The sequence below is a fragment of the Microtus pennsylvanicus genome, chromosome 15, assembly GCF_037038515.1.
Source record: "Microtus pennsylvanicus isolate mMicPen1 chromosome 15, mMicPen1.hap1, whole genome shotgun sequence".
Lineage (NCBI taxonomy): Eukaryota > Metazoa > Chordata > Mammalia > Rodentia > Cricetidae > Microtus > Microtus pennsylvanicus.
The window spans coordinates 33,462,388-33,593,662 of NC_134593.1; the positions used below are offsets into that span (position 1 = coordinate 33,462,388).

The 131,275-nt window shown below is 42.8% G+C and overlaps 1 protein-coding gene across 1 annotated transcript; it reads left to right on the forward strand.

The window, feature by feature from the left end:
- The first annotated feature begins 55,003 nt into the window (after nt 1–55,003).
- Htr2a (5-hydroxytryptamine receptor 2A) lies at nt 55,004–117,132 on the forward strand. The gene is made up of 3 exons (XM_075949584.1): nt 55,004–56,544; nt 59,856–60,056; nt 114,479–117,132. Exons 1-3 carry the CDS (start codon nt 56,139–56,141, stop codon nt 115,279–115,281), a joined length of 1,410 nt encoding a protein of 469 aa, XP_075805699.1. The 5' UTR covers nt 55,004–56,138; the 3' UTR covers nt 115,282–117,132.
- Nucleotides 117,133–131,275: the final 14,143 nt, after the last annotated feature.

The following is a 131,275-nucleotide window of genomic DNA, read 5'->3' on the forward strand; positions in this document are numbered from 1 at the left end:
TGAATGTTATTGATGAATCAAATAACAAACCATAATAAATACAGCAAATAGAGACCATCACAAAAAGCCCAAACTGAATGCAATACAGAAGTTGATGGATTGAGAGGATCCCAGCCACAATGGATACATCTACCTCACAACTCTTGCATCTGTGTCTCAAAGAGCATCAGGAAGGAGCCAGGAAACCTGCTGTGAGACAGTCCCTCTTAGAAGTGGCTATATAAACAAAGGCAGAACAATGGCAATTTCAGCAAATGTCCATAGGATCTCACCACTAGACAAAGAACTTAGGCACCTCTCAGACCTTGAGACTTATCATGAAGGCATCAGCACCTGCATACACAGAAACAAAGGCCTACCTAGTCTACCTGCCACAGTGGGAACAGCAGCTAAGTCAATGGTTACAGAATGTGTCTGGGAAAGTGTCTGAGTAAAAACTCACTAAGTATACCAACCTTGATATTTTCACTTCTGGAGTTCTAGTTTTATTCCCTTAAATTTGCCAACCAGGATATGGCTTTTGTGCATAAAAGGCAAGGAACTGCAAGGTTCACGGCTGCATGATTTGGGAATGTTCCTCACGTAGCCTCTGGCCAGCAATAAAGACTGTTACTTCAAATTTGAGTCAAAAGATATGTTACTTTAAAGAAGAGGTTTTCCTCTTGTTTACACAGGAATTAAGAGGCTGTGGATTCATTCTGGGTTAAGGAAAATCAGGTTTGATCAAGGAAGACCCCTGAGAAATCTCAGATAGGAACAGATGGCCCAGATGATTCAATATTTCAGAGGACTTCTGTTGGAGTTTCCTCTGTGTTCTATATCCAAAACGGCCTCAAGACTGCTGGTTGAGATTATCAAGCCTCACAGAATATTCCAGTCAGGACTTAACCATAATTCTAAATTTTCTTTAGGTCTCCATAAGATTATCAGCACCCCAATCAGCAGGAAGTAACCTAGAAAACTATGCCCACATTCCCAGAAAATGGATTATGGATGTTTGTCTTTGTTTAGAGTGTTGGTTACAAGTTATTATAGATAATGGTCAGGAAAAAAAGCTAAATAAAGGAGATTCGATTCAGGTTCTTATTTTGAAAAATAGAGGGGGAGAAGTGCTGTGAGACAATGGTCTTGTACTCTGAAAAGAACTGCCACTTATACTGTTTTAATAAAATGCTGATTGGCCAGGCAGGAAGTATAGGTGGGTCAACCAGAACAGGAGAATTCTGGGACTTTTATTCAGTTTTGAAATTTGAATAATTTAGACCATTGCTGTTCTGTAAATGACATATCATCAGTCAGTCAAAGCAGCAGCCTACATAATCAGAAAGGATTTTTACCAACTATATAGTGGATGAAGGCTAATATCCAAAATATATAAAGAACTCAAAAAACTGGATATCAAGAAAACAAACAACCCAATTTTAAAATGGGATACCCATCTAAACAGAATTCTCAATTGAGGAAACACAAATGGCTAAGAAGCATTTAAAGATTGCTCTTTGGGCTGACGAGGGAGGGGGACTTGATTGGGGGAGGGGGAAATGGGAGGCGGTGGCAGGGAAGAGACAGAAATCTTTAATAAATAAATAAATAAAATAAATTTAAAAAAATTGAAAAAAGAAATGTTCAACATCCTTATGTAGTAGCATTTCAAATGTTTTTAATAAATAAAGACTGCCTGAAGATCTGAGAGCAAATCAGTCCTACTAGTAAGCCTTATAGACCAGATTATGGTAACACACACCTTTAATCCCAGTAGCCACAGCTTTAATCTCAGCCCTAGAGAGGAATATGAGATGGGGGTGGAGGAGTAGATAGCTCTCAGAAACACAGTTTCATTCTGAGATTCCTGGAGGAAGAATCACCATTTCAGACTGAGGTTGAGGTAAAGAGCCAGTGGCGGTCTGTTTCGCTTTTCAGATCTTCAGGTTGGATCCCAATTTCTGACCCTGAGCTTTTATTAATCTTGCCTCATCCTTAGTCATCAGGGAAATGCAAATCAAAAAAATAACTTTGAGGTTTCATCTTACACCAGTCAGAATAGCCAAGATCAATAAAACAAAATGATAGCTCGTGCTGCTGAGGAGGTGGAATAAGGGGAACATTCATTCTTTACTAGTGGGACTACAAACTTTTACAGCCACTATGGAAATCAGTATGGCAGTACCTAAGGAAGATGGAAACAGATCTACTTCAAGATTCAACTATACCATTCCTAGGCATATATCCAAAGGACTTTTCATCCTACCACAGAGACAGAAACTGGAAATAAGCTGGATGCCCCTGAACAGATGAATGGATAAAGAAACTGTGATACGTTTACATCGTAGAATATTATTTAGTTGCTTTTTTAAAAAAAAATGAAATTGTGAACTTTGCAGGTAAATGATTGGAACTAGAAAATAATCATCCCGAGTGAAGTAACCCAAACCCAGAATGACGAATATGGGGGGAGGGGTGTTTGCTTATATGTGAATATTAGCTGTTAAGCCAATGATAAACAAGTTACAGTCCATAGAACCACAGATGTTAGACACAGAGTAAGGGACTGGGGGGCAGATATCTCCCTAGGAAGGGGAAATACATTAGGTAGTTATGAATCAATGGGGGTGGGGTAGAACAGGAGAATCAAATCATAAGAAGGGAAGAGGAGGATAAGGAAAAAAACACAGGGAGAGACAGCTAAACCTAAGCCATTTGTGGGGTAGTATGGAAACTTAACACACTAGAAGCTTCATAAAATATGTGCGTATATGAAAGCAATGTGGAAAAGTTGATCTGGTACCAATCTAGGACTATTAGCCCTACTGGTTACTGTTCTGGGTACTGGAAGGTACTCTGCATGCTACCAAAAGAGAAACATAAACACCAACCCAGCTATCAATCCTTCCATCTACAATGGTGTCCTGCCTGCAAGATATGCTAAATGCAATAGTGGCAGAAAGCTTCTAAAAGTAACCAAGCAATATCTGATTTCACTTAAGGTCTCTTCCACAAGATGGAACACATATCTAATGCTGCTTGGGTGACCAAGAACCTAAGACTAGATAGCACAGGGATCTAGGGTAAAATGAAATGCTACTGTTTTACTAGAGGATTATATCAAAAAAATGACAACTAATGATATTTCCCTACACTCATAGATGGATGCATTGTTCTTTGAAGCTTTTTGAAGCTCTTTCAACAATAAGTAAGTTTGAATTAAATACAAGATATCTAAAACTTTCTGACTTATAGGTATCTGCCTTCCCACTGCATCCTCACAAGGGGGAAAGTAAGAACCACTTCCCTCTTTTTATCCTCTTACACTTAAGGACTCAGGACCTAATGGTCCTGCCTCCATATGTCACCACACTGGGGCTCTCCCTTCAGTACATGAACTCTTGTGTGACACAAACATTCAGTCCAAAGCAAGGGTATGAAAATGAAAAGAAATTAAAGACAAAGTCCTCATGGTTGGAAATGCTTCAAGAGACACCAAGATAGAATTTTTACATACTGTTACCAAATAGCATAATTTATAATTTCTGAGTCTCAGATTAAACAAACACTTTCCAGGACTCTAGAAATTGTCCTATCCAATTACCTCAAAGACCAACTTATTTTCCACAAAAATCTTCCTTCTTTGCCCAGCATGGTTATGTTTTGGGCTTGTGCATTTCCTTTCTTTAAACAAAGTGAGGATCACCAAACTCAACCCACCATCTCATACAAACAAGAGTTTCTGAAACATGGCTCACAAGTGTTTTCCACATGCACTGGGGCAGCATGCCCCAGTCGGAAGAAGTTAGTCCAAGACAATGGGCTGTGCTAAGAAGTTATAAGAGTTCATCAGAAGAGTTAGTGTGACTGACTAAAGCAATAGCTTAACATCCACGAATATTGTCAACTGTAAAAAAGAAAACGTATCCTTGGAGAGCCTTGGAACGTAGGCAGGAAACAAATGTCTCACTCTGGAGTTGCTGAATAGAAACTAAAAATACAAACTTAAATGCTCACCCTGCCTCCTTTCCATGTAGTTTAAGGCCCAGTTAGTGACAGAAATCTTTAAAATCAAAAGTATAGCCACTCACCCATGTAGAAATTTTAGATTTAAAAATGGATGACTAGAAAACCCCTAATTGAAATAATTGATTCAGTCACCAAATATCAACAGCACATTTGATGAAACATTGATGGGGAGGTTTAGAGAGGAAAGAATGAATTTTCAATATCCCAAGGACTAAACCAACAGCACCAGAATAAAATCAATTAATTCACATTAATATTCATTTCTTAGGCACACAGAACACACACCTTACATGGTGTCACAAAAACATAAGGAAACCCTGTTAAAATGAGTTCCTTCTACATGTTTCCATACAAATGCTTCAATATGCTAAAATGTCATTTAAAATAGGGATGGAACCAGTAAAGATGAAAAGAACCTTAGGAAACACAATCACATAACAAAGGGGAAGGCATCACATGGTTCCTGACTTGAAAAGTAAAGAAATAAAATGCATCTTTGAGATGATGGTATTAGGTGCTACTGAATAATTATCTCTCATTTTATTGAGAATCATGATGTCCTTATAGTTACAGAAAAAGCAACTTCACTCTTAGAGATCCATAATAAACTATGAAAGCATAAAGTGACAAGATGTTTCAGATTTTCTTTTTAACACCTCCATGCTTATAAATATGGGAAAATCCTGGTAACACATAGATTCCAATGTTGAATACATAAAACTGGTTTTAGATTCTCTCTACTCTTGTGTTACTCATAATATAGGCTAACAAGTAGTCTAGCCTAAAATTTTAGTCCATATATTTAAATTTTATACATGATATTACTGTGTCACAAATACACTATGTTAGTAAGTATTGCACTATAAATGTCAAGAAAATATTGCATAATCTGTCAATTAAATTTCAAAGGCAATTATGTAAAAGAAATTAGAAAACAAGATTTAAGATTATTTATAATTTCTCTCAAACATGTAATTGTCTGTTTTTGTTGTTGTTTTGTTTGTTTGTTTGTTTTTGAGACAAGGTTTCTCTGTGTAGCAGCCCTAGCTGTTCCGAAACTAGCTCTTAAAGACCAGGCTGGCCTTGAATTTACAGAAATCCTCCTACCTTTGTCTTCCAAGTGCTGGGATTAAAGTCATGCACTACTACTGCCTGGCATTGTTGTCTTTCTAATACAAATGTTTTGAGAAGGATCATTATTAGGTATAAGCTCTAAATTGTTTAAATTTAAATCTAAAGATTGAAATTCTTTAAAATGTGTCCATTTGCGGGCTGGAAAGATAGCTCAGCAGTGAAGAGCCAAGGATGCTCTCGTAAATGGTCCAGGTTCTCTTCACCCACATGGTGTTCCACAACCATCACTAACTCCAGTTCTAAGGATTTAAAGCCCTCCACCAGGCATACATGCGGTACACAAGCATATAGCAGGCAGAACACCCATACACATGATTCTCCATTAAAGTCACTTTTATTTATAGTCTTAAATGTCAGTGTTTATTATAAGGGACAGTCATCACATATTAAATCAAACCTCAGCCTCTCACTACGAACACAGAAGAGCAAGCAGGAAGGTTGTCAATTTCATAACCACCTTATCCAGAAATTGGCCTTTCTATTGTTTACAACTGTTTCCCGTCACACTCTATTTCTCTAAGTCTAGACTTGGTCAGAGCAAAGGATCCTCCCCCTACATCCCCAAGCAAAACTGAGGCCAGGCTAAAAGGTTTGCCCAAGAGTTCCCTTTAAAGCTTTGAGAACAAGAGGAATCCACCACGACACAGGTACTTTGGTATATGAACATAATTCACCAACTAGGAAACTGACAAAAAAAATTATTTTCTCTATAGACAACAAAATAATGCAAATAACTGTGCATCTCTGTGCAGCAGAGAACTAGTTAGTGGTGTGCATGCTCCACACACATTTGTGAACTGTGCAGTAGCTTATGGTTAAGAATATATAGCTACGAAAGACTTTAGATACTATGTTCTGAGCTTTCTGAGGATTTGGGCTTCTGAAGAAGAAATCGGTTGCTAACTGATATCATCATCCTCAACTCCTAACAGAGAAAGAACAACTGTGGTGGTACCCAGTGGGTAAAGCTCTTTGGGAAGGATGAGATGCCTTTAGGATGTGACATCTCACTGGGCAACATGGGTCACTGGATGTAGACCTTAAGGCTGTATAGCCCAATTCCACTTCCAATTCATTTTCTGACATGGATCTCATATGACCAGTTGGCTTCCCATTCCTTCTGCCAGGCCTTCCCCCATCATACCATACTCTATGTTAGGGTTAGGTTGCTGTGGTGAAACACCAAGATCGAAGCAACTTTCAGATGAAAGAGTTTATTCAGCTTATATCTCTGTATAACAGTTCATTGTCCAAGGAAGTTAGGACAGAAGCATAAGCTGGGCAGGAACCTGGATATAAGAGCTGAGGCAAAGGCCTTGGAGGGGTGCTGCTTACTGGCTTGCTCCTCATGGCTTGCTCAGACTGCTTTCTTTTAAAACCCAGGACCATTAGCATAGGGATGGCACCACCCACCATGGGCTGGGCCTTTCCCCATCAACCACTAACTAAGAAAGTGCCCTATAGCCAGGTCTTATGGAGGTATTTTCTCAATTGAGGTTCACACCTTTCAAAAAACTCTAGCTTCTATCAAGTGGACATAAAACTATCCAACACACCTCTCCCGGTGTAAGACAAAATAAATCCTTCATTTAAAAAAAGGAGAGTTATGATCATGATTTTATACCTGCACCCAGATCCACCACTTACTAACTACATTAATTTTAACAAGTATTTAGTTTATTTGAGCTTTTACAATCTTATGTATAAAGTATTCATGGCAATAGCACCTGCCCTAAGGATTTTGGAAAGATGTATGTATGTAGTACATTGACAAACTAGTTGCTTATAGTAAGATGTATGGGTAGTATTATTATCATTTCTTCAAGAATACTATACACCATCATCCATGCTTCTAAGAGTTTGGTCTTACCGTCATTCCTCTTCCTGAAATGCCTTACATTGCCCTGTTTTGTTCTTTCATCTAGCATGTATTGAATACATTCTTGGTGTGGAAAGTCCTTCTGTATATGTGTTGTTTTTATTGGTTAATGAATAAAGAAGCAGGCTTGACCTGTGATATGTCAGAGTAGAGGTAGGCAGGGAAAACTAAACTGAATGCTGGGAGAAAGAAGGCAGGGTCAAGAGACGCTACGTAGCTGCCAGAAGGGAAAGACGCAAGCTGCCAACTGGAACCTTGTGGGTAGGCCACAAGCCTTGTGGTAAAATATAAACTAATGCCGGGCAGTGGTGGCGCCCACCTTTAATCCCAGCACAGGCAGAGGCAGGTGGATCTCTGGGAGTTCGAGGCCAGCCTGATCTACAAGAGCTAGTTCCAAGACAGGAATCAAAAGCTACGGAGAAACCCTGTCTCGAAAAATCCAAATAAATAAATAAATAAAAAATATAAACTAATACAATGGGTTAATTTAAGATATAAGAGTAATCCAGAAATACGCTTAAGTGATTGGCCAAGCAGGGATTTACATAATATAATTTCTGTGTGATTATTTGGGGTCTGAGCTGCTGGGAATTAATAAGCGGCCTCACATTGGTCCATTCTTAGGCACAGGATAGAATAATAAACAAAACAGATAGTTTCCTCAAATAAATATAACTCACTGATAAATGCTTTAAGGGACAGGTATAGAATGAAATTGAAGTGTGTAAGGAGAGATTTCTAATTTTGGAGAGGTAATATCAAACAAAAGGAAATGCAAATTCACTAGTAAGGTGACTTTAGACAGGTTAATTCAGCATCTGAGCCTAAGTACCGTGTACATAATGTTGGCAAGAAAATTAAATGCTGTGAAGTCAACATGGCATATGGGTCCTAGAAAGGACATAAGCGATATCTAACCTAGGGAAAATCCCCTTTAGTGTTACTGACTGCAAAGCTTCTCCTACAACCATTGTGAAGCAATATGAGACAGTCAAGCTTAGGGAACAGCTTAGCAAGCTGGGAGTCCTCTTGCTTAGGTCAGACACATATCCCTTTTCTAACAATGTACTTGGAAGCTTACAGCACTTGCCTTTATGCATCGCATCACACACACACACACACACACACACACACACACACACCACTACAATAATAGGGTAAACATCATCAGGAACCTTCATTTCATAGATAATATCTATTCAAAAATATTTCTGGATATACCTGGATACTAAAGTAGGGGGCCAACCTGACCTGAACTAGTGGAGATATATGCATAATAAGTCTAACTATATTTATTCTCCAAGTGAACTTGTAGGGGGAACGTGATTAATAGGAAACTATATGATTAAAATCAAATGCATCATGGGAATAAGCGCACACAGAAGAAAAAAATTATACTATTTAAATCTGTCCATCAAAATAAATGCCCAAATTATCCCTCTCAGTTACCAATCCCTCTTTCTTCTAGACTCAACACAAGAAAGCCCCAAATAATAGCCAGGACCCCCAAGTACTCTCAGGTGCCCCTTGCAGACTTGCAGCGAGTCTGACCTGCAGTGTCCTTTTTTTCTAATAAAGCTTCCTTGCCCCTTTGCAATCTGTGTGGTCTTCTTTTTCAGTTCTTTGAATAAGATGTCAGAAACATAGACATACCCCATATAGACAGTGACCATGAGTCATGCTAGTATATTACATTTTGGTTGAATGAACAAAATGTACATGTGCTTGCTGGGGAACCTCCTTCAATCAATGGCCTTTGAGAGGACCTGATTGGGTACAGCCTTGGGTACCAAAAATTTTGTACTCACATGTCCTCTCTCTCTTCCTCCTCTCTCACCTGGATGCTGGATTCAGTTCTAGTCCCTGTTTGTGCAGAGGACTGTGATCTGTGAGTCACCCCTAAATAAAAAAAAAAACTTATTATACTCAATTCTGAGTTAATGTGGGATTACTTTGTTCATGTTCTCCTACATCTGGCACCCAACATGGATATGAGCCTGCACCTACCAGATTGGGTATTGGGTTTAAAACTCTTTTATTTAGACAAAATAAATAAAAGAGGGAGGTGATGGGGAATCTCCTTCAGCCAATGGCCTTTGAGAAGCTGGACCAGGTTAGGCATGGCCTTGGGTATCAAAAAGGTACACGCTCACACACCCTCTCTCTCCTCTCTCTCCTGGATGCTGGATTTGGTTCCTGTTCTCCATTTGTGCAGAGACTGTGATCTGTGAGTCCCCCCCTAAATAAGAAACCCCTTATTATACTCAATTTTGAATCAATGTGTGATTACTTTACTCGTGTTCTCCTACACGAGCTACAAGTAAGCTATCAGATTTGCCCCTGTTGAGCTTAGCATGGCAGCATTTGCTTTTCCATGGAGCTTAAGGTCTTCATTTGACCTCCACACAGTAGCTGATGATATACTCTCTCATCACTCTCTCTAAGAACTTTAAAAGGAAACCATTTTAGCCGAGAATATAAACTTTGTTCTTTAATAGCCTTTCCCAGGAAGGTTTGCTTGCTCATTCATTTTGTCTCTTTCCATGATAAATCATATTATCTTTTGATGTATGAAATCTAATCAATGCTTATTTATTTTTATGTCTGGATATTATTATAATATTCATTTTATAGAAGAAAAAGTTCTTCATGGGCTACTGTGTCTACATCCATGGCTAGCAAATGGCACGAGTTAGAATTCCCTCAGATACTGGCTCCAAAGACAATCACCTTTTCACTTTCTTTCACTGAGAAAAATAGCTTACCGGGTCTTACTTCTCAACTGAGATCTCCTCCTTCCAGAAAACTCTAGTTTGTGTCCAGCTGACACAAAGCTACCTAGCCTAGTTGATCCCTTGCCAACGTGACACACAAACACATCACTGCCAAAACACAACCTTTTCTTTCTTGTTCACCCCCCAAGATCACACATTAATAACACCCCAATATAAAAATATTTTACAAACTTAAAAATTCCCACTCTTTACAAATTTAAACACTTTAAAATTCAATCACTTTAATGATCCAAAGTTTATTTCTAATGCTAAAATCCCCTTTAAAATTAAATCTCCCAATTGTGGGCGCCTATAAAAAAGTTAAATCCTTCCTTATTTCAAGATGAACATACCAGGGAATAGTTATAATCAGATCAAAGAAATGTCCAGTATCTGAGATTTACTCATAATCTTCTGGGCTCCTCCTAAGGGCTTGGGTCCCTTATCGAGCTCTGCCTCTGCAGCACACATAAATTGTCTTCTAGTCTCAGGCTGGCTTGACTTCCACTACTGCTGTTCTTGGTAATTATCCCATTAAACTGGCATTTCCAAAACTTCTGGGGTCTTACCCTGCAAATGGGCTGCACTTTCACCAATATCCTTCCCTGGGCTCTCCTCATCGTGCCAAACATCAACTTCTCTCAATGACTTATTTATTAATGTCTTCAAAACCAGTACCGCCTACATGAATCTTACATAACCAAGTTCAGCTATCATCAGCACAAGGTACAACCTTGGCCACCTCTGGAACACAAATTCTTCCCAGAAGCTTTCACCTCAACAATGATGAACTCTTCTTAATCACAGTGGATTCTTCTACGCCAGTGGACCAGCACCAATGGTCCTAGTAAGACAAAGGTTTTACTTTAATGGTTCTGGTCTCGTAATAATGACAGCTGATTCTTCAGGTCCAGCTCACCAGACACCACAGATTCTTTACAAAAATGGCATGATCTTTGTTTTCCCTCTGCAACTCCACAAGCCAGGCTTCCACATCTTCTGCACTGTTCTCAACATTCTCGCCTTCCAATTTTCTACTGAACACCCCACCAAGCTCTCAACACTCAATGGCTTTTCTGGTACAAAGTTCCAAAGTCCTTCCACAATCCTCCCAAAACCAATATGGTCAGGTCTGCACACAATACCCCACTCCTGGTACCAATTTGTCTCAGTTAGGGTTACTATTGCTGCGAGGAAACCCCAGGAACAAAAAGCAACCCGGGGAGGAAAGGGTTCATTCAGCCTACACTTCCATGTCACAGTTCATCAGGACAGGAACTCAAGCTGGGCGGGAACCATATGCCAGGCACAGACAATGTCCTCAACAATCCTCATCTTACTTAATTCCCTCAACATTAAGCCTAAAAAGACTCAGTAATAGAGCTCAATTTCCACTGCATAGCCATATAACTCAAAAGTTTGGGGTTCTAGCCTTTTTGCCTATCAACTTCCTGTTACTGTAGCGGAACTCTTGAAATAGTCACCTTACAAAGAAGAAAGGTTTGCTGTGACTCACTATTTTGGAGGTTTCAAATGTTAACTGATTTGTTTTATTGCTGTGGGATTTGGAGAAACTCATAAACTGGTGGTAGGTGGGGGAGGATGTTTTATGAAGGAAGGCCTTTTCATTCACAATCATTGCAGAAGAGGCCAGAGGCCCATCTCAAGGGTACACCCTCAGCGACCAAAAGACATCACAGAAGGTTCCAGCTCTTAAATATCCCACCACCTCCCAGAAGCATCACAGAGAGATGAAGGTTTTTCCTTTAGCCTTTGGCAGTGCTTTTCCAAACTGCAGTCAGCCCTCCTGTGCTTCTGGTTATGGATGGAGCAACATCTGGGAATTCCCTATTCTGCTTTCTCATTTCCCAGAACTATATTCATGCATATTTTATGCTTCTTTATCCATACATTTCTTGTCTCTCCTCTTAGAGAATTTTCTATTCTGAACGGGTCCCAGACTGTCTCTAAGTTTCTTTGTGTTGGGTCTCTCAGTTCTTATTTATAAGAATATTATTTTTGCTTCTTCTTCTTCTGGAAAACGCCAAATGGCAGATGACGCTGGTGCAGCCGGAGGGCCCGGAGGACCCAGGGCCCAGGATTAGGAGGCCGTGGCGGCTTCCACGGAGGATTCGGCAGCGGTCTGAGGGACCGTGGTCGTGGTCAAGGCCATGGCGGAGGCTGAGGCCGCAGGGCTCTAAAGCTGAAGATAAGGAGAGACAGAGACCCACATTGGAGCACCGGACTGAAATCTCAAGGTCCAAATCAGGAGCAGATGGAGAGAGAGCATGAGCATGGAACTCAAGACCATGAGCGGTGCACCCACACACTGAGACAATGGGGATGTTCTGTCAGGAACTCACCAAGGCCAGCTGGCCTGGGTCTGAAAAAGCCTGCGATAAAACCGGACTCGCTGAACATAGCGGACAATGAGGACTACTGAGAACTCAAGAACAATGGCAATGGGTTTTTGATCCTACTGCACGTACTGGCTTTGTGGGAGCCTAGGCAGTTTGGATACTCACCTAACTAGACCTGGATGGAGGTGGGTGGTCCTTGGACTTCCCACAGGGCAGGGAACCCTGATTGCTCTTTGGACTGAGAGGGAGGGGGACTTGATAGGGGGAGGGGGAGGAAACTGGGAGGCGGTGGTGGGGAGGAGGCAGAAATCTTAAATAAATAAATAAATAAATAAATAAATAAATAAATAAATAAATAAATAAATAAATAAATAATAGAGTAGATTCCCGTCACCAAGCTGGGCCACCTGGTTAAGGACTTGAAAATCAAGTCCCTACAGGAGATCTACCTGTTCTCCCTGCCCATTAAGGAGTCTGAAATCATTGACTTTTTCCTGGGAGCATCCCTAAAGGATGAGGTTCTGAAGATCATGCCCGTGCAGAAGCAGACTAGGGCAGGCCAGCGGACCAGGTCCAAGGCTTTCGCCACTAATGGGGACTACAATGGTCACGTAGGTCTCGGTGTTAAGTGCTCCAAGGAGGTAGCCACTGCCATTTAAGGGGCCATCATCTCGGCCAAGCTTTCCATTGTCCCTGTGTGGAGAGGCTACAGGGGGAACAAGACTGGAAAGCCCCACACTGTTCCGTACAAAGTGACAGGCCGCTGTGGCTCTGTGTTGGTGCATCTCATCCCTGCCCCCAAAGGCACTGGCATAGTCTCTGCTCCTGTGCCCAAGAAGCTACTGATGATGGCTGGCATTGATGACTGCTACACATCAGCCAGGGGCTGCACTGCCACCCTGGGCAACTTTGCCAAGGCTACCTTTGATGTCATCTCTAAGACCCCGACCTCTGGAAAGAGACTGTGTTCACCAAGTCTCATCAGGAATTCACTGACCATCTTGTGAAAACCCACATCAGAGTCTCTGTTCAGAGGACCCAGGCTCCAGCTGTGGCTACCACATAAGGGTTTTTATACAAGAAAAATAAAAGTGAATTAAGTTTGTTTAAAAAAAGAATATTATTTTCAACCATGGATATGGCCATGGGTCCGTACGATATGATCTAGGCAGATCTCACTAAGCCAAAAACAAATCTCCACTTTTACTGCCAAGCAGACAAGTCTAAAATAACCAGAAATCCATGTGACCTCCAAGTCATGATGACTCCTGGAATGTCGCTTCCAAGTCAGATGGAACTGATGAAACTAATTAACCATCAACATTAAAGTTGTGAGCAATATGCTGCAAATATGAAGTATCCCAGATACAGAAAGTCAGATACACGTGCAAGCTGCCATATTGGCAACACCTTAGAGACTCCTTATACATCTCTATGCAACCCACTTCAACAAGCACAGGAAATGGACTGTTTCTTTAAGAACTGAAGAAATATCTGACAAGCCTCTTGGTTAAATCATGGTCCCCATCACTTTAGCACAAGCAAGATGGAATTTCTCAAAGAAAAACCGTTGTAGAATGTGATAGTCTGAGGCATGTCCCCACAGGCTTGGGAGGGGAGCTACAACTGGTCTCCAGTGGGTGGCACTGTTTGAGGAGGTTCTAGAACCTTTGACAAGGGAAACCTTGCTGGAGGAAGTATATCACAGGGGGCAGGCTTCAAGTGTGATAGTCTTGTCCTCATTCCCACTTGTTCTCTCAGCATCCTGTCCTATTGCACACCTTTCTGCCAGGATGGACTCTTATCCCTCTGGAACCACAAGCAAAACCAGCTCCTTCTGTATAAGTTGCCTTATTCATGGTGTTTTATCACAGCAACAGTAACTAATGTATGGGGTTTGTAGCAAACGACCATAGGGACCATTGGCAAGAACGTGAGAATTCAGAAGCCACATCGAAGCTGCTCGTGGTCCTATCCACCTGTAACTCAAGCATGAGGGTGGCGGAGGTAGAAGGACTGAAAGGCTAAGCTACTGAGAAAGACACAGCACCTCTGAAAAAAAAACTAATAATTAAATTATCTCAGTATAACCATGACCAGACATAAGAAAGGAAGCTGAGCTTCGTAAGTGCCTTTGCCTCATTATTAAGAGCATTACAATTTAGACATTAAAAATTAAAAGTTGTCTCAGGTCCACCAAACATCCATGTCCCTGGCAAGAAGACAAACAGTGCATACATGAAATAGTTCTTTTACAATGCCGGGAGTTCCCTTTAGGCTTTGTGAAAGAGAAAGTACCGACAAGATCAGAGTCTGCAGACTACGGAAGGACACAGGAGTGCACTTGCAAAGGCAAGACCTTTCTGCAAAGGGAAGACCTGTCCGTCTCTGGAAACCAGACAAGACAAATGAGGCCTTAGAGGAGCAGAGATGCAGCAGAAATGACTCCACCCTTTACTGCCAACTCTCTAGCAACAAAAGTCCCCAAGACCTACTTAGAGTCAGAGAGGGTGTGAGAGGCTACAATATACAATATTCTTCATTGTGACATGGCTGATGACAAACAGAAAAAAAAAAAGGCCAACTTGGTGCCAATCAATTATGTGGGACCAGCCAACTCTGGATCAGTGCTAGAATGCAGAGATGTCTGTCTTCACTGTAACAAGGACTATAATAGGACGGTCACCATGTAGACTCTAGTCAGTGAACTGATGGGTTGTTTTTCCTGGCAGAATGTTCTGGGTGGCGCACTGAGGATGTTCAACGCGGACTGTCATAATTCACCATGATTGTCAACTTGGTGAAATCTACAATCAAATAATAGATATGCCTCTAAGCAGGTCTGTGAGGCATATCCAGGAAGTAATAAGAAAGGGGAGAAGGCACACTCTCGGTAGATGGCACCATCCACTGAGTTACCCCAGTATAGAGAGGTCCAGAGAAGCAGCATTTCACCTTGTTTGCCTGTCTTCCTTTACTGTGGTTTGTCAGTGTGTCTATCCCAGCTGCTACAGCCATCCTTTGTTGACAGTGCCGCAGTCCACCATACGGACTGGGAACCAGTGACTCTCCTAGAATCAGAGATGCTTTTAGCACCAGCCCGCTACTGGTTGGGTATCCAGCTTTGCGGAGTGAGTTGCTCCTGGGTTCTCAGCCTCTCTATGGTGCAGATAGTCACTCTTGGGCTATCCGGTTCCTATCGTGTAAGCCAGTCTAGGGGGTCTGTCTTTATTTTATACATATACACATTCTATTGGTTCTATTCCTCTACAGAACACTAGCACAGGGCCGACCTAGCCAACATGCCCTTTGCTTGTCAGAGTAATCGGGTATGAGTGTTTGACCTGCATGGATGCATATGTACCATGTGCTTTCCTGATGACTACGGAGGCCAGAAGAAGGAGTTAGATCTCCTAGAACCAGTGTTACAGATGGCTTTGAACTGCCATGTGGGAACTGGGAATCAACCCTGGTCTGCAAGACCAATGGGTGCTCTTAACCATTGATCCAAATCTCCACACAACAAACTCCATCTCTCAATATCACCTGCGGGGAGAAGGGCATAAAATATCATCTTATGAACTTCAGGGATAAGCAGATCTATTCAGACCATAACAGAGAAGTCAGATACATTAAGCTGGACTGAACCCTGATAAAGATACAAAAGGCAGCCCAGACAGGGTACTGTTCACTTGCTGGTTCAAATGAATCTGGCCTTATAACCCTTATTTACAAACCCCTCGTCTCGCAAGTATCCCAGTGTGTTGGCTTACCCAAGGACACTGGTCTGCCTACACTGTTCCAGGAGGTCTCATTGTCAAGGGCACGTGAACATCACCTGAGAGATTGCCTTAGCTAAGCCATGGTGGCCCTGAAGGAACCAGGGACATGGATGGAAGGGAGTAAGGGAAGCTGAACTATGAATCTAAGTCAAGAGAGAAGTCCTGGAAAAAAAACACAGTAGATGCAGCAGTCCTTAAGCAATCCCTTTTCGCCTATTTCAATGCATGGTCCGTGTTAAGACTGAGTTATTTGTCTGGGAGCCCAGTGGTTCCGTGCTCAGGGAAATAGCTGAACTCCATGTAAAGCAATAATTGTAGAAAAATGTTGGGGTTAGGGTGGGTAAGAGGACAGAAATGCTGGATAGTCTGGGCCATGCTGGAGATGCTGGAGATGCTGTGATCCTCTCGTTCAGTTCTACCTCCCTCAAGGACATTTGCTCAACTATGTTCATAGCAGCATTATTCGTAATAGCCAGAACCTGGACACAACCTAGATGTCCCTCAGCCGAAAAACGGATTTTAAAAAAATGTAGTACATTTACACAACGGAGCACAACTCAGTGGTAAAAAAAAAAAAAAATGACATCTTGAAATTTGTATGCAAATGGTTGGAACTAGAAAGAAACATCCTGAGTGAGGTAACCCAAACCCAGAAAGATAAAAATTGTATATACTCACTTATATTATCTGTAAAGCAAAGGATAAGGAGCCTATAGTCCACAACCCCAGAGAAGCTAAGTAGCAAGGAGAACCATGATGGGGATACCCACTGAAACAGCTTACCTGAGCTAATAGGAGCTTACCAACTCTGGCCTGACAGCAAGGGGACCAGCATAGGACCAGACTAGGCCCTCCGAATGTGGGTGAATGGCTAGGGCAAACTGTAGGGCCACTGGCAGTGAGACAGAATTTATCCCTACCACTTTTACTGGCTTTTTAGAACCTTTGGAGGGATACCTTGCTTATCCTAGATATAGTAGGGAGGGCCCTGGTCCTGCCTCAAAGCAATGTGCTAGACTTTGTTGACTCCCCATGGAAAACCTTACCCTCTCTGAGCAATGAGTGTGGGGAAAGGGGGCAGGAGCAGGAGGAGGGAAGGAAGGGGGAACTGGGATTGGTATATAAAATGAGAAAAGATAGTTTTTTAAAGAAATGATAAAATATATCCACACCAAAAAAAAAATGGGACAAAGGATTATTCTGGGACTGTGGAGTGTTGGTATGAGGTAGTGCCAAGTCTTTCCAAAAGAGCAACAGGAAGCAGAGTATGCAGGGGGAATGGAAGGAGGGGACAGGACAGGACAGGACAGACCATCACATCAGATTTCAGGAAGCCAGTTTACAGCAAAAGTGGGGGTCATATATCTTCATTCCCACCCTCTTCTCTGCCTCTTAATGCCGGCTTGGGCTGCAAAACTCAGCTCCCCATCCCCTACCGCCCTACCCCCACTTTCTTCAGCCAGCCTAAAGAAAAGATCCTGTCTCTGCCCTGTGAGCCCTGATGATTCCTCTCTTCAGAGAATCTGTCTGCCTGTCTCTGCCCTGTGAGCCCTGATGATTCCTCTCTTCAGAGAATCTGTCTGCCCATCAGCGGCTTTAACCCTTCAAACTCCTTACCGCCAGCAAGCCATCTCTGTCCTTTTGAACCCTTCTGAAGACCTTTCAGCATGTCAGTTTGATACTAGATCTCACTGTATAACCCTTGTCCTGGCTCGACTTCATGCTAATTCCGTGCCCACCCCCTGCATGCTATGATTACGGATGCATATGGCCACACTCAGCTTCATGGGGATCTCTTGTACATCTCATGCTCTGTTGCCTTGATCCCTCGGTCTCCATTAGCTGAGGGTCTGCTTCAGTATGAGAGTTCCTGAATGTCTACACTCAACTCCCTGTGGCTTTGGTAAGTGTGGTTGAACAGCTGGATGCAGCTTGGTTTCTCCACATAGTCTCAGAGCCCCCCCTCTCTCCAGGGTCCTCTCAGTAGGGTGGTTAGGCTCTACATGGTGGCCCCAGGCTCTAAGATAATGTAAGACTATCAGCTGTTCTCAACCTGTGGATGGCAACCTTCAAAAGACTATAGGAAAAACATACATATTTACATTATGATTTATAACAGTAGTAAAATTGCAGTTATGAAGTGGTAATGAAAATAATTTTATGGTTGGGAGTCACAGCCATGAGGAATCTTACTAAAGGGTCCCAGCCTAGGAAGGTTGTGAACCACCGGTTCAGGGAGACAATAAGCAGGAGTTGCAGCCCCCTAGTGGCCAGACCCAGAACTGACATAGCATCATTTCACAGACTACATCTGATCAGTCCAGACTCAATGAGGCCCTTTTAACCAGCCATGGAAACAAATTTAATCCCAAAGACAATTATTTGTATCTTGAAAAGAAAAATAAATAGGTAAGTGCTATTTAAATTGCCCCAGATCCTGGCCACAAGGACTGGTTTTCAAGAAGAGGGGGCACTGCTGTGGCAAATGGACCTAGAAAGTCTGTCAGTGTCTGGAGGAAAAGCCAGATAGATTTAAGACACCAATTAACAAGCTGGAGTAGATTGTCTCATCGAGGCTTCATGTAGAACTTTGGAGCAATTGGGGATCTGAGCTTCAGTTCTGCATTGCAGCGGCAAAGAGAAGCTGGGAATGGTCACCTTGCATGGCCACCACAGCCCCTGACATATATAAGCTCTTCCCAACCCCAAGGCCTCCCAAAAAAAATTCCAGGGCCTTCATGATTCCTTATGTTAAAAATAAAATCTCCACTCCTGGTCTGTGGCTTCCCTCTTCCTCCAGGGAAAAGGTCCCAGGACTTAGAGCCACGTCATCATGGAGTTCTTCCGTGGACAAGGCAGAGGGAAGTCTGTCCTTAGATGCACATTTGTACATTCATGTTGCTGCTGGTGTGTGCGCATTCCAACACTACTGGCTAATGCTGGGAATAGAGAATGTCTTGTTCTCATGACAGATTTCCCTTTAGTTTCATGAGAAAATAGCAGGGTGGGCTGCTAAGGTGAATGCCAGCACACTCGGCAAGCCAACACAACCTGAACGTAGAGTCCCACAGACCCAATTATTTTATATACATTCAAGCCATAAGGCCAAAATACGGGCACCAGCAGACAGCCAGTATGACTGTAGAGTCCTTTATTAGATGTGAGTATATACCACAATCTGGGGGAAGGAAAGCCAAGAGGGGAAATGCAGCCAACGTGTTCCATGTTCCCTCACTAATTGTCTATTGTAGGGTGTCTGCCCCCACTCCACACAGAAATGAGAACCCATCAGAAATGTTGGGGACTGCGACCCTCACACCCTGAACTTTCTATGACCCCTTGCCTGCCAGAGTAAACAACTTGTTTTTCTATGCTTGCAGCTGCTCTGAGCATGAGACCCTCATGAGTTCCTGATAACAAGGAAGTGGTTTCTGGTGGGCTTGCAGCTGAAAAATCCTGAGAGCTAGGGCATGGCCATTAGTTAAGGAGAGTTCTGTATAAGCTGCCCTGGAACACAATAAAATTGGCATTCTTGTTTCAAGAGTGACCTATGTCTCTGTGTGTTTTTTAATCCCCAGACCCTTGCCCGATCGTGGTTCCAGGTGGTGCAGGCGTCACACAGAAAGCCCAACTTTTTTGTTGAGCATCGTGTTATGCAGTAACTCCTTTAACGCTTGTCATTTTGCTAACTGTGTGATATAAAATCACGTGAGGACCCTTGCAGGCACCATTAACAGAGGCTCAGAAAAGAGCAAGAGGGAGTGATCTGCTCAGACTGTTAGCACGTTTATAGAGAGATGCATGGGGAGAATAAACAGAATTTGAATGTTGCTCTCTGTCTCCGCACTGCAATCTTGCCCTGTCTTTGCTTCTCTTCATGTATTCACCCCATCCTTTCCTTGATGCTTCTAGGTTACCTTCCTAAGAAAAGAGTTCTTCTACCATTTAGCATCTACATTTAAAATTTCACAGGATATCTAAGTCTTCTTATAGTCTGTGTGCACAGCTGAACCAGACACAGGAGTGAAAAAGATGGGGGCTCCCCCTGCCTTGGCATGAATGGGTTCCTTGCTCACCTTATGGGCATTCAATAAAAACAGGTCCATTAGAATCCCTAGGCTCTCCAGAGAACAGATCCTTCACTGACAGGGTTTGAGCTGGGAGGGTGGGACAATGCACGCACCCCTCACACAGCACATCCTATGTTGGAATAAGCTGGGAACTATGCATTCAAAGAGATGTTAGTAAAGATACTTTAGAAAATTCTGACAGTTAAAATGGAATTTTTTTGTGTCATATTAATCCTTTATCTGTCTCGTTTTGTTTTCTTCTATTCTCACTGGTAAATTACTCCATGGCATGTCAGTGTAGCTAGTTATGCCCCAGAATGTCCATGCCTCTCTCACTGACACCTAACAGACAGCAGCAACATTGTCCCCCAAATCGGTCCCCCTCCAGCCAGTCACTGTTTGGCTTCTGCATTGTTCTTCACAGTAGAATCCTGTTTACTTGCTGACTCTTCGATTCTTCTCTGCTCTAAACCCATCCCACTGAGAATTTCAACCCAGCTTTTCCCCAAACTTGCCATCAACAAGGTCATCGAATAAGCTCTATTTTACACATTTTTGTGACCAGTTCGCTCTTTTTTCTTTGTTTTTGCTAAGCAGCATTTGGCGCATTCCGGCCCTCTTGGAGGATTCTGGCCCCTTGGATTTCTCAATGCGTCTTTCCCTGGGTTTCTTCCCACTTCACTGTCTGCATCGCCTGCTGCCTTCATCTGAACCACTTTGCACATCAGAGCATCCCAGGGCTCTGTCATCTTCCCTTCACCCCTTCTTCCTACTTGGACCACTTCTAACCCCTCTGCTTTGAAAGCCATCGGATGCTGAGGACCTCAATAAATACCAATTCTAATTGTTCCAATAAAAATCTCACTGGGAGTTTGACCATGCTCCAATGAGTATGGGCAACACGAGTTGGAGGTGCTGGGTTTTTAATTTCCCATGGGGGGGGGGGCGGGGAGAGAGGTCACAGGGTGAGAGAATAGACATTGGAGGAATGGGAAGTGAGTGCTGTAGGAAGTCTTATGGCTTGTGGTGACCCACCTACTGGGGTGTAGTCTCTTAAACTATATATGTTCATGCAAAGCTTGCATCTGCCCCTTCTTCCCCGGCCGCTCTTTCAGGTTGCTGGACTCGGTCTCTGTTCTCTATTCAAGCAGAGAATTCTGATTTATGAGTTTCCCCCTAAATAAATAACCATCTATTTCTCAATTCTGAGCTAGTGTGGATTTCTTTTAAGCATCCATTCCACAAGGTGAGATTCTCAAATAATTAATAAAACTATTGTGTTGGGGGGAAACCCCTCCAGATGTGGCATCAACTCCTGTTTTTCCTCACTGCTGTAGGTGGAATATGGAATGTCCCCCACAGCTGTTAAGAGTCACCCTGGGACACTACTGAGAGGTGACAGCACCTTTCAAAGGTGGCCTAGTGGAATTGAAGGGCATATTGAGACGCTGCCTCTTCCTCTTGTCTTCCTGGTCACCCTTGGAGAACACTCTTCTAAGTCCATTACTCCTGCTGTGGCACTCTGAACTGTCACAAGCACAAGTCACCACAGACTGGAATGACAGAAACCAAGCCAAAATAAACACGTTTTCTCAATTAGCTGTTTGCCTCCGGTACTGTGTGAGAGTGACCAGAAGCCGAACTCAGGTATTCCCACTCCACACCTGAGCCCCACTGGGCTCTCTGTGCAGAATATGCCTCCACAGTCAGTGGGCTAGGCCTCGTCTCTAAGGCACTGTCTTATGCTAGTGCCAAACAAAACAAAACTAAGACATACAGGAAGTGGTATCTCACTTTTTTCCATTTTAAGCAATGCATCTTAAAGATGTTCCCAAAGTACATAATGTCCTTCGCCACAATTTTGGAACTGTGAAGAACGTCTTTATGTGACTTTGACTCTCATAATAACTGTATAAGGAAAGCAATCTTAATTACTTAATTATCCCTAGACGAACGCTGAATGACTCCCAAGGGCAAGTGATTTTTTTCCCCTATCTGGTAAGCAAGAAGAAATAGGAATTGAATGGCCCAGGTCTGTTTGACTCTGAATTGGTCACTGGTCTTGCTGCTGTGGCAAAATCAACTTCAGAAAAGAGTTTATTTCTGTCCACAGTTTGAAGGTGTGCCCATCACGGCAGCGAAGGCACGGTAGCGGACGAGTGAGGCAGCTGGCCACATTGCGCCTGCGCCCAATATGAAGCCCAAGATGAAGGCTGGGACTCTGTTCACTTTGTCCTTTTAATTCACTCCGGGACCTCAGCTTAGGGGATGACAGTGCTGGTATTTGGAGTGTGTCTTTCTTCCTTAGCTAATCCCAGTTCACTGGAATTCTTCCTAGTACTTCTGCTTCCCTGCTCAGTTTTCCAGACAGGGGCCAAAACGCTCTGCTGAATCCCCATGCTACGTAGCAAAGCTCGCTGCCCAGCATAACCTGTGGGCTACTGGAGCCTCCAACCTCATCCACCTTTGCCTACTCTAGTCTAGCTACCTAGGTAGGCTGTCTGTTTTTCCTCAAATTTCCCAAGCTTACCATAAACACCTTTGCGTTTCATTTTGTCTCTGCCTGGCAAAGCCTTACTCTGGTTCCCAGGGGCTCCTGGCCATCAGAAAGAGTTGCAATATTAACTGCTCAGAAAGACCTTTCTCAACTGTCCTCGATTCTGCCTCAGCACCCGTCGCTCCTTAACCTCTTTCCCTCTGACGTTTCCTCGCTAAGAAGGCGGCGGCATCATTTGGTCATTTGGCCAAATCTTGGATATTTCTTCATACGTTTGTTTATGATCTACGCAAATAGGTTGGAACTGCAAAGAGAATACTTAACTCCACACTGCTCATATCTGTCTACTTAGTCCCTAGCCTGGATAATGGGAGGCCCTAAATGAATTGTTAATGGATGAAGAAATGCCAGAGGCAGTTTAAGAGAAACTAGTGAGGTACGGGTGCCGCTATAAAAAAAAAAAAAAAAAAGCAAACTGTCAGGGTAACTAGAAATGCCATACAGAAAATAGCCCTCTGCTCAATTTGAGAAATTTTAATCAGAGGCAGAACATTTCTAACCCAATTACGTTCACAGGAACCTGATTTTTTTTTTTAAACTACTGTTAAAAGGTACAGCCAACACTGTAGGGGATGTCAGGATTTTTGACAAGAAAACGACAGTTGAAAATTCGTCAGGAATATGTAATGAACATCTTACGACTAAGTTGACTGCAATTAATAAATTGTACTTCAAATTACCATGTAAGCAATGCGTATGGAATTTAAATGTTTTTGGTTATCTCCTTTATAAATTCAAGTTAAATGATATTTCTCCTCTCTGCACTTGTTATGAAAGATTTATTAATTATTTATAATTCCAATTTTTATCATAAACTTATGAGAAGCATTCATTCTATTTTTCTATCTCTGCTGATATATAATTTGTTCATTCATATGATGTTCAAACTACCTAAATATTATAGAAATAAATCCTTAGCATTTTTGTTTCACAGATGAATCAGAACTAGGAAACAGTTCTTTAAAAACTGTGAGTCTACATACTAAACCATCACCTGGAAGCCGTGCCTGACAAACTCCCGCTTAAAGGCCCTGCTTCTACCATCCCAGCTGACTTGACGAACAGCCACAGCCCTGACGCCCTTCCTGTAGACAAGGGGTGGGCCAGTCACCCTAAATGGATTCCTCAGGCCCTGTCCTTGATTCCCAAATGGGTCTTCACAAACCTCCAGCATAATAACTTATACTTTCAGAAACACAGAGTAAAGATGTACTTTATCCTATCCCCCTTCTCTCTCTCTCTCTCTCTCTCTCTCTCTCTCTCTCTCTCTCTCTCTCTCTCTCTCTGTGTGTGTGTGTGTGTGTGTGTGTGTGTGTGTGTGTGTGTGTGTGTGTGTACATAGAATGAAATAACTCGGGAAGGTGATGAGAAACCCAAAACCAGGCTGAGTTGTCTTCTCTCAATGAACAGCATAATGGTGATTTCTCTAGGGTTTATTCTGGCATCATATATCTCTGAATGGATACTTCAAAAGACAACTGAGAAACCCCAAGAAGAGCAAACAAACAAACAACCCCCTTAAAAGCTCCCTAGCCAAAGGGCCAGCAAAAGTAAAGTCTGGGTGTAATCGTGTTTTCTGTTAACCTGCATCTGTCTGAAATTGCCAAGAAGGTGAGCTTCCGAGAGCACCTGTGGAGATTGTATTGGGCAGGTTTGCTCAGGTGGGGAGACTCACACTAAGAGGTGACACAATTCCCTGGGCTTGAGTCCCAGTCTGTATAAAAAGGAGAAAGCTAGCCTTTCCTGCTCTTCTGAATGGACTTGTGATATGACCAGCTGCTTCAAGCCCCTCTGCCAGGATAAACCACACCCTTGAACTGTGTCCAATACCTTTTCCCTTATGTGGCCTTTGTCGGGTATGTTAGCATAGCAATGGGAAAAGTAACAAAGATGCTAGGAAAGCAAAAATCTTAATAACAACTCTTTTCCAGTTAAATACCAATGAATCAACCGTGGTTCCCCACCACCACCAGGAAAACACTGAATGGGGAGCCTATACTACTACCCTTGGGAAAACTGAGACACCGAAAGCCCTATCTGGGTAGGCCCCAAGAAGGTCTGAAAAGTTTCCAGGATAATAAGGGACCTGCCTCAATTTCAGTGAAAATGCAAGGGGAGCTTCTACCCAGCACTCTCCAATGCATGATGTCAGAGGGGGTCCAGGGGATAGTCAACTTCACTGCTGCCTGCAGGGAGGCTATCTTCCCATGGCCCAGTACAGGTCAGTAAGGACAGCATGGATGGATGGATGGATGGATGGATGGATGGATGGATGGATGGACGGACGGACGGACGGACAGACAGGTGGGTGGATGGGCAGATGGGCGAATGGATGGGCTGCAACACAGGAGAAGCCAATAAAAGTTGACAGGGCAGTCAGAAATCTCATCCCATCATCTCTAGTAGGAGCCTTGGCCCTAACGATCAGTGGTGCTTCATTGGAGAGCCTCGTCATTTCCTTCCCACATGACAATAAGAAAGTAGCACATAAATACCTTCCACTATAGGAAAACTGCATAGAAGCCAACAATAGGATATGTGAATAAGACAGAGAATCTCATAATCAAATATAGAAACAACAGTTTCCAATTTGTAAAGAAAACTCATCTTCCTACTGGAAGAGCTCAGAGTGATTATATAGCAGGCCCCCAGACCTTGGCACAACTCACCGTATAATGGAAGTGTCATTCTGGCTGTAAAACTCAGCACATAGACAGCACCACCTGCCAAAACTGAAAACAACGACCTAATCTATCAAAGGTCATAGTTCTGGGAAAGTCTTTAAATGTACTAGCCTTGCTTTTTGGCTTCTATAGTTCTGTTTATAACTAACTATTCTTATTAACTGAAGTATGTCAACCCAGGACATGGTCTTTATGGTTAAAAACTCACCCTAAGAAAAGTTCTAGACTATGCTGGGATATGAAATACCTATTGCTGACTAATACAGACTTTCTCTAGGCTTAAACAGTCTTCTCTGGTGGATACCCCACAACTATTGAAAAGGCACCCAAAACAGGAACCAACATCAGATCAGACACTTAGAATTATGAGCAGTACTTTTAAAGACTATGGATACTCTAGGGAGAAAATATACGCACACAAATTAAAACAAAAAAAGAAATAGAAAGTCAAGACAAAGGAGTAGAAGACTTAAAGAATAGGATGGGTGTATTGGAACTGAAAATTAACCATAGCCAGACTTGTAAATATAATGAATGATCTCAGCAGCAGGTAGGAGAGGATGGAGAAAGAATTGTTGATCAAGCAGACCGAACAGTAAACAGTCAGCCTGGAAAGAGACCATATACTAATGAAACACGCACAGAGATTCTGGGACCAGTGAAGCTGTAAATAACAAAATATCCAATGTTCCTGACATTTGGAGTCTCAGAAAGACTGGAAAAAGTAAATCTGAAAGAAAAAAAAGTCTAAGAAACGATGGCTTTTTTTCCCCACATAATGAGAAAAGAGTTTCACCAATTCCACATCTGACAAGGGCTAATCTCCAAAATATATAAAGAACTCAAAAAACTAGTCATCAAAATACCAAATAATCAATTAAAAATGGGGTATAGATCTAAACAGAAAATTCTCAACAAAAGAGTCTCAAATGGCTGAAAGATACTTAAGGAACTGCTAATATCCTTAACCATCAGGGAAATGCAAATCAAACAACTTTGAGATACCATCTTACACCTGTCAGAATGGCTGGATCAAAAACACTGATGACAGCTTATGCTGGAGAGAACATGGAGTAAGGGGAACACTCCTGCCTTACTGGTGGGAATGCAAACTTATACAACTGCTTTGGAAATCACTATGGCAGTTTCTCATATGGTAGATCTTATTGGGAATCAGATCTCAAGATCCAGCAATACCAATCTCAGGCATATAACCAAAGGATGCATACTCACACTACAAAGTCATTTGCTCAACTGTGTTCATAGCAGCATTATTTGTAATAGCCAGAACCTGGAAACAACCTAGATGCCTTTCAAATGAAGAATGGATAAAAGAAATGTGGTACATTCACACAATGGAGTGCTACTCTGTGATTTAAAAAAAAAATTAAGACAACTTGAAATTTTGGGCAAATGGATGGAACTAAAAAAAAAATCCTGAGTGAGGTAACCAGACTGAGAAAGACATATATGGCTTGTATGCACTCATAAGTGAATATTAGACATAAAGCAAAGGATAACCAATCTACAGTCCACAACCCCAGAGAGCTTGTAAGAAGGAGGAACCTAAGAGAGACATACATGGATCCCCCTGGTAAGGGGAAATAGACAAGACCTCCTGAGTAAATTTGGAGCGTGGGGAGAGGGTGGAAGGAGAAGAGGGAAAGAACAATGGGAGAAGAGAGGAGAGGGGAGGGGAGGGGAGGGGAGGCGAGGGGAGGGGAGGCGAAGTGAGGCAAGGAGAGGAGAGGAGAGGAGAGGTAGTTGTGTTGGGGAAAATACAGAGAGAGAGATCAAGGAAAGAGCTATCTTGAAAAAGGGAGTCATTATGGGGTTAGCGAGAAACCTGGCACTAGGGAAATTCCCAGGAATCCACAAGGATGACCCCAGCTAAGACTCTAAGCAATAGTGGAGAGGGTGCCTGAACTGACCTTCCCTTTTAATCAGATTGGTGACTAACTCAATTGTCTTCATAGAACCTCTATCTAGTAACTGATGGAAACAGATGAAGAGATCCACAGCCATGCACTAGGCTGAGCTTCCAGAGTCCAGTCCAAAAGAGGAAGGAGTGAGAATATGAGCAAAGAGTCATGACTATGATGGGGATACCCACAGAAACAGCTGACCTGAGCTAGTGAGAGCTCACTGACTCCAGATTGACAGCTGGGGAACCCGATTAGGATAGAACCCTCTGAATGTGGGGCCACTGGCAGTGGGACCATGATTTATCCCTAATGTATGAACTGGCTTTTTGGAGCCCATTTCATATGAAGGAATACCTTGCTCAGCCTAGATACAAGGGAAGGGCCTTGGTCCTGCCTCAGTGTGATATAACAGACTTAGTTGATTCCCCATGGGAGGCCTTACCCTCTCTGAGAAGTGGATGTGGGGGTGAGAAGAAGGTGGTGGGAGTCGGAGGAAAAGAGGGAAGGGGGAATAAAAAAAAGATTGTATCACCCAATAGGAAAACATTACAATGAAATGTCCCTAATATTTCAGAGTTAGGAAAGTTCAGAGAGCCTTTCAGACATTTCCAATTTTGCATGCTTTTCTGGGGCAGACAAGCAATGGCGGGTGGTAAATGAGCTACCAGACAGGCAAGCATCTCCAGACACCATAACAATAATGCAGGATGTGACATCTCAAAGAAGCCTGGCTGTGCTGCAGCGGCTGACAATCTAGAGCTGTGCTCTCGCCTCGGTGGGGTTGTCACTAACATATGTGTCACTGGGGTAGATGATGATCAGACTCCGGTCGCCAGAGTCAACTGTGACAGGAGAAAAGAACTCCTGCCAAGGTATTGAAGGGTTTCATGCTGACCGGGGACCAGAAGGGCGTGTTTCCGTTTACAAGTCTCTCATTACCGGATGCTGCCAGAGGAACTGGTGCATTAGTGCCCATAACACTGCGGTGAAGAATTTACTGAGTTGAAGCTTCTGCCATGACTCCTCATTCTCCTCTAAACTCCAGAAGAGATTCAGCTACGATTTCCAAGAAACAGAGGTTGTAATCGGAGACACATAAGCAAAACTTAAAACAGGGGACATTCAGCAACAGTCTTTGTGTTTGAGTCAAAAGATCAAGGACTGAAAGGTAAAATATCACAAGTCCATAGTTGAAAAAAATGAAGCATAGCAATCCTTGAACATTTCACCCACAGTCTATTGGCTGTATTACTGCTTCTCTGGGCAAAAATTATGCCTTCTTCACCGGCTTTTTTTTTCAATTTTGAGAATAGTACATACAGTTGGTATACAATGGCTATAACTTATTATTATAGAGGAAAACACATCTGGTAATAAAAGCAATGAGCAGAATGGAAGAGAGAAGAGAGTGCAGATAAATAAAATTGGTTTATACGCTACGATCTTCCTTTACGGTCTTTGGCGGCTAGGGTCAATAGAAAATGATTCTAGAAGCCATGGACTGTGTTATCACCCTCTAAATAGGTGATAACAAAATTTGCAGACAGCCATACAACCATGAAAGATGACTATATTACAGGAGAGTCTTCTAAACAGCCAAAAAAGAGAGGGCACAGAAAAGTATCTTACAGATTTCTACTAAGTCTCTAAAAATTCAAATTTCTTGGTGTTCTCCAAAAGGCAACAATTTACCAAAAGGGGTGTCTGGTCTATATCTAAGAAATAGCAAAGGAGATTTGTTTATATGTTAACATGCTACTCCCTGGGAAGAAAGACCAGACTTAGAGGGTTTACTCCAGAGTGATCTTGATAGAAAGAAATACAAAGAATTACAAGGTGCCAGGGAATTATTCTCAATCAGAGTTCAGTAACTATTTTTTCTGTAAAAAGCTTAATGCCACATGATTGCTGTCACAACACAGTGTGACCCTTTTCCTGTGGAGACATGGCAAACAGATGCCCCTACCCCACATAAGAAGCAAACAATATATCAAAGGAGAATGCCATCAAAGTCCAGCTTGATGTCAGCGAGTCTACTGTGGCTACTTGCAGGAATATGGGTGAGGGCTTACCTACTTTGAGCAGGAATAACTTAGAGTTTTATCACCAAAGCCCACCCCTGCCAAGCCAGAGACCTGGAGCACTCACAGAGTCTGCAGGCAACTCAGCAGTTTGGGAAGTTCCTTTCCAGGCTGTTCAGATGATCTGTTTTCTCCAGAGAGTTGCGCTGGTCTGACAGGGTCCTCCAGAAGTCCTTCTTGCTTATATATGCTTGGGGGGGGAGACACTTAGCATATCTGGTCGGTTGCAGGGATTTCCTGAAGTTTAACAACTTTCCCTGTGGGCTGGGATGTTTCACCTCCTCTGTCTTAATGAACCTCCCCGCAAGCTGGAAGGTTTTATATTGAAGGAAATTGCCACTTACCACACAATGACTCAGCTATGCCATTGTGGCATAAAAAAAAAATAGAAGGTAATGTGTACGTGAGCACATGTGGCTGGGTTCTAACAAAAACATCACAGAAAGAGACAGCAAGTGTAGTATGTGGGCCATTGTGTTCTGACCCCTGCGGTAGAGAATACACATTGACCCTGGTCTCAGGCAGGTATGTGCCCTCAAGACAATATTGAAATTTATTATTTGTCCCCTTTAAATTTTTAAAGACCCTGCTTCTTGACGTTTGAACACGGGTCTCCCTTATTTTCATAGGCTTTAAAACTATAATGGTCAAAATCTTAAAATAATGAAAGGGAGCCTTGATACAAAGTCTAACTCTTAGGGGAAGAATGACTGGTCTGTGCGACTAATTCAAGCATGATTCATTCCAACGCAATAACACTTCCGATATAAAACATGTAAACAAGAACATTGTGCTTCTTCCTTCCTTCAGCGGTAGCGTTTTTAAAAAGCTATGAATTAGAAAGAAATTCCATCTTTATTTCCAACGCTGCTATTCAGGACCTGCCACGCACAATAAAGAGCTCCAAAATTCGGAGGAGGTCAGAGAGCGGTGAGGGATGAGACAGAACACGCTTATCATTGCAGATCTCACATGCAACTGCCAGCATCCATCTCTCTCCCAAGGCTGAAAATGGAAGAAAGGAAGGCATGAGCTTTCTCATCCCATTTGAGGCAGAAACGGCTCTGAAAGGCATTATCAGTAAGTGGTGCTGAGTGGTTACAGGACAGCGTGTGCCTTTTCACTGTCTTCCGGTGTCAGTGGCTGCTGGCTAGGAAGACTGAAGCCAGGGACACAGGTAAGAGCCAGAGTAAGAGTGAGTAGAGAGAAAGAGGAGAAGGAAGGGGGAAGAAGAAACTGAAGAGGAGGGAGAGAGGAGAAGAAAGAAGGAGGGAGGTATAAGGAATTGGTCAAAACCAGATTTACATCCACTGGATAGAACCATGCTCTCTGGTCCTGTGGAGCGCTTCTGTAAGTAATAGAAAGAAAACACGATAAAAATAAAAACATGATTATTAAAAAAGAAAGAAAAGTTGAATACCAAGAATATTTCATCCTCCCAAAAACAATTCCATGGAGATTAGAATTTTGATCAAACACTATGCAACCACCAAGGTCTTTACTCTCCCATGTAAACGAGAGCTGCAAGCTTGGGTCTACATCTCAATCAGGATTAAAGAGACCCCAGGAGACTTAAGATGATCCAACTCTGGAAGAGAGGAGTCACAGAAATGCACATCATACTGAAGCTGTGAGAGCAGATACCCCCCCCCAGACACAAAGAGAGACAGGCTGAGAAAACTGAAGGAAGGAGAAGAGAGGAACTACTCATAGCTGAGGTCTCAAAGAAAGACAATCAAAATCATGTTTGAAGAGTAAGAATCTGAGAACAGGGCCATCCCCATGTACAATGTAAAAGGCTCAATTCCAGAGAGAGCTAGAATGCCACAAGATCCCAAATCACAAAGGATGGAAGGTGGTGGGGGAAACGACACGCTTATACAGCAGAGAGGAGAAAGCATCATATGGCCCCCAACACACTGTGCACTGGTAGGAGAAAGGAGACAGAAGTCTCATCCAAAACACCATCCAGGCGACCCTGGTGAAAGGAGATGGGTAGCCCTAACAACAGGCCAGTTGCCCTGAGCTTTGGTACGACTGGGTCTCCTTTAGCATCATGGGACAGTAATGAAGACTGGACCACTTGGTCATCCATCATGTCTAAGAAGCCAGGTTCTATTTTCTGGTTATTATTAATAGTCGCAGGGAAGCTGTTGTTTGGGGCTGCGTTACCCTAAGGACTTGACAATAAGAAAAAGAAAATAACACTTACATTAGTGAACTTAAGAGTCAACCATAATCTTCCTGAGATAAGAGACAGCCCTGGAGGCAGACAAGAAGAGAGACAGGATCCTTGGCATCATCCATGTGTCAAAAAGCTGAGGAAACAGAAGGCTTTTCTCTGGTGGTGAAGGGTAACATGAATGAGTTGACTCAACCCATCACAAGATAATAACTGTGGAGTCAGGTACCCCCGACCGTGAAGTCAGTGGCAAGAACATCCTCAGGAGCTACCTTTCTAAGGTTCACTGCCAGAAGACCTGAGAATGCTGGGTTCCAACAGACATTCATTCAATAATGACTGGGCTTTAAAGAACTGAAATCAGCTCACCCTTTTAGATCCCAGTGCTGTGTTTACTTCTTCCCCATCCGTGTGCCTTCTGGGACACCCCTTAATAGAACATGAGCCTCATTAGTGTGTGCACAAACTGATAAGTCCCCAGGGTGCGGATAACCTGACAAGCCTACAGAGTACAAAGCTAAGTGTGGCCGGCACGGACCCCTGGGGTGCAAAGGGAAGCCACTAAAGTGAAAACAATTGTGACAGAGGGTACTAGGCCATAGGAGACAAGTCTCCAGGTTGACCTGAGTGTTCTGACCAACCACACAGCCACTTCAAAGACTCCAGTTTTGGAGGATACTGAGAGAAGGTGACCCAGCACCTCCTTTCTTCTATCCCTGTCCTTACCTTTCAGTTGGCACATTTTTATAGGACAATCACATTTAATCTCTTGTTCAGCTCCCTCTTTTTATCATTCTCCAGTCTCATTTTCCCTCTCCTTATTTACCCTTACTGATTCTTGCTTCCTCCACTTCACCTGCCACCTTTCTCTGTCTTTTTAAAGGAATTTATCACCACCACTCTCTAACCAGCTGAGCTGACTGGCTAGCTATTTATTTGTCTTTATTTTATGTGCACTATTTCCCTGCTTGTATATCTGTGTGATGGGTTGAATCCCCTGGAACTGGAGTTGCAAACAGTTTTGAGCTTCTATGTGGGTCGTGGGAATTGAACCTGAGTCCTCGGGAGGAACAGACAGTACTCCTAACCACTGAGCCATCTCTTCAGCTCCAACACCCTCTGTCTAGTCACATCTAGTTCTCCACAGACTAAATACTTTTTAGCTTCCTAGCACTCAACATCTCTTTTTTCACTTGCTGTTGTTCTGTAGTCATTGGTAGGGTGTTACTTGGATTCAAACAATCATAAATGTATTTCTGTATCTTTCTGTTTGAGTTGTGGCATTGTTACAGCATTTTCTTTCTCCTCTCTGAGGAGACTGGGAATTGAGACCTTTCAAACAGACTGCTCACTAAACTATTCCTGGGTACTTAGGTGAAGGACTGAGTCTGCTCACATCCCCCAAAGATACTTGCACATCTGTGTTTACCACCCCACTATTCCTAAATAGCCAGGAAATGGAACCGGCCTAGAAGACTATCAACAAATGAACGCCTGAAGAAGACAGAAAGCATGTGTGCACCCGCAATGAAATTTTGTGCTGCCACAAAGAAAACTGAGATAATAATATCCACAAGAAAATAGATAAAATTGAAAATCAATATGGTAAATGAAATGATCCGGATTCAAAGATTCATCTTTATGTTTCCTCTTACCTAGATACAAAATGATGCATGTGCGTATATGTGTTTCTGTATGTATGGGATCATGAGAACATAAAGGGAATTGTGAGAATGGAGGAAGTGGTAAGTAGAAAGGGCAGCGGGACATGTCTGCTAAGAAAGCAGAAGGCCAGAGGATCAAGGGGTAGGGAGTCAGTAGAGAGAGGGAAGGAGGTATGGGGGAAGGGCGCAAATGAGCACACAGCATGACACATATGAATAAAGCCTTTTATGAAACATATTACCTTGTATGCTAACCTTATAATTTAATAAGAAAAAGGAAAAAAAGGGTTTACTAAGATGATTCCCCAATAAAAGCAAATATATAATACCCAAACTAAGAGAGGCATCAATCACCACAAAAAAAAACTGCAAAAAAGAAAGAAATTAAAAACAGAAAAGTAACACGATGGTTTCAAGATACCAGAACTCCTAGCACTTGAGAGGCCAGTCTCTACTTTGAGGTCAGTCTGGTCTACAGAGAAAGTTCTGGGACAGCCAGGACAGCCAGGGATATATATAGAAACAATATCTCAAAAGACAAAAAAGAAGAAGAAAAGATGGAGAAGGACAAGGAAAAAAAGAGAGGGAGAGGGAGAAAAGAAGGTAGAGGAGAAAGAGAAGAAAAAGAAATCAGAATCAATTACCCAAACTAAAGATCTAAAGATTCTGGTTGAAATAAGAATTCCAAGTGTACCGCTGAAAGTCATCAATTCAAAGAGGAATAAGCAAAAGAATCAAGTAAGGCGCTCGGTGCAGTTTGCAAATACGAAAGTCAGAAACAAAGGGGAAAAGCAGCAACACTGATGGGGAATTTAGCTAAAAAAAAAAAAAAGAGAGTGAGAGAGAGATCCTGAGAAAGCAAATGTTAAAAATAAAAAACTAATAAAAGTGTAAAGCCAGAGTAAAAGGTATCCCTAGCAGACTAGAGCGAGCAGCACAGGAGAAAAAGCTGGTGACCTGCTACGTTTATATATTAATAAGAAAAAATAGACCACCTAAGAGTCCAAGGGACAGAAGGAGTTATGAATGACAGGGAAACAAATTCAGGGAAAGTATAACAAAACTTCCCCAAATAACAAAACTTCCCCCAAATTTATGGAAAGAAAGGATTATCAAGCACAAGAGGCATTTAGAACCTCAAGTAGACAAGGCTAGAGAAGAATCTCTTCGTGGCGTTTTATAGTCAACAAATCAAAATAAAAACAGAACAAAAATAGTAAAAGCTATAATATTAAAACCCTAACACCCAACGACAGTGCTGCACACTCCTGTAATCCCAGCACGTGGTGGGTGGAGGTAGAGGGCTCAGGTGTTCAAGGTCATTGTTAGCTATATAATGAGTTCAGGGCCAATCTGAGCTACATGAAATTTTATCTCAAATACATATAAATCAACTTACTGAAGTAAACATACAAAAATAATATAAGACATCCCAAAAGATACCCTAACATCCAGAAAAGCATTAAATAATATATTTTAAGCTTTGAAACAAAACAATTGCCAGCCAAGATTCCTATATACAATGATATTGGTTGCTTGGTGTTGGTTGGTTTTTTTAATTGTCAGAGACATTTCAAGACAGGCACAAATGAAATCAACTCATCCCAAACAAACCAGGACTGCAGAAGACTCCTAAAGTCAATCTACACACACTGAAGGAAGAGTCTTAATCACAGTAATGAGTAAGAGGAACAGAGGGATAAAGGAGGACTGGGAATCGATCAGGCCCAGATCAGTAAACTAGCAAGCTAAAAATCTAAGTGGAGAAGAAAAGGAAAGTAATTTAACTAAACAGGGAAACGATCAACAAAATTACAGGAATTAACAAATTTCTGTCGATAATGCTAAAGGTAAGCATCTTCATTTTCCAAATAGAAGCTGCAGACCAAGTATCTCTCTCTCTCGAAATTCAGTGAATAAATTGTCTACAGGAACACATCTCCTGTGCACACAAAACAAGATTACCAAACAATGACCAGGGAAATGGAAGCTTAAACACAAACCAACATGGCTCTACTCGTCTGTTCTGTTGTGTACTTGTATGTGCTTGTGTATGTGCATATGCCATGCTTGTGTGTTCGTGTGTGTCTAGAGGCCAGAGTTTAAGATCAGGTGTCTTCCTCAGTTGCTCTCCACACTATTGTTTCGATAGGGTCTCTTGTTGAACATGGAACGTACCAAGTCAGCTAGAATCATTGGCCTGAGAGCCCAGGAACCCTCTGTCTCTACCTCCCTAGTGCTGAGATAACAGGATGGACCATGCCCACATTTTACATGGGGTGCTGAAATTGAATTTGAATTCTCATGCTTGGATGACAAGCACTTTGTCAGTTGAGCCATCTCTCTGGCCCTACCAATATGCATATCTGACAAAATAAGCCTGAAGCAGAGCTCAGTAACAGCTAACATCACTATGTACTACTAAAAAAATGAATCAATCATGAAAATCTATCAATTGTGAATGTGTATGTGTGTGTAACTTTAATTTTATAATTAAACTGCACCATGGATCAAATAAATGGACTTGATCGATAACTACATGGCATTCCTCCAATACATCCTTCCTAGAAGTCCATGGAATATTTCTCTAAAGCAGATTAACTTATAGCCATAAATGAAGCCTTAACAAATACAAAATAATTACACTAATTTCTTCTTCCATGTCAAGTCAGACTGGAATAAAACTATACGAATATGTGAAGTTTGAACAATATGCTTTAGAGTGACCCGTGTGTCAAAGACATTTGGCAGGAAAATCAAACAGTTATAAGCTGATGAAAACGAAAGCATAATTAATCGGAATACTTCAATACAGCAAAGGCAGTCCAAGGTGGGAATTTTAGAGCTAAGCGTCCCTACCGTAAACAGTAAGGTGGGCCTAGAGAGATGAGTCAGTGACTAGGAGCACATGTTCCTCCTGCACAGTTCCATCCCCAGCACCCACGGGGTGACTCTCAGCTATGTGCAACTCCAGTCCAGGTGATCTGATGCCCTTTTGCTGACCTCTAAGAGTGACAAGCATGCATATAGTGCACACACATCCGTGTAAGCAAAACACTCATGCATAAAACAAAAATAAATCTATAAATATTAAAAATAAGAGAAAAATTAAACCATATGAAAATCTGCTACTATAGCAGCTCTCTAAAACATATACCTAGACTTCCATAAAATGTTTAAAGGGAGTTTCCATACAATGACCCTCCTAGACACCACAGGCTAACAACTAAAAATGCCAGTGACAGGAATGGAGTCGTTGGCCTGTCAAGTCCCATAGAAGGCCCTCAACAATAGAGTCGATTGCCACTGCTCTTAGTTACCTTCTAGAACATTACAGTAAGACCCCAATGCTAAAGACGTCACATACTTGAATCATATAATATGAAGAAAATCAAGCTGGTATTGCCTTACAAGCTTCATCCTCCCTGGTTGTCTTTCACTGTGCTATAAGGTGCTATGCACCCTACCAGAAGAGAAAAATAATCACCAATCTTATCCAGCTATGAACCCTAAGAGCTGCCATAACAACTGGCCAGATAAGGTATGTTCATTGGTGTAATAGTGGCACAAATAGCATAGGAGTAACAACTTTCTGATTGGATTTAAGTACTGCTCCACAAGTCGAAACTCATACCTGCCTGGTATATGTATTAGAACCAAGAATCTGTAGCTAGATAGGTAATAGGCCCTAGGGAAACCTACTACTAATACTCTGCTAAGTGTATTAAACCAAGTACTAATGGATTGTTATTGTACCTACAGACCCGCCACCCTCATCAGAAGTTTCTTTTTGCAGTAGATTAGAATTAGCACAGAGACCCACAGCTTACTGGTCAAATTGTAGATGATAAGAAACTGTGGATTATTCAGCCCTAAATGGGACATCTATATCACACCTACCTCCTAAGGCTCAGGAATCATTGTGTAAGAGAGGGGTCAAAAGAGTTTAGAAGCCAGAGGTGGTAGGTGAATATAAGGAAATAGTTTTACGGACACAGTTGGGGCAGTTGCTTATGTAAATTCACAGCTATTGAGACAGCATGCACAAGACTCATACAAACCCAAGTCAGTAAAAGATTCCAGCATAAAAAGGGAAGGTCGACATAGAAAAATTCGTCAATGTAATCCACCATATAAATAAACTGAAAGAAAAAAATCACATGACCATTTCCTTAAATGATGAAAAAGTCTTTTTTATCCTGGATAAAGAAAATGAGGTACATTTATACTATGGAGTACTATTTAGCTATTATGACACCAGGAAATTTGAAGGCAAATGAACAAAATTATTAAAAAAATCATCCTGAGTGAAGTAACCCAGACCAAGAAAGACAAACATGGCATGTACTTACTCATGAGTAGATATTAGCTATAAAATAAAGGATAACTATGCTACAATCCACAGATCCAGAGAGACTAGGTTCATGGCAGGGAGGGGACACACAGAATCTCCCTGGGAAGGTGAAATTGAAGAGATTTTGTGAGTGGACCGAGGATGGGTGGGGATGTGAACATGAGTGATCAGGTTGGGGAAGTGGAGTGGGAGAGTATTGAAAGAGACTGCTACAAAGAAGAGACATTTGGGGGTCAGGTAAAAGGGAATCTCCCAGGAATCTACAAGGATGACTCCAGCTAAGCCTTCTAGCAATAGTGGATATGTAGCCTGAACTGGCCATCTCCTATGACCAGGCAAGACTTCAAGTAGAGGGAGTGGAAAACCAACCCAGCCACATAACCTTTGACCTACAGTGTGTCCTGCCTATGGGATGTGCAGGGACTGACAATGTGCTTGCCCAGTTGTCATCAGAGAGCTTTCACCCAGCAACTGATGGAAACAGATGCAGACCCATAGCCAAACATTAGGCAGAGGTCAGGGAATCCTACAGAAGATGGGAAGAAAGGGCTGTGGGAGCCAGAGGAGTCAAGGAAATCAAAGAAAACTTACAGAATCGACTAACCTGGGCTCACAGGGATTTACAGAGACTTACCCGACAACCAGGGAGCCTGAATTGGACTGACCTAGGCACTCTGCATATATGTTACAGTTGTACAGGTTGGTCCTCTTGTGGAACTCCTAAGAGTGGGAACAAGGGCTATCTCTGCCTCTTTTACTGACTTTTGGGAAGCTACTCCCCATACTGGGTCATCTTGTCCAGCCTTAATACATAGGAAAGCACTTAGTTATACTACAACTCGATGAGCCATGTTTTGTTTATACTCATGGGAGATCTGCCCTTTCCTAAAAAGAAATGGAGGAGGAGTGGATTGGGAGTTGGGAATAGAAAAAAGTAGGGGGAGGGACTAAGAGAAGAGGAGGGAGGGGAAACTATGACCACAATGTAGAATAAATAAAAATAATAGATTAGATAGATAGATAGATAGATAGATAGATAGATAGATAGATAGATAGATGATAGATAGATAGATAGATAGATAGGCAAGGTCATGAGTCTCACCTATAGATAAGAAGCTATTGGAAACAAATTGCTACTAGAAGAGGGAAAAGTCCATTTTCTTTAAGTGTGTGGTCACTAGTAGCTGGCCACACTCCAGTGAATGGCCACACATCTGAGTATATATAGGCAAGACCAACCTTAATTAATGAGGTTTGGTTGGTGTGTGTGTGTGTGTGTGTGTGTGTGTGTGTGTGTGTGTGTGTGTTAAGGAGAAAAAAAGAGGACACAAAGTTGTCTGGGTAGGGAAGGGGACATCAATATGGGAGGGGATGGGTGAAGGGTAAATATAATCAAAATACATTGTATGAAATTCTCCAAGAATAAAAAAAATGATTAAAAAAATTGAAAAGACTTTTGGGTTAAATGACTTAGCCATTATAAAATGTATGCATTTACCAAAACATTATGTATCAGTCATTAATATGCATAATTTCTGCTCATCAGTTCAAAGCAGGTGATTAATTAGAAGCCAGGGAAGACAACTCTTGGCGGAGTTAGAGCCCTTGTTCTTTCTGAGATCCAGTTACAGCTCTGCCCACGTCACAATTTGGCTATTCATCATACTCACACTGGTGCAGAAAGATAATGACCACAAGAAGGCACAACTCCAGGGAGAAAGGGAACTGAACTGAACTGACCACTGGAAGGTTTATGACTCTGAAAAGTGTTTGGAGATGGACTCCAGATTACTACAGAAAGTATATGGAAAAAATAATCCACTATATACTGATAGGAAATATATATATATATATGCAACAAAATAATAACTTGAATGACTCAACAGGGAAATACAATTTTAATGTGATAAACACATCATTGATTTTAATTTCAAAATATACTGAGAGAATTCTAAGAAGCCATGATGCAACTCAAGTTCTTGGGAAAAGAAGGAAAAGAAGAGTAGCCAAACCCAAAATGAGTAGATGGAAATAAATAATAAAAATCACAATAAAAGTTAATGAAACAATCACTAAAAGAACAAAGAATCAACAAAAATTGGTACTTTGAAAGGATAAAAATATCAACAAACCCAGGGATAGGGGAAAAAGGAAATGAAAAGGAAGAGAAATAAATAACACTAAGGATACTTGAAAATATCAGAGGGAACATTTTATGTTAACTGAAAATTCATACAATAAGGAAATGTATACACATACATCAAGTTTCATTGAAGTTACACCACTTGTGGGTAATAAGGCTCCCCCTAAACACCATATACTATTTAACAAAACCCATCTATATCAAGCATAGGAAATCTTCTTTCAAACTGTTGGTCAGCAGAGTACAGAGGACCCAAATACAGGCAAGTATTTGCTGTTGCAGGTAAGACCATTGTGCTGACATATCACTTCAGACATAGGACTTGGAGGAGTCAGTCCAGATGTGATCTGACTTGGAAACTTCCTCCCTAAAGACTAGCTCTCACAGTATCAGAAGGAGTTGAGCACATTCCGTCAGTCGATAGTCCTATCCAGTTGTAAAGCCTATGACCCCCAATGACCAGAGCAGTGAGATATTCTGAAAGATGAAATAGTGGTGTTTGTATCCTGGGGGTAAGCAATAAACACTTAATAGGACTTAAGGTCTGCTCACTAGGAAAGAAATTCATATCCAGCACTTTGGCTTAACCAACTATTCATGACTGGTGATGCCAGGGAGCCCAGAGGTAAACCCACTACTGCCAATTTCCTTGATCAGTAGTAATTGCTAATTCCACTCTACTTTTCTTTATATCCACAGATAAGCATAGCTCTTGCCTCTCAAGGAAGCATCTTTATGAAGTAGGAAAAAAAACCATTAAAAAAGTCACAAGTGGCCAAAATGCAGAGAACTGACCACAGGGTGTCCATCCTATATCGACATACATTTACAACACAGCATCTACACCAACTGCTGGCCGCGGGATGGTGCCCTCTAACAACAGATGATGAGAAGTGGAGGATGCTGAGGAGGAAGGGTTGAAGGATGAAGATGTGAAGATGGAGTGTATATGATATATAAAATGTGATGTGAATTAATAAAAAATATTAATTTTTTATACAAAACACTGGCCAACCTAACCAAAAGACAGAGAGAAAACTCAAAATAACAAAACTAAATATGAAGAGACTTTTTTTAACGGTGTCAATGAAATCTAGGGGGTCATTAAAAAATACTCTGAAAAAAATGTATGTCCTAAAAAGATGGAAAACCTAGCAGAAATAATAAATTCTAAGGTACATATGACAGACAAAAATTAAAACAAGAGATTAGGAACAACTTAAATAGATATATAAATTTTAAAAAATATGACACTGGGACAATAACAGGTGCCTCCCAGTGAAGAGAATCCTGGGGCTGGATGGATTCACTGTTAAATTCCCTCAGACCTTGAAATAAGAAATGGGACCATGGCTCCTCAGTGACCCCATGAAATTGAAAATAGAGAGGAACATTATCAAAGTCACTCCGTGGTACCAAGTTTACCTTATCATCAAAACCAAATAAGGACAACACACACCACACACACACTCTGGGGGAGAGAGGGGCGGAGGGAGAGAAGAAATAAGAGAGGGAGGAAGAGAGCAAGTAACCTATATACCAATGAGCCCAATGAGCAAAGATATAAAAATCCTCAGTAAAATCCTTACAAACCTAATTCAACAGCATCCTTTAAAGGGACGATATACATGGTCGCCTTGGTTTCATTGACTTCATTACAGGCATGTGAAGACATGTCAGCACAAATGAATGAATCAGTAAATGTAATGCAGACATACAGACACAATAGACTCAGAAACAAATCGCATGCAGAAAGGGTCCCTTTACGATAAATGAATCAAAGGAATGTATAATGGAGTTTAATATGAGTATAACAGAGTGCATATGAAAAACCTAGAGCTTTCTTTATGCTAACTGGGGAAAACCGAAAGCATTTCCTCTAAAATCAGAAATGAAGAAAGAGCATCAACTCTCGCCAGTCTCACTCAAAATGGTGTTGGTTGGATTGTAAACTAGCCTTGCCACTATGGAAGTCAGTATGGTGGCTTCCAAAAGAGTAAAACTAGATCTTTCCTGTGCCAGCTACACCTCCCCCCAGGTAGTTCCCTGAAGGATGCCAAGAAGGATGCCAAGCCAATACATCACAAGACACCTGCACGTTAGTTCCTGAGCAGCACAATTCACAGTGGCCCAGTTGTGGGGCCAACCTATGTTGAGCTATAAATAGAAGGAAAATGTGTCATTTACAAGAAAACTAGAAGTCACATTATGTAAAATAAGCCAGATTAAAATAAAACTATGTTTTCTCTCATATTTAGAACCTTGATTTAATTATACATATACAGGCATGTATATGTGACATTAAAATCTAAGGGGGATCATATGAGGACAAATGGTTCTAAGAGGAGGGAGCACAACATAGGATATGGAGAGGGACAAAATATATATAGTCTATATTTTTACATAGACAGAATAAATTTTCTGACATTCACGATAGATAGATGATGATAGATAGATAGATAATAATAATAATGATGATAATGATGATGATGATGATTATTATAGATATAGATAGATAGATAGATAGATAGATGATAGATAGATAGATAGATAGATAGATAGATAGATAGATAGATAGATAGACAGATGATAGATAGATAGATAGATAGATAGATAGATAGATAGATAGATAGACATAGATGATGCACACACACAAGACCATGTGGGCAATGGGGACATCAGAGGGAGAATGATCATCAAATGTAATAATGGGAGAATAGAAGCACAGCACAATGACATACATATGATATGTCACAATGAAACTCGTTATTTTTATTCTAATCCAAGTATTAGTAAATTTCCTTAATAAAATACAACTCAAGAAAACGTTAGAAACCCTCGGGAATAAATTAACATATTACTATAAAGGTCTTACAGTGTTTTAGGAAAGCCTGACAGACAGTGAAGGGGTGTGTGTGTGTATGTGTGTGTGTATTACATTTGCATTTTTACTCTGGTAATCTAAATATACAAAGCCAAAAATGAAAACAAATCCTTCAAGAATCTAGATCAATGATTCTTCATCCTCTTAATGCTGCAACCCTTTAATACAATTTCTCATGCCTTGGTGACCCTCAACCATAAAATTATTTTCATTGCTACTTCATAACTGTAATTGTGCTACTGTTATAAATTGTAATGTAAATATCTGATATGCAGGATATCTGGCATGTGACCCCTGTGAAAGGATCACTCAACTCCCAAAGGGTTGCAACCCAGTTTGAGAACCACTGATGTAGACGAAAGTTTTCAATACATGAACTTAAGTCATGAACCTCGTCAGACTCGGAGTTCTCCACAGCAATACGCAAGCCCAGTGGATGGTTAACTCAACAGCTCCAGCATCCTTACAGAAAGGAAATGTGACACAAGTGTCTTAACCTGATCCAAGTTTTCCTGTGCATATGGGCAACAGAATTTCTATTAGCTTTTGAGCACTCAAGGAGTATGGTTACATGATTGTTTTTGAAGAGACCACTGAAGACCATTCTTTGACCAGTCATAGGCCACCTATAGCAAAATGGACAGTAAGCGTCAAAACGCAGGACAAAGATTAGAGGCAACAGAGCAGAAATTAGACATGGTACCTTACAGATCTGCAAAGACTAATAATGAGTCTCCTTCTCTTTATAGATATCATTAAAGCTGGCAAAGCAAGCGCTAAACATATGCACACAACTAAGGCTACAAAGACCTTGCAGACAGCCCCAGCTCTGGACAGTCCTAACTGTTAGAGTTCAGAATGATTCGCAGTCTAGGCTGTGGGTAGGACCATACATTAGCATACCAGTTTTGAGAGCTATTTGGTGATTTTTTTTTTAAATTTAGCACTTTATACTATTACAATTTATTTAACTGTATTTAACTAACTGCTGATTTAATTAACTTAAATGTTGAAAGGAAACTGATTAAGTAAATTATGTGAATAAGTGAATTGTGGCATATCCATCAGAAGAATTCTATTGACAATTTGTATTTTCTCCCAACATTAAGACTGAGTGTTCTTATAGCAAGCGGTATGGGAAGAAGCTCTCGATCTCTGTCAAGAAAGTGTCTGGAAACAGGCTGTATGTAGTCAAAATGAGCATGGATGAAGAGAACGGAAGAGGAGAGCTTGAACAGGGAATGGTGACGTCCCTTGTGAAAAGGAGGGATTTGTTAGTCACAAACACTGTAACTTCCAAAATGCTGTTACATTGTATGCCTTGAAAGTTCAAACCTAAGTATGATTTCATGAGTGTCTCAATTGAAAAGGAATGGAATTTTAATTTACAGAGAAACAAATTTTAGTAGCCACTTAGTTGTTAAGCAAATCTAAGGTTGGCAGAGTTACCCTGCAAAGAAACCTTTCTTGGGTACAAGCAGAACAATAATGAGCCGCTGGTGGGAATGTAAATTACCCTTAGGGGGCTACTTTTGGTACCCACAAGGCTAACAGTTTGCCTAGTTGTCAAAATGAGATGAAGTAAATGAATGATGGAGTGTCTTGCAGTAAAATTCCATTGCCAATCTGTATTTCTGATTTTATGTACAATGTACATATCACATGCCAATCATATATATGTACTATTGCACACATGCAAACACATGTCCAAAGAAAATATCTAGTGGTATATAAAATATGGGGTTATGTTCAGAAAAGAGATCCTTCTAAATAGCATGGCTTTTTATGTGCATTTTATTTTTTTGTAGTTAAGAAATTACAAAAACAGTCCACAAAATTAATATACATTATAAAAAATTAATATATATTATCAACAACCATTTTTGCATTTGATTTAGACTCACATAATTAAACAATATGAGAGTGGGTAGGGACCTATATGAGCAAAGGCCACTGGTGTTCTATGGATGTATCTCCCTGAAAACATCTTAAAGGCACAAGTCCATCTTCTTCAACCCCTCTATCCTAACAATTTACAACCACTTGGGGACAAAGTGAATGCATGTGGTTCTGCAAAGAAAAGCCCGAAAATAAATCACCAAATCGAAATCTTGATTCCAGAGACAATGGTCATCTCATGGAAACAAACTAAAAATGGTTCTGGCCACCACACAATTGCAGACCATCACAGAGCAAGGTCACTTCCATAACTGAAGTTTCGCTTTTCTCAAGGGGTAGAAAAGGCTTCCACAGACACACCGTGTGGCATCAAGCAGTAGACTGATCAGTTGTAAGTCTACCCCCAACCTCCCCGTGATGTCTGAAGTGGGATGGACCTCTTTGGTCTAGTGCTCTAGAGTCCTTCATAGACATCAGGAGATGTAGAGACAGTGATGGACTTCAAAGTTCTTAAGAACATTAATCAAATAATTCATTTTTACAAATAAGTGTGTGACTCTTCTTTTCTTACTCCAAAAGCTGCTGTCATTTGGGTCTGTGTTCCTCAGAGGACAATGTGTTAAAGGCTTGGTCCCTAGACATTGTATTATTGGGAAGTAGGGGAACCTTTAAGAAGGACTCTGAATGCTAATTCAAGGAAGTGAGGTCACTGGTGACATGTTCTTGCAGCTAACTTGTTTTAAGTTCCCTCCACCACACACCCTTCCCAGGATGCTCTGTGCCACCACATGCCCAAAGCAGCAGAACAAGTGACTCCCCAATAAATCATCTAAAACCCTGAGCCAACATAAACGTCCCCTGCTTCTAAGTCACGTGTCTCTGGTATTTTTGTCACAGCAGATTGACCCCAGGACCTAGAAGGCAGCTGAAACACTGAAATAAAACCTACCACCTTGTCCTGGAGAGCGGAACTGAGCTAATTTGAGACGAACAACTGAACAAGGAGAGTAATTTTCTGTGGCCTTGGGAGCAACTAAATTGAGGTAATGTTCTGATCCATCTCAGTGGTTTCCAGTACCCCATCTGAGATATTTATAAAACGCCCAGAGGGCTTAGCTGCATGAATCATCAGTATTAGGTAGACAGAAAGAACAGTCATTTGGATTTGAAAAGCAGCTTCATGAGGTGCAGATTTGACCTTTTTGGTATCCTGGTATCTCCCATATTCATAGTAACTCATGTTAGCAAACCCATTGGAAAACATGGAAACTGAGGTGTGCTCTACCCATTTAATCCTATCAAAGTTTGAGACTTCCTTTAAACCACAGTGCCACCTACTACACAAAGGAAGGAAAATTAAATTAAGACAAGGTCAAGGTCATAATTCTGAAAGAAACAACCTTCTAAGGAAGAAGCAAACACACAACCCATCTCTCCTCTGAACACTGAGATGTTTCTCTTTGCGTGTATTTCTCTCTACCCTTAGCCTGCTTTTCTCAGGAGGCTGGTTTGATAAGGCTGGTCCAGAGTGCTCTTATCACTTGGTGAGGACTTCAGCCTTTAGTCTTCACAGCCCCTTAAGCAGTAAGTGAGAACCAGAGGGGCTCAGAGGTCAAGTTCAACAAGGGTTATATTGAGACTGGACAGAAAACGGAAGACAACTCTCACTCCAGACCCTGGCTAGCAGTGAGAAGCAAATCTCCTCAAATACCCCTCTGTCGTGCATGAGGAGTGTGCAACAGTCCGTACTAAAACAAAATTTGCCATCCTGGCCAAATATCTTTCTGCAAGAAAGTCTCAAGTTTTGAAGAGACAATTGACATCTTCAAAGAGTCTAGACTAGAACACATCTTTTCCTCAAACGGTTCTGGCTTTCATGTCAGAAAATAATGAGAGGCTAAGTGATCATATATTTAATTTTTCCCAAGTCAAGGTCATGGCTGATAATAAGCTAGATATTTGGGGGAAAATACTTACACTACTTTTAGGTCAAGCCTGATTGGAGGGGCTGTTTACTTCCAACAGAAGAACGTGGCAAATGCTCTTACTGTGACCGGAAGTAAAGGTGATGCTTCTCCTAAGATCTAAGGATGAATCAGATCCCAGAGACAGTGTGGCTGAAGAAAAACACTTTTCCACCAACAGAGTGATGAGTCTTCATCTCAGCATGGGCAGGCATCTTTATGTGGGAGAGAGGCCTGTTTCACAATCTTACAATGGAGCTGGTGGATCACATTTCCCAGGCTCTTCCCCACAGGTGTTGGCAAGTGACTCACACAGTTTGAGTAACCTATTCTCCTGGAGGCCAGAGATGGGCATGTGCCCCTCAGAGGTCCAGCCAGGCCTTGCTAGTAAAGGGTAAGTCATCAATGAGCTGAGTCCCCTTTCACGAGCTGTGATGTTTGACAAATCCCCTTCCTCTACCATATCTTTAGAACACAATCCATACGCTGTGATGCTCCAAGTCCTTCCTTTGTCATAATGACATAATTTGCTTTTCTATCTAAATTTGCATGCACTTTATGTGCATGCATGTGTGCTTACATGAGTTTATGGGCACCAAGTGAGTGCAGCTACCCCTGAAGGCCAGAGGGCATCAGGTCCCCTGGAACTGGAGTTACAGGCTATTGTGAGCCATGTAAGTGCTAGAAACCAAATCCAGGTCCTCTGCAAGAGCAGCAGGTGCTCTTAACTACTAAGCCATCTCTCCCACTTTGCTTTTTAAACTACTATGCCTATGCCTTAATCCTTCAAACCTGCTACTGTGTTACTATCCAAAGCAAGTACCACTTTGCCTATCTGATTAGAATTAAGGCTCTTGAAATGGGAAGATCCTGGGTTTTCCAAAGCAGCTCGATAAAATTGTGCACATCTTTAAAACAGAGAACTCTTCCCTGGGAGGACAACAGGCAGGTGGACACCTGGGGACTCCTTTGTAGTGGGTGGCCTTAGAGATGAAGGAAGGGACAGCCTTCCATGCACTATGGATGATCATAGAAACTGAAAGGGGGATTGGATTGAAGGCCCTGGGATTGTGTGGAGAAGAATGCCACCTTGAAGACAGTTTGATCTATGCCAGGGAGATCCTTGGGGAATTCCAAACCACAGAATTACACTAAACTTGGTTATAAGCAATCAAGTTTGTGGTGACTTGACAGAGGACTAAACCATGAATGCATATGATGTATGTTGATGTCTGCAATGTGTTATACCCCCGCCCTGACTGCTGCTGTGTCTGTTGATTCAACTGCCTTGGGGCGACTGTGCCTTGGGGACCTAACCTGCTGACTTTCTTCCAACACCCTTCCCCCTTTTCCTATCATCATGAAATTCCTGATCAATGCTAATCTAGGCCATGCATCCTACAGTAACCATGTACCCAGCCTGGCACTGGAGGAGGAGGAGGGAAACTTTGTTATTTTTCTCCCTCCGGCTACCTGGAATATAGACAAGATGCTGGAGCTCAAGCATCCCTACTACCTCCCAAAGCATCATGGGTTAGTAGAACAGGGAGAAGAAAGAGCCTCAGTTCTGTAGGTGATTGACAATCCTGGAGACTGCCTGAAGATTGAACACCTCCCTGTTTATGATGCTATTATCTTGAGACTTGTACTACCTGCAGCTAAATTTCAACCTAATCAGGATGAAAAACTAAAATTAGAATGCCCATAACAGAATTGTGATCTTCCCCTAAAACTCAACTCTTTAGACTTCCTCCTTCCAAAAATGATAGTACTATTGACCTAGTTAATTAATCCAAATACTAGAAAATGGTTCTTCATCCCTGCCCTTACTATCTCACCAACCAACCTCCCTGTTCTTACCCACCCTACCTCCTACCACAGGTAGTCAGGATTGTGGCGATTCCTGTTCCAAATATTTCTGTCCCAGCCATCCCCAGCATCAGAGGCAAACCCATAACATCTCTTCTGTGAACATGTGGTATCTTTTAGCATTTTCTCTGCTTTTATTCTTCCTACCCTTACCTTCTCTCCATAGGAAAGACACAATAACCTTGTGGGTTTTAGAGATGATAGTAGACAATAAGAATTGCTATTATCGTCCCTAAAACCCTGAGTGGCTTCCCATTGCACTTCAAGTAGAATCCAGCCATTTATCGTGGCTTAGCAAGGCTGACATGATTGATGATCAACAACCTTGCAAGCCTCATACCCTCTCCAGTTTCCCTATTTCTATTCCTACCCAGCTCTCAGAATCAATCTCTCCTTTCCTCCAGACCAGCCTAGCCTTAGGGAAGCCCTCATCTGACTCCTTTTGCATGGAGAACTCTACATCCAGTGTCTTCCTTCTTCTGACTTCAACTCAAATGCTGCCTTCATGGAAGATGATCCCAGACCATCCTACCAAAAGCTGTTCCTCACTCTTAACGCTTGATTACATCACCCTGCTAACTACCTTCACAGAATGCTTGCAGTATGTAAAAACAGTCATTTGTTTTTTTTTTTTTTTCCCAAACTAGATCACCAAGCTCATGAAGAACTGGGAGTGTCTTTTACCATCTTTATCAACAACCCCACATGTCCTACCTCTCTTGCTCTATATTTTTGTATGTGGTCAATCTCTTCACCTCCCAAGAACTTTGTCATAATAAGAATCTCCTGCCACCGTTTTAGTATCAATTCCCCATCTCCTTATATATTCTAGGCTTCCCTTAAATACCTGATGCTCTTGCCTGCATCTCTGGGATGTCAGGATAACGGGTATGCTCTACCACACCAAGTTTTCTGGCTTCCAACATCCCTCTGCCTACCTCTGTATTCCCTGCTGTGCTCTACAGGTATCTTCCATCAGGCTGTAGACATTCATTGCCAATCTTTCCATCTCTTCCCACTTGTTCCCATTCAGATGAATTTCTACTCTTCGCGCTCCTCTAGAGCAAGGTCACTGAACGCTGTCATTCTCACAATTTTTTTTTTGTATTTCATCTTCATTATATTGAACTCATTAGAAACATGTTACCTCATTGTGCACTTCCCTTGACTTTAGGTGAATGCAAAGACTTAGTGATATTCAATGTCAATCTACTTAACTACCCTTTTCCCCCTCCCTGACTCAAAATACTGGAAAAATCCAGAGCTCAATCCTCAGCCCTTTTTCCTTCCCTGCCTCTAGCTTCTGCTATGATCTCACCCAGTGTCATATTTAAAATGTCATCAATATGCCACAGATTGCCAAATTTATTTCTTTTCCCCAAACCCAATACTCGCCCATGCTGCAATCGAGTATTTGAGCAAGAAGATGTTTCTCTTCAAGTGTGTACTTCATATCAATAACAGCTCAACACAGTACTCAACAATTATCTAGTTGATAAACATTGCAAACTGAACATTCACTAAAAAAAATCAAAATCTGACAGTCATTCACTAATTTCAAACACTTGTTTCTTTTGATAAAGGCAGTGGCAGTTGTATGGTCTGGATACACAGCGGTCAAGTACACTAGCTTTTACATAGGAACTCACTGAGAGTGTGGCCGCATGCACAGGACCTGCACAGGTCTGGACCAGATGGGGTCATGGAGCTGAAAGGAGAAGTGGAGACACGCCTCATCCCTAACACAGAAGCTAGCTCCAACAGATAACTACTTGCAAATGAAAAATTAATTTTCTCCAAAGGAGTCTCACTGGGGGAACAAAATACTCTTAAGGGTAGGCCCAGGACTAGTGGTAAATGGCCAACATGAAACAAACTCAAAGGTACCTTTGGAGGTTCTTTGTCTCGTGTTATGTCAGGACATTATTTTTAACCTTACAGGTCCTTTGCATGTATGTTATGGGTTCCATTGGGTTTTTTTTATGGGATCCTCTATGTGCAAACACACATGTCTCTGTTCATTTCTTGTGTTTTTTCTTTGATCTATTATCTTATTTTGTTGCTTTGTCATATTCTACCTTGTTTATTTTTTATTTTATTATTCCTTATATACCTGATTGTTTTATAGCAAGATACAGAAAGCTTATATTCAGATAAGAGGGCAAGCAGGAAGGAACTGGGAGGAATATGGGGAGGAGAAACTATAATCAAAACATACTATATTAAAAAAATTTAAATAAATATTAAAAAAAAAACGTTCCAAGAAGGCTAGCTCATTTCCAACTTGAGAATTGCAGCATCCAAGGGACATGACGGATTAAATGCCCTAAGAAATGGCCTGTGGATAGTGCTCTTTCATCCCCAGACCATTGGTAAAATCTGTGTCACAGAAAATTCAGGACACGTTCTTAAAGGAGGACATGGAGTAAAAGAATTCCATGCTGCCAATTCAGGACAAGATTAAATTCGGTTGATTGCATAGAGGTTGGCGTTGGCAGTATCTGGAAAAGGTAAAATTTTTATTTTATTTTTTTTAATATTTATTTATTTATTATGTATACAATATTCTTTCTGCGTGTATGCCTAAAGGTCAGAAGAGGGCACCAGACCTCATTACAGATGGTTGTGAGCCACCATGTGGTTGCTGGGAATTGAACTCAGGACCTTTGGAAGAGCAGGCAATGCTCTTAACCACTGAGCTCACAGACCACAGATCCAGTCTACATTCAAGCCTAGATTCTTGAAGATTTTGCTGGATTACTGTCTATTTTTAAACAAAGATCATAGGGGGATGTTCTGGAGAGATGGCTCAGTGGTTAAGATTACTTGCTGAGAAGATATGAGCGCCTCAGTTTAGATTCACAACACATACATAAAAGCTAGGCATAGCCTCACTGACCTTTAACACTGTGGATAGTATGACATGGCTCAGGGGTACCATTAGAGCCTTCTGGTCAACCAGCCCAGGTCAATAAACAAAGAGCTCTAGGCGTAGTATTAGACCCTATCTAAAGAGAATAGGGAAAAGAACGACAGAGCAGGACCACAGCTGTCCTCCTTTGGCCTTGTCAGCACACACACACACGCACACACACATTCACACATGCACACACAAGCACACACGTACCAGTTTTACGGTAGCAAACTGGATAGAACTCACAAACTACAGAATAAAAAGAAATCAAATGTTTCCGGCTTAAGCAGAGGTCAAAATGGGTATGAAGGAGCTTTCAAAAATAGTGGAGTCATAGAAATAGTATGTTTGTTGATTTGGGTGATGGTTGTGTGGGTGTATAAATTTCTTCAAAATTCATGAATTACATATTTAAGGTGTTTACATTCTGATGAATCCAAAATATAACTCAGTTCTTTGAAAGAAAATAAAACTGACCTACAGTGAATGTTTTGGAAGCGGGGAGAAAAGAGATAAGCAGAAGCAAATTCCGCTATTACGGGATCTCCTACAGCATTTAAAATGCTAAAGAGGAGGCTATAAAGATGCAATGTGTGCCCGATTTATTTACTCACGGGACTTTTTCTTCACATATTGTAACATCTATAAAGAATTAATATTTCAGGAGCCAAGGCCTTTAGCATGGGGAAAGACAAAGTCCAGCAACGGCTTCCAATACTACTCCAGCAACGTTGTAAAGTAATTGTAAGCAATCATTTCTGTTGGGCTGATCAAAACTAGATATAAAAGCCACCCCATATGCAAAGCCCAATCATTTTAGAATTCAACCTCGAATAATAAATTGATTTGAGTTGTTGGCCTCACGCTCCTCTGTCAATAACAAGGCAGCCGCTGTCCATGCGTAACCGGAAGTTTATGCCAAAGAGGCATTCACTATCTTAAGCAACAATTCTCTTCCTGCTCTCTGTAGGACAGCCTTATCCACGGGGGGGATTAAACATTAAAACACAGCTGGGAAAGTTAAGTCTTAGGCTGAGTTCCCAGGAAGCCAAATCAGGCAGACTTGTGTAGGAGGGTTTACTAAAGAGGACTCCCAGATCAGTGCCTATAGGGGAGCAGTGCAGGTGCAGGGGGGGGGGATGGTTCCATACAATAAAGGTTTTGAGGGGGAAGGTGTTTACGACTCATGCAATAAAGGCCTCAGTACAAGTGAGAAGCTCCTCTAAGGAGACCACTGAGAGCCAGGTACGGATCCTGCTCTCAGTAACAAAGCTGAGCACTACAGTCCTGCAGGGGGCGCTGGACTGCACATTCTAGTATCTGCCACAGCTGCCCACACACTACAAACTCAAAAGACTGTCGGACTTAGAATTACTAGGGTTGAATATAATCAAAACACTCCGTATTTGTACATATGCTTAAATGTTGCAAAAAAAGTCCATTGCTATGTCCAATATATAGAGATATAAACATCTTCCTCCGCCATCTGACTCACTTTCTATTATCAGGGGTCAACAACCTAGATAGAGCCTGTCTATGTTGCTTTGTCCATAAAACTGTGCGAAAACTGCAATTAATCCTTTTTAATATCTTTTCCCAGGCTGGTCTTGAACCTGCCACCCTACTCCCCAAACGCCCTAAATAGCTGAGATTACAGGCCTGTGCCACCAAGTCTTCGAAGAACATTAGACATTGGCTAACACTTTCTTTCATGGGTATTTAAAGGACAATTCATGCCCCCAACCACGAAGGAGATGTACACACCTCTTGCCTTTATGTGGCCTTGAACTCCATGTGTTAGTGTTCAAATGAAAGACTGCAAAGGATATGCAAGCCATTGCCTCTAGTGGGGAAGGGCAGTTGACAGCAAACTCCCTAAACAGAAATTCAATAACAGCAATAAGATTAAAAACAAGTGGGCCTATAATATTCCAGGCAAATCTATAAACTTACTTAGCTCTCAAATTAACCCTCTGAAACCGATGGAGGGCTAATCCTACTCCTTTTCATGGGGTGAGGAAAGCCAATGTGAAAATCAAAGGGCTTACTCGCGGTCTCAGAAGTAACAAGCGACAAACCTGGGGGTCTCTGATTGCGAGTTGCACCTTGGACAGTCACAAGGTGGATACAAAAAGAGAAGCAGTGAGAGAATCCAGCCTCAAGGAACTGCAAACACAAAGATGAACTTGTCATGAACTGCAGCATGAAAGTTCAGGCTGCAGCCAGGCTGGCCATGGAAAAGCAGTGAGAATCTGGGCCTAAAAGTAGGGGGCCCCAGGGAATGAGCAAGCTAAGAAAGGAGTTGTGTACCCCTCAAAGAAGTGGTAAGGAATGTAGGCAGGAGGGGGATAATGATTTTTCCTGCAATCAATCATAATTTTAGCTGGGCGGTGGTAGCACACACCTTTAATCCCAGCACTCGGGAGGCAGAAGCAGGCGGATCTTCATGAGTTTGAGGCCAGCCTGGTCTACAGAGTGAGTTCCAGGACAGCCAGGGCTGTTACACAGAGAAACCCTGTCTCAAAAAAACCAAAATAATAATAACAATAGTAATAATAATAATAATAGCAATAGAAATTAAATGGCTAGTGTGCATTGTAGAGTATCCTATTAGCTATGCATGCATGGCATCTGATGCCTCTCTGCAACCCAGTGATAAAGCTAATATCATCCTGGTTGACCAGGAGAATACTGGGCTCTCAAGACAGCTGAGTTAGTTAGGCTGTGTGAGTTGCAAAGCTGGGATTCTGAACCAAGGGACTCTGACTCCCATGCCTTCTCCCTCCAGTCCTGCCCCCACAGACCATGCCTTGGATGCAGAAGACCAGCAGCCTACTGACAGGTAGGCCACCTGGGGAGTAACGTGCCTGGCCAGGAAGAACAGAAGGCCTCCTCACTGTGGGCTGAACAGAGAAGAGTTGAGCAAGTTCCTTAGATGGGAGGGGATGCTGGGGGTCTAGAGGGACAGGCAGGGAGATGGAAGGACGGGGGGGGGGGGAGTCATAATTATGAAGATTCCATGAACCAAAAGGATGTGTAGCAAGGAGCCCTAAGAAAGAGGCTTGGAATGGACCATGACAAGGTGACCTGGGTCACAGATGAAAGGCTCCAGAAGGAGCTGGACATTTAGCTGAGGTCCTGCCCTGAGGACTGGGTGATTAGCAACACATCGAAGGCCCGGGAGTGGTTGAGTAGAGAATATAAAGGACAAGGGAAGACTGTGGTGGCCAGGACCCCCAGAAAGGCCCTCATGTTGGGGAAATAAGTCACTGTCTTATCTGTAGACTTAATGATCTACATCTGCCTTCCCTTACAACCACTTGAGAGAGTCTTCTTTGCAGATGAGGCACCTTGCCATTACTGTCACTTCTGGAAAAAAAATTAAAATAAAATAAAACCTTTCATTTTCTAACGAAGTTTTCATTACCTCCTAGTGACATTTGTCAGATGAAGAAAAATGAGCTAGGTAGAAGGTGCACACACATAACAAGAAATAATGTGTACTTAAATACATTTGACTGACTAACCATTGTACTAATAGTTTATCACTTATCGTCACAGACTTCCGGGCTCCTGGGAACTTATGTTGCCAATGTCAGCCATCCCGCCTGGACGCAGCACCACTGGCTTGGATAGAAGTGCTGGGTGCTCCCAGATTCCAGGACACGCCGTTTTCTAACCATATTTATCGTCTCTCCTCACTCTCCACCCCTCAGTTCTAAAATATTAGTGCCACGTAGCCCGCCTTATTCAGAACGTATCCACTAGCCCGTGTCTCCATTCTCTCTTTAAAGCAAAAGTTCTCAACGTTAACCTGTAGCAGAAAGACAAGGGGGAGGGGGCTTATTTGGTCCGCCCTTCCTAGCTGTCGCCACCTTCCAGGTTCTGACAGCGACAGAAGGAGGTCTGAGGAAGGAGATAGGCGGGGGCTGCTTATTCTTCTGGAAACCCGGGAGCCACTTGGTGCAGACAGCCCTTCCCACTTTCCCTGCGGCTCTTTTGTGTGACTTTGAGAGGGGCTCCCCGGTGACTGATTCCTCACTGGGCGCCTGCTGAGCCGAGCAGCCAGCTCTGGGAGGGAGGGACCCTAGCGGAGTGGAGCGGTAGCCAGAGGCAGCCAGCGCAGACCTCAACTGCTGGATCTGGCTTGCAGTTTTTGAAGTCAGCAGAATCAGAAATTAAATTACTATCATTTTATGCTACTGGAAGCTCAAGAAGAGGGGATTCCGCACCAGCTCAGTCACCACCATGCGACAGGCGAGTCACAGGACGGTGGACCCTGGCGACAACGAATGTAAGTTCTCTGGCTGCTGTCTTTTATTGCTGTGGGGTTTGCTTTCTGGTTGAAGTCACACTTGGCCACGATGCCGTCATTGCCATGAGAATTTCTGAAGTGGAAAGTTCTCTGCCGCTCTACGAGACGCGTTTTCCTTTCATTAACCAAGCCACAGACACGAGCTGAAATTCCTGATGCAGCTGCGGCAATTCTGCCTGAGCCAGAGAAGGGTAACCCAAGTATTTCCAGTTACTATGGGATTAACACGGCATGGGTTTTTAACGGACTTCCTTAATACAGAGGGCACACAGCCCTCCCTACCGATTTCGGATTGCATGCTGTTTTAACTTTGTGATGGCTGAACTCGTGAAATCGGCACATTTAACCCAAGAATCAGCTGAAGCGGATTCCCACCGGTTAGAAAACTTTTCTTCCTTAACCAGGAACACGTTTGTGTCCCCAGATGTTCAAAACTGCTTTTTTGCCTTTGCTTCATTGATAACTTACGGCTCTCCCGTGGACTCCTCCTAGCGCTGTGAAGGGAGGAGGCACTATCAAGAGCCGTCACACTTAACTCTTACGATGGGAGAGGAAAAGGCAGCCGGAGGAGCCACACATGGGCTCCATCCACTTCAACGCGTCCTAGAGCCAGGACACGAAGATGAATGGTGAGCCAAGCCTGTGACTTGCGAGTCTCTCCATACTTCATCTGCTACAACTTCCGGCTCAGACATGGAAATTCTCTGTGAAGACAATACTTCCCTGAGCTCGATTCCAAACTCCTTAATGCAATTAGACGGTGACTCCAGGCTCTACCATAACGACTTCAGAGACGCTAACGGTTCTGATGCATTGAACTGGACAATTGATGCTGAAAACCGAACCAACCTGTCCTGCGAAGGGTACCTCCCACCGACATGCCTCTCCATCCTTCATCTCCAGGGGAAAAACTGGTCTGCTCTATTGACAACTGTAGTGATTATTCTGACCATTGCTGGAAACATACTGGTCATCATGGCAGTGTCCCTAGAGAAAAAGCTACAGAATGCCACCAACTATTTCCTGATGTCACTTGCCATAGCTGATATGCTGCTGGGCTTCCTTGTCATGCCTGTGTCCATGTTAACCATCTTGTATGGTGAGTGGTGTTAGCATGCCAGCGGCCCCCAGAGTAGTCCCAGGGAGCATGTGCATGCTGTCTGCAGAGAGATGGGGGCTCAGGAGAGAATAGAGGAGAAGCTTTGCTTTAGCCTTAAAATTCTGTTTTGCTTGAGAGAGAGAGAGAGAAAAAAAAAAATTGGACAACCTAATCCCTGATCCTTGGTGAGTTTTAAGCTTTAAAATAAATTTTGTAGATAAATTATCATCTGTATTCCAAAACCCCATGAACGTAATTTCACTGGCATTCTGTGTCCATGTGATTTTTGCTTTCTTTGCCAGCCGCAGGACAGAATGGTTTTAGCTTCATCACAGAGTTCTCAGCATTTCTAATGCAATGGGAAAACCTTCCCAAGTACCTTGGAACATTTGCAGAGAGAGCATTAGCGCTGGAGTGGGGTTAATGTTAAAAATATTCAGAATCTCCATTAGAATAAATAAATGACTCTGGTTTTAATTGTCCCCTTTGCCCAGAGAAGCCACTAAGGAAGAAAGCCTTTGAGTTATACCCTCAACTCTTTAAAAATGTATACGCATAAACTCCTCCTGTCTGGTTGTGGTGGAGGATGGAAAACAAGCGGAGAGCTATTAATCCTGCTTTCTTCTCAAGCCGGTTTGACAGTGTCAAACTTCTCTGGAAGTCGGCAAACACTAGGAAGGCTTCCATGGGGGAGCAGAACGTGATAGTCTTTCAAATTAGTAGTTAATACAGCCAGAGTCGTCCTAACAGAGAGGAAAGGAAATAATATTCAGACTGTTGGCACATTTGCTCAAGAGTCACAGATATACAGGCAGTTTTAGAGGTCCCTTTACAGGGTTTTCTGGCGAAGTCCTAGAGGCTACAATGTGAACATGTCCACCTAGTCCTGAAAAGCTTCAAAAAGGAAGGAGACAAGCCAGGAATAGGCAGCATCCCTTTGTAAAAGCCAGTCCTGGCTTGACTGTTCAAATGACACATCCGAATAATTCCCTTACTTTTTTTTGCTTATCATTTCTCAGCCACTGGGGAGGGGCGCTCACTTCCTAAAACTGCCCAGCCCTCGGGGGCAAACTCTACTGCGGGTAGGAGGGGTGACTGTGCAAGAACCCAAACCACAGCATGGGGGGGGGGGGGAGCTGCTGGGCAGCAGGGGCAGCCCTGACCACGTAAGAAGTGCGGCAGGTCCTTTGGTCTCGGCTCAAAGCTGCCCCCTAGTGACAGCTTCTGGGTGTACAGCCTGCACCCACGCAGAGTCTACTAGACACTACTGGGTTAGTCCTGCGTCTTCCCCAGTAGGCAAGTCACAAATCTGTCTTGCACAAGTATTCTCTTCTTACACCTTGGAGGAGACCTTGAGGGAAAAAGGGCCTGCTCTCTTTCAGGGAAGGTCCCTCCCCCACCAAGCAAAAGCCAACATCAGTTCCCAACAGCAGAGCTGGTTTCCGAGTTCAGGGCTACCAAGAGTGTAAGATCCTATTTGCTGAGACTGAACTAGAAGAAGGCTTGGGATTAGGTTTAGGTCCCGCATCCTTTCCTTTTGTGAATACCCCTGGGGGTAGCATGATAGGGATAAGACGTGTGCATAAACGAGGGCTTGTTCCCTTGGAGCTCTACTGGTCCAAAGAGAGTACTGATCTCCCTAATTTTGCTTCCCATTCACAGGCAGACGCATCATTGCTCATTCAGTTAGCAAAACTAAATAACGCTTTACTCAAGTGCTTGATGCTCTCCAAAACACGCCAGAGGAACAGGATGAACTTCCTTTATGGCATCTGTTGTCTTTCTCAGACGGCAGAGAATCTGCAGGGGTTCCTGCACTGGACTCTGGGAAGTTTTAAAAACCCTTGGATATTGAGGGCCCACCTCTAACCACTCTCTAGAGAGAATGATTAACTGGACCCAAAGTTCCACTGGCTGATGGTGATGCTGAGGGGAGGAAGGCGGGGGTAACCTGCTGGGCTCCCAAGCAGCTGCTGCCAGGAGAGGCTCCCATGTCAGCATCAGCAGTGTGAGTTCTGAGGGTTTTTTTTAATTCACATTTTCCAGTTTTACTGGATCAGAATGGCCAGGGGTGGGTGCCCATTGTAAGGAGCTAACTGAGAACGCCAGCTGTCACCTACAGCGTGAGCACAGCCCTGGGACAACACTCCAAGGCTAGGCACTCTTGATTGTCTTCGCCATCCTCATTGGTTCTCACGTGCCCCAAATGTGAGTTTAATGAAACATTAGGGGACCATGTATCATAAGTAAAGATGTTCAAGGGGTGTATTTGAAACATTAGGGGACCATGTATCATAAGACATTCAAGGGGTGTATTTGAAACATTAGGGGACCATGTATCATAAGTAAAGACATTCAAGGGGTGTATCTGAAACATTAAGGGACCGTGTATCATAAGTAAAGACATTCAAGGGGTGTATTTGAAACATTAGGGGACTGTGTATCATAAGTAAAGACATTCAAGGGGTGTATTTGAAACATTAGGGGACTGTGTATCATAAGTAAAGACCTTCAAGGGGTGTATTTGAAACATTAAGGGACCATGTATCATAAGTAAAGACATTCAAGGGGTGTATTTGAAACATCAGGGGACTGTGTATCATAAGTAAAGACATTCAAGGGGTGTATTTGAAACATCAGGGGACTGTGTATCATAACTAAAGACATTCGAGGGATGCATTTGAAGTCATTTCTTCACACCGTCTCTAACTACCTGCCTGTGTGAGGCTGGACTCATCGAATAGTGACTAAGATTAGATTAATCACAAAGACCTTGACGCTAGAGAAAACCGTGTGGATAAATGATGGATGGATGTGAGTGGTTCTTCAAGTAAGGGGCTCAGAACATAACTTCGGGGAAGTGGCTAAATAAGAACAGCTTTGCCAGTGTAAGTCCCCTGAGCCACAGGTGGCCAGCCCCCCCCCAAGGACCTCTAACTTTCCCTTCCCAGCTGTAGGTATAGCCTGGCGGTTAAAGGTCCTCAGGGGAGGGGTCTGGCCACTGTATGGCTCAAGGGGCTTACAGCTGGGTGGAGAGGGGAAAGGGATTGGTTCAAGAGGAGCAAGCAGGTTCTTTGTTATGCTAGCACAATTCCATAAGCCAGAACCATTCACACCCACTCTATTAGTGCCTTAATAGTGTAATAAAACACACCTACTGCTTATTCAGATGTTGAAAGTCCTGTAATCCCCCCCTTGCTGTCACCAATGCCTGTCCCCAAGTTGTGAACCATTGTCCCAGGGTATAGATCACATGCCCATGCCGAAGGAAGCATGAAGCTCCTTGCTGATGCTAAACTTGTGTGCCACAGGGTACCGGTGGCCTCTGCCTAGCAAGCTCTGTGCAGTCTGGATCTACCTGGACGTTCTCTTCTCTACGGCCTCCATTATGCACCTCTGCGCCATCTCACTGGACCGCTACGTCGCCATCCAGAACCCCATCCACCACAGCCGCTTCAACTCCAGAACCAAGGCCTTCCTGAAGATCATTGCTGTGTGGACCATATCCGTAGGTAAGCCAGGACATTTATCGGGGTCACATTTGAAATTGGAGTTCATCCTCTTCCCTGGAGATATGTTCTGTTGTGTTGCACCGAGACGTGGCACACTGGGTCTGTCGTTTTGTGTTGTTGCAAGGGATGTCCCAAACCTCATGATTATTGGAGTCATTTTAGCAAAGGGAAATCTGTGGAAGTCAGGGGCTGACGGCAACTGTGTGTATTGCTTCACGCGCATAAGAATAGGCACGCTAGCTGAGCGCAAGTCAGGAACCACTGTGTTCTTTCTCCCATCAAAGCTCAGTACTCCAAGTCTTGGGTCTCCCAGAAATCTGAGTTTTGTCGTGACTGGACTTGCAGTTGCTGAAGGATACAGACATTTGTCGTAGATAATGCAGGCCGCGAATGGGGGGATCTAGAAAGTGGCAGAAGCGAGGACAGAGGGAAGTGGCAACAATTGCTTAAGGGCTGGGCATTTCAGATGCCTGGTGCCGCTGTGGCCTTTCTTTGTTTTTTCTCTTTTCTTCTTCCTCCTGTGACATCTATACCAAAGGATTCCAACCGACTCCAGTTAGGCCGACTATGCACACTCACCTCTTGCTGGTATTGATCTTCTGCCACCATAATAGGATCTGAAGTGGCAGCTCTCGGGCGGCAAAGTCAATTGTTCCTGCCACCTCAGGAGACGTGGTTTGTAATCAAAGACTCCCTGAGACCTGTCTAAAGTCTCAAAGCTTTAGGCGGAACTACTGTATGTGTTAAGACCCGTGAGTGTGGTAGCTGCTTCTAGGAGAGACTGTGGAGTTTGATGGTAGGTTAAAGTTCCAGAACTCCTTTGATACTACTGACAACTCTGTAATAACAATAAGCCTATCAATTGGGCCGTAGAGATAGCTTAGCATTAAGAGCATCTGCTACTCTTGGGGAGGACCCACTTGGCTTTCCAGCACCTACATGGTGGCACACAACCCAGTTCCGAGAGATCTAACACCCTCTTCCGGCCTCTAAGGGCAGCGGGAACACGCCTGTGTTGCAGACACACAGGCGGACAAAACACCCATACATATAAAAGGAATTTTTAAAGGAGCTATCAGAAATAGCAAGCACAGTTTGTGTTCATTGCTTCCTTTCTGCTGATAACAGGAATGAATGTGATGCCGTCTCCATTTTGTAGATGAGAAAACTAGTATTCAAGTTGGAAAACAAGGCGTACACATGCAGCGGGCATGGGCATGCAGCGGGCATGCAGCGGGCATGGGCATGCAGCGGGCATGGGTACACTGAGCATCCTCTTCTTCTGAGGTTAGCAATGAGGAGTTACACGTTAGACAGCACCTTCATGCTTTTCGGAGAAAAACCTGTTTTCCATTTGAATCTTCCATTATCACTTGAGGTCAGCAGCCCGGACAATCGCATTGTGTTTGTTTGATAAGGTGGGGAACCTTGGGACACAGGTCTGACTCACTAGCACTCTAGGCTTCTGGCAGCAAGCCCTTTCTCTTTCTGCTGAGTGTGTACCCCACCTTCCGTAGCCAGCAGCTTCTGCTCCAAGAAAATGTTCATGGGATTAAGCTGTGCCACCTAGGACTTGTTCCACCTAGGAGGGTGAAGGAGCCTGCAGGTAACCATCCAAGCTGCTCATAACCACTCTAGAGAGCCCTTAGCTTCAGCTGGCTGAGAGTGACCCATGACTGAGAACCAGGAGCCAGGCTATCAGAGAAGGCAGCCTGACGAATAAAGGGTCATGTGTAAAAATAATTCATGGAGCCAAGTCCTCTGCCTTCACCTTCGCAGACTGTCCCAGTGGCTAAGCAGAAACTGGAATGACTCAGCACCTTTTTCTTTGCATGTATCTGGTATGTCTGTGTGTTTGCATGCGTGGGTGTTTGCATGTATGCACATTCAATGTAGTGGTCAAAGGTTGAGATGTCGAGTATCTGTCTCGGTTTATTTCTACTTTATGATACAGGGACTCCTGCTGGAGTCCAGAGCTTGCCAATTTGACTGGTCACGCCAGCTAGTTTGTTCCAGGGATTCTTCCTCTGCCTCCTGAGGGCGAGGGTTGCAGGTCGCCCACCGGCCATTTACATGAGTTCCAAGAATCTAGCTCTGGTCCTCGCATGACAGAAAGGACTTGTACCCACTGAGCCATCCCTCCAGTCCCAGAGTCCATTCTCTTTTGCCCTTAGCCAAAACAATGTCCTGTCTCTGACAAGCTTCATGATGACACCATTAGCAAAAGCTAAGAGATTCTGAGCATTGCCACAGACCGAGTCATATCCATGTCACCTTGTAGATCAGTCCGTCACACCAGGTGGCAGCACTTAGGCGCAAGAGTCAACCCAGGGCAACCCAGTCCCCGTCTGTACTTCACCTACCACCTATTAAGGCTGTCTTTCCTAGCTCTTTCTGGCGGTCATCCCAAGATGAAGGCAGGTGAGATGGGTTGTGGGGATGCTGACAGTCATCCAGAAGTTATCGTCTATCTGTCCTGCAGATTTTCTAAAGTAAACCAGAAGAATAGTGTGTGTTCGAATGGCTCTCCCAGTGTGGTAGAAGACAGGTCAATATAGAGAAATCAAGGTTACACACCTTGTAACCACCTGTGAGGTGGAGTTCTGAGGAGCAGTCAGGTAAGAAATACTAAAATGAAGAAGTCGGTTCTACCCGGGGTCCTGAAAAGACCCAGCGCCAGCTTCTTCCTGACTTGTCTCCTCGTGTTTCTGTTTCTGTTGTTTGGTTTGGACTTGAGGTTTTAGTTTGCTCTGTGTGTGACTACATGCTTGGATCCTTATTCTAGCTGGAATTTTTTTCTTCTTGTTTTTTTTAATCATGTCTAAACCAATGAAACTGATTTTAAGATGCACACTGTGGTGATTGAATGTACAAATATTTTGTAAAAGAAACACCATAAATTACTTAATTCCTGCTTCCTTTTACCAAAATGCCTTTTACTGTTGCAGTCAGAATATGGAGAAAACGACAGGAATAAAACTCGGAGTTAGTAAATGCAGACACCGTGCCATACACTAGATCCCCTGAACTAACCCGTCTCCCCCTCTCTCATCTGTCTGTCAATAGAACCACTCTCGTCAGAGAGAAATTGTCTAAAACAAACGGTTGTGCCATCACTTCCAGTTAACAGATTATCCAAACAATGAACCCCAACTAATAAAAATTTCCCAAAGTCCCATGCTGAGGGAAAGAAAAGACCAAAGTCTTGGTGCCAGGCAGAGAAAGAACTTGCCTGTCGGGAAGAGAGCTCACACGAATCTGGTATCTTATCGGACAATCTCTCGGGACAGACCACAGCTAGACACTGATGCTCGGTGCTGAGCACCCCATGTCTTGCCTGGAACTGTTTATACAGTTCACCTTCTATTGAAACATAAACCTCATGTCAGGACCCAAAGATGGGCTTGCGGGTCACTGGACGACTTTGTCCCTCACGAAGCATCTAGACTGATTAAATTCCCTTCCTCTACATCTCGGAGTCGTTCCCTTTAACTGTCGTATCTCTTGTCGGGAGCTGCTGAGGCACAGATTGTACCCTAAAATCCCCATTGCAGTAACTGTCATTCTATTGTTTCTCTACATTAACCTTCCTTAGACTCCATACAGGAGTGAGATCATATATCCTCACTATTCCTTCAAGACTAATTCACACTGTTGGAAACGGGCAGGTTGCTTTCCTGTGACTGCATAATATGGAATTCTATTTGTGAATGGCCTACTTTGATTTAACAGTTGAAGCTTTTACAGCAAGTATCGTAGAATTTTTCGTTAGTTTACTGATATATTCAGCTTTCTTGGTAGGCTGAAGAGCACAGAACCAAACTTGGATGCCTGCAGTTTCTTTTCCGAGCGTCCTTAAATGAAGTTCAGAGATTGCTATTTTATTCCTGACATCTTTACATAAGGAAGAAGTATGTATTTTTGAAGAGTTATAGAGATCTTATTACTAACTCTCTGGTCCCATTAAAAAAATTTAAAAATCTATCTTTAACCTCCATTTATACTTTCTGCCCCTTCATGGGTCATTAGCTACATATAGATGTTATCTTTCATGCTGGTTTGTAATCATTTATCAAATGCTCTCTTCATTTTTGTGAGGCTTCTTTCCTCAAAACCCAACTCCATAGACACTGTATTTATGCCAGACTTTTTGGTTATCATTCTTCGGGCTATATTTTACTCTCACTATAACCATTGTGCTGTGACTTTGTATTTTAAATGTGCCCCCTGAATGGAAGCATACCTGGGTTTTTTTTTTAATCCAATTTATCTTTGTAATTTTTTTTAAAAAAATGTTTTTATTTATGTGCCATGTACACTCGTCCAGGTGCCTGTGGAGGCCAGAGGTGTGGACTCCTCTGGAGCTGGAATGGCAGAGACTGTTAGAGACCTGATGTTGAAGCTGGGGCACGGGTCCTCTGGAAGAGCAGCAAATGCTCTTACCAGCTGAGCCATCACGCCAGCCCCCATTTTTGTCTTTTAATTGAATTATTTATCTCTTTTACAGTTGGTATTAGTCCATTTCTTTCTGTCTTACTTATAGACTGATCTGATAACTGTAATTTAGATAAATTGTAATTTATCTTTCTCTTTATGCTTATTAATTATCTATTCTTGTAGCACTATCTACGTGCCTTATATATTTTTTTTAATCATAAAGAACCTAAAACAAATTCCTTCACACCTCTTGGAAATGCAGCAATTTGAGAACATTTTAACCCCATTTGTCCTGCGGTCCTTTGTGTTTCCTTTCCTGTTTTGTACACATAGGTTAGCAAAATCCAAGGCATCCTGCCAGGTGCCCTATGAACTTGGCATGTTTCCTACATATGAGGTCTCGGTTGCTGTGCTCTGCTTTCTTCACTTCTACAGTTCTGCCTGGGTGTGCAGTCCCCACTCCTGAACAACCTCCTTGCAAAGCCATGTTTGCTGTTTCCTCTCCATGTTCATGACTCCGGACCACTCGAGTTTACCTTCTTTTAAAGCACGCTTTTGCATAGCATAGAACCCAAACAGACCTGGTGATGCAGACTCGTGATGCCAGCTGCATGAGACTCTGTTCCCAGAAAACCCCAAATTCAGGGGTAACGTGAGCAACTTAGTGAGACCTTGTCATGAAATAAAAGTAAAGAGAGGCTTGGTGGGTAGCCCGATGAACGAGCATTTTCTCAGCATGTGTGAGGCTCTCAGATCAATCCCTATTACAAAAATAAAATTGAGCAGTCTCTTTTCCAGAACTTTCTCCGTGGCCTTTTGAGTCTCTAGATTAGTTTGTTGTTTGTAAGAGCTCAGCTGTCAGTGTCCACAGAAGCCATCATGTCACCTGACTTCAGATAGTATCCTGTTCTATGACGAATTTTCTTAGGTGCTACCTAGCTATGGGTCAGCGTTGTCTTCATCCTAAACTTGATTGGTACGGGTTCTTCAATTTGATGGTCAATGTCACCTTGTTGTCACTGTGGAAAATTCCTTAGCCAACATCCTTTCAATTATGGCACCTGCATCATTCCCCCTCGCCCTCACTCTGGGGCTCCAACTCATGCATAATAGACCTTTGATCTGCAAGTCTTAGGGCTCAGTTTCTATACTCCCTTCCTCCTGCTTTCTTCTCCCTCCAACCATGTCGCCAATTCTTCTGCCATCAGCCACTTCTAATCGACTGCCAAACCCATCTAGGATATTCTCACAGATTGTATTTCAGCTCCTAGGTTCTTAGGTTTTCCCAGTTGAGTATTTAACAGATTTCGGTTGTCTGGACTAGTTCTCTGTTATTCATCTCTCAAAGGTCAATCACTGTTTTCTGGGTATCTCAGTGATCTGTCCTGATTTTCTCCCTGAAAATCTAGTAGGCAGTCTGCTGATAATAGCTTTCACCAGAAGGGAATCCATGAGCTTTAATGTATCTTGCATGTGTGTTCACATGTGCATGTGCACTCAGGGGCAGGCACCCCTTAGCCCCGTCACACTGTTTCTTTTAAGCAGTGACCTCATAAGAACCGATTTCTAGTTGTGGCTTTCTATCCCTGCTGTATTCCTCTATGGCTGCAGGCAAAAGCTTGGTGCATTCTTGACTACAGGAGCTCTGACCTCAGCTCTTTTTTTTTTTCAGCCCACAATATGGCTGCAAGCTCATTTGCCCTCAGACAAATCGGTGGGTGCTTGAGAAATGAGGTTGCCCCCATCACCTGATGATCCTGCCCTCTCCTTCTGCCTCGGCAGTACCCACAGACACATGAATTCTACTTTACTCTATATTGCTCCCACCATGCCTCATCCAGTTTGACCCTCTCCAGTGTATCTTTCTCCTCTTCACTTGAACGCAATTTCTTTCTTCGCCTTCTGTGCATTTTGCCATGTATAGGTGCATTTTATTTTTCCTCAGGACCAATCCTGAACTGCATCCCCTCTCCATCCACTGTGACAGCTGGTACAATTAGTGTCCTGTTACCTGTCTAATTTCATCGCTGCCATTTGTTTTTCCCATACTTCTCTCCTAAGCTGTCCCCATTTTCATTGAACTGCAATTTCTTTCTTCATTTCCTCTACCTTTTCCCACTTACTTAAATTTCAACAGGATTTTTTTTCTTTTCATTTCTCTCCTAATTAAAATTTCATCCCTCGTAATTATTGCTCCAATCTTTCCACTGGTGAACATAAAGTCACTAAGAGCCTTAATTTCTCTCAGCCACCTGGTATCTCCAGGTCATAGCTTGTTATTTCTCTAGTATTTTTAGCTCACCTGGTGGTGTGCCAGGTCTTTTAACACAGGCCACCGAGTATAGGAACTGTAAAGATAAATACAGACTTAGCAAATTCCGTGGAAAATGTTTGGTATGGCTAAAATAGTCACGAGTGAACTCAAAAATACTTATGCGGATAACAGGCCAAGAAATAGGCTTTTTAAGAGGCCAGATGCACCTGCCTCTTAAATTTTAAGGACAAATAACCCAGCAAGGAAAGATATAAACCAAATCAATAGGCAATTTTCAGAAACATAACTTAAAACGGACACTAAGGCACATGAAATCTTTGCTTTGGGGGGGGGTGGTCATAGAGCCATGATTTAAAGCAACAGTGTAGCATGGCTTTTCACTTGCTGGTCAGCCAGATTCAGTGGCTAAAGATGCCCCCACCAACCCCCACCCTCACACGTGCTATGGTGACCATGGTCACCTATTCCATGTGACAGTGTGAGGTGTTAGTTCTCTGACGGCTAACACAGCTATTAAAGGTGGACATCCATCCTATTTGACATTTTTTTCCTATAGAAAAATAAAAGTACATGTAGGAGTATTCAGCACCTCAGTTTTTAAACTAGCATCAAGATAGAAAGTCGGCTAAGACTGGGCCGATTGATTTTCTGTTTCACAACAATTTGAAGCTCTAAAAAGCAGTGAGTTAGGACACGGGACATTCAAGCAGAGGAAATGTATCTATGGGGCTAAGTGCAGAGTCAAGTTGTGGGGGTGGCAGGTATGGTATGAGCCACTTCTGGTTTTAGAAAGGCTCGGGGTGTTCATCATGATCGTAGGGAGACCGAGGTGGCAAAACTGGGGGGCTGTGGCTCACATTTCCAAAGACTGACATCCCAAAGGACGGGACGGTCATCTCACACTTCTATACAGTTGTAATCACCACAAACATCACTTCCAATGTGTCTAGATGGAAGATCACAATTCCATGATGAGTCAAAAAGACTTCCTGGAGGCAGGGGTCAACCTTGAGGGCTTATATCACCAATGGCAGCCTCAACTCTCTGCTTGCAGAGGATTTGGGTTTCTTTGCTCTCGGTGAATTCTAACGCCTCCTGTTTTCTTCCATTTATCGCTACCAGCATGGCCATGTTCTTGCTTGCCTAGGCTTCCATCGACTTCTAAGGAAACAGAGCATAATTACAAATCAATCCTGTGTCCCATTTGTGAGCTTCTCGAGGCACAGAAGCGACAATCAGTGAATGAGGCATTCGATTAAGAATGATCCTGAGATTGTCTGTCGATTATTGTTTCCTTCTCAGATTTAATTTCCATTACCAGAGCTAACTGTGACTTCGCCCTAATGCTTAAAATGAGCAAACTCTATCCTTGATTGCCTTGCTGATGCCGTGGGAAAAGAAATACACGTTCCTTCATTTCCTGACTGTCATGAGCCAGACAAGCAAGGGATAAGAAGGTTAAAATGGTGTTTGCACATTGTCATATGATGGCAAGCCAGTACACCCCTTCAAATCCCTTTTCCATAAATAGTATCCCATTCCAGAAATGCATCTGCAACATATAGGGTAATTCTGACATGCATCGAAATAGAAAGATTTGCCCCCTCAAGGCTAAGCACCCATTCATTCTCTGTGTTATTACTTCTGCAATAGATGAAGAGGTAGGCTGGGTCGCATCTATTCAAGCTCTTTATCCTCAGAAGCTGTGACTCGTGCATGGAATCCTAAACCAAAACCTTCAGTCCCTGGATCAAACCTCTTCCTTTATGCAGGTGGAGAACCTTTTTCTCAGGATGCACACACAGGGATGAGGAGAATAATACAGCTAACTAGTTTTAATTTATAACAACTATTTTCATGCCAGACTTTCATTATATTTTCATACTTAACCATAAAATGTATACATGCATTCCGATTTCATGGCACCTCATAAATATGGACTTCCGTACATCTTTACATATGCGCTAATAATTTCAATTTAAAAAGAAAACCAGCCAAGTATTTCCCTTTGTGTTCATGGAACTCTCATAGGGAAGTTGAATCTGAAAATACCTCCAAAGTGCTCTGATAACTGAACATCACTGACAATTCCTAAGGCAACAACCAAAAGCAATTTAAGGAACAAAGTATTCATTTGGGCTTACCAACTGGGGACCAAGTGTTCACATTTTCAAGAAAATTTCCATAAACTCTGGCCAGGGGTGTTTCTCCTAGGGCACCCCAGCTCGCTCGTCTCTCCCCAGCCACAATGAGTCACCTTTATTCTCACAGTATCTAGCAAAAGACTGTCTGCCAAGCCCTCCCTTACCCTTGCTTAGATAATTTTTAATCCACCACATCTAAGAACACTTCTTCAAATTTCTCTTCTCTCCATAAATTAAGTATTGCCCTGCTTTTGACAATCTATCTCCTCGCCTATTCCATTTATGTGATAATAATCTATTTCCCTGCTAGGTCACAAGTTTCTAGAGAACAAGAAAGAGAAAGCAAAACAAACAGAAATAAAATGTACTCCCTTTTGCTCCCAATCCACATGATAATAGAAAATGCCTAACCAAGCACCCATCCAAAAACTAATTTCTTCAATCTGACACTGAGACACCTTTAAAAGAAATTGTATTTTTGTGCCCCATTTCAAAGCTATTTTTAGACTGTCTCCCTATACTTCAAGTAATAAAGACTAATAGTTATGCAAGAAAGAGCTTGTTTTATTGTTCTGCTTAGCATCAGCCTGGTAGAGTTATTAACAGTGCTAATCAGTGGAGGCTGTAAGAAAGGACTCTGCGTGAGCTTTGCCAGGTTAGGCTCCCGACTCGTTGCTAAGCTTTCGTTTGAGATCTTGAAATTTCTTCAGCCAGCATTTGGGAATCATTCCTTTTGAAAGTGGGACTTCCCACTTCGGAATCAAAGTACCCTCTAAGGGCTGTTGATTTTTCAGGTGGGCAAAGAGGTAAGGGGAGAAGCAGAAAAGAGAAAAAAAAAAAAGCAAGCAGGCAGACCTCTATATTTGCCTAGGCAGGATCTCAACAACTGGCTACTGCTTAGGGCACGGTCCACAGCCCACAGCCCTGGCATCAACGGGCCAAGTCTAGTTCACTCCCTGGATGCTTCTTTCCTTTATTCAGGGATTGTCTCCTCCTGAGGAAAGTCACGTATCAAATTGCAATTAAATTTCTTTAGTTGGAATGTGGATTCCCAGAGACACATTTTCCTGGTTCCTTTCAGCTCCGCGAGACCCTCCCGTTTAGAGGGGAAACCTCTCACAGGCCATATTAAAGAGCATTTCAAGAGAAGTGAGAGGCCACAGTGGGCCAGGGACTGCACAGCATGAGAGAATGTGTATTGTATAAAAAAAAAATCAAACTTTCTCCAAGTTTTTTATAACCCCAACATTCTATAGGCCGCTGCCACGAGATATCAGTGGTTGGTGATGTGAACCCAGTTGTCTCTAACCAGAACATTGTTCCCCTGGCAGCACAGGGGTGGTGCCCAACTTTCCAGACTTATCCTGCTCAGGCATCAACCCTCTGCTATTTTTATATCAAAGTTCCAGGATTAACCCCGGCTCATACCAGTCACGTTGTAAATTCCTGTTTGGTGACATCTAGAAAGGGAAATATTTTTATGAGAAAACTTGCAAAATTCTTCTGGACAGGCCATTCTAGAAAAACGTCAGCCCATGAACATTTTCACTGGATTATGACGAAACCTATGTTTCTTCTCATAATGAAGCAATTTTCTGGAGCATTCTAGGTCCCCAGTTTGGGACCTCTGTCTTTTGTGTTATTATAAGAAGTGTGAATTACCATGGCATATTTAAAAAGTGGTATCTAGGAAGTGAATTATCAAATTACCTTTCTCGTTTATTATTAACATCTGATGCCCAGAGTTAGGGCGTTTGGCTGTGGTGAGGTAGAGAGACAAGGAGAACCTTGGTGCCTAACATATTAAACATGTCGTTAAGAACCTTTAGGGTCCACCCACTCATGCTTGCCACTCTCGAGATTATCAGTTTGTGTCATTATGGGGAGGGAGTATATGATGTAGAAATGTGTGTGAATGATTTCATATATATGAGGACCTCCCACCTTGTTTGAGACAGGGTCTCTTGGTGGACACTACTATGTATTCCAGGCCAGCCGGCCAGTGAGCATCCAAGGGGACCTTCTCTCTCCACCTCCCCTTCTCAATTTAAGAATGCTGGGATTAGGGATGCGATTGCAATGTCCAGCTGTGTCTGCATCCTGGGATCCAAATTCAGGTCATGTTTGTGTGTGATGAGTGTTTTACCTCTGAGCCATCTCCCATGCCTCATGTTTAGCTTACTAAAGTCTCTTTAAAATGTGAATTGATTGTCTTCTGTCATTCAGCAGATCCATTAGGACGCCGTTCCAGATCCCTGCCCTTTTTAAAGTCCCAACTCAACCTCTCTAAAAATTCGCATAGGTGATCATGTTTAACAGAGTACATTCCCAGGCTAAATACATCACTCGGTTGATCATATACAGCTTGTTACAGGAACCAAGGACAGCCTCCTGTCTACTTACTAATAGATCGATTCATCCATCTGTTATTGGAAGCGGCCCTTACTAAAATTTGTTTCATCTGAAGAGAGATATTCAAGCTTGTCTTAAATAGAGAGAGATAGTCACCAGTTACCAGGAGTGCTGGGAGCACAGTGACTTTGAGTCTCCCGCTTTTACCTTAGGCATGGAATTTTGAAATATCTGGCCACATCCCCATCCCTACCGTGATGCATTAGACGCTGGAGGCGTCTTCAGTTAATCAAAAATCCTTTGTTTTTATTTTTTAATAGTTTATTGAGTCCACCTGAAGAGGGCAGAGAGCTAGACCACTGTCAAGCTCTACCAAGAAGCCTTTGTGTTCTCCACTGCTCCTCACCCCTAAGGCAGCTCTACCCCACTCTCCCTGCCATCCCATTCAACCGTCACACTAAAAATAGATACACAGCATGATTCGGTGTTAGACGTTAGTGACGTTGACAGCAAGCTTTCCTTCGCATTCTTATCGGTTTAATAAACAGCTTCCCTAGAAACACTCAAACATGCTAGCTTTGTGATTGGCTTCCCTTAAATCTATGTATCACAGGCCAGAGCTAGACAGGAAGAAATAGAAGTATATGCACGTTACATATTTAGCCACAAATGGGAGCACATCTATGTCGTTGAATGAATGACAAATGAGAAAAGAAGGGAGAGAAAATAAGGAGGGCCAACCAAGAGCTGACAGAAGAGAATGTTTCCCCAGAGGCCCTTGTGCCTTTGCCTGATAAGGAAGTGGTTTCTACAGTCGAATGTCTGCCTGTGCCTGCCTGGGTGCATAGGGGCCCATACTTGGAAAAGTACAACAAATGAGTTTGGATGAACATCTCCATGGTGGCTTTTCCAGTATTTTCCCAGATTTGATGTTGGTTTCCTTGGAGATGGTTTTGGCAATGCTGGCTGCGGGCAGAAGCCAAGAATGAAAATCATATAGCACCAGGAGTTTGCACGGAGCCTGGGAAGTGCGTACATACTGCTGCTTCTCTTGCACAGATTGTTCAGTAACCCAGAACTTTACACTCGGGAGAGTGGCACGTTAATTCTACCAAGGAATGTTTTCCCTGTGTTCATGAGGTGATATTTCGGACCGTTTCAGCTTCTCCTCTGAGTGAAAGAAATTGAAGGACCTATGTTCGTGGGGAACGTTCCTGGGGGGTGGGGCGATAGAGAACTTAGACTCCTGCCTCAGCCTTCACAGTTCCTTGCCTCAAGCCCTTTCCACAGTGAATCTGTGGCCAGACCCACACCTGCCTGCTTCAAAGCATTTTTGTATTAAGTTTGGATAAACTGTTCAAGTGCTTGCTCAAGATCCAGATAAATCTGAATGGGACATAGAAGCAAAAATGACAGCCTCTGAGGACCTCTGGACCTTTGGTGAAAACCTTTATCTCCGAGAAGCATGACTTTTCCGCAAAGCACATAGCAGTTTCTGGAAAATGCATTTCCTTAAAGGCCATTCCCGGAGAATCTGATTCAATAGGATCTGAGGAGCAAACGGATTGAGAAGACTCAGATGCACTCCTTAAATGTTTGCTTAGAGATTTAGGCCGACCGCATGAGCCACACTGGATATACACTTCTTTCTAAACTCACAGGGTTTCTGCCCTATCCATGTGTTTCTTATGCAAGCACCTCCAGCAGCAATATGCAGAGTGGCCGAGTTAACCACGACGTAGAGCCTAAGAGAGTTTTAGGCTCTCGGGGGCAAGAGATGTTATTGAAAATTGTTGGCAGGGGGGAGTACTCTGGCCAGAATTGCCACTAATTACGAGAAACCAGGGTACAGTGTTGGGGATTTGAGTCTAGTTAATAAAATAATTTAAGAACAGGCTCAGAAGAAAGCTTTAAAACAGTTCTCTCACAGTTTAAGAGGGAAACTCAAAGCAGGCCAGCTGTCAATCTCAGCAGGCCAGCTGTCAATCTCAGCAGGTGTCCCGTGCACAGAGATGGGTAAGAGAAAGAAAGAAAGCCCTGCACTTTGAACCAGGCATGGAGGTCAGAGAAAGAGAAGGAAACCAAGGTACCCGAAAGACAAGACATACTTAGGCTCTGAGGAGCATCAGGGAGAGAGGGAGGGAGGGTGGGAGAGAGGGAGGACAAGGAAAGGGAGGTTACTCTAGGGCCCAAAGGATGTGGCAGACCCAAAAGAGCCTCCCAGCAGCCCCATAGCAACTGCAATGGGAGTGGGAATTCTGGAAAGGAAAAGGACATTGCTTCATCAATGAGATAATTGCACCTCCTTCCTGCTTAGCATGCTCTGAAGGTGGATCCACCTTCCTTGGGGGTGCCTTTAGCCAGGTGACTGGCCTCTGGAATATTAGGTCTCCACCCAGGCCAGAGATTTCCATTCTCTTGACCAGAAGGAAATCATTTCTCCTTTCACGTGTCTTTACCACTACGGTGACGAGGATATGTCTGGCTGGGCTTCTCTCAGTCACCCAGAGATGCGTAGTCAATACTTAGTCAATACTACCAATGTCTTTTGAGACGCCCAGCATGATTTCCTCAAGCCTATGTGCTGGCCTTGATTTTTTTAGAATCTCCTCTCCTGTTATCTTGGATCTGAAGTCTGTACGCAGAGGCAGTTTTCGTGGCAAGCTGGGGAGAAGGTGGTAAGGTGTCTCCTCCCATCTTAATGGTACCACAATGTTTGAAAGACAACACCGTTCATTAGTGACTACTTCCAGGCAGAAACAGAGAAACAGAAGGAAAACTAGAATCAGCTCAGGAAACCACAAGGTTGTCTTACAGGGAATTCGTCTCAACTCGAGCTCCATTTTGGTAATCCTTCTCAGTATTCTAGTTCCAGCGTGGCACTCGGGTGCCAACACCTCAGGCTGTCAGCAAGCTTCATGAGGGATGTTTGGTGTCAACAGCATAGGATCTCAAGTCTCCATGCAATTTTCAGAGACATGCTCAAAGGCGACCCAATACATGGGAGGAGCTAAAACCTCTCAGAGGTCTGACTAACTACAGCTTCACCTTTGGCTGTAGAGGTTATGAACACGGGGTTATCCTTATGTGGGGTTAGTTCTTGGTGGAACACACTATGTTGTTGGTAGACCCTGCTGAATGAGTGATGTTAAGAGTCCATTTTCAAGACAATTTTCCTTTCTTTTCCAAGAGTTGAGTGCAGAGCAGAAAATGGACTCTTTGACAGCCTCACCAGGCTCATAAAACTGAATTAGCAGGACAGCAATGGCATTAGACTAGGGAAAGGCTGAAGGGCCAGAGAGGTTCTACTCTGCCCCAACCACCTGCTCCAGGTGAACCTAGAGAGCGCCCTGGAGGTGGCGGGTCTCCACACTGATTTCCTTCTGCTTTGTCTGGTGTGTTTGGAGTTAGAATTGACGCAAATAATTATGGGCTAGGAACATATATTTCTGGGATGCAAGATACAAGGAAACTGAATCAGACTGTATTTGTAGGACTGACTGCATTCGGCTTCACTCTCTTGTCAGAGTCGAAGAATAGCTAAGTTGATATCATTCTTAGGACATGAGAAGGCAAAATGGGTTAATATAATAATAATAATAAATAATAGTTGTTTAGATTAATATACAACATTAATAATATAATATATAATATTGATATATATAGTCTATCTCATGTATGTGTGTGCATGTGTACATGCCATTTGTGGGGAATGCACGGATGTGCACAGGTCCACGTGGTGGCAGGAAGACAACTGTGATTCTTATTCTTCAGAAACTGGCCACCTTACCTCTTGTCCAGAGATGTTCCCTGACCTGGGTCTCCCTGATTTGGCTAAGCTGGCTGGCCAAAAGGATCCACCTGTCTCTGCCTCCCCAACACTGGCATTATAAGCATGTGCCACCATGCCTGGCATTTACATGAGGATCAAACACACATCCTCACATGCATACAGTTTTTCTGGCTGAGAAAGAAAAACTCCCCAACTCAATTTTGTTAGTTTAGCGCAGGTTTATAGCCACATGCTGACGTCATTCAATATTGTCTTCAAGTGCCAAGTTCACTGTCATGCATCTGCACCATGGGTGCAGAATTTGAGAACAGATCAGCAGTCACACGGCCATGATGAGATTAATACCCAGGTGACCTGGACTTCTGCAGGCTACCGAAGCCCGAAGCTCATCTCTAACCCCATAATCTTAGCTGCAGAAACCGAACCAGTTAGAATATTTAGGGCACTCTCAAGTAGCACACAATGTAGAATTTCCAAAATCTGTAACTAAACCGTTGGCTTCACTCCAACATTGCCACCTCAATTAGACCTGATCTGCGGACTAAGATTTTGTATTATCCATACAACTACAGGACAGAGGAAATCTATCCCAAAGCCTATCCCAGGCTATCTAATTGGGCACCGAGTCATCATTGAGCTGCAATGTATGAAGTCAACCTTTCTCTTTTTATCTTCTCTCTTTTAAAAAACTGACCAATACAACAGCATTCGAAATATTTTAACTCTAGCACAGTGATTTCCATTTCATGTTCTGTCTGCCGCATGCGGTGTAGCTTACAGCCACAAGAACATCACCTGCCCGTCTATGCTCTGCTCCTTCTATGTAACCTGGCATCGCTAATGCCTTTGTTTCTCCACCTTGGGGTCATAATGACTCCAGTACTGCGGGTATTTCCCTCGTGTTGGTCTAGCACAGTCTATTAACTGTCCTTCCCCCAATCCACTTCTTACCACCTGGCAAAAGGGAAATAAAGTAGTGTGTTCAGGTAGCATCTTTGGTCTGGTTTCAACCACCCCAGAGAAGTCTACACTGGCCTTTCAGTTTTAGCTCTTTATCATTAGCTCAGGTATATGTGTTTGGGTGGCAGTAATTTTATTACCTGTATTTGATGAATTTAGAATTCACATCCTTCAAAAATCACAAAGATAGATGTATGATTTAAAAACATATTGCATGCTGAAATATATAACACTGAATTTGCTATTTTAACCACTCTTACGCATATCGTCAAGTGGCATTAAAGGCACCTAGAGACCATCTATCGTCCACACTGTTTCCAAGCCCTCAGCACCTGAACACAAACTGTCTCCATTAATCAGTAACCTTTTCCTCTCTCCAGCTGTGCTCTTGGGTTATCCTTAACCGACTTTCTAATGATCTGTGTATCCTAGGCATTTTATGTAAGTGGTATTACACAATGTTTTCCCTTTCAGTGATTTCCCTTAGATTACTCTTTACTGCTGAGTAATATTCTGTGGAGGTACAGCTTGCTTAGTGGTGAATGGATGGTTAAGCTGCTGTTTCTCTCCTTTGTCTGTTGTGAGTGACATCACAGTGAAGATGGGCGCACAAATAACTATCTAGATTTTATCTTTAAATATTTCAGGTTTGTACCCATGAATGGAATTACTGGGTCCTTTAGTAGATTTAGGTTTTAGGTTTTGTTTTTGTTTTATTTTTTTAAAGAATTACCGAAGTCTTTGTGTGTGTGTGTGTGTGTGTGTGTGTGTTCATCCTGGAACTCACTCTGTGGACCAGGTTGACCTTGAACTCAGAGATTCGCCTGCCTCGGTCTCCCCGGTTCTGGGATTAAAGACATACACCACCACCATCAAATGTCAAAGTCTTTTCTAAAGCACCTATAGCTTTTTGGGTCCCCACTATCAATGGAAGAAGGTTCTCATTTCCCCAGCCCTCAGCTACACTCATATTTCCCATTGCTTTCATTCTGACCACTAGATTATATGTGAACTGTTATGATCTTGTGGTCCTAATTTGTATTTCCCTACTAATTAATGAAATCGGCCTCATTTCGTATGCTTATTAGCCACTTGTATGTCTTCTCTGCAAAAATGTCTGAGTCCTTTGCTCATCTTTAGTTGGTGGTGTTATCTTGTTGAGTGTTGGGTGCTCTTTATCTAGCCTGGAAGTATAATCTTAGCCAGTATGATTTGCATTCGATACATTATTCTATAAGCTCTTTTCGTGTTCTTGGCAATACCCTTTGATATACAAATGGGTCTAGTTTTGATGAGGCCAATACATCTGCTTTTTTTGTGTTTAAACTTTTCAATTGAAAATAAAAGGGTTTATTTTTATACACAATACATTATATTCTGATGACAATTCTCCTCCCAGATTCTTCCCACCTCCCCCACTTTCCAACTCCAGGCCTTCTTTCTCTCTCCATTAAGAACACAAACAAGCAAGTAAAAATAGACAAATGAATAAAAAATAAAACAAAAATAAATAGAGAAGCACACAGAAAGGAAACAAAGAGAGCACCAAACACATACACACCAAGACACACATATAAAGAAAACCTACAAAAACACAAAATCTTCCCCTTTTGCATCAGCATATTCTGCAGACAGGTCACCATTGTAGATCAGAGATTCTGTAGCAGGGCTGGTGCTTACCTTTCTCCTCTGACAGTGTACAGAGTACTTCCAGGTCAGTGCACACTAGTCAGCAGGGGTGAAGGCATCAGCTCAAATTATTTTTAAAGAGATACATTAACATTCAGCAATAAGGCTTTGCCATCAGCTTACAGAGAGCAACCAACAGCCTTGGCAATAGCCTGAGTTGTTTGAGGGTTTCCATGAAGCTTCCATTGGCCAACATCTCAATTAGATGTGACCTATTGCTGACACTGGATTTTCACTTGATGACAAGAGATGTCTTCGTTGGGGCTTTGTTTCCCCCATTATTTGAGGAGTCCTTTTATATTTCTTTCATATGTGTATATTTTAAGAAGTTTCTACTGTAGTGGGTTTACATCTGACCCCCAAAAGGGCCCTTAGTGTTATCTGTCCCTCTCCAGATTCCCTCCCTTTCTCCTTTCTTCCCTCACCATCTCCATTTAATTCTCCCATTACAGTTGCCCCTGTCTTTAAGCATATGTGTATGTGTATTGTGTGTATACATATATATATACACACACACTATATATCCATCCTATTTCAATTTCCTGTATGACAATACTAGCAGTGAAATTTTGCTCACAGTCTTAGTGTTCTATTGCTGGAAAGAGACACTATGACCACAGCAGCTCCAATAAAGCAAAACATCGAACTGGGACTTACAGTTTCATAGCTTTAGTCCATTGTCATAATGGCAGGGACCATGGCAGCATGCATGTAGCTATGGTGTGGGAGAAGTTGCTGAGAGTCCTACATTCAGATCCACAGGCAGTAGAAAAAGAGAGCCTCTAGACAAAGTCCAAGCTTGACCTGGGCTTCTGAAACCCCAATGCCCAGACCCAGTGACACACTTCCTCCACCAAGCCACACCCACTCCAACAAGGCCACACCTCCTAATCCTTTTAAATAGTGCCACTCCCCGGTGACCAAGCATTCAAATCCATGAGCCTAGGGGGCCATTCTTATTCAAACCACCACACTCACTCTTAGAAATAGAAGCTGGTGAACATGGATATAGTTTATACTACATTCTTTAGGATGCTTTTGGAGATTGAGCCCAGAATCTCACATACATTAGGAAAGCGAGCAGTACCCTAGTCTTGCAACATACATGTTTGTTCAAAGATGAGTATCTATCTGCCCTAGACCTCCTTCAAAATCACATGAAGATAAACCATGCACATGCCACATAGAGGGTAAAACAGGGACTCCGTTAAACACAGAGTCAACTCCCCATGAACAGGCTCTTGCCAAGAGCTAGGAGTACCCACCATTTGTAGGGTGCTAATCCCATAGCTTTAAAGAAAATAAAATCAGCAGTGATATTTTCTGGAGTCTGGGTGGTGTGTGAGTCCTCGTCCTGGCATTTGCTTTCGGTCATGTGGAGGAGTCTTTGAAACCATGATCTTGACAGTTGTGTTTGTTCTTGCCCATGCCGTTCCCCTCCAGGACCTTGGATAAATGTTAAGGTGCTGCCCCAGGGCTTTGCTGTCCGTCTCACCTCCAGGTCACCTGCTGTTTCCAGCCTGCCTCTGATCTTGCTCTGGCAGCTCACAAAGGCAAGGATGTTAGGTGCTCACATTCAAATGTCCAGGGCTCCCCAAGGTCTGGTGTTTGAAGGGAAACAGCATTCCCCTAGCTGTATGACGACAGACATGGGGTAAATGCTTGAAAATGGAAACAGAACAGCTAATACATCCCACAAAATCATCTATTCTTCCAATGCTGAAAGAAACCTGCTGCTTAAGAACCATCTCTTTACATCTTTACTGGAAAACAAATGAGCCATCATTTCTTTGTGTGCTCTATAATTTATCTAGACCATTACTCAAAGAGTTCAATACCTTATGATTGGAAGGTTCTTTTTATCATTCCTCCTTGAATTCTCTTCTATTTTCTCCTTGAAAGTCTAATAATTCACACAGATATCCAGAGCAAAGGTGCCCCGATTAGATCTTTAAATTATACTCTGCTAGCCAGCTAGTGAGTTAGCCTGCCACTCTTTCTTAGATAGAGACGGATAGGACTCTCGGCTCAGAGATTCACCCTGTAATCACACTGTCCACTGGCCCTCTGACTGTCACTTCCCACCTCTACAAACACTTGATGCCACTAGAACAGTGGTTCTCAACCTTCCCAGTGCTGCGACCCTTTAATACAGTTCCTCGTGCTGTGGTGACCCCAACCATAACATTATTTCCCTTGCTACTCCGTAACTGTACCCTTACTATTGTTATGAATCATAATATAAATATCTGTTTTTCTGATGACCTTAGGCGACCACTCTGAAAGGGCCCTTTGACCTCCCCCCCCAAGGGGTGGTGACCCACAGCTTGAGAACAGCAGGAAAAGGAAGCTAAGTGTAAGGAAACCAGGTCCAGGTCTTTCACTGTGAACAATAAGCAAATGTGCCCTTTATTCCAGGTATAGACACCATCTGGGCTTCAAGCTATTAAATCCTCAGGCATCCTCAGAAAAGGTTGAGGGAAAGCAGGATCTCGTGGTCCCAGGGGGAACCGGCTCTCGCTGGTTCTGCGTTTCGTTCCTCATCTCTGCATATCTAGCCAATTCTTAATATCGAGATAAATCCCCAGTGGTGGGCAGAGTCAGATTCAGGTTGGAAATACCTATTTTCTGAGACTGACAGTTCGAAGCTTCACTGTTAACCTTTGTCTTCCAAGCAGGGGGACCAGTTGATACCAGCTTTCAGATGTAAAGTATTTGGAGCCAGGCATGGGGCAGAGTGTGCACACAGATGTTCAAAGCCCTGGAGTTGATTCCCAGTGACACACAAACAGACCAGGGTGGGGAACGGGGGCAGACAGAGAAGATAGAGAGAGAAAGAAAAGGTAAAGATAATTTTAAATTATTGGCATCTGGCACGTGTTAGACACACCCACAGTAGCTGTTATTGTCACTCAGTGAGAGGACCCATCGCATTGTACTTTCAGGGTTCCCCATCTTGTTCTAAACCAACCCTGTGTTACCTGAGGATCTGGATCATAAAGGGTTACATACTTCTTTTCGTCCAGCCCCTGCTCTAAGATCTGTGTCTCTGTAAGACCTACCCTGATTCTACTGCAGAAATGATATTCTCTCCCACCCTTTTCTGGCGGTTTATTTTTCTCCCTAGCTTTCTAGTGCGTTTAAAAAGTATTTGTCATGTTTTATTTTCAATTCCCCTAATGGGAGCATACGTTCTGTGAAGTGGCAGTTCACTGATGGCTCCAGTCCCCAATGAAACAATAGGTGGCCTGTCAGGGATCATCGAAATGCATTAAATGACAGAGCAGAGGCTCAAAGAGATTATGTTGGGGCTGGAGAGATGGCTCAGTGGTTAAGAGCATTGCCTGCTCTTCCAAAGGTCCTGAGTTCAATTCCCAGCAACCACATGGTGGCTCACAACCATCTGTAATAAGGTCTGGTGCCCTCTTCTGGCCTGTAGACATACACACAGACAGAATATTGTATACATAATAAATAAATATTTTTTAAAAAGAGACTATGTTATGCCTTCATAACTAACATGGCAGCGTTAGGGCTCAAAGCTCCTGACTTCCAGGTGACTGTACTTCTCACTGTGCGATGATGCTTAGCCCTGGGACCAACCTCTCCCTGCCTCAGACAGAGCTGATAACACTGGCCCCAGACAGACCTGTTGGCACAGCCCCCAGGCAGATGTCAGTCAGTTCTGTCAGGAGCCTGAGACTCTAGGATAGGCAGAGCAGTGAGGGAGTGTGCCGGCAGGCTGCAGGAGCAGAAAGGCTAGCTCTGTGGGAAAACATCCTCTCTCTCTGAGGGCGTGTCCGAAAGGGCCTGCCTCCTAATTCGTGGCTCTGAGCCCTGTAACAAGGAAGTGTCAGAAGCTTAATCTCTCTAAGTCAGGACTGCCAGTGGTAATAGACACTTTCCACAGAATTTTAATCTACAAAGCTATTTCTAAAACTCGCACAAATGAATCCTCTTAGGAGTCCCGGGATGTGGGCAAGATAAAGATAGCAGAACTTGGGAATAATGGAACATATGAAAGCGGACAGCAAAGGTCTCAGGCAGTGGCTGTAAGAGCCCAGAAGAGCTTACCTCATACCTTCAGGAGCAACCTTCAGGAGCTCCGGCCCTGAGCAGCCCTGAGCAGCCCTGAGCAGCCCCCGGCGGGGTGGATGATAGGTAGCACCCACACATATGACGTACATCTAATCGCACAGTTGCACTAAAAGTGGTCCTTAGTGAAGGATCCCTCCATTTTCCCCTTACATCACCTAATTCTGTGCTATCCAGAGGAGTGGACAACTAGGTATAGTATCGCAACATACATTTAAGTGGATTCAAAACTTAAGTTTTTAAATTAAAACTTTAACAGTCTCCAGTCACACTAGCCACATCCAGTGGCGGATGGATGCACATGTCACATGACCCAACTGACACACGTGGCTGGTGGCTGCTGCACGGGACACTGCAACAGCGCAGGCCTGCAACACTTCGCTGACTTCTGAAGGTTCAAGAGAAATCGAGGAGTGGGGGAGCATTCTTGTAATCCCAGCACTTAGGAGACTAAGGCAGAAGACTCAGTGTTTGAGGCCAGATGGTCTGTAGGACACAGCATGACCCTATCAAGAGGAATGGAAAACAAAGTGTGATCGGTCAATGTCGCTTTTAGGACGGCGAGAACATGAAGGGCTGGTTCGGGTCTGACCTCGACACGCACAGTCGCAATTCCATCATCACGTTCTGTTGCTAGGAACAAAGGGCAGCATCCTCTTTGCTTCTCTGCTCTCTGTGACTGTAAGCCATTGCTTCATCTAGTCTGCCATTGGGGGATCACAAAATATTTTATTTCCTGTCGTCCCATCACTGACCTTGAACTGCCAACAGCTGAGCCTCTCTCCCCTCCCCCCTGGTTGTAATCAGTCCCCTTTTGCTCAGCTGCCTGAGAGTTCCCAGCCTCCCAAAGCTTCAATAACCCACCCTGTTCTTCAGCTCACTCCTTGGGAAATATAAAGTTAACCCTCCATATTTAAATCAAAGTTTCGGTACATTATTAAGGATAAGGTCAGAACAGGATAGGGAGAACCGCAGAAGGTGTGTTCCAGATGATCTCAGTCAGTTTAGGGAGAGGAAGTGGTTTGACACCGGTGGTTAATCCACACTCTGAAACCGCTAACATCGGCTGTGGGAGAGTCTTAAAAGCACGGAGAGCCACCCAGGTGATCAATACAAGGTCACATGAGGGAGATTCAAACAAAATCATCTTCCAACCTAGAAAATTTCTCTTCAAGGATCGTCCAGAAAACAGTGCAGTTGTTGGGCCCACAGTTAATCAGGGCTGACGCACACGGGAATAGATAAGGGATTGCAATGATAGGAAGAAATCTCATCTTTTTATAGAGCCTTGACGATGCAACCCGCGGCCCACATAGTCCCAAGATTAAAACTAGACCATCCTCAAGAAGGATGACTGACAGCTTCATCTGCCACACATAGGCCATTTTAAATTTTCCTGGAAACCAGAGTGACCATCTGTACTGACTAATTGGCTTCATGCAAAGGATCAGGACCACAGAATGGCAAAAGGTAGTTGTAACTTGGAGAGACACAGCTCTAGGAGACTGGGCTCCCTGCTTCCCATCCTCGAATGCAGAAGATAGCAATGCTGTCCTTTTGGAGATCACACATCATTCTCTCGGGAAAAAGAGACTCAGAAGTTCTAAGAACAGCAAGGGGGTTTTAGAAAGATTATGTCTCCAAGAGGAGAGAAGCAGTCGGTAATCACAAGCGTGCAAAGGAAAACGCTGTCAGCAAAGGCTTCACACTCATATTCGCACATTCGATCGTCACACAATGGGTCCCCTCAAGGTGTGCCCAGCCCTCTGTATGTCACCTGACTAATCTTTGAGAAAGCTGACATTGAGTGACTCTAGACGTCAAATGACTCTGGAGATTCTTCACCTTCCGATGCACAAAGGAGCCGGTTTGTCAAAAGGAGCACCAGTGGGTAGGTCCCGGCGGTGTCTTCTATGAGGACTGAACTGAAACATTTTCAATTAGTGGCTGACGTCATTAGAAACAAAAGACAAGGGCCTGAAAACCACCTAATCATCTGATTATTTTCCCCAAAGCTCAATTATGCTATTTGTCTCTAAAATGTCATTTTATAGGTGGTGCAAATTTATCTTTGTATTTTTTGAAGTATTAATTAATATTTAAATAAATTTTTACTATGTGAAGTAGAGAACCTAATTTGTCTCGGATTTATTGCCTTGCTTAAGGTTTTTGCCTCCTTCATTGAGTTATCAAAAAATATTGCATATAACATTGTTATGCTCTTGCTGACTTCTGTTACATCTTAGGGAAACTCCCTACCACGTGGTTTAGAAATTTGATTTCAATCCTTATTAAGATTCTAATTTGAAAAAATAAGCCCATCATTTATGTCAAGGATCAGTTGGCTGCAGTCCGTGTATTATTCCTTCATTTCATTCTTCAGTGGTCAGAGCATTGCCAAGATTTTTAATAATCATACAAAAGACACATTTAGTCATCTGGGTATGGTGATGTATGCTTTGTAATACCAACACTCAGGAGGATTGTCAAAATTTCAAGGTCTGTTTGGTCTACATAGTGAGGTCTAGACTGGACTAGACTACACAGTAAAACTCTGCATTAAAAAAAAAAGACTAGCTGGGTGGTAGTAATGCACACCTTTAATCCCAGCACTCGGGAGGCAGAGGCAGGTGGATCTCTGTGAGTTCGAGACCAGCCTGGTCTAGAAGAGCTAGTTCCAGGACAGCTAGAGCTGTCTCATAAAAAAGCAAAACAAACAAAAAGACTCTTTTGCCTACTTATGGGACCCTTTCCCTCCTACTGGGTGGAAAATGAGTGTTCAGTCTTGACGTGATGGCATGTACCTGGTCTACTTTGTCTTCTTGTAACATATTATGCCACGTTTGGTTGATGTCCCTGGGAGGCCTGCTCTTTTCTGAGGGAAGACAGAGGAGACAAGGGTCTAGGGATAAGGGAGATGGGGAAAGACTGGGAGAGGAGAGGAAGAGGAAGCTGCAGTCGGGATATAATATACAAGAGGAGGAGAAAAGAAGGAAGAAGAAACTTACGTATATGTACACATCATATTTTATACATATATATTAATATATACACACACCATGCATATACACACTACACACAGACACTTAACCCAGTTAATCTGATTCCTTAAATGTTTGAACAAACAAAGCAGTTATCATTATTTTGGACAACGCTGCAGACTTCTGAGATGCGAGCTGGGAGTGTATTTCCTTTAGTTTCTATCATTGGAAGTGTGGTCTTTCACTGACCTTAAGATGGCTTTCAAAGGTCTTCCTGGCTTCTTCTCGCCACCCTCCCCCCAGCACCCTTCTTTCTCATTTCCCCCTGAAAAGCAGGCAGAGACTTTCCCCAGTTACCAGTTATTCCCATTTTGGGGTCCAAACTCATATCCTGTTCATGCCCACTCTCCCCTTCGTTTCCTCTTCTCCCTTCCGGTCTGGGCTCTCAGCTGGATGCACTGCACAGTTTAACTCTGGATCCGTTTATTAGAAACTAGAAGATATTTTTTAAGTGAACTCATACAACACAAGTTATACTCTGCCTCACAGTTCATTTAATATGTAAGCTGATGTTTGCATGGGAGAAAAATGAAAGACTGTAAAAGACTGATGTGACCACGATGTCACAATCGAGGAGAACTGGAAATGGTGCAGGCCCAACGGGGTTATTATTATTAATTATTATTATTATTAGCCCCTTAATAGCTCTTCATTGCTACCTCTGTTAGATCAAACATCTGAAAATAATCAGGCAGATACTTTTCAAATAACCAGGAACAGAACTAACTAATGCAGCCTGAACCAATACACGGGCTGCGAGTGTCTTCAGGCAGAATCTGAAGCCTAGAGCGGGGATGTCCCCCCCCCCCCCGCCCTTTGCTGCAGTCTCCTTTCCTGCTGCTCCCCACCGTGTTTGAAAAGCATCTTTCTTGACGACCTGCCTTTGGTCTGATACTCTGTAAAACTTGATGGAACTCTTGTCACATTGGAACATGGTACTTGGGGTGACGTGGATCTGTGTCCCCAAGCCAGGATTATTTACATTTGGCTCTAGAATAAACTATCTTACTCCCTTTGAGGTGAGAGCTGAGTTTTTCTATCAACTAATAGAAGTTGCTGTTAATTATCACCTAAGGAAGAGTCTCTAATTTCTGTTTTTTCTGTTTCTGAGGCTCCTCACTGTGGGGGGACTATGTTCTCAAAGCCATTTTTTATCTATCTTGAAAATAATTATACTAAAATTTTCTTCTGCCAAATAAATTTACTTCTTTGTTTTATTAAATTTGATAGTATGGGAGTTGGAGAGATGGCTCAGTGGTTAAGATCACTAGCTGCTCTTCCCGAGGACCTGGGTTCAATTCCCAGCACCCACATGGTGGCTCACAAGCAACTTTTGTTTTAGGGGATCTGATACCTTCTCCAGCCTCCGCTAGCACCAGGCCTATGAATGGTACATACATACATGCAGCCCCAACACCCATATACTTAAAATAAAATTTTAATATTAAAACAATTAATTTGGTAATACAATGTAGCATAAATCCCCTAATAACACATCCATTTGCATTCAGGCCCACCGTCTGCAGGGTGATCATCTTTGTAGTCTTAGGTTGTAAGAACTACAAAGGCTATATACTCTGTATTTAAAGTGATATACAGAAAGCATATTTTTTAAAATTATTTTGAGTATGGATTTTTTATTGTTTTTATTGAGCTATATATTTTTCTCTGCTCCCCCTTCTTCCCCCCTCCCCTTTTCCCCTCTCCCATGATTCCTATGCTCCCAGTTTACTCAGAAGATCTTATCTTTTTCTACTTCCCATGTAGATTAGATCCAAGTATGTCTCTCATAGGGTCCCCCTTGTTGTCTAGGTTCTCTGGGGTTGTGAACTGTAGGCTGGTAGGAAAAAAAATGTATTTTTAAAGGAGCTACGTGCTTTAAAGAGTGTGTCTGAAATTGCATCTGCACTTCCCATATGCTGGGCCCCGATTATCAAGGTCAAGTAGAGTTACAAATAGTGCTGCTGCACTTATGTAATTAGAGCTGGTCAGCACTGGCCAAGAGTTTAGTCATAGCTGGGATTTTGCCTTCTTCAACAGAGGTCATTCTGAGATCTCCAGTGAATGTCTTGTGTAAGAAATTATCAGCAACCTAGACCACCGACTCAGGGACACAAGGGTAGCCACGCAGACTTCACTTCTGTCTTCGAGATAAATAGAGTGCCTGCCCCTGTCTGTGTTTATTATTCGTTACCATGGGTTCCAGTGCGACCGACAGGCTTGAAAATGCCTAAGCTGACTTTGGTTGGAGAATCAGTGAGCCACAAAGTCTGGGTGGTAGAGACTGGCTCAGTCAGAGCTGGTCCCTCCCTCTTCAAACCGTAAGACCGGATGAAGCTGCTTCTGCCATTCCCTCTGAGTGTTATTTTCCCTCATCCAGATAATTACTCCAAACTGATCCACTCCATGGGACTCGGCCCCGACAGGACTTCCATTGAGGCTGGAACTCCACATGCTAAGAGCAAAGGGGTGCACGATCTCCTCCGATGCTTTTATGCGAGAAGGTAGAAACATCAAAATGCTTGAGAGACGTGAAGAAACACATGCCTGATGGGACATTTCAGAAAGGTGGGGGGGGCATCTGAGCTAGAACAGGCCTGCCTTTCCAGTGTCCCCCGAGCTGTGTCACAGAAGAAAAGACGCTCCTGTATGCACGGCTGGTCCTGCCCAGAGAAGTGAAAATAGCTAGGTTGTTTTCTGTGGGTCATATATTTATAATTGATGAACATGGAGCGCTTCTGAAGGGAATTTTTAACGAGCTCAAAACAGATCAGTGAGGAAAACTACTAACCTGTGAATACCTTTGGGGAAGAAAAAAGCCTAAGAAAATCACTCCCTTTGCCTACCAACTCAGGTTTCCAGACGTGAGAACTGCTAAGCTCTGATAAGGCTGAGAAGACTCTGACTTGCTTTTCCTTCCTTCTTGTTCTTGGGGTTTACCCTTCATTCCCCTCCTAAGCCTGGATGCCCTCAGTGAATCAGGGCATCCCCTCAGGAGCTGTTAGGACATAGCCAGAGCTTTGTCAAAGCTGCCTTCTCATTTCCCCGCTTCGTCAGCCTCCCATTCCTGCCTCCCACAAACACTGGAAACTCAAATTTTAAGTAATCAGCCTTTTCAGTCCGGTGATTAAAAGATAGATATTCGAATTTGCATTTCATTTGTAGAAACTCTGCCTGAGAGGCATTTGGTTTTCATCAAGTTCTCCGTAGTTTTCACTAATTCCTGCCTCACCTCCTCCCTGGGGTCAGCCTGCCTGAGGAAGAGCTCTCTCTCACCCCGGTTTCATGCTTTCTCTGCCATGTAGAGTCATTAGCAAATAATAGTAAGCCATCCGGTTTCATTATTTCAGTAATGGAATCTGTCAAGGTCAGCCGCTGATGGCTCTTAATGACGGCGCTGTTGATAAATAGGGGGCAACTGCAGTGGTGTTCATTTTAAGCAAATAAAATACATTCTGATTAAGAATCTATTCTGCCCGGTTGGAATCCAATTAAGCCAACTAAAGAGGAAGGTTCGTTCAAGACCGTCCACTTAAGAATGCATTGCAGAATCAACACATTTCAAGTTAAGACTCCTTTCAGTGAACCTTAACTTCCTTTGAAAGCAATAAAAACATTGCATTCCATTCGAAATGGAGTAAACATGACGAGGTTCCAGTCCCCCACCCCTTTCCAGAGCCTGTATTTCTTGACTCTGTCACAATTATATACATAGATCTATCAGCAGTAATCCACGCTATGGGTTCCCTTTCACGTAAATGAGCTTGCTCATGGCTAATATTAGGAATCCTTTCTTACGTTGATCTACTTGTGAAAGTTCCCATGCATTACCTAGCAAAACAAATTAAAGGTAGTGAGGGAACGGTAGTCAACGTATGAACATGTACAGCGACCAACTTGAGCAAGCATCAGTTTTAGCACCAGGGTTAAGAGCCTGCTTGACCCGAATGTTGAGCTTTAAATTGTGGGTTATGAGGGGCGGGGGATCAAAGACTCCCAGGGGAAGGGAGAGATGTGCATTGGTAATAGGGAAGGATCCCAGGGCTCTGAGCCGTGGTTGGTAAGGAAAGCAAAAGGCACTGGACTGTTAACCATCAATGTGGTCATGTAAAAATGCTGCCGGCTTAAACGAGCCTGCAAACAGGGATCTATCTCCAAGAGTCAAGACTGACAGAACAGTGGATTCCCAGCTTCACAGCAAACAATGCTGCTATTGGTTAGGCCCAGGTGGAGAAGCTGGAAAGCTCCCCCCTCACCCAGGACCTTGTGTAGGTGGAAAGACAGACAATGAATGGGTAAATAAACCGCCTTGAATGATGGCAAAGGAGGTGCTGTGGGTGGATAAGGTGTGATGCCAGGACTTCAGGGATGGAACCTACGCAGAAATTCTTCAGGAAAGCCCTTGCTGCCCGTTTTTTGTCTCTGCAGACACTTGGAGGAGCAGCCACCACCACATACGGCATCTCGGGGACATGGGCAAACTTAAGGCACTGACTGCTGCAGAGAAGCACCTGGTTCTTTTGAGCTGTTTGACAACAATGCAAGTGCTAAATCCCAGAGGGATTTCATCAGCCTCGTGGATGCTGAATAATCACAGTGCTGCTGTCTAAAGACCAAACCGTTTCACAAAGACGGAGCTAATTCCTAAGCCCGAAGACTGCTAAGAGGCTAGGGGCTAGGTGAAATCACATTCCTTGGTGCAGACGGAGCGGTGCTGATTGTTCCCTGTAGGGACACACGTTCAACTGTTTTAGAGACTGATGGCTTTAGATCAAAATGAAAAACCAAGGTTTGGGACCAGTCTGCCCTGACATTTTGCACCCAAGGTTCCCTAGCCCCCAGGTGGTATTGCCCGTCTTCCAGGTCGCCAAAGCAGAACCCCGAGCACTATCCTCGCTAACTTCCTCCGTCAATCCTCGCTAACTTCCTCCATAGCTATTGAATACTGCATTTCTCAAATCTATTCCTTCCTCTCTAGTGCCTGGTCTTTGCCCCAGCTTGGGAGCTGATCTTTTGAATGTGCTCATACCACAGTCTCTAAATTGGTCTGCTTTCTTCCCGCTGACCGGTCATATCCAGGCTAGTCTAATTTCTAAAACAAAGGTCACCTCTCTCTTGTCTGAAGTTTTTGGCTCTTTAGCTTGCCCAGACGTCAAAGATGATGGAGAAGGCCATCAGGACTGCCCTGCCCTGTGTGTGTCTCCAGCCCTCTGTACCACTTCTTCCTAGCATGTTTTCTTTCCTCCTCCTCCTATCCACCAGCATTAATCCTTCCTGACTCAGCTCCACACTCCCCTCTTGAGGGCCCCAGAGCTGCTTGTTCTAAGATGCATTCCCAGAACTCAGCGAGCATGTGTGCAGGCTAGTCTTATGTCAACTTGACACACACTAGAGTGTCTAAAAGGAAGAAACTTCAGTTGGAAAAATGCCTCCATTAGATCCAGCTATGAAGAATTTTCTGACTTGGTGATTGGTGGAACAGGGTCCAGCCCATTGTGTATGGTGCCACCCCTGGGCTGGTGAGTCTGCAGTCTATGAGAGACTCCTGCCTCCAGGTTCTTGCCCTGTTTGAGTTCCTGTCCTGATTTCCTTCCGTAATGAACAATATGGGAGTATAAGCCAAATGAACTCTTTCCTCCCCGATTTGCTTCCACTGTGGTATTTCGTCACAGCGATAGAAACCCTAACTTAGACGGCATCTATCAATTTAGGTACACTTTACCTCCAACACGGGATGTACGATGTGGAGCCATTGCCTTCCCTTCAAATCTCTCTTCTCCCTTCACAGATCCTTAGGCTAGAAACTCCCAATATTTTCCTTAGCACCTATTCCTAGTTAGTTACTGAGTCCTACCAGATCTATCTCCCAGTAAGTGAGGAGCCCTCTGCTTCCCGTCCCCAGTGCCCTGTCTCTGCCCAACTTGTTTACAGTAGCATCCTCTTTGCTGCTCTAGTCCAAATCCGTCCTCCACACGGCCAAACTACTCATTACATCATTTCTGGTCTCTGCCTGAAATCATCTGAAAGCTGCCCATTGCCCTGAGGATAAAGTTGTCTTTTGTCTAAATGGCTTGCAAGCCCTTTCAAGATGCGCCTCTTGCATCTTCATCTGAGCCCATGTCTCTCTTGAGTACCCTTAGCTCACATTGATTCCCTTCCGGTGCTGATTATGTGTTCGGCTTCCTTGCCTCTGGGGCATTTATCCAATTTGTCTGGATAAAGTCTTGGTGTTTTCGAAGGCTTGGCTATCACTTTCCCCAGAAATCTTTCCTAATCAGTTCTCAAATCCAAGTCGAGTGCCCCTCCCTGCACGCTATGGTCTGAATGTGTGAGTGTGTCTCCTATCTGTGGACTGAAACCTAATCACCAATGTCCTGGGGAGAGCTGGTTAAACCCTGAGGGCAGAAATCTCACGAATGGATTAATGCCTTTGTACAAGAGGCTTCAGAGAGCTGCCTTGGTCCTTTTACCATGTGAAGATACCATGAATATAGTTGTGTGTGTAGAAATGAGCCTACATAAGACACCCAATTGTTATTGCCTCCTTCTTTGATTTTCTAGCCTTCAGAGCTGTAAGAACCATATTTCTATGAATCATAAATGACCTTGTTGGGATGTAACATCCAGTGTGTCTCACACCTTGCACGATCCTCAAGCTAGTATTTACCCTGCTGATGTAGATGCCTCCTGCTGACCTGCAAGCTGCTTAGTAATAGGGACCATTGCTGTCTTGGACAAAGGTTATACTTCACAGGATTTAACCTCACGTCTGACCCTTACATGTTCATCTATACCCATGGATAAAATATAGCCAGGAATCAGTCATGGAATTGAATAACAGTATGGTTTTTAGTCTAAGTCTTAAGAAAAAAATGTAATTCGAGGGTGAAACCGTACATAACCACCAACTTGATTGCATTAATGATCTATCCTGTCTAGGATTTTGTTCAGGAAGCCTGATGGGCCTTGCTGAATTCAATGCCACAAAGTTGAAGGGTCTGTCTTAGTTCGAGTTTCATTGCTGTGAAGAGACACCATGACCATGGCAACTCTTATGAAGAAAAACATTTAATTAGGACTGGCTTACAGTTAAATTTAGTTCATTATCATCGTGGTGGGAAGCGTGGTGGCACGCAGGCAGACATGGTGCTAGAGAGGTAGTTGACAACTCTACATCTGGATTGACAGGCAACGAGAGAGAGAGAGAGAGAGACAGAGACAGAGACAGAGAGAGAGAGAGAGACAGAGAGAGAGAGATTGAAACTGCAAAGCCCACCCCAGTGACACACTTCCTCCAACAAGGCTACATGGTTCCAATAGCGTCATTCCCTATGACCCTACAGGGGCCATTTTCATTCAAACTACCACAGTGTCCGTGCCCATTCAAAAGACCCACACCCCCTTGGGGACAACTTATCCTCATATCCATCTTAAAACCTCTCTCGCTATTTCTCTTTGCTGTGTTTCCTACCACATTAATTTTTGAAGCCTATAGCATTCCCAGCAAGGTTTCTTAAACATTGTCCCTTCCCACCTGCCTCCGTTAAGAGTGTATGAAAGTAATTCGATTTATTGAAGTTTCATTGGAAAGACAGAACTCTGTGCCTAAGCTTTGGCTTCATCTTTTCTAAATGGGATATTAGTTTGATTATAAATCTGTGAAGGACTGCTGCTTTGCTTTTATTTTAATGAGTTTTTACAGAGAAAAATTTCAACTGGGTACTCTCACAAGAGATGCAAGGGTATTGGCAGGAGCCCAAGAATGTCCGAGTCTTGTTCTCAGCCCACTGCTAAATTGCTCGGTTTTCTAAGACAAAGTGCATGAGCAGAGACGAAGCCCCGGAGGGGACTGCTTTTTTCTCCCCCTTTGTCCTCAGCTCACATCAAGCCAAGCCATCATTCCATCCTATTGAAGGCTGGGAAGCAGGTGCTCTTGTAAGAAGGTCTAGTAGTGAGCCAGTAGGAGCAGAGGAAAGCAGTTGTCCCGATGCCCATGGCCATTTCAGACCTTGGCCCCCTCTTCCTTATGGAGCATTCACGTGTACCCTATTGTATGCATTAATATGTCATGCTAGATACCTTAGCTATCCAAGTGCTAGAACCCATCTGCCCAATGGGTGAGAACATTTTAACAGAGATTTCAATGTATTAATTCTGAGATTGTAAAATTTTTTTGTATTTTGAACAATATTTTTTTCCAGGTTTTCTTAGATTTCTACCTGCCTGCCTGCCACCTTCATTAGGGAGGGGAGTTTGGGGACTCTGCCTCTGTTTATGTGTTTGCTGAATACATGGAATGAAGGTCATCTGAAAAGCATAAGGAAAAGCAATGAAAATATGTATCCATTTGGGGATACCTCCACCACTTTACCTCTCTCTGAGGAGCAGCAAACTGAAAGAGTCATGCCCATACCTGGCTCCAGAGGGATCTCTACAAAGCTCTTCTTGCTGAAAGACATACTAAGTTCAGTCTTGTGGAATTTCTGTTTCTCTAGATAAGAATGGTTGTCGAAGATATACCTGTGAAATTTCCGCTTCTCTAGATAAGAATGGTTGTCAGTCTTTCTGTATCTTAGCCTGTGAAGTGAGTAGGCATTCCTGTGTTTGACCAATCTACAGCATCCCTTCTGAAAGGCAGAGAAGGATGATACTGAGTCCGAGGGCTGCTGCATCACTGTCTTTGCCTCCCTCTGCACATCAGAAGACTAGGATCAGGGAACCAGCCGGTCCTCTTCCCTCTGGAAGTCCTCGCAATGCCCTGGTCTTAGATTCTGCTGGGATATTGGTGATCCTTGCTGTCCCTTGGCTTTTAGGTTGTTGCTTAATCTCTGTCTTCCCTTTCACAAGGCATTAGACCTGTGTGCAGGTCTTCCTCTGGGTTCTAGTCAACCCCCTTTTTATAAGGTCATCAGGAATACTAGACTGGGGCCACTTCCAGAATCTGACTTTATTCTGACCATCTGCAGACAGTTTATTTCCAAGTAAGATCATACTCACTGCTGGAGATGAGGACTCTTAGTACTTGGAGCATGTTGTAGAAAGCCTACCAGCCCCAGCCCACAACAGGCTTTAGAGACTGATGCTCTGGCCACAAGTACTATTCTGTTGCTACCTTGAATGGGATTTTTTAAAATGTTAACTACATTACTACTGTTCTAGTTTGCTTCTGATCCTATCATCTCTGGAAAACACCATGAAACAAAGCAACTTATAGGAAAGGGTTCATTTGTTTTATAGGTTACAGCCTACCACTGAAGGAAGGTAAGGGAGGAACTGAACAGACCACAGAGCAGTGTTACTACAGGCTGGCTCAGCCTGGTTTTTTATGCCATCCAGGACCACCTGCCCATGGATGGCGCTGCCCACAGTGGGCGAGGCCCTTCCGAATCAATCATTAATCAAGAAATGCCCCCACAGGCGAGTCTGATAAAGGCAATTAGTCAGCTGAGGCTCCCTCTTCCCAAGTAAGTCAAACTGACAACCAAGAGTTCCATATCTCTAGGCCCAGGGTCTTTCCCCACTCAGACCATCAGCTCTGTAAACCATAAAAGCTTAGGGGGCAACTTTTAATCTAGAAAGAGCTGAAGTCAGGTAGGTCCAGTCCTGGAGTAATGTATTTTCTTCAGTGTCAGCTCCAAACCCCTCTTAGAAGGCCTTCTATAACAGTCGGTACCACACTGGTCCAGCCATAAAGGAGCTGCCTGGATGCACCTAGCCATGGGCCTCTTCTGTCACACAGTGGAAGAAAGTTCTGACAAAACCAATTCTGACCAAATCTACTAAAGCAGCCTAGAGGGAAGGAGCAGGGGGCCATGGCTCAGTGAACAGAGCACTTTCTAGGCCCACGGTGGGATTAAGGACTGCTAATAACCACAGCCACCTGACTGAATCAGGCTAGATTCCCCTTCTCTTAGAATTATAAGTAAAGAGGGAAACCTGGAGAGAGGGCTCAGCAGCCCAGAGCACTGCTGTTCTTCCAGAGGACCTCAGTTCAATTCCTAAAACCATATGGTGACTCAGAGCCATCGGTAACTCCCACGTCAGGGGATACAATGCCCTCTTCTGGCCTCCACAGATATCAGGCACACAGATGGTGCACAGACATACATGCTAGCAAACACTCATCACATAAAATCAAAAATAAATCAAAAGGTAAAGGGGGGCTCCTTGTCCTACTCTGAAGGAACACAGCCTAGGACTATAGACTGTTTGTTCTAATTGGAAGAAGATGACAGACTCAAAACCAACAGAAAAACTAAAGATTGTCTATAGACCAGAGCTCATTAATCCACGTGCAGGAACCACAGGCCGACCAGATGGGAGAACAGCTAAAAGCCACGATGAAGACAGTGCCCTGGTACTGTGTCCATACTGTGCCTGGCCAGGGCCTGCCCACCTTTGGCCCAGGGCAGAGAGAGCAGTGGAGGTCCAGAATCTTCTCTGGCCTCTGAAGAATAATGAGCTTAATTCATGCTACATCAGAGTCACTCAAGGGGGCTCTGTGGAACATTCCAATGTCCACACCCTCAGCCTTACCTGGGATGTAAGGTCGGACCACATGGATTCAGCCAGAAGTTCGGTTTTTGTTGTTGTTGTTGTTTTGTTTTGTTTTGTTTTGTTTTTTGAGACAGGGTTTCACTGTAGTTTTAGAGCCTGTCCTGGAACTAGCTCTTGTAGACCAGGCTGGCCTCGAACTCACAGAGATCCACCCGCCTCTGCTTCCTGAGTGCTGAGTGAGTTTAAAGGCGTGCGCCACCACCGCCCAATGTTAGGGTTTTTTAAGTTGGTCAGTGGTCCCAATGTGTATCCAGTGAGCAATGATAGTACAGAGGGGGAGCAAGCGTCACTCACCAGTCTCTGAGCTTCTCTCCTTCTAAGCACAGGAGTGAGGGAACTTTGAGCGAGAGCCATCCATGTGTCGACGGAGATACCTAGGCAGGATATGGGTAAATAATCCCTTGTAGCCAACAGTAAGGCTAGAATTGCTCTTCCTGGAGGTGGGACTTCTGTCTTTAAACATCCAGGAGAGACACAAGCTAGGCCTGTGTGCTGGCTCCATCTGCAAAGCCAATCAGGACCAGGTGGGCTTCCTTTCCCTAAGCAGCCCTGATCAAAGGCTCTTGCCTCCCTCTTCCACTTCCAAAGACTCCTGTGATTACATTGGGCCCACCTGCGGGAGCCAGGACTCGCGACCTATTTTTGAGATCAACTGATCTGGATACTTTATTCTCGCCCATCGCTTTAATTCCTCTTTACTATGAAGCATAACATAACATAGTCACAGACTCCAGGAATCGGATGAGGGCATCTTTGGACCACCATTATTCTGTCCACCATACATCAGGCGCAAGTGTTCAACAAGCTGAAAAAAAAAAGCTTCCTGTCACTCTCACAAATTCTAAAAGTTAGCTTGCATTGCAGAGAAGTTGGCAGCTTGGTCAGCGGGATCTACACATGCATGCGCACACACGCACGCACGTGCACACACACACACACACACAATACTGGCAATATTGCTAGAAACATGGTTTCATTATTCTAAACCTGCCCCCATGAAGTGGAAAACTCCAGCAACTTTCTAGAGCTTCCTTTTTCATCCTACAAGCTTCCCATCTTGCACCCTCCCTGCCTGACAGATTTCCATCTTCTGTGTTAACGTGTGAGTGCAACCCAGCAAATTATCCTCTTCCGGGATGTCGGTGAGCCATACTCCCCCCAGAGGCTTATCATCATTCCACTGCATTTTCTCATAAACGCCTGTCCCGTTCCCTTTTGACTGTGGCTTTTGTTTCTTACGGTGTTGCCCAATTATAAATTGCTTTCCTACTCTCAGAAAAGGACTGTCGAGAAAAAGCCCAGCTGGGAAGCCCAGAGCCTGATTTACCAACAGGCATGAGCATATGTGTACACAACACACACACACACACACACACACACGTGCAGCTCCATCAGAAAGGCCAGTGTTCATCTAGGTTTAGTGAATCAGAATGTCTTATGTGTTAGAGCGCATGCGGAATCCACCCCTTCTAAACTTGGATACATGTAAATGCTTTTCGGCACCGCTCTTTAAGGGCACCTGCTCACCATGCCCTCTGACCTCCTCCATAGGTGAACTTGGAGGCGAAAGAGTCAACCTCAGTACCGGTCTTGGATATCAGCTCTCAGGAATCCAATGACAAGAATTAAACATTGTAGGAGTGGAGAAAATGGTAATTAAAAAGAAAGTTGGCCTGGAAGGTGTGCATTAAAGGCTTATAGTTAAAAGCCAATTATTCCTTCAAACGAAGTTCCAGAAGTTACCCCACATCACGTTTATCTGTCTCCTCTGGGAAGCCATGACCTGCTTTCGCCTCAACCTCATCTTAATGGCTCTAAATTTGAAATGATCACCCCCATGACACAAGCACACATAAAAGACGACGTGAGCTCATAGAAACATGGTGCAGGGTTCAGTGTGACTTCTAGACCCCTCACGACCTGGGGATTCAGGACCCAAGAGCCAGACTTGATCACCTAACTCTTCAAAGTGAGGGAATTTGACCCCTGAACCCGTACACCTAATGTCTAAACTATCATGCTGAGGTCACATGGAGTGGAAAACAAAGACTACAGAGGCGCATTGAGTGTGGATCAAAATTCTAGTTCTACCACTTAATTTGTGACCTTGGGCAAACTGATTAACCTGCCTCTCCATTTTCTCAGCAGCGAATAGAGATAACGCTATCACAGGGATGCTAGGAGGAATGGGTGAGCTAATTTGCAGAAAGCATTTAGGATGAGCCTGAAACAGTGGAAGTTTTGCATAAATAGTTGCTACTAGTCTGATTTTTAAACTAATTTTTAGCTATATAAAATAATTATTGTTAAGACATTTTTGTACATAAACGTGTATATAACTTTGTACTTTGTTCGTATTCACCCCCATTACCCTGTCAGTCCGTCATCCTCTCTGCCCATTCGGCTTTCCTGTGGATATGTGCTTGTTATAACCACCCCTCTACCACACAGCTCTCCAGAGTAGTTCTAGGTCAGAAGTATGAAGGGAATTTTATCAATTGGGACATTAGGAGCAACAACAACAGAGGGTTCTCAATCTTTACTGAATCTTCTATAAAGCCTAAGCTGCCAAAATTGTTAACCATCAAATGACCTATATTTGGGCAATCTCTTAGCTCTGTCCCTCAGATAATGGGGTTTACCATTTCGTCATAACTGCTTAGCTGCATTTTCTTGGTCACTTACTCCAGAAACTTTATTTTAGCACTAGGTGCTAGGCATGAGCTTAGGAAGAGCCTCTGCTTCGGTGGAGCTCACATTCATGGAGCAGACCCACCAAGCAAATAAAGCGGGAAAGTGACCTCAGAATGTGGCACAAGCTAAAGGGGAAGCCAAGCAGAAAGCAAGGTCCCCGGTGACTCGGGCCAGTTTAGACTAAGTGGTCAGGAGGGGACCTCTGATGACAGGGGATGTATGAGGATACGGAATCGTAAGGACATGGCCGTGTGACTGCCGGCGGAGAAAGTGTCCTGGCGGTGGGATCAACAAGTCTCATGACCGTAAAGAGGTAAGCAGTTTACAGACGGAAGAACAGCGAAACCAACAGTGCTGCTCTAATATCCTACAAAAAGGCAGTGAGTGGTGACAACTGAGCAAGAGAGGAAGGCCAGAGTGTGCCATGGAGATCCGAGGATCCCCAGGCAGGACTTGAAGTAGTAAGAACAATGGAGAAGATCAAACATGCATCCCAAGGGCTTGCCGTGTAGACATAGCGATGGGAAGAGAGATCAATTTGGTCATTAAGTGCACTCCAGGGTAGAAAGTGTACAGGTTCCTAACGTTACTAGCCTGTTCAGAGGGAGCCTAATGAAGATGTTTCTCCTGGGATCTTGAGTTGAGTGTTCACACAGTGCAGTGCCGTTTCCTGGGCTAAGGGCACTCGGGATGGGATGCAGCCCAGAGCACTGTTATGGTCGTGCAAAGGCAGGAATGCCCATGAGAGAGATGCAGGATGGAGAGGCCAAGCAGGCAGCTCACACTTGTATCTTACTGATTGTGATAATGCCCTGCCCTTGGGGTGGAGGCTTTGTCTGTTTCTATTTTCTAACTCTTCCGTCTGTTCCTTCTTTGCCCACGTTTAAGTATTCTGAGATATTGAATAATTTCCATATGCATCTCAATGCCCCCAGGAGTGAATGCGCTTGCTCCTCAGAGCCCAGCAGCACTGGCTTCAAAATGAAAGTCATGAAAATGCTAATAAACCTCTCACCGCCAAGGGATCTATGAAAGTTCCTTCCCACTGGTCTAGAAACACAACAGCCTAGTAAAACCAGACAAGACTAACATCCATCCAGCAGGCCAAGGTCCTGAAACATTCGAGTTATGGAAGAAAATAGCTCGGATCTAACTTCCTGTCCTAACTCAGTCATTCATTCGCTCCAAGGCTGAGAAGAACGCCTGCCGCCCCATCAGTTCCTTGTGGGGTAGAACATCTGTGGTGACCTACACGGAGCCTGACCCTGGTGGGTCATTGCTCCCTGCTTGCTGCCTTTGCATGTCTGTTTGCATGAGGCAGTGAATACAAAGAAAAGCCGCTTCCGTCCATGGCCATTAAGCCCTACCGAAGCTCTTCACAAGAAAGCCATATACGATCTTCTTGGTAACAACTAGATAGATTTTGTCAACGGTGCTTTTTGGCGTGAAGAAGGTGCCTCTTCCTGCAAACCCAAAGGCATACTTAGACTGGAGAAGATGGAGCACGTACAAGTAGGGATTAGAGCTCAGATATAGGAGTAAATAATTCTCCCTTTGTATCCCTGAACTAACACGTCAGGGTGTGCGTAACTTTACAGAAGACGAGAGTAGTATGATAAACTCTTCACTGGCGTTCGCATTGTTCAACTCATAGCAAATGCAACTTGAGAGAAAGCAGAGCTCCAACCTCTTCATCCTGAGCCTCCCTGAGATGGATTCAAAATGTGAGGGTCTGAGCCAACTAGGTGTTGAAAGACGAAAACATAGAGAAGCTTCTAGAATTCCAAGAGCTCAAGCACAACTAAGACAGTAGGGAACTGAAGTGTAGCTGGGGTTAGAAAATGAAAACTAGTTAGGGGCTTTTCATGCCCCCAAACAGTGCCCAGAGGCACTGTCAAATTGAGACCTTGCCTGTCCGGGTAAAAGTGGTCTTTTCTGAGCCCAAGGGCGTGAATCTGAAATGAAGCCAAGACCAAGGCCAGAGATCTCAGGATTTGAGAACCAAATAAGTTATTTTGAGCCTGGCGGTAGAAATGGTGTCAGTTTATCAGTACAGGGACAGTGACCCCAAGAGTAAGGCCAAGGGGAAAAACCCATGAAAGATGTGAACTAAAAAGAACTCAAGAGAAAAAATCTCTAAAGCTCTAAGCTCGCCAAGCTAATAACAAAATGGAAACGCATCTCTAGCCTACAGATACATTTTGTTTTGCTTGTACCGTGTGTCTCAGTTTTCCTTTTAGTTGAACACAGATATTATTGGACACAGATATTACCGTCCACCTAGCACGGATCTTCCAGCCAGCTCCCATCTTACCTCACAGCCTCGATATGTTACTAAGTTATAAACACAGCCCCCAGGTGTGCGTTCACAGCTGTCAGGAAGTGGTTTGTGTCTCCAGATTGACTGGTGTGTATGTGTGTGTGTGTCTATAAATCTGTTCATGTGTGTGTGCATGGAGGAATGGAGGTGCTGTAGATGTGTGTACACATGCCTATGGAGGCCAGAGGTCAACGTCAAGTGTCCTCTTTGATTGTGTGTGTGTGTGTGTGTGTGTGTGTGTGTGTGTGTGTGTGTGTGCAGGCATATAGGCCACGGGAATGTGGAGAAGTCGGAGGAGGACCTTGAACATACTGCTTTATCACCCTCCACCTACTCTTTCGAGACAAGATCTCTCACTAAGCCTAAAGCTAGGCTGGTGTCCAGAAAGTCCCAGTGATCCTCTTGTCTCCATCCTCAATATTGTGTGAGCGTTTCAGGCATGCGTGACCAAGCCCTGCTTTTCAGATGGGGGCTGGGAATTTGAACTGAGGTCTCCATCCAGAAAAGGCTCCTACCCACTAAGCCATCTCCCCAGCTCTGTCAGAGTCTCTCGCTGAACCTGGGCTCCACTGATTCAGCTAGGCTGGCTGCCAACAAGTACCAAGGCTCTTCCCCATCTCTGCACCACCTTGGAGTTCTGGGTTACAGATGTGTGCTGCTGTGCCTAGTTTTTAGCAGACTCTGAGGCTCAGGCCCTTTTGTTTGTATGGTAGGCGCTTTATCAACTGTGCCATCTTGCTAGTCCTATTTTTTTTAAGTATTAACTACTTGACCCTATACTAACTGCAAAGGCCACTGTAAAAGAATAAAATCCAAGAGAAGTGGGAAATGGGGGGGGGGGACAGAAACTTTATCATCAGCACCTCTGAAATAGATCATTACAGCAGTTGAATATTGTACCAGGCATTTTTTTAGGCCACCAACCATATCTCAAATATGACAAGGACACTTCTTATCAGTTATGAATGCTCGGCCTAGCTTAGGCTCGTTTCTGGCTAGCTTTTATTCTGTAACTTAAATGAACCTGTTTCTCTTCAGCTACATTTTGCCCTGGGGCTTTTTACCTTTCTCTTCTTCTATATATCTTACTTTCATTGATTCTTGTATCTGGCTAGCAGGTGCTTAACTTCTGACCCAGAGCATGTCCCCCTCTTTTTCCCTTGTTTTCTTCTCCTTCTTTTCTCTGAAGCCTAGATTTCTCCTCCTGTTTATTCTCTCTGCCTACCAGCTTCACTTATTTCTCTCCTGCCCAGCTGTTAACGGCTCAGCTTTTTTTAGACCAATCAAGTGCCTTAGGCAGGCAACATGAAATAGCAACACATCTTACCATGATTAAACAAATGCAACACATCCTTACAGCACTAAACAAATGCAGCGTGAACAAATGTAACACACCTTCACACAGTTAAAGTGGTAGTCCACAGGATAAGCCAATGTAACACACCTTTACACAGTTCATTTCCACAACGGCATCTCTTACTTCATGTTGTGGGAAGTGGGTGCCAGCCACTGCACTCCAGAGCTACGACTGTTCTCACCATGATTTCAATATTTGGAAGAGGTTCCTGGGAACTCCAAAGTTTCTCAGAACTCTTACTTCCTAGCTCTTCCTAGGACCTAGACTTAAAGCCAGGAGAAATGCGCTGGTCAGACTTTGACTTTGGAAGGAGGGAAGTGAACAGACAGGATGAAGCAGTTACCCGGTGTTGGTTCAGATACCCTAAGGCCCAAGTGCAGAAGGGACACTTCCGTGGTCTCATGAGCACGGAGTGGGCAAAGATCAGCTAATGTTCTAAACCAACCCTTGCACCTCCAGTACACTTTCACTCCTGAGATTTTTATCCCGGAGCCCAGCCCTTTCCCACATTCCTTGATAGGTTCAGCATCACTTTATGAGGCTCAGTTTCTGCTACACCAGCCAGAATTAGCTACCATTTTTTAAATCCAAAGACTTCCACTAACAAAGAAAGCAAGGCAGACCTTTCACTGGGGGCTTCTTAGGAAGAGGGTCACTCATACTAATTCCCAGGAGCCCTAATGCCAGCTAAGAAATCCCACCTATCAGAAGGTCCAGAGACGAAAGCCACAGTGAGCATCTCTTTTCTCCTTGTTCTGCACATCTGAATCCTCATGTCTTTTCTTAAGTCATACTCATATTTTTTGCATTTGTACCCATATTCAATGTTCGTGCATGACTCCATTGTTCCCTCCGCAGAGGTCATATTCAGCACTTGCAGTCCCTATTCTGGGAAGTTAATATTTGATGTTAATAGAAACATTTGTGCATAGGAGTGAAGTTATGCACGTATCTCCAAAGTTGTAAGGATGGTAGCATTCTGTTAGAACCAGACAAGGGTGGCTGAAGGTTTGGGCTACAGCGAGGATTTCAGACAGAATGAACTCTAAGCATTAAGGGAGGTGACAGAGCATTTTTCTCTCTGCCAGCTGTGAAACAGTGCCACAATGGCCACTAATGGTAAAGAGAGTCTCATTTCTGCTCCTGAGGACAATCCTTTCAAGGGACATTACTGAGCAACCCTTGTTTTACAGAGGAAACTCGGAGAAGGGAAGAGGCTTGCTTCAAATAACAGGGGATCCAAACTGGGCTTTTCTGATGTAAGCTAATTGCCCATCTCTCTTATATCGGTGTCTTTAAGTGGGCTACGTAGCTCTTTGGGAATCCCAGAGACTCACAGGAAGTCTAAAGGGATCAGTGATACTTTCAAGATGTCATTTGCCTCCTTCCTTCTCCTCCTCTTATGAGGACAACGTGCGATCTCCAGTTATAAGAGTCTGTGATAACACCAAGAGGGAAGCAGATGGAGTCACGTGAACCCACCATCTTCTATTAAACCCAATGGTGAAGAGATGTTCATTTACAAAACAGCACCACTTCCCATGTGTTTGGGAAAAAAACAGGAGCTTCTTTGTTTAAAATATGCTATCATGTTAATATATGATATTTTATTGTTAAATGAAACAATGAATGATTGCTTTTAAAGTGCTCTTTTGGATTTCTGAAACAACAGATACTTAAAATCCCCCGAAACAAAAAGCTTCCTGGGCTCTTGAATGAATTTTAAATGTGTAAACAAGTCTTAAGATCGAATGTGCTAATACTCATTATAGTACTCTTCAACAGCAACAGCAAAGTTCCAAGTAAAAGCAGATTTCCCTGAAAGCGTCATGTTTATAGCCGTGTGAAGTTGGTGGTAGCCCTGGGTCTGCCTGCTTCCCCGCCCCCCCCCCCCCAGTCTTCTCTGGGACTGATGATCTGATGACCAGGAAAGGTCTTAGATTATAAAATAACTATTTATAGTAAATCCCCTTCTTCCTCTTTCACTCCTAAGTACCTCATTCAGTGGAGATTCAATTAAATAGTCAATTGATGGCCAAATGGCTCAAACGGATTGCTGACCCAGATGGAGGCCCTACATGCGTGAGGAACTTAGTTTGTAGCTCAAAAGGGGCGTCCTTGATGAGTATAGGCAGGGCCTTGGGTTTCAGTCCAGCACAAAAAAGGAAAGCAAAAAGACAACAGAAACAAGACACAGGAAATATGTGTGCTTTCTTCTGAGCCTGCTGTTCCACAATAAACTGGAGATTGCATTAACCCACAGCGAGGCCAGGCACACCTATGCCAAAATACACAAGGTCAGGCGCTTGTCTCCTGGGATGCACGAGGCCAGGTGTTCCTCAGTCAGGGTGCATACAGATCACCTCTTGGACCCTGCCTCCAGTCCTGAAGCCCATCCAGGGCCCGCTCAGGGGCTGTCTCCTCTATGACTCCTCACCCCCGAAATGCGAACCCACTATGAGCATCGCAGTCTGACATCATGCAGCTGTGCTTACCCGGGTCCTCCTGCTCTGCCTCTTGATCCTTGATCTCATTTCCTGCTGCACTGCCTCCTTAATAAATCATGTATGCACATTTAATTTCCCCTGTAAGATCCCAGGCTTCCCGAAGCTTCTCATATGCCCTTTGTGTCACCTACAGGATCCTGCCAGTATGAAGTGAATTGTAACTTTTATTTAAATAAATCTTAGAAGTTTACCCAATAATTCTGAACCAACGCATCACTATTTCCCCATTACAGGCCACATGAAGATCAGGTCTCTCTCTCTTTCTCTCTCTCTCGCATTCTAGCATTCTAGCACTTTTTTACATTACAGATTAAAATTCCACGGCCTAAGGTCACTCAACTAGCGATGTACAGTCAGGAGACAAGCTTTAAATCCTGCCTTTCCCCCACTCTATGATTCCCTAAATTCCCACTAATCAATTTATCTGAGAAACAGCTTTAAGGAAAATAAGGGGCCAAACCCCAGCCCAGGAGTCAGAGTGGAAAGAAATTGAACCAGGTCCTTGCTTTCCACATGGCACTGTGGACACCTATGCCCACACCCCCTGTGGTTTTAGCTATCTGAGTAGTCTACTTCATGCTGCCTCGTCCTATGGGCAGCGCTTCCACCTCGCATAAGTCGCCATTTTGCTTTCCTCTGACACTGGGACTACTTAAAAACTCATTATTGTGTTTCCCCAGAAAAACTGAGGGGAAACACTATGAAATCATTCAGTAATTCTAAGATGTGCCTATCAAATGTGTTAAGCTTCCCAGCCCATGCCCTCTCCCTTCTCTTGCTTGCATTTACCTGAGGTCTGAACTTAAAATTCGTTTCTACGGAAAAGCCTCTCTGCTGCTAATGAGATCACCATCCCATGAGTGTAAGGAAACCTCTAAAGAAAAAAAAAATGCAAAGGTGTTGGAAGCACCATGAAAACAATTAGGGAGTCCATGATAAATACAAAGTTAGGAAAGAGATCATATTGGAGTGAGAGAAATAATTTTGGAAAGCTCCCACAATTTGGGGATATGCCTTGAGAAATGTCTTGAAAGAGATTGGCGGCATCTTGGGAATACAGTCCCCACCTGCAACCCAATATCATATGTGGTAACCATACAAAATAAAAAGTCTGCTTTCTTCGCAAATGTAGCCCATGAGATAGGTTTCCCACCCCCAGATACCCAGCCCCCTGCCTTACCCAAGACCCCGCTTGGCAGAAATCCTGGTCATTTGTGAAGCATTTGAGAAGTAGAGAGCATCAGAATTGGTCCAGAGGAGAAAGGAGATGGGAGTCTGTGTTTACTCGTTCCTATTTGCAGTGCCCCTTGATGCTAGACTTTTAAGAACATACCAGGATATATCATGTTACTCTCAGACTAGTACCCCTAAGCTATTCCCTGTGGCCTCTTTCATGACAACCAAGGTCCACATGGACCCACCTCTATACAAAAACACTTGAATTTGTGTTAAAACCAACCCTCCAGTGTTACTAGGTACACAAAAAGGAACATCTCTTACTAGTAACAGGGCACTGCATTAAATCAGCCAAGTCATTGGGGGGGAGACGCATGTGCGGGGAGACGGGTCTTAGAACATCTTGAATTACTATGCAACTAGCCTTAAAGACAAACCAGGTGCAAGGCTGTTCTGAATAGCTCCAGACTTGAAGAAAAAGAGCCAGAACAAGAAGGCTACATGATTAGGAGAAAAATTAAGAATTGTGAATTATACAAAGACCAAATCGCAAAGGCCTTAGGGTAAGCTGAGTGACTGGTAATTGCTTCAACATTAGGAACATTGTGGGTCCTCTACAGTGTAGTCTGGTTATCCTGGTGTGTTAACCCATAAGAAGATTTGGCATCTATCAGACATGTTCTGTGGACACGAAGCTGACATGCATAGCTGTCTAGTTTTCCAGACGCCATGACTGTTCCTATACATACCTTGCAAACTGGAGTTGCCAAAATGAGATGTATCTCGTATAGAACTTATTCAAAAAACCTGACCCCAGTAGAAATTCAGGGAAGCTGCAATAAAAGATGGGAGTTCAATAAAATGGACCAGACATGACCTTTGCTGGAATAAATTGTTGTTGACGAGCATGTTGCTAAATACTCAGCTGAGAAAAGAACACTTGGTAATGCGGGACAACACTCACTGTCATATGCTGATTTAAAAGAAACCATATATTGGAGTTAATATTTTCTTAGACAATCATAACTATATGAGTTTTGATGGATATATCTGATATAGGATAATTGAATCAGGTTAATTTACAAAACCATCACCCAAAGTTCTTTTCTGATTTGTGGTCTCAACAGCAAAGCAAGGTTATAATAATTTGCTTCAGGGGCAGTGGAATGGCTCAGCAGGTCCTTGCTGCCTAAGCCTGAGACCTAAGTTGGGTCCTCAGAACTGACAGCAGGGAGGGGAGAACCAACTGCACAGAATCATCCTCTGACCACCACATACATGATGTGGCCTATGTGCCCTCCCCACAATATTAATATAGGAAGTTTTAAGAATAAATTTTAATGATTTTGATTATTTGATATGATTCAGAGATTTATATTTTCAAGAGGCAAAAATGGTAAATTTAAATAAAGCTTGCCTTTATTTAAGAAGCATGTAGATGGACTTCTGGGAGTTGGAGTTGCAGCCGACAATCTGCATCTCCAAGTCAGAATTCTACCTCCTTCCCATGGGAGATCATGACAGATTCCCAGCACGGTCCCTTCGCTACAAAACAGAGAGGGCCAGCAGAACCAGGAGCCGCTGAACCAAGAACCTGTGATGGGGTAACCGAGCCGTCAGCCTCTGCATTGCACACCGCTTAGCTCTCAGAGGTCACTGGCATGGTGTTTGCTTCAATGTCAAAACAGAGAGCCTGGACATTCATAGTTCTCAAACTCTGTAAATCAGTCTGGAATAAGGCCCAGGCATCATCATTTTTAAAAGCTTCGTGGGTGACTCTAATGTGCAACCAAAGTTGGGGACAACTGTTATAAGTGGCAGAGACCAAGTGAGGATTTAAAATTGTCTTCCTAATTTCTAGCCTCAAAAACACAATGTCTCACCAGAAGACACTTATTTTGAGATTAAGAGTGAAGATTCAAAGTTCAGAGAATCATTGAAGAAGGGTGTGTGTGTATTGTTGGTATATATAATATATATGTATGTATGTACATGTGTGTAGGTATATGAGTAGGTATGTAAGTGTGTATGTGTGTGTATTGTTGGTATATATAATATATATGTATGTATGCACATGTGTGTAGGTATATGAGTAGGTATGTAAGTGTGTATGTGTGTGTATTGTTTGTGTATATATAATATATATGTATGTATGTCTATGTGTGTAGGTATATGAGTAGGTATGTAAGTGTGTATGTCTGTGTGTGTATTGTTGGTATATATTGTAGTACTAGGGAAGCGGCGGCAGGGCTATGTCCCCAAAACCCCAGCCGCCTGCCCGGCTGCCTGGCTAGCTTATGCCCCGAAATAATTACACAGACACTGTATTCTTTTAAACACTGCTTGGCCCTTAGCTCTAGCCTATTCTAGGCTAATTCTCACATATTAATTTAGCCCATTTCTAATCATCTGTGTAGCGCCCCTAGGTGCGCTTACCGGGAAGATTCTAGCCTAAGTCCATCCTGGGTCGGAGCTTCATAGCGTACGTCTTCCCTGGGAGAGGAGAGCTGCGGAGTCTGACCTCACTTCCTCTTCCTCCCGGCATTCTGTTCTGTTTACTCCACCCACCTAAGGGTGGGCCTATCCAATGGGCCTAGCAGTTTCTTTATTGCTTAGCTAATGAAATCAACAGATTGATATATGACACTCCCACATCAATATATAATATATATGTATGTATGTACATGTGTGTAGGTATATGAGTAGGTATGTAAGTGTGTATGTGTGTGTGTATTGTTGGTGTATATAATATATATGTATGTATGTACATGTGTGTAGGTATATGAGTAGGTATGTAAGTGTGTATGTGTGTGTGTATTGTTGGTGTATATAATATATATGTATGTATGTACATGTGTGTAGGTATATGAGTAGGTATGTAAGTGTGTATGTGTGTGTATTGTTGGTATATATAATATATATGTATGTGTGTACATGTGTGTAGGTATATGAGTAGGTATGTAAGTGTGTATGTGTGTGTGTATTGTTGGTGTATATAATATATATGTATGTATGTACATGTGTGTAGGTATATGAGTAGGTATGTAAGTGTGTATGTGTGTGTATTGTTGGTGTGTATATAATATATATGTATGTATGTACATGTGTGTAGGTATATGAGTAGATATGTAAGTGTGTATGTGTGTGTATTGTTGGTGTGTATATAATATATATGTATGTATGCACATGTGTGTAGGTATATGAGTAGGTATGTAAGTGTGTATGTGTGTGTGTATTGTTTGTGTATATATAATATATATGTATGTATGCACATGTGTGTAGGTATATGAGTAGGTATGTAAGTGTGTATGTGTGTGTATTGTTTGTGTATATATAATATATATGTATGTATGCACATGTGTGTAGGTATATGAGTAGGTATGTAAGTGTGTATGTGTGTGTGTATTGTTGGTGTATATAATATATATGTATGTATGTACATGTGTGTAGGTATATGAGTAGGTATGTAAGTGTGTATGTGTGTGTGTATTGTTTGTGTATATATAATATATATGTATGTATGTACATGTGTGTAGGTATATGAGTAGGTATGTAAGTGTGTATGTGTGTGTGTATTGTTGGTGTATATATAATATATATGTATGTATGTACATGTGTGTAGGTATATGAGTAGGTATGTGTGTGTATTGTTGGTATATATAATATATATGTATGTATGTACATGTGTGTAGGTATATGAGTAGGTATGTAAGTGTGTATGTCTGTGTGCGTATGTGCTGTACATGCAACATCTTGAGATTTAGTGATAATTAACAATGTTGGTTGCTAAAAGCTTTCAGATAATCTGTTGAAGTTTTCTCTTTATCATAGACTATATATAAACACGTGTCTGTGCCAGTTAAAGATATTCTGGGATTACTGGGGACTTCCTCAACCCAACATTAATGAACTCTGATATAGTCATAGATTTTATAACTACTATAAAATCGGTTTTTAAAAATATTAGCCATAAAATTTAAAAGACTGGTAGAAGTCTTAATTTCGTCTCTAAATTTCTATGCAATTCTAAGTAAGTTGCATAAGCTGGCTAGGGCCAATCTTCATCTCCATATGGCGAAATTCTTATCAACCCTTAGGGTGGTCTGGATAGTGTTTATCCAATTTGTTAAAAAAGTCAATGGAGAGTGGATGTATTGTGTAAAGTATCCTGAAATGTGGCCACACACTGGAGCTGGCAGGTTTGAGGGTGCTGTTTCCAGTTTCCCCGTCCATCCTCAATTTCCCCTTACCTGCAGCCTGAGGATTATCCTGCAGTGTTGGCTTATGGTACTTTCTGCAAAACTGCTAGTAAATCCTCTCTTCTAATTACAAAAAAAAAGTCAGATGTTCAAATGCAAAGAAAAGGTAACAATCTGAGGGAAATTGAAACCCATGACGCAAAACATTCCTCGGGGCCCTGAAATACCCGTTTCTATCATCTCTGCTCTGTCTCCATTAAAAGCCCCACCCCCCAACTCTCAACATCCCATGAGACCCTTACTACCTAGTACTTCAAACTTCTTGTATCTCAAGAAAAGTAGTTGCCACAAAGGAACCATTAGTTGCAAGATCCTAAATCATAAAAGTATAGGGTTAAAAGGAAAAGCCCAGCTGTTACATCCAGTAGCTCAGAGTTAAGATTCTTTAGTCCACCGTATGGCGCTAACTAGCGATGTGAACTTTACTTGCAAAGCAAGCAGAGAGCCGAGCTCAAAGAGAACACCCTCCGGAGCCTTTGCGTTCTTAGTGTCCGTGGTTCCCCGTTCACGTCACTGTCTGAATGTTAATGCAGAGGAATAAAAATGTGCACAGAAGATCCAATACCTTTAGTGAATTTTGATTGCTGTTTTCTACTCCTGGGGGGGGGGGAGAACTTATTAAATGAGATGCAGAGTCACATAGTTCAAGCTACTGACTGTTTGTTCATAAAACAAAATGCTTAATCTGCAGAAATTTCAGTGAGAGGAGATGTCAGATCTCCAAAAACCACTATTATCAAACAAAGCAGCCAGAAAATGAATGCACTTAAGAAAACTGACCATACTTCTTGGCTGTCAGCCAGCATTCTTCGTCTCTCTTGGTAGGAGCATGCTTTAGTGTGCCTTTTTGTGCACACAAAGCCTATCTACATGCCTTAGTTCTTTGACAAAACTTTCTTCCCTTCTTTCTAGAGTATTGCTTTAACTTTCCGACCAGCATATTAGAAACATTTGCTGACCCCCGCGTTTCTTCCTAAAACACTACAAACAAATGGTTATCAGCAGTAATCAGGGTCGTTTTGTTACTCATGAAGAGAAATGGGCCATCTAAAGACCCGTGAATGTGATTGTCCCCCATCCAAATCAAGGTGTCCTCTCCAAGCACACAACAAGCCTGCCGATGACCTTCTCCTATATCCTCCTGAGGCAGCGCCTTATCTCAGACATTTTAGAGGGAGAATCTCTGTGTCTATGGGAATGGTTCCATCACCCTTTCCTTCCGGGGTTGCAAAAATCAAAACATCCCACTGGGTGTGTATAATTTGTGTGTCTCATCAACCCAAGACACAATAGCAAATTCCAAATGATTGAGGGATTGGATGTTTTCAGGCTGTCCTACATTCTGGTTCATTGAACATGGCTACTCATTATAAATTACCGGATCATAAATAATAGGCCAAAACACTTTCAAGGTGGGAACTTCCTTTGTATTAATCAATAAAACAAACACCCAAGAGTTTAATAACAAAATCATATACCTTTTTGGACAGTTGATATTTTGTTTAGATGCATCATGACTAATAGTAATGGCTGTAATTCATCACATTAGAAAAGTAATCAACAGTGCTAGCCATACCAAATTAAAATTGATTGAGACCTCCCATGGCCCTGGCAGAAGCTAATAATTACATCATTTTTACATAGCCAATAGTAAACAGCCAAAACACTGGTTTTTTTTTCTTTTAGTTCATGAACTCTATTATATAAAAGTGAACGTAAAAAACCTAAGCAAAATAGTTTAGAACAAAATAATGTTGATTTGTTTTCTGAGTAATTCCACCAAGAAAATTATTTCCACCTGCTTTGTCATTTCCTGTTCTATCTCCTTTAGGCCTGGCACCACATTGATGTTCTGCCCATTTGATCCATTTTATCCCCATTCCATCCATGAAGGCTTGATGGCACCAGCCTCATACCATAGGAGAGCTGAACATCACCCCAGAGGCCCAGAGCAATCTCCAAGACTCAAACCCAAGTCCATCTGAAACAATGTCCAGTGTATCCATCCTAATCAGGGAGTCTAAACATAAGACTGGATTTGGTGATGGACCAGAGGGTCTCAGAGCGGGGTTCCCCTACAGCCACAACTCTTCACTCAGAGGATGTTCTCAACAGTGTGGAAGGGACACACAGGTGGTAAAGGAAGAGCTGTTTCCCACAAACAGTATTCCTGATGTCATTTATGTTCACCTTCCAAAAACAAAGCAATAACAACAACAACAAACTGGGATGACCTTGCATAGACAAGTGATAAGTATCCTCACTGAAGCCTATGGAGTTATGGGCAAATGGCGCTCAAAAAGAGTCTTATCAAGCTAGGAAAACAGTTCAGGGGCAAAGTACATGCCAGGCAAGCATGAGGACCCAAGTTTGGACCCCAAACACCCATGCAAAAATCTGGGCACAACAGCAAGAGAGAGAGGCAGGATGGAGACAGACAGATCAGGGCCTCAATGGCCATCAGTCTAGCAGGCTGGAGACAGACAGATCCTGGTTCTCACTGGCCATCATTCTAGCTGGATGAAGACAGACAGATCCAGGGTCTCACTGGCCATCTAGTCTGGCTGAAATGGCAAGTTCTCAGTTCAGTGAGAGACCCTGTCTCAAAAAATTAAGGAAGTTGTCAACCTTGGCTCCCATGTGGGCCCAGATGGTGGGCAAGCTAAGAGAGAGAGGGGGAGGGGGAGAGAGAGAAAGAGAGGAGAGGGAGACAGACAGATGTGCAGATGTTCCTGTCAAGTGTAACTCTAAGTTCCAGCTCCTGTCCCTCCCAACAGCTGGATGTTAGGACAGCCACACCTGTGTTTGGGGAGAGCCAAACTTGTTTCTGACCATGCAGAGTTTGGTTGTTTTTCTCTTGTTTTCTTGTTGTTACTGCGGCTTCAGTGTTTGGGTTACACATTCTCAAAGGAAACGTCTTTCCTGTTGCCTGGCAAGGCAAGGGTTAAAGAGTGGCCTCAACTCTGGGATGAGCTGGCCTGAAAGCTGGGTCTTGGGCTATCAGCAGCTAGAAGCACGACCAGGACTCTCTTTCATTCAACTCAGGAAACTGAAAATACTGGAAAGTGCAGGAAGGAAACACAGTGTCTGCCCTTTGGTTAAAGAAGCAAACCAAAGTGGGGGGAAAGGGAGAGGGGTGGGAGGAGGGGGAGAAGAATGGGAGGAGGGGGAGGGAAATGGGAGGCTGGGAGGAGGTGGAAATTTGTTTTTTTTCTTTCTTTTCTTTATTCTCCTTTTATCAATAAAAAAATTTAAAAAAAAAAAGAAGCAAACCAACTGAGTACTGCAGTTGTTTCTTCTGTTTTCCCATTCTCCTGGCGCTGCCTTCGTGGCAGAGAAAATAACAGAATAAGAAGGGCAACCATGGTTGTGTTGTCTTACCCAGCCTCCTTTGGATCTCCTGAGCTCCAAAAAGGGAACAAAATCTCCTCCCAGCATAGTCAAGCTACCTTCTTGAAGTAGGGTCCAATCACCAAGGGGAGAAGTTAGCAAGATCAGAACCAACTGTGCTATTCCTTGCTGCTGTACTCCTCTGCCTGAGCGTATACCTGGAGGACCGTGACAGGTGACCCAAATCTGAGTATAGAGCAGCTGGTCGGCTGTAAGCTTGTGTTCCTACGTACTTTAGCATTTTGTGCCTAAGTCATACATTTGACAATAAAAGCCTGTGGCTGCCTTTCTACTGGGCTCTCTGCTATGAAAATATATGACTTTTATGGAAACAATGAGAAGTCTGAACATGAATTCTGTATTTCGTGATGTGAAGGAAACACTAAATATCTTTAGGATGAAGCCAGTATGTGGTCATAGGTTTCTCCAAAAGCATGTCACTTTTAGATCTACATAATACGATGTGCACGTGTTTAATCATGTGATGTCCGAGGTTTGCTTCAAACTAAAGAAGGATGTCCCAGGTGAAGACCTGGATGACACCATATTCCCAACTGTAAGAGCTCTGTGGCTTCCTTGGGACAGCTCTTGCCTCTTCTTTGCGGGGTTTGCCAATGTTAACATTTTCCAAGATGAAAAGCTTTGTAAAACTAACCCGCATTCACCTGGATGACTTGAAATTAGTATCAGAAGGTGTTCTTTCAAAAAAATCTAAATATCTGTTTAACTTTAAAACTGTTCATGTTGGCTCACACACTAAAGAGCCCGAAGCAGGAGGATCAAGGTGAGTTTAAAGTAGCCTGGACTAGGAAAGACCCTGCCTCAAGAAGCAAAAGCAATTCATTTGTATAATGAGTATTAAGTGGAAGAGGAAGATCTAAAACTGCCTAGAAAATGCTGTATAAACGAAAGAAATGTAACCTAGGTCCCTCGGTGGTGAAAATAAGTGCTAGTTCCTTTATTCGCTGTTACTTTTTTGTATTTTTCAAATTTGCTAGAAAGAAAATACATTAGGCTTGCAACTTTACAAAGTAAGATATGTCGATAACATAATGTGAAATGAAAAGTTACAAAATTGTTGCTAAAGTATAAACTTGTTCTGTCTCCCAGTGAGTGCTTGCATGATATATGTGACATGTGCTTAAACAAACAGCGTGAAATTGTCCGTGGCAGTTTGTTGATCTCCAGATGGTGGTGATAATGGTCATTTTTATTTGTTACCTTTTACCTCTGTGTATGTTTTTGCCATTTAATAAGTACATATAGAGTAAGAATTAGCCCAACTCTCGTTATTAAACCCTTACAGTCAGTTGGTATTTATTCTTTGACCAGCCAGCATTATCAATATCTTGATCACGTGTCTTGTTTTCTTCCAGGTATATCCATGCCGATCCCAGTCTTTGGGTTGCAGGATGATTCGAAGGTCTTTAAGGAGGGGAGCTGCCTACTCGCTGATGACAACTTTGTCCTCATAGGTTCTTTCGTGGCATTTTTCATCCCCTTAACCATCATGGTGATCACCTACTTCCTCACTATCAAGTCACTTCAGAAAGAAGCCACCTTGTGTGTGAGTGACCTCAGCACCCGGGCCAAATTAGCCTCCTTCAGCTTCCTCCCTCACAGTTCTATGTCCTCCGAGAAGCTCTTCCAGCGGTCCATCCACAGGGAGCCAGGCTCCTACGCAGGCAGGAGGACGATGCAGTCCATCAGCAATGAGCAAAAAGCGTGCAAGGTGCTGGGCATCGTGTTCTTTCTGTTTGTCGTCATGTGGTGCCCCTTCTTCATCACCAACATCATGGCCGTCATCTGCAAAGAGTCCTGCAATGAAAATGTCATCGGAGCCCTGCTCAACGTGTTCGTCTGGATTGGGTACCTCTCCTCCGCTGTCAATCCACTGGTCTATACACTGTTCAATAAGACTTACAGGTCTGCCTTCTCGCGGTACATTCAGTGTCAGTACAAGGAGAACAGAAAGCCCCTGCAGCTAATTCTAGTGAACACTATACCCACGTTGGCATACAAGTCTAGTCAACTCCAGGGAGGACAGAAAAAGAACTCAGAGGAAGACACTGAACCAACAGGTAATGACTGCTCTATGGTTACTCTAGGAAAACAACCCTCAGAAGAGACCTGTACAGACAATATCAACACCGTGAATGAAAAGATTAGCAGTGTGTGATGGACCGGTTGCTCTGACAACTACACTCGAACAAGGTTTTACCCTTGTGTGGGGGGGTAGGGGTAAGGAGACTGGGACAAATTAGACCACCCCAGTGACTCAACAGCCTATGCCTCATTGTGTTCTGTGTCCGAAGAGCAGCATGTCACAGTGTGCACTGGGACAATGTCCTGACAGCATCTGAGCTAGGAGTGTTAGGGTCTTATCATTGTCCTTTTAACATTGTCAGTGAGATCTTTAAAACCACTTTCCTTTACTGTACAATCCAGCTAATTTCTATTATCAAATAGGAACCTTGCAGCCCTGTTGTTGATGGGTGGCTTGGGAGTGAGTTGGTGACCGATTATTGTATATAAAAATAGCTAGAAATGATGAAAATAGTGACTAGCCTCTTTTTTTAAAAAAAAGCGTTTAAAATTCACCATGACGCATATTTTGAAAATAGAAAATAGACAGTATTACGAAATTTGTACTGCTAATACAATTGATTGAAATACTTGACAATATTTTTCATTCTTGCCTTTTCATAGATGCCATTTTGAAATGTTCACAAGATCGCTGGCATCCGCTGCGTTTGTCATTTAATTCTCAGATGTGGAAGGGTTTTAAATGTTATTCGATAACGCGCTGCTTTCTCTTCTACTTCTTGGGCTTTACCTGAATTTGCAATGTGGTCTTGTTTCTTATATTTTCATCTCTGTAAACTAACTATCAAAGGATAATTTCGCTTTTCGAAATACAGTTCTAGAAATTGCTTCAAAAAAAAAAAAGCATCCTGGAGGTGTTTGGTCACGCTCTACGGAACCACTGCATTGCGCATGCGCCCTTTGAGCTGCGACCAGTACATTGAGTTGACTGTCCCAGCTAAGCAATAAACTCAGGTTTCTCGCTGTTAGCAGTAGTTTCTTAGGCTATTTCTGTAAAAATTTAAAAAAAAAATCAAGTGACTTTCCTACTGACACTTAATCAGGTAAAACTGATGTTTTCAAAGGGCAGGGGATGTAGCTCCAATGATGAGCGCTCATCCAGCTCACAGGAAGCCCTACCTTGGACCCCCAGTGCTGTGTGAAGCCGTGGTACAGGCCAGTAATCCTAGTCCTTGGGAAATGCAGGTGAGAGAATCAGGACTTCCACGTCATTCTCGGCTGTGTACCAGGTTTGAGGTCAGTGTGGACAGCATGAAACCCTGTCTCTGAGAAGTTAAAAACATGATACTTTGAGATTGATGTATTTATATTACTTATTAAAACTGGTTAGCTTGACAGTGGTCTACTGAGTGTATTTTAGGAGTGGAGCAGTTTCTTAGTTGCTAAGGATATAAAGAGGAATGCATAAGGTCTTTGCATTTAACAAAGGACAACTTAATTGGTTGTTATCAAAAGTATGAACGAATTTGTTTTGAGAATCAATCAGTTCAGTTTCTTTTTTTACCTGATTCAGAAAAGAGTTTGTATCCACTCATGAGAATATTTTATTTCAGTTTTCCTCATTTGCCAAGCAGGCAAGGAAATGGGGGAAAAATTGAATCAAGGATTTGAACTGACGTATAGAAATAACCACCTCATTCTGGATCCAGTCCATGACTATCAAGGCTTAAAGCAATATTTTTGTTCCTTCCCTCTAAAACTGCATTCATTTTACTCTGAAAGACACTAGCTCCCAATGAAAAAGCAAATACAGCTGTGCAGTGGTGGTGCACACCTTTAATCTCAGTGTTTGGGAGGCAGAGGCAGGCAGATCTCTGTGAGTTCTGAGACCAGCCTAATCTATAAGAGCTAGTTCCAGAACAGGCTCCAAAGCTACAGAGGAACCCTGTCTCGAAAAACCAAAATAAATAAATTAAATTAAATTTTTTTTAAAAAAGCAAATATCAGTTACCATAATGTTTTGTAGAAATGGCTATTACAGACGAACGAGAATCAGCCACCGTTGGTCCACCTTGACACTGTGATGCCCAAGGGTAAACTGCACATTTCTGTTGGGACAGATGATAGATGTAGGATAAAATGCTGAAGGGTTTTTATTGACTATAAAGGTGTTTTGCTGTAAGTCTTTGGGAAATGTTACAGGTTTGGGGAATTAAAGAATATAGGAAGCTTCATTGCATACGTTGGAAATACATCAAGGTTTTCCCAAGTTTGTCCTTACAGGAACTTCAGATGGCAGCCATTCCTTCAGACATAGAATTGATAGTGCGTCTCTAGTACCGAGGTTGTTTTTAAAAGGAGTTAGTCCTTAATGACTAGACCCTAATGACTGCTAAAAATAGAAGTCGGAAGAAGTCTGCTCTAATGCGTTTTGCCTTAGTTTCAAACGTGTCAATATGCATTAAGGAAAAGATTACAGATTCAAATCCACGGACTTAATTCATCAGGATGAACACAAATACTGCCTGGCAGATGTCTTTTGACTACACATATATTACCAGTGTGTATGTGGTTTTTCTCTCTGTAAGTATCTATTGAAGTGTATATAAGAAAATGTGTGCCTGTATATATGTACAGACATGTTCCCATGCACTTTATTCAATATTTATATATTTATATGGAAGAAGAGCAAGTCAGTGAAAACATACACATGTGCATGTTTGAATCATGTTGATCTAAATGTGAATTCATGTTCTAATATTCCTATGACCTTCCATGACTGCCAAGGGAGGTCACTGTGTAACAGAGATGCCCTTTAAATAAACTGGAAGTTGCTTTCATGGTATGGAAATTTTTTCACACAGTTCTATCAGGGTGTTGAAAACAACCATCTGTGTTCCATGAATTAATCTTAAATTGAATGGTAGCTTAAGGCCTCTCTTTAGTCTGGGTCCTTCCTGACTTCTATGGCTTTTCAGATACCCTCCTCTCCCCAGTAGGGGGAGCAGTGACCCTCTAATGATGTAGGAATCCGTAATGAAAGGATTCATTTCTAGTCAATACTATTAAAAGAGTAACAAACTTCACTCTTCTTTAAGTTGAATGATAGCTTCTTCTAGACCTAAGGGGTTCAATGCCATAGTTAAGGAAAACCCAGTTAAAGCTTACATAATCTATTTGGCCACATCGCCATCTCATGGTCAGTTTTGGGAAGTGCCACCAAAGTCCAATCAAATTGCAACCATACTGCTTTTGGCAAAAGGGTTCTTCTCCCATTTTGTGCACTGATGAAACATATTTATAAAGTGTTGTTATTCTGTGCCATATGTAACAAACATAGTGAAGATTTATTTTATGTACTGATTTTAATCTATTCTAAAATATTTCAAGAATGAATGATTAATTGCCAATAAAGTACATTAAAAACAGTGAGTCAGTAGTTGTGTTTGCTCAAAGGAATTGTCCAAACCTTCCAGATCTCCAAGATGAGAACAGTTAGAAAGTGAAAGCCTGGACTTCTGACTTTACCACATCACAAAGCTAGAACCTCACTTCTTGTTGACAGAGATTTCTGACCTGCCCAGTCCCGCAGCCATTCAGTCCCAAAGAAACACACAGAGGTCTACATTAATCATGAATTGGTTGGCCAATCAGCTCAAGCTTCTTATTAACTCTTACATCTTAAATTAGCCCATAATTCTTGTCTGTTTTAGCCACGTGGCTTGGTACTTTTATCAGTGAGGCAGTCGCATATTGCTTCCTCTGTAGGTGGGTCAGGACTGCAGATTCACCCTTTCCTCTTCCCAGAATTCTCCTGTTCTCATTGTACTGCCTCTACTTCCTGCCTGCTCGCCCTGCCTATACTTCCTGCCTGGCTACTAGCCAATCAGCATTTTATTAAAATACAAATAATACATATTTACAAGGTACAAGACTATTATCCCACAGCTTATTGGTCATGAGTCAGTTTCTAGCCACACACAGAGGACAGATGCTCTGATATAAAGGCATGGCCACAGGTGTACACAGGTGCAGGTATATTACCATATATGCCCGAGAAAACACACACACACCTACAGAAGAACCATAGTTAATCAAGGACGTATAGCATCATTAAATAGGCCAGAATGTCACCTGATTCATCTTTTCACCTTTAAGAGTAGAAACAGAGCATGGCTTCATAGCTGCATGCCTATAACTCCAGCACTCAGGAGTGGAGGCTGAAGGATAGAGGCTGGGGGATGCCTACAGATTACAAGGCCAGTCAGAGTTAGATGATACCCTGTTTCCAAAACATTTTAAATGAGGAAAGTATAGAGATAATTACAAACAGAGAGGGTGGTTTTTCCCAGATTGTCATGCCTCATGTGTTGAGCATCTACCTACTGTGTGCCTGGCATTAAGCTGTTTGTTTTGCTCGTTTTACATAAATGGACTCTTTGCCATGATCCTAAAGGTGGGAATAGTCTTTTTGAAGATGAGAAAAGTGAGGTTCAGTTAGTGACATGTCAAAAGTCACACAGCTAGCAAGAAAAGTGGTTATTCAAGCCAGGGCCATCTGATTCAAATCCATAAATGCTTCTCCCAACTTCATCCAAGTGCTGGAAAGAGTCCCTTCAGAACCGAAACACTCCAGTTTCTATCTTTGCCTCTCCTATACACTTGGTTATGACTTTCAGTCATTCTTACCACCATGCACATCACTGTATCACCTCTAGAATGGGCCTGCTGGGCCCTGCTACCTAACTGACAGAACATGGCTCCATCTGATCATAGCCAAAGCTGTCCCTGATAACTACAACACACTGGAAATGTTAGGAATGTGTTGGTTTGCTTTAGTTTTTGTTTGCTTGTTTTCATTGTGATGAAACTAAGGATTCCATCTAGGGTCTCCCACTGATAGGCAAGCATTCTGCCACCAATCTGCCACCAAACTGTACCCCCAGTCCTCTTTTAAACTTCCTTTAGAGAGAGGGTCTTAAGTTGCCCAGGCTGGCCTTGAACCTATTCCATAGCTTTGGAAGGGCGTGAACCTGTGTTCTTCCTCCAATATAGTTCTTCAGAATTCTATTCCGTTTTCTATGAATGTTTCTGACCTTTGAACCACTTTTTATGTCTGCCACCATGAGGCAGAGGTTCCTTCATCTGGCTCCCTTTATTGCATCTACCTAAAGTTACCCTTTCAACGTCCCATTTGGAAGACCGTCACCAGATATATGGTCACATTCCATCTGTACCCAACAAGCAAGATTAAGTTACTCATCCTTGATAAGTCCATTGAAAGAGCCAAATTAACAGTGAAAACAATAAATAAGGATGTATTTGATAAGGAATGAAGAGATTCAGAAGGCAGGAGAGAGCTGTGTCTCCACCAAGGTTTTTGAGTTTCATATATGAATATATACAATCTGGTTACACTCACTTCTCTCTCTTGTCTTCTTTCCCTCCCATCGCTGCCAAACTCCTCTTGTTTGGCCCCTTTCTCATGTTCATGTCTTTTTGTTTTGTTTTATAACCCACTGATTTTAACCAAGACCCTCTGTATGACCATGCAGTCAGGACTTGGTAGAGCTTGGTGGGCTCATCCATGGTCACAACACTGAAGCCAATGACCATCTTTCCTCCAGAATTTGCAAGCAGCCAACAGTTCAGCAGAAGGAATGGGACTCTGAGAGTTCCTTCCTGTGCCATGATGGCTGACCCAGTCTTTGCAGGCCCAGTGGAAGCAACCAACCTCAGCTGCTGTGGGATCATGGGAGCAATGGCTGTCATGCCCCGAAGGTAACATTTCAATGCCTTTTGCCTCATCTCCTGGCTCTTACATCCTTTCCTCTCCCTTTCCCCAATGAGCCCTGAGCCTTACCAAGGATGATATAAGGTTGGTTTAAGGCCAAGAACTCAGTTTTCGCTTATTCTCAGCACCTGAAGCAGCCATGATCCCTGCATTTGGTCACTGCAAAGTAGTGATAATTTGCATATGCAAAGCAGGGTTAAAGCTTCCAGCTCAATTCACGTGAACCAGCACACAATTACATTGTATTTCATTCACTACAAAGAAAAGTTTCTCTGATTGAGGCTAATGGTGTGGGACAAATGTCTATATTCTGTCAATGATATTTTAAATAAACGCTGATTGGCCAGTAGCCAGGCAGGAAGTATAGGTGGAGCAATCAGACAGGAAGTAGAGGAAGGTCAATGAGAACAGAATTCTGGGAAGAGAAAAGCCCATTCTTCCACAGTCTTGATCCATCCACAGAAGAAGCAAGATGTGACTGCCTCGCTGAAAAAGGTACCGAGGTAGCTATACATGGCTAGCACAGACAAGAATAATAGGCTAATATAAGTTATAAGAGTTAATAAGAAGTCTGAGCCAATCAGTTTACAGTTAATGTAGACCTCTGTGTGATTTCTTTGGGACTTAATGACTGCAGGAACCGGGCAGAACAAGGACTGGGCAGGACAGAAACCACGACAACAAATTGGCATTTGTCTATGAGTATAATTGATTTCTAGAAATAAATATTTAGAAGACAGCTTAATCCCACGTCAGTTTAGCTATACACTAGGAAGTTCCCATCTTGGGCCTAAGAACTGTTGTCATGAGATTTTTACTGGGATTATAGTACCTGGTATGAACTCCCTCCTTTGAAGTGGGCCTCAAATTTAAATTGGTTAGCTCTTTTAACACAAAAACATAACTCTTATTGCAAAGGGGGATAAAAGATAGTTTATTCCAAGGCTAAACAAATACAAAAGACTATGGCCCGGGAACACTAATTTGGATTACCCCAAATCCCATGTTCCAACATGGTCACAGTATAATGAACTTTTTACAGTAGCGGGACAAAGAAAATCATAAATCAAGGCATTTTTTAAATATGTCAGTGAGAACATTAAGTTGGTGATTACAGAATAGCAGAGAATCTCAGCTATAGACCTCATGTGCTATCTGATGATGCTCAGCCTTTGGATTAGTGAAAACTGCGGATTAAGTTAGCATGAGGTTTTATGTGTTAGTCATACGATGTTAGGTCAGACATTTTCGGTGGCTGAAGATGACCCAGGATAAATGTTATTGGCTCTGGACCTCTCCACAGTCATGGGAAGAGGTAGTAGGCTAATCATCATTGCCAACGGTTCCAGACTTTCACTCCCCTCTCCCTAACAGTCGTGCCGCTATGGCACCAGTGAGCGCACAAGGACTGCCAGGTTGGCATCGTAATTCATGGGGTTCACAGCTGGTTAAGACTGTTAATGCCTTTTCTCTCTGTGTTAATCAGGATTCTCTAGAGGAGCAGAGCAGACAGAAGGAATATACACCCATATATGGGAATTATTAAAGTAGGCTTTAATACCAGCTAAACAAAACTGAAGGTGATCAGGCCAAGAGCAAAACCTTCTTTTGTCCTTGTCCTTTATATAGGCTTCCACCAGAAGGTATGGGCCAGATTTCAGGCAGGTTCTCCAACCTCGAGTGATCTGGATTTAAGATGGGTCTTCCTACCTGGAATGACCCAGTAAATCAGAAAGCCCTCACAGGTATGCTTAGGTTTTAGTTAATTCCATAAGCAGTCAAGTTGGCAACCAATAATAGCCATCACACTCTCCCAGCATTCTGTGCGGCACCCTCTGGGGCTATGATAGCTCACTAGCAGGGCTAAACCATCTAGCTCAGCTCTAACTTGATTTCTCTGCATTCTCCAATGATGGCATATGGAGTCTTCAGCAAGAGGGTTTATCAACCCATTCTGATGGGCAACAAGGAGGAATGGCAAGCGCCTTGTAGTTTAACACCCGTGTGTTCACACAACCAGGGACACCATGAAAGCTTCCTGCCTACTTAGAGCCTCTTCAAATGGCCCAATTGCACCAGAAAAGAGACAGAAAATTCAGGTCAGCTCTGCTTCTTTTGTCTGACTGCGGGCAAATGTTTCTTTTGCCTGGAAGGTAGGATTAGAAGACGTACAGCTAATGGTACAGGAGCCTGTTGTAGGTCTGAACTTACCTGAATGTTGGAAAGCCTAGTCCTTCAGACCTCGATGAACCAAAGCAAAGAACATTCTGGAATGCTTACATTCTATAGATGAACTTCACGCGATGGCAGCGAAGTTTCATAGCGGCAATCCTGTGACAAATCAATGATCAAAGAGATTTGTCAGATGTGGAGTCAAAAGTGAGATATTAGCATATGCGGGTCTTGCTGTGGCATTCTCTCACAGTCAGACCTCCTGGGAACAGTTCTGTAGCTGCTATAAGACAAAGTTGCTCTTTTTAATAGTTTCCAGCTTCCTAAAGAGTAATTGAACCTTTTATTTGAGATCAGTTTTCTTGAAGGGTTAAAATTTGAAAGCCCAAATCGATTTAGAACTCAGGGTGACAAAGAACTTTTATTTATTTTTTTAAAACTAGATTATTGTTGAAAGGAAGCCAGGGTCACGTAGGTCTTTACTTATCATTAGAATTATGAGATCTTCAAATGGTGTTTTTTTGTGCCTCCTAGAGAACAGCACAGCGTGTACTTCCTGTCCCACTTTTCCTTCTGATATTGAAAAGTGATGTACGCCATTACTCATCACAGTTAGGGTGACTCTGAGAACAGAGCCAAGAGTGAGGTTCAGATTGCCAACGTGCAAGATGATAAGAGGAAGAAAATGGGGTTAGAGAGAGAAGAATGAAATGTCCATAAATGTATTCTATCTGTGGATGCTGGGCATGTAGCCATCGATCTAAGCTGAGTTGAAGACATCATTTATTCTCTCATCAGTTCTGTTAATAAAAACATCAGTGTGTTTATTCTACATAAAGCAGGATTACATATAGAAAGTGTGAGGATAGTGGTATCCTTTTAGAAAACGAATGGGGTCTTGTATGGGAGATTATTCAATGCACTTATTCAATAAAAATATGAGTTTATTTTATTCAGTCCTTTGTCACAAATTAACCTAGGTAAGATGTGACTAACTTAAAAGACTTATCCAGTGGTGCTCCCCAAAAGGGTACACAAGACAAGATGACCCGTGACTGTTTTAGCCACTCTAGACACTAATGAAAAGCAGCATTATATGGACCAATGACAAAAGTCTTGAGATTGTTGTAGAATTCATAAAAGTATTTTCATTATAAAAAGAAAATTAGAAACATCATAGACAAGAATTTCATAAGATAACAAAGTCATAAAAAGCAGTGACCAAGCCAAAACTAATTTTTTCCAACACATACATATTTAATCATCTGTCTCTCTGGCGCTCTGAAAATGAGATATATCTGTTTTGCATTTGATCTCTAGAAGGAGATTTTTTTATGAATTAGAAGCAAAATATGCCATTAGCATATGAGTGATGTGAGTCTGACAAAATTAAAACAACAAAATGCTTCTGAGAGTAATTGGGATGATTTGCATGAAACGTCATGCTTTGGTCAGGCTTCCACTAGAACGCAGAGAGCAGGACCGTGACTAAATTGTCTCTGACCTTCTCTCCATAGAATGAAAAGCTGTGGCCCACGTTTCGTCTTGTTCCCATATACAGGATAGGCCTGACAATGTTCAGGAACTCACTAGAACTACTCATAAAGAATAAGCCTTGAATCTGGTGGTGTAGCTTAGAAGATCATCTGCCTAACATGTACAAAACCTAGGTTTTATCCTCAGCTCAGAAAAAACCCTGAAATCATAATCATTATAATGATATAAATAATGTATCTTAATAATAACAAGATGAGACAAACAGTGCTGTTAGAGGAACAGTTATATAATTATTCTTTGAGAAATTTGCCTTACTGATGTCAAAAGATAAGTGAACTATTTCTTCTTTGGGTATGGATAGTTTTTAAATAGAACATTTTTTAAAATTTATTCTTTGACAGTTTCATATTTGTAAACAATGTGTGTTGATTGTAAGTATTCCTAACAGTTCCATTCCCCATCATGCCATCCCCTTAAAAATAACTAATAACCCACCGAGACCAATTGATGCTGCCTGTCGGAAGGTAGTCTGGTCTCATTGGCTTCATCATGTGTGGGTGACACATTTGCAGTGAGTTCATGAGTGCCCTATCTAGAAGGCAGCATTTCACAATATCTTTCCCCAACCTTCAGCTATTGTGCCCTTTCTAGCCCCTCTTCCACATGTTCCCAGCCTTGTGGTGGCAATAAAGGGGGCTGACATAGATACCCCAATGAGGACTGAGAACTAGATAGTGACCTGGGTAAGAATATTACTATCTGGATGAGGCAATCACTATATTGTTAAAAATGAGGAGTGATCTGCATAGATCCTAAGAAGTTGGGTAAGTTATAGTCACCTGTAGGTGGGCAAATAATGACTACCAACAGTAGAAATTAACGGTGTTTTGACGTGTTTTTCTCTTCTTGCAGTGCAGATAGTCAGCTCACCACCACCCAGTCTATTTCCCTTACAGTAAGAGGGAGAGTAGGAAAAACACAGGAGCAAGATACTGATGCCAAAATCTGTTGAGCAAGAATTTTGTGCAGAGCTCACATATGTAATCACAATAAGGCAGACAATGAATAAATGGTCTCAGAAGGCAGTTTGACCAACTTTTCCAAGCTGAAGAGTAGAAGTCTGTCCCTGTGGAAGGGAAGGGAGATAGAATACACTAGCATAAAGTATTAAAAGGAAATGATGGAACAAGAAGGCATCAGAAATAGAGGGCAGAGTAGAAGAGGAAGTGGGGGGAGACACACACACACACACAAAATTAAGTTGGAGTCACCCTAAAACGGGTAATAGCACCCTTAGTTGATACTCAATGCTAACAAAATCAAACAAAACACAGTACCAAGTATAAGTTACAACTTGTGGTAGTTGAATGAGAATGGCCCCCATAGGCTCATATATCTCATGGTGCTATTTAGGAGGGATTAGAAGGTGTGGCATTGTTGGAGGAGGCATGTCCCTGGAGGTGGTTTTTAAGGTTTCAAAAGTCCATGCTAGGCCCAGTCCCCCTTCAGCTGCAGCTTGAGGATCAGATAGAAGTCTCAGTTACTACTCCAGCACCATACTTGCCTGTTACCATGATCCTTACCACAATGGTCATGGACTTGTCCTCTGAAAAGGTAAGCAATCCCCAAATTAAGCGCTTTCCTCCTTTGGTCATGGTATCTCTTTACAAGAACAGAAAGGTAACTATGACATTTCTGTTGAAGCTGTTGGCCAGTGAGGTCCCATAGCCCCCAAACAACATAGACTATTGTCAATGTTTTGGTTACCGTCTATAACCTGACAATAAGACCCTAATTCTGAAGACACCACATGCTTGCATCATCATAGAACATGGGGAAATCAAGCTGATACTAACCAGTTTTATTCCATACAGGATAGCTTTTCAGAGTGCTGGAAGGTTTCAAAGAAGCACTATAGGAGTCAGACCCAGCAAAGAACCCCTCAAGCTCTGATGATCAGCCTGGAAAGATGTACCCACGAGTGCAATCGTGAGGCAACTGTCATGTGAATAACCAACCGCTTTTTCATTGTATCTAAGTACCACTTCACAGAAGAAACCCAAACCTGATTCCACTTCTGGACTAAGATCCTATGGCCGGAGAGGTCTTAGGACCTAAGGGAGAACCTACTGCTATTATTCTGCTAAATGGACACAGTATTAAATTGACTGCTGATGACCTATTGTTCGACACATGGATCATTGCATCTCTCAATCCTCATCTGAGAAGCTTCTATCTGCAGTCGATGGTGATTAACACGGTGACCCACAATTAGCCAAGGAATAAGAGACGAAAGAGTGCTCAACACTAAAAGGAACATATATACTAAAAATTCCCCTTCCAAGATTCAGGGATCATTACAGAAGAGGTGCTGGAAAGAATGTCAAATCCTGAGGTGACGTGTGATTGAAAAAAAAAATTTCTCCTGGACATAGCAGCTGCACTTATGAACTCAAGGCAGTTATAATAGCACATTCAAAACCTGTGCAAGCCCAAACCAGACCAAATCCCAGCAAACAGAAGAGTTGGGCACACGCTCCTACCCCAAGACATGGAGCCATTGGTGAGTGACAGCTGCTGGGAGAGAGAGAAGTAGTTTTTCTAAGAGTGTAGTCCCTGATAAGTTGACCACTCTTCTGTACAAGAGTGAACATCAAATAATATTTGTGCAGCACAAAATAATCTCGGTTGGCGGCAGCCACTTCTTTGTTCCTGGCTGCTGAGAACTGAAATAATCACACAGAAACCATATTATTTGCAATGCTGTTTGGTCAATAGCTTAAGCATATTTCTGGCTTACTCTTATAGCTTAAACTAACCCATTTCTATTATTTTATATTTTACCATGAGGCTCGTGGCCTACTGGCAAGGTTCCAGTTGGCAGCTCACATCTTTCCCCTCTGGTGGCTACATGGTGTCTCCCTTACTCCGCCTTCTTTCTCCCAGCATTCAGTTTAGCTTTCCCGTCTAGCTCTATTCTGATAAGCCAATGGCCAAAACCGATTTATTTATTAACCAATAAAAGCAACACATAGACGGAAGAACTTCCCACACCAGATCTTGATTTTATTTGTTTGATTTGATAGAGTGAAGCTACACCAAGCTCCAACTTTGGGCAGGATACAATTTTTCCTAGCGACTCTAACTTCCTGTTCAGGGTAAAGAGATCTTGTTTAAAAATATATATATACTATTTAGTTATCAATGTGAGTAATTCTCTACACAAAGAATGGCTCTTGACTAGATAGACAGAATGATAGCATACTTTCGTTGACTCTCCTTTTGACTCGGCTTTTTGCCCAGAAAGCATACTCAACATAAATTCCTCTCAAACAAAGTGGAAATGCATAAACTCTGTGGATCATCTTAGTGGGTAGATTTTAATAACTTTGTGATATGTTCTTTGTACTCCATGCACCAAGGGGAAAAAAAGGAATTTTAACTAGACAATTCATATTTTAAATGTGTTAGACATGCTAGTCAGAGACATTGCAAAACCTCTACTTCCTTCAGAGAATATAGAACTTAACCGTCAGGATGCAAATGGAAATGAGTAAGGAGAGACCAATAACCTCTAACAGGCCTTGCAGAAATAGAGAGACACAACCTACTTCATACCACATCCAAAGTTGTCAGAAAGATGCACAGAGAAGAGCTCCACGCCCACTACAGGCCTCCTAGTCCGTAGCTACCCTCCTCAGCCTGTTTCTCTCATGTCTCTTTCTCTTATCGTCTCCCTACCAATCCTCTTCTAGCATCTTAGAGTATGTCCAACTCAACATCCACCATGACGTAACCCTGCTTGGTCTTTGATCTTCTATAGTTACCAATAATCACTCCATCTACCCTGTACTTCCTTGTGCAGAGGTTTAAGGAAGGACTGATTGTGGTTCAGGTTCTCCATAACAGGACAGATATGTTCTGCTGAACCCTGTCTGAGGATGCAGACCAGGTTCTAGCTAGAGGCTCTTCTCTATCTAATCTTCTGGGATGAGCTATGTGGGAAGTTCCCCAGAAAGGATCTTTAGCAGGAAAAGAGTCACCAGATTTACCCTAGGTCTACAGGCTAACGAAAACCTTCTCTGCAAAGTGAATCCATGGACTTCCTGTTCCGGTCAGTGTAGCTACCTCTTTAAGGCTTTGCATTCCTGTTTCTTTCCATTTTCCCTTCTAATATAACTATTTCCAACTTCCCCTCCAAGCCTCTTCTGAAAAACAGAACTTTCACAATAATTGACTTAAAAGGATATTATAAGAAGCATGTCAACCACTTTTTTAATGGTTTAATTAGAAAAAGTCATCACACACACACACAAAAACAAATCAAACAAACAAAATGCAGAGGCATGAATACAAATCAGTGGATGGAAGATGAGTCAAACTCAGTGATGTTTTTTTTCACTGCTTGCCTCAGAATTGTGATTTGATGACCTTTACTGAGCAGTTGCTGTACTCTGTGATTAAAATAGTCACATTACAATCTACAGGAAATTGGACAATTTAGGGAGAAAAAAATCATTCAAACCTCGGTGGCGGAGAAAAATCACTGGGTAACTAAATTAGAAACATTTATGCCATCAGTTCGACAGAGCCCTTAGACCCACTGATGTTACGAAACTTGTATGTTCCAGAATGTCTGCATTCTAGCTGCCAGTGAGGGGAACGTGGATTTCAGCCTCTACAGATCAGAACCGTGAGACAAGTCAGAGACTGGAACACTAATAAAAAATATGGTAGGTCAGGCATGGTGGTGCACACCTTTAAGCCCAGCAGCACTTGGGAGGCCGAGGCAGGTGGATCGCTGAGTTTAAGGCCAGCCTGGTCTACAGACAGAGTTCCAAGACAGCCAGGACTCCACAAAGAAACCCTGTGGAGAAACAACAACAACAAAAGTCGTTGATAAAACATTCCTCCTGTATCACAAGAGTTAATTAAACTATTCATATTTCTTTTTTGTTTTGTTTGGTTTGGTTTGATTTTTTTTGAGGCAGTATCTCACTGTGTAGCCCTGCCTGACCTGCAAGTCACCTCAAACGCACTGTGAGCAGCCTCTGCCTCAGCCTTTGCCTCTGGAGTGCTGGGATTAAGATACAGCACAATGGTTAACGGTACTGTATCACCACCATGCCTGGCAAATTTTTCATATCCTTTAGATTCACAGCAAGAAAAAAAATAATATAATAAAGCTGGAATAATTTGTTTTTAAAGTATCACAGTGAATCAAAATTCTTAGGAAGGATATGGTGTAGAGTCTATACTTTAAATCTAGTGCTGAAAGATTTAAGAAGACATTAGAAATAGATCGTGAGCCTAGGAGTCACCCAGACATTACTATGTATCCTTTCTCTACCATTTACTGTCTGCGGGGAGCAATTATTTATACCTTGCAAGCTCACCTGTTAAATGTGCATTGTTATGATTCAAATGTGAAAATTCTCCAGAACCTTCTCCCCATTCTGTGGTGCAGTACTGGGAGGTTGTGGGATGTTTGGGGCACAGGGCATGGCTTGGAGATACAGTCACTAGGGGTGAATCTTCACGGTTATAACAGTCCTGTTTCTGGTCCTGTCTCTGCTTGCTGTCAGTCACAATGTGGGAAGCATAACCCACAGGCTTCTGCTGCTTAGGACCAGACAGATTTTCCCACTGTGCCTTCCCCATCGTGAGGAAATGAGCCAGGACAAAGCCTCTCCTCCCTTAAGTTGTTCCTGTTAGGGGTTCTGTCACAGTGGCACAAGTAACCAATTCAAGGGTAACATTGGTTTGCAGCATTGTAAGAATCAGGCAACATTTACAGAGATCGTTGGTAACAGAAGCTGATTCATAGAAGGAGGTGGAGAGCAGACGCTACTATGACCTCTTAGCCATTTTCTGCAGGAAGGAGGAGAAAAATGAATGCTAGGGACCCTCAGTACTAACAAGCCTAACGCAAAAGTTAGATATGAGATCTAGCAAGGGTTCCCCACAAATCTCTCCCTGTCTGGTTTTCCCCTGGTGTATCTATAAGATGAGCTACCCAGGGGGAAAGCAACAAGAAAGGATGAATGCTGTGTGATCTCACTTACATGCAGGATATGAAACGGTGAAACGCATAGCAGTAGAGCAGCGTAGTGGTTAACAAAGACCAGGTATTCAGGAGATGTTGGGCAAAAAAAACAAAGCCTTACAGTCATGAAACTGATAACACACAACAGGATGTGAGCAGTTAGTGATACTGTATCCCTTACTTGAAAATATCTAGAAAGGTAGATCCGAAGTGTTCTTTCCAAATACATCTGTGCACAGATGTGTGGTGGTTGATGTGTTGATTTGATTGTTAGTTATTGCATACATACATGTAGATTTAATCATAACATGGTATACCTTAATGTATACAGTTGTCAGTTACATCTCATTAAAGTTTGTGAGATGTCTGGGAGAAAAATGTATTTTACCATTCTTCAATCTAGTCCATTCCCAATATACGTTCGTGAAGGCTTCAAGAAATATTAGATTGAGGAATGTAGAAACTATTTGACTTTAAAACTAAATAATAGAACATTCTTTGGAGTTCTTTTGAAGATACAGCTTAACACGGGGGGCATCTGCTTTCCTGCCTTGTCTGGTTTTAAAAGTTCTGAGAGATTCTTCCCTTAAGGGGACCCCAACATAGGCCTCTCGGTCC

What these genes read in the sequence shown, in the direction of transcription:
- Htr2a (XM_075949584.1), top strand. Translation starts at nt 56,139, where the DNA reads ATGGAAATTCTCTGTGAAGACAATACTTCCCTGAGCTCGATTCCAAAC. An exon ending in CATGTTAACCATCTTGTATG is followed by an intron (nt 56,545 to 59,855) that starts GTGAGTGGTGTT and finishes TGTGTGCCACAG; the next exon opens with GGTACCGGTGGCCTCTGCCT. An exon ending in TGTGTGGACCATATCCGTAG is followed by an intron (nt 60,057 to 114,478) that starts GTAAGCCAGGAC and finishes GTTTTCTTCCAG; the next exon opens with GTATATCCATGCCGATCCCA.